This window comes from Anolis carolinensis, chromosome 1, assembly GCF_035594765.1.
Source record: "Anolis carolinensis isolate JA03-04 chromosome 1, rAnoCar3.1.pri, whole genome shotgun sequence".
NCBI classification, from domain to species: Eukaryota; Metazoa; Chordata; class Lepidosauria; order Squamata; family Dactyloidae; genus Anolis; species Anolis carolinensis.
In genome coordinates this window covers 353,769,820-353,913,998 of record NC_085841.1, presented here as the reverse complement: position 1 = coordinate 353,913,998, position 144,179 = coordinate 353,769,820, and the positions used below count along the sequence as shown (strand labels likewise).

Genomic DNA, 144,179 nt, shown 5'->3' with positions numbered 1-144,179 from the left:
TATAAAATGGCAAAATTAAAGGTTGGCTTTTTGAAAAAATTTTTCATGCTGGGGAAGGTGGAACCCATAGATGCAGAATCTGCCCTTTTTCTTCTGGGAAATGCTGCTCCTATTGAATTTATTTCTATTACACAGGTGTCAAAGGCCTAATACAAAGACTGAAAAACAGACACAAAGCCTACTTTGCTGACTAGCATTTTATTCACCCACTTCAGAAATTAGCACCAGCACTGATTCGGGTAATTATTTTTCTAAGTGTGAAGAAAGACATTGGGGCTCCAGTTATTGACAGACTAAATATTGCTTTAGTTTATGTTTTAATCCCATTCCTTGGCAGAACAATGCATCTAATAGTTTGCCATGTGTAAGTGTTGCAGAAGGGCATAGAGGGGAGTTAGCAAGCCAAATTCTTCTTCTAACAGTTGGCCACATGGATAATTTTCAGACAAAACAAAGCTACACACCTGCAAGTTTTTATATCCCTTAATAGCACATACACCATATCTTCCAATTTCCCAATTTGCCAAGGACAGTCTCGTTTACTCCTCTGTTGTCCCACTTTTCAGTGTTTCTTAAAGTATCCGTTTCTTTAAAACATCCAAATTTTCTTCCACTTTCCTCCTTTGTCCTTAATTTATGCCCTAGGACGTGGAACCACGGTTTCGAACTACAGGAAAAGAGATTTCACCTAAACTTTGAGAAAAACATCTCAACTATAAGGAAACCAAACTCCAAAACTGGAGAACCAAAGATTCTCTTCTCTTATGTTCATCAGTGGCTCCTCTTCAACATGTATGGAGTCTTGGGGAGTCAAGGTAGAAAATCCCACAATATCTTCTTTGAACTAGATTATCTGAGTCCACACTGCCATATATTCCAATTCGGAAGGGGCCTTGGTCACTCCATCCTAACAATTGTGCCTAGTCTTAGGAAATTATAGTTCCTGCAACTGAAGCTCTCTGTTACTGCTATCCATGGCCAGCCCATGCTTATATCTCATGTCCCCAATTCCTTGCTTCATCTACTATCATAGTTCCACAATCCTATGTGGCTGTGATGTGGAGACTATACAGACACAGCCAAGGCAGCTAGGTTCAATGGTACATCTGCTTATCCCATAAGCCGCAATGGTTTCCGAAAGCATCTTTGCCATGACAGATTTCTCTCTCCAAAAGTAGATCTGACAAATGCAAATGAAGGCTAATTAATGTTTTCCTGCAGTCATGTTGGCAACGATAGCCCAGCATTCATGTCATTTCATTGCTGGTGACAGTGCTGCTAATAGAATCGGGTACAGATGGGTGGAATGTTTAGCAGGCCCATATGATAATCATGGAAAAATCATTCATTGAACAGAGAGGGGCAGGTTTATTTGTTGCCGGGAAAGAGATGAAGTGCTCAAAGCTGGGTGGGGGAGAGAAAAAACAAAACAAAGAGATGCGTGATACAGTTTAGTTTAAACAAAACAGAGCCTTTTGTTCTCTGGGCAATAGTATTCTTAATAAGAGACCATGTACTTATTCTGATTAAACTAAATTTTGAATCTGAAAAGTCTTTGCCAAATGGAACACCTGCTGTATCGAAAAGAGGACACTTTATTGGCTCTGCATGCATCCCCTTCAGTCTGTTTAGCGTTCTGTTGCCACCTAAACCATTATATTACTTTTGTTTTGAACAAAGCAATCCAGAATGTATCCATAATAAGAATGGACAGATTCCCTTCTGTTTATGACCTAGGCCATTTTGTATATTCAATCATCCATGATTCAGAGGAAAGATCAATAATATTGATCAATTCTCATTGGAAGACATATTAATGAAAAATTCATTAAAATTGGCAATCAACTGAATGAAAAGTCATTGGAGCATGGCAGGGGTTGGACTGGATGGCTCTTGTGGTCTCTTACAGCTCTGTGATTATATGGACCATGTTATGTGTTTTCTAAAGTAGTCTTCACTAGGTTGGTTGGTGCAACACTTATGGTATATACTCACAAGCTCACCACATGTATAAGTTGAGAGCCACTGCCACTCAAAAAAGACCAGAAGTCATACCACAAGAATAGAGGTGTTTGGTGTTTCTTTTAGATCCGTGGTTCTCAACCTGTGGGTCCCCAGATGTTTTGGCCTTCAACTCCCAGAAATCCTAACAGTTGCTAAACTGGCAGGGATTTCTGGGAGTTGTAGGCCAAAACACCTAGGGACCCACAGGTTGAGAACCACTGTTTTTTATTCTTCTGGGATGGATTAAGTTCTTATCTTTTGCTATTCCACTCAAAGTAGGAGGTTGTTCCTTTTTATAAACAAGTGGTCTTCAAAATGTTTCCACACTTTTAAAACTCTAATTTTTAAGAATATCAAAAACAAATTACATCACTTTCTACATAGCCACCCTTTGGGATGCATTGTTCTCAATGTTGTACCAACTTTTTAATGCCATCAGCAAAAAATGTTTTTGCTTGAGCACGTAGCCACTAATGCATTGCTGCTTTCATATCATCAACACATTAAAATCTTCTTCCCCTTAAATTTTCTTTGAGCTGTCCTAAATGGTGAAAATCAGATGGCACTAAATGTGGACTATTAATGGGTATTCCATAACTTCCCACTTCAATGGTCTGAGGGTTTCCAATATGTGGGCTGCAGTGTGGGAGTGGGCATCTTCATACAACAACACAATACCTTTGACAGATCATGGCCATGGCTTTAGATGGAGTACTCTGCATCTGTCACACTAGTATGGCCACTTTTGAATATTTCAGTCTAGTCATAGATGACTCTACAAGAGAGAACTTTATCTCCACACTGAGCATACATGCGGAGATGAATTCTTGACACACCTTCCGCTCACCAAAAGTGTATGACAAAATACTGTTCCTCTTCAGTGCAATGTATAAGTTCTGAAGCCATCACCACAATGTGACAACTTTTATATTAAACTACAAGGTCTGCTGACTTGCCAGTCAGACTAAACATGTGAAATTTTCAGACACAAGATATTAATACTCCTGCCCTCACCGTTTCCAACAAAAAATGTGGAAACTTTTTGAAGAACTCTTGTATATATAAAAGTTAGGGTATAATCACACTACCCCATGAAGAAATCAACCTAGATTTTTTGAGTTGGTGTTCTGATCAAAATTTCTGGACTTCTACATGAGCATATAGGATAGGCCTTTGCAATATTTTTTTCAACTGAATGAATACTTGAAAATCAATGCCCAGACAATTGCAATCATGTCTATTGGGATGACCGAGCAATTTGTGATAAGGACTTTTGGCTTTAGGAAGAAAGAAACTAAAAAGACTCTTAGCCTTCTCCTTTCCTGGAACAGTGGAAATGGAGCATTAGGCACAATATGTGAATTATTAGTCCATCATCAAAACAAGATTACTCAGGAGGAGAGTGCCATTAAAGAGGAAACTACTGCGGGTATAATTGTGTTACAGAGCACGGTTGCAGTTAAAAGCCTTTTAAAAGTAGATCTTTTTATATCCTTCCTCTTGATGAGGACTCTCTTTGATATCAAGTCGGGTAGAAATGGCTGTTGGATAATGAAGTCAGCCCACATTACAAGCCCAATCTTTGGCACATTGACTTTCTGAATGATGACATCGTTATTTTTAATTGCATCCCTCCCAAGATAAGATTATTGTGCTGAAAAAGAAAATCAAAACTCAAGAAACATGGCAAATAATGGTTTGAATAAAAATTTCTAATTGATAAGATGAATCATTTGCATTTTTAGAAGAGAGAAATCCATAAGGCATGTGTGCAATCAGATACCCAGCGAAAATGATTACACAACATCTTAGATAACATCAATAAACAGACAATTAAAGGATTTATAAAATCACAATTTAGCTAGTACTACTTCCTTTTTTCATCCTCTTTTCTTCACTTCTATTCCTCTAATATTCAGCAATTCCTTTAAACTCTTACTTTTTGGAATGGCACCAACTTTGTTCCACATTCTTTAGCCATCCCATCACTTGTTTCCCTAGAGTCCCATTTAAACTCTTCCTAGAATATACAGACCTTTCTGATTTTAAGTTTTTTCTCCATCTCTGATGAGCTCCTTCTTGCTTCTATGTTTTGTCGCCTACTTTCCTTGTCTAGACTAGCCTTGTTCTCCACTTATTCCTTTGTCTGAGGGTCTCTGTCAATCCTATGTCTATTTTGCACAATTTCCTCATTATTACAACCTTTGATATTTGGCTTTCCTGGAGCCATGGTGGTTTGAGTGTTGGACCAGGACTCTGAAGACCAGAGTTTTATTCCCTGCTCAGACACGAAAACCCACTGGATGAACTGGATTGAATCACACACTCTTGGCCCTAGAAAATCCTGTGATAGGGTTGCATTTTGGCCCACATACACTGGAAATGATGAATGTACACAAGAACAGATATATCCTAGGCCCTCTGTGAGATTTTAACTTGGCCAAGGAGATAACTTTTCCTCTCCACACAGAATCAAGAAAGCATACTGGTAATTCCTTGAACAACAGAATGTTCTGTACCAATACATCAGTTCAAACATCACTGTCTGAGTACAGTAAGCCTAGGACCTAATGGGATCCGGTTGTCTAAACTGCTTTTGGGAGCCTAGTTAGTATTAGTAAATACTAACCAATAGAACCAAAGCTGAGGATTGCGAGGAGCTGCAGTCCAACCACATTTGAAAGGCCAGATTGCTCAAACCTTGTCTAAAATAGCTAGCAGCCAGGTTTGTAAGTTTCAGGAGGTCTGGAGCATAAGATGTAGTCAAGAGCAGGCTGCCAGTCATGTTCAATGTCAAGCCAAGCCCATCTCCTTGTTCCCTTATGCACAAATGCCAAAAGGGACAATCAAACCTAGAAGTAAAACCATCTGGATCTACTGGTTCCTCAAGTCATTTGATTCTTATTAGTGAGACTGGGTAGTTTCCATTCATGTCAAAGTCGTGGAAGTATGCTGCAGAACAGTAAAGCTACTCTTGTGGAGAATACTGTAAGATGCCTATATCCTTCTGCCATATTTCATGACCACTGATCCTGCAATTAAGTAGATTGCAAATTTGGAAGATGGTAGCCATTCTACCTTGGGCCCAGTTCTTCTAAACTGAGATAAAGATATTTGCAAAGTTATTCCAAGGTCCAGGATAAAGCAAATAGGCAGGCAGAACCAACACAGGTCAGGAATACTAGTCAGCATCCCATATGTATGTGCATATGTTTCACTTGTCATGGGACACATTAGTACCACCAGTACCACATTGCAAAAGTTGAGTGATTGACTGGCTGGCAAGCATCAGGGCACTTGGTGAGTGAAGTGTCTGAAGACAAGGTTGAGTTTATCATGCAACCTGCCCCCACTTCATAGTTGAGCTATTGCTTTTAGGTGTGCTGGAAGACACTGGCCCCTGGCACTATATGTCTAGTGAACTGCAATACACAGACTTGAAACAGCATAATTACTCAGGCCAGCCCTAGCTGCCAGCTCACAGAAAGACTTCACAAACGTAATGCCTATGTGTGTGTCTTCCAGTTACTTATCAATTTATGACAACTGAATTTCAGAGGGTTTTCTTTGGAAAGGAATCCTCAGAGGTGTTTTTACTAGTTCTGTCCTTTGAAATATAGCCTACAGCACCTGGAATTAATTGCCATTCTTCGATCCAAGTAATAACCAGAATTGACCCTGGTTAGATTTCAAGATTAGATAGGATGTAGTGCCTTTAGCGGATTCAAGTCTCATAAGCAAAATACATAATACACTATTAATATGTTCATAATATTTATAGATAGACAGTGATTGATGGGCATAAGATAGGTTTTTTTTAAAGCATCCAACATGTTATACCATTTTCATATCTTGAATCCAAAGACTAAGTAGAAGGTTAGAGTTAAAAGCAGAATATATACGAATATTTCAGAATGCCCAGACTAAATGTGTTTGAAAATCTAATCAAGTTCAAATTAGAACAGTGGTTCTCAATCTGTGGGTCGCCGGGTGTTTTGGCCTACCACTCCTAGAAATCCCAGCCAGTTTACCACCTGTTAGGATTTCTGGGAGTTGAAGGCCAAAACATCTGGGGGCCCATAGGTTGAGAACCACTGAATTAGAAGTTCCAGAACTTGTAACTTGAATTGCTCTTTGAATTTTTACATATCTCCAAAACTTGGAAAAAGTGGCCATGGGATCTGGTGGATGGTCTCCAAGATAGCAGAAAAAAAACATTTTAGTACTCTTATCTATACACATAAAAATCAGAGTATATGTGTGTTGATTTGCTGCTACATGGATTGATGGATCTGGGTCAAAGTTAGCACACATATCCAACAACAGCAAGAGTATCCCTCTGGGCAGCTAAACCAGGAAATCACAATTGGATGGCCCCTCATGAGGGTCTGCCTCCAGGGGCAAACCAAGAATGGGCAACTTGGAAGTCCCTGAACAGACTCAGAAGTGGAGTGGGCAGATTAAAAGACAACCTGGCAAAATGGCACTACCTAGAAGAATCCTCCACTGTGTGTGACTGTGGAGCAGAACAGACAACTCCACATTTGAATGCTTGTTCGCAATGTCCTGCCTCATGTATAGAGGAAGAATTGTTTGAGGCTACAGACAATGCGGTCACTGTTTCCCATTTTTGGTCAAAAGATATTTAGCCGCTTGTGCTCCTTCTATTTTTATCAGATTTAAACTAATTTATGCAATGCTTTTGATAGGAAATAAATAAATAAAAGCACACATATCCTTCATTACCCAACTTAAAATAATTGTGGAGTTTCAACCACAAAATCCACCTCATTTTGAGACAAAGGCCCCCCAAATTTTAAAAAAGTGCTCAGATACAGCTAAAAAAGGGCAGTATATAGAAGAAGAAGAAGAAGAACATTTTATTGATTAGCCCTTAGGCCATATCAAAGTACCAAGCCAAACAACCAGGCTCGAAAAGACCTGGTTACATTCTATACAAATATTAAATAAAACACTTGTAACCATACAATAAATAAATATAATAAAACTGGGTGTGTACATCATATGTCATTGTCACCCCTACAGTTTACCCCTATCAGCCCCACATATGTGGATCTCAATCATATTGTTTTACTCAAGTACAGATCCGTTTTATATGTTATTTTTGGATCTTGACCGCACATAAAGTACGTTGTTCTGATGTGCGATTCCCAGTACATTGTCCGTTTGATATATGGACCAAGAAACAAATCTCTCACCTTCTGATACAATTTACAGTCAAATAATATATGTGCTAAATCCTCAATTTCAGGAGCTCCAGAGATACAGAATCGTTCGTTATAAGGGATGTTGTTGAATCTCCCATATCTAACCATTGTATCAAGCTGATCGAATCTAGCTCGAGTAAATACCTCCCTAAAGTGTTTTGGCATTTCGATTTTTAAATAGTTGGCAATTTGGAAGGTACATTTATATTGGCTCAGCCATTTTAGGTTGGCAACCCCACTGAGAGTAGCTATATCTTTCTGTGCTTCTATGTCCAAAATTCTTTGTCTGGCACTCTTTTTTACTTGATCATTTAAGGTGCAGGAGACAGGAAGGCCACAACTTCTTATATAATTTGTCAATTGCAGTATATAGATAGAAAGTATTAGCATGGTAGATAAAATGGCCTCACCATGAGCCCTACAACACAGCCTTGAACGTCACAGTCAGGATGTTCATCCCATAAGGCAGTAAGCAATTTAGAGAAGATTTATATTTTGGAAGGGTGCATCCGTGTGACTGTGACTTCCAAGAAAAGGCTGGATGAAGGAAGAAAAAGAAAAGGGATGAGCGAAGGGAAAGAAAGAAAAAGAAAGAAAGAAGGGGAGAAAGGAAGGGAAGAAAGAAAATAAGGGAAGGCAAAGAGAGAAAGAGGGAGGGACGGAAGGAGCAATATCTATGAGGGAAAGCAAATGAACAAGGAATAAAGGGAAGAACAAAGAGAGAGGGACAAGGTGTATGAGGGAAAGGGAGGAACAAAAGAAAGCCAAAAAGAAAATGCAAACCCAGGCAATGCTGGGAATATACAATAGATCAGGGGTCCCCAAACTTTTTAAACAGGGGGCGTGCTCACAGTCCCTCAGACCGTTGGAGGGCCAGACTATAGTTTTTTAAAAATTCCAGTGTTTACTGCATTTGAAGTAAAAAAACAAAAACAAAAAAGGAACAAATACTGCCTCAATGTTAATAATAATAATAATCATAATAAAATAATAAAAAGGGTTGGAAGAGACCCCTTGGGCCATTTAGTCCAACCCCCTTCTACCTTTGTGCACCAAAAGCACAAAGAACCCCTGACAGATAGTCACCCAGTCTCAATGTTGTTAATAATAATAATAATAATAATAATAATAATAATAATAATAATAAATCACACAGTCCTAAACGCTTTGGAAGTGTTCGACTTGCGATTTTGTGATATGAAATCCAGCATATATATCTCGTTTGCTGTGTTATATTGTACTGTGTCTTTGTGTCAATAATAATAATAATAATAATAATAATAATAATAATAATAATAGAGGATTGGAAGAGAACCCTTGGGCCATTTAGTCCAACCCCCTTCTGCCTTTGTGCACCAAAAGCACTGGCAAAGCACCGCTTATTAATTATTAATTAAATAATTAAAATACCATTATAAACAAGCAAAGCTTTGGAAGGTGTGTGCCTTTCCCTTCTCCCTCATGTCGCACACGCCTTCCTCGGTGGAGGAGGAGGGAGCCGTCACCGCCACAGGGGCTGGATAAATGGCTTCAATGGGCTGTATGTGGCCCCCGGGCCTTAGTTTGGTGACCCCGGGACTAGATAATACCACATAAAAGGAGGCACTGAACAACCATTGCCGAATGATGAGACAATCCCAAATGAAAGCAAGATATATTACTGGACTCAACTCAGGAAGCTAGAGCCTGGAGTCAGTAAGACTTAGCTGGTCTGTTAATAAAGGGTGTTCTTTGGATGAATCGACACTGTAGGCTCAATGAAGTTTGATACTACTTCCACTGCCATAGCTCAATACTATGGAATAATTGCAGTTCTACAAAGGTTTCTCTGCCCAAGAGTGTTTCACCAAACAACTGCCAGGGCTTCCCAGCATTGAGCCATGGGAGAATAAGTGCATTGATTCTACAGTGTCCATAGTCTCTTATTCATATATTCACTGCAAATTGAACCTAATTTGATAATGGCCATGAAAATAATCCAGAATAAAAACTCTTTTAGTGGGTCACTGAATTGTCAATATAGGAAAAGGAATTGTGGTGTTAGGTCTGGAAGGAGGTTGATGTTACAAGTTTGTATTAGGTTTTCCAAAAATATTTTGGTTCCCTAAACATCAGTGTCACAATTCCATAAGCCAGGAAGAGTTACTGAGTAAACCTTGACACTATCAGAAAACAGTAAAAAAATCTGGTAAAAACCTCTCACAAAACCACAGCTGCTTCTTCAGCTCGCTGACAATCATTCATTGGGAGATCCTCTTACATTTCTCCAAGTGACTTCCTTGCATGCATATATTGCCACGTGCTGCAGCAAGAAAAGAGATAAAGGTGATTTGTAATTGCCCCCAGGCATAAAGGAGGAGAGGCAGAGAGTTTCCTTGTATGGTGCTCTCTAATGAAAAAAAACGGGAATGGTATTGAGGCTTGAAATGAATCTGGCTTGCAAATCCACTTGAAAGGTACTTGCACATTCCAAGTACAGCTGATGCAAAGGAAGAGTGGGCAACCTGCAGCTTGGTAATAGGTGGTCCTTGGCCTAATTTCAAAAGACTATTGTAAGCTGTCAATTAAGAACTTTGAAGGGTGATTTATCCATTCTTTGCCAGTTGCTAAGTGGAAGACAAGAGACAGAAGAGAGAGAAGGGAAGTGGGGGGGGGGGGGTGTGGAGAAAGGAGTACCATGCCAACTTTTGGCTTTATCCTTGGTCATCCCACTTTTTCAGCTGCTTTTAATAAGTCCCATTTTTTTCTCTGGCATCCACTTTCCTTCTTTGGGCACATCTTATTTAAATTGCTGCAAACTGAGTCCAAAAGGCAAAATAGTTTGCACTCAGTTAACTCACAAAAGGGGAGAATTTATTTATTTATTTACCTTATTTCTATCCCGCCTTTCTCTACCCCCAGAGGGGACTCAAGGTGGCGTACATGTGGCTACTGTTAGATGCCTTAAAATGCAAACAAACAGAAGCATAAAATCAATTAAATTAAAGTTAATACATATTAAATGTAAGTGGAGTGGAATATTGTTCTTCCCGGTTGACTTAGGCAAAAGCAACCTGGTACATCCTTTCCTAGATTCTCTGTTCTTCCTCATGAATAACTTTTGCCATCTTCACCATATTCTGATGTTGCTTGGCTACATGTGTCCTGGTTTTCATCTGTGAAATGCTGCCGGTTATGTCTTTCCCTGTGCAGAACAGATTACTCTGAACAAAAACATCCCCCAACTGATAAAAATCTGCCTACCCTTTGTTTGCTGGTTAGTTTTTTGGCTGTCAGTTCTCATAATCCCCCAACCAGCATGGACACTTTTTCCAAGATATTAGATATGTGACAGTTCTGAGCACAATTCTACCTGGGGAGAGGGAAAAGGGCACCCAGGGGAAATTAAGTTGTAACTGATATACCGGTATATAAAATGCCGTCACTTTTGACTTCAGGAACAATTCCATTAGCATTACCTTTTAAAAATCCTACAAACCTCTTGGGAAGACAGATGGGACAAACATCAATGTTCTGGAAGAAGAAGAAAAAGACCATCAGCACTGAAGCCATGTTTCTCTGCCAAGAACTTCACTGGACTGGCCATGTTGTCTGAATCCTCATTCACGGTTTCCCAAAGCAGATATTTTATTCTCAACTCAAGAACAAAAAAGGAATGTTGGTGGACAGGACAAGAGATTTAAAGATGGGCTTAAAGCTAATCTTCAAAAAATGTGGAATAAGTACCAAGAATTGGGAAGACCTGGCATTTTAGCATTGCAACTAGAAGTCAGTTTCTACCAACAATGCTTTGAATTTTGAAGAGGCACAAATGGAGGGCGAAATTAAGAAATGTACCAAGAAGAAACGTACCTTTGTTGGGACCACCTTCCACCTTCAAATGTATGTTCTCACTTCAAAAGACCATGCAGATCCAGAATATGTCTCTGCAGTCACTTAAGGACCCACCACCAAGACTTATCCTTGGAGGATAATCATACGAGTGATAGCCTGTGATATAAAATACACAAGCGTTTTATTTAATTACCTTTTCCATGGCCAGCTACTAACTTAAACTTTATTCTACATTCAAACACAGCATTTCCAGTATCATCTCTTAAAACTGGTAGTGATGTTTTTGATCCCATATTCCAAGTACTGCATGCCAACACGGCAAATGCTCACCATAGCAACTGCAAATATTGTTAGAATTTCTCTACTTATTTTTTTAAATGGTCCTACCCCAAACAAAGAAGGCAGTCTGTTTGTTTACCAGAGAGATTGAAAAAAATAAGGCAAAATTTCTAGTGGTTTGCTGTAAGATTTAAAATGAATAGATTGGTTTCAAAGGTTTAGATACTGAATATAAGAACACAATACCTGGGATCCTACATTGCAATTCTTTAAAATAAACCTCCATATGTGGAGTTATTCATAATTGTGCTACTCAACCCTTATGTTGAATGGCAACATCATGCAAGTGAACCAAAACAGCAAATGTGCAACTGAATTTACAACACAGTACTCTTTGTAGTATAGCATTATTATTCCGCTTCAACAACTATGGCAACATCCTATGAAATCCTGGAAATTTCTGAGATCTCTCTGATGGATTATTTTAAATTTGTCATTGCATCCTCTAGAGTTGTTTCCAAGTTATAACAACCCTAAGACAAACCTATCATGGGTTTTTTTTCTTGGCAAGATTTCTTCAGATGTAGATTGCCATTTTCATCTTCTAAAGCTGAGAGAGGGTGACTTGTCCAATGGGTTTCCATAACTGTGTGGGGACACAGAACTGTGTCCTAGAGTCCAACACCCAAACCACTACAACACACTGCCTTTTTGCCCTTCCTGTCTGACAATGCCAGTATTCCATGGCATGTTCCCATAGCAGTTGGAGTGGAATAATAACACTTTAATTGCATAATGTTTAACTGCCTCCCCTCAATGCACACATGGTCCATTCGTGCACAGTGTACCATTGTGTGCAATGAACATCTATATACAGCTCTGATTTTGCAACTTTTAACTAATTGCAGATCTTTTACATATAATAAAAAATATCAGACCACTTCCGTAGAGGAAGTTACATGTGTGTAAGACATTCAAAGCATCTATGGCTAGCAACTGGTTTGGTGGTGAAAACAGGGTAGTTGTGTCTACTTTATATATTTACATACGTGTGTGTGTATTTCCAGGAGATATCACACTGTCGAGGCAATAGCAAATTTGAGAGACATAACGGTCTACTATATTGGGCTCTGTTTAGCTCCACAAATAAGGTACTCAGGCACATCATGGCATCCTATTTTGCACAGACTTGTATTGTTACGTGCCCTTAGGTCAACTCCAATTTTTGGACACCTCTCCTAGGGTTTCTTGTTCAGAGCAGGTTTGACATTGCCTTTCTCTAAGAAGGTGTGACTTGCCCAAACACACACCATGACTGAACAAGGATGTGAACCCCGGATGATCCTGACTTCATATTAGCGTAACAGTGAAATTACAATTGTGCATATAGTGGTAGAAATAGCAGAAGCCTGTAAGTATATCAGTCATTGAGGAAGTCAAGCATTGGAGGAATAAGTTGCTCAGACTCAACAGATGTTGTCTTCTATTCCTTGCTACTGCTGCACCACCCTGGGAAAAGTGCAACCACTAGTTTAGTGCAGCCACAGGATGATCGGCAATAACTCTGGAAGCAAAACAGGCTTCCATGTGTAAGGTTTCTATGGATATATTTTATTCCTTTTAAGCATGTGCATGTTTTTTAAAATGATTTTATAGTGTTTTATGTGCTTTTTATTGTTTTTGACATATTTGTCATGAATATTTTTTAATTGTTTTGGAAGCTGCTTTGCATCTCAACTCTAGAAGAAAGGGCGCATACAAATTTATTATTTATTTATTTATTTATTACATGCATTTATACCCCGCCCTTCTCCCTGAGGGGACTCAGAGCGGCTTACATTCTGCCACGAGGGCCAGCAACAAATATAGTATAAAACAGAACAATTAAAACATGATATAATACAATAAATAAATCTGTCTTTGGTGCTTCCCACTCATGCAATTCAAAGTTCAAACTATTTCATTACAGTTGCATTCTCAACTGAACGTTTGCACAGCCACTTCACCTGCAAATGGATTCATTCAGTAATTTAAAGGTTTTGACCATTTTTGATACTGAGTACAATTTGGCAAATTGAATAATGTTTTTGTGAACCTACTCCTTTCTTGTTCTATCATGTATATATCTTACATGTATTTTTATTTGCTTATATTGATATTGCTGAGTATACTATCTATCATGATTATATATTATAGGTTTATTTATTTATTTCGTGTCAAAAGCATTGGTACAGCAAATACATTTCAAATAATGGAAATAAAATAGAAAAGAAAAGAGATCACAAGCAACTAAATAGTTTTGGACCAAAAGCGGGCGACAGCAACCGCATTGTCTGTAGCTTTAAACAACTCCTCCTCCGTACATGAGGCAGGGCATTGTGGGCAAGCATACATATGCTGAGTTGTTTGTTCAGCTCCACAGTCACACAAGGTGGAGGATTCCTCCAGGTAGTGCCACCTTGCCAAGTTGTCTTTTGATCTGCCCACTCCACTTCTGAGTCTGTTCAGGGACTTCCAAGTTGCCCATTCCTGGTTTGCCCCTGGAGGAAGACCCTCTTGGGGGGCCATCCAGTTAGAATTGCCAGGTTTAGCTGCCCAGAGAGACACCCTTGCTGTTGCTGGAGGAACATCAAGAGGAGTGGTGGTTCTCATGAAGCCCTTCCTTGATTTGAGTCTGGTGGGAGGAGGGTGATAGCCATGCAGTGGGTGGCTTTCACAATGTTCGACCTTTTTTCTCTCACCGTTAGCAGCAACTTCCCGTCGCACGTCAGGAGGGGCAATGCCAGCTAACTTGTAGAGTTTATCAACAGGTGTAGGTTTAAGGCATCCCGTGATGATTCTGCATGTTTCATTCAGTGCTATGTCCACCTGCTTTGCATGGGCAGACTTGTGCCAAACAGGACAGGCATACTCTGCAGTTGAGAAAGACAAGGCCAGGGCTGATGTTCTTATTACTTGTGGGTCTGCTCCCCATGCGCTGCCAGTCAGTTTCCGCAGGATGTTATTGCGTGCAGCTACTTTGTGCTTGGTGTTCATGCAGTGTTTCCTATATGTTAGTGTTCGGTCTAAGGTGACACCAAGGTATTTAGGATGGAAACAGTGTTCGAGCTCTTGGCCTTCTCAAGTAACTTTTAGTTTCCTGATGGCTTCGCGGTTACGTAGGTGGAAAGCACACACTTGTGTCTTGGCAGGGTTAGGCTTCAGGTGGTTCTCTTTGTAGTAGCTGGAGAGATCTTTCAAGGCATTGGTGAGTTGCTTTTCAACTGTTTCAAAATCTTTCGCTTGTGTTGTAAGGCCAAGGTCATCAGCATATATAAAGCTCTTTGTGAGTGGTGGTTGTGGCTGATCGTTCGTGAAGATGTTAAATAAGGTCGGTGCAAGAACGCTGCCTTGGGGTAAACCATTCTTTTGCCTCCTCCATCTGCTTTTCTGGCCCTGAAACTCCACATAGAAGCTGCGGTTTTCTAAGAGGGTCTGGACAGTTTTTGTAAAGTCAAAGTCCCGGGTGATATGGTAGACTTTATGCAGCATTTTTCTATGTTGCACCGTGTCATAGGCTGCCGTAAGGTCCACAAAAACTGTTCCCGTGATGCAGCCTTTCTCGTAGCCTTCCTCGATATGTTCAGTCAGATGAAGAATTTGACCTGTACAGTTTTTCCCTGGTCTGAAACCTGCTTGTTGTGCAATAAGCTTGGGTTCGATAACAGGTCCTAGTCGATTTAATAGCATCCTCTCATAGACTTTATATAGATGACATAAGAGGGAGATTGGTCGATAGTTCCTGGCATTGGAGGCATCTTTACCAGGTTTTAAGATGGCAATTATCTTAGTTTTCCTCCATGCTCTGGGAATCTGTTTGTGTGCCAGGCATTGATTGTAGAATTTCAAAAGCCAGTTTTCAGCTTTGGCCCCCAAGTGTTTGATTTGCTCCATCATCAGGTCATCTAGGCCAGGTGCTTTACCAGTCTTACATCGCTTGATGGCTTCTCTGAGTTCTTTCAGGTTTAGAGGAGAAGACAACTGGTGGGTTTCAAGTTCTGGCACCCTGTTGATTTTCATATTATAGGTTGATACAGGTTGAGCATTCTTTATCTGAAATTCTCCAGAACACAAAATGTTGACATGGGCAACTGAGACAGTGACACCTTTACTTTCAAATGTTTCAGTGTATGTAAGCTCTGTTTCATGCACATAATTATTTAAAACATTGTATAAAATTGACACTGAACTATGTGTATAGGGTGTATATTGAACATAAATGAATGTTTTATGTACTGTATTACTATGTATTATATGACGACATAGATATTTGTTTTATGATTTACTTTATTGTTGATTGATTTGTGTTATTGTTGTGTTTTATATTGTCTGTTTTGCCTGGACTTGGCCCCATGTAAGCCACTCCGAGTCCCCTTGGGGAGATGGGGCGGGGTATAAAAATAAAATTATTATTATTATATTCCGAAATCCAAAACACTTCTGGTCCCATGGATTTCAGATATGGAAGATTCAACCTGTGTTCCCATGTATTTATCCTTCAGTGTAGGCAGAGCCGGCCCTAGGTATTTTTCAAGTGTAGGCGAACAGAATTTTGGCGCCCCCCCCCCCACCAATCACTGAAAAATAAAAGCGTTGGATAAGCAAAAATGTTGGATAATAAGGAAAGATAAAGGAAAAGCCTATTAAACATCAAATTACATTATGATTTTACAAATTAAGCACCAAAACATCATGTTTTACAGCAAATCAATAGAAAAAGCAGTTCAATACATGGTAATGTTATGTAGGAATTACTATATTTGCGAATTTAGCACTAAACATTGAACTGGGATATAGGGCAGTGTGGACTTAGATAACCCAGATAGCCCTCAGTATTAAAAAAAACTCTAAAATCAGGAAAATAAATAAAGAACAACACTCTGAAAATAGAAGAAATCCAGACAGTAAACAATCAGGGACAGCTAACTCCTCCCAAAAAAAAGATTCTCCCAGGCAAGAAGAAGCCAGGCCTTGAAGCCACAGGGCCATTAAATGCTAATCAAGGTGATTAATTACAACATTCACACCTGCTTCAAAGATAAGTTCTTTCTCCCACCCTGGACCTTCTACAGATATATAAACCCCACATACCTAGCTTCCAAGTTCCCACAGACCTCACAATCTCTGAAGGTGGCGCCCCTGGGACGATGGCGCCACAGGCAAGTGCCTAGTTCGCCTTATGGTTGGACCGCCTCTGAGTGTAGGTAAAGTTGTGAATGATTTGTATGCATCAGAGTTCTTTGTTTTTTTATTATATGCCTTGTTTATTTGTTTTAAAGGGAGTTTTTTAAGCTTGGTTTTTGTTCTTTTTCCTGTTTCTTGGAACACCCCACCCCCCGATTGACAAAGTGTTCAAAGTTGCCATTGATTTTGGCACACAAGGCAGAAAAGCCTAAGAGTGCTGCCTTCAAAACCTGCTTGGCTGTTTCCCCTCCCCCTCCAAATTTGATAGTAACAAATCAAATCACTAACTATTTGCTGCCATGTCATGACACCAAAAATCTGTAGCCCGAGGCAGCTGGCTCGCTCCGTCAAGTGCCGGCCCAGCCCTGGGAGTGAGGCAAGCGTTGTTAACGTATGGGATATCTTGATCTTTTACAACCCCAAGAGTTGTTGTGTCTTTTTCTCTTACGTGTGAGGGCAAGTTCTTGCCACACCTTGATTTCAGTCAGAGATGCCGCCAAAGTTTGGAATTACCTGGTATGGAATGGGTCCAGCCTGTAAAGCTGAGACATATTACGAACTCAGAAGCCTTGGATCTGAAAGGTTATCTCTGACTCAAAAACAATGAATCACAGAGTTGGAAACAACCATAAGAACCATCCAGTCCAACCTCATTCTGCCACGGAGGACCACATAATCAAAGTTCTCCTGACAGATAGCAATTCAACCTCTGTTTAAAAACCTCCCCAAAAAGAGACAACTCTACTACATTCAAAGGCAGTATCTTCCACCAAATAGCTCTTACCATCAAGGAGGTCTTACTAATATTCAGGTTGAAGCTTGATTCCTGTAGCAACAGAAAACAAGCTTGTTCCCACCTCATTATGACATCCTTTCAAATATTTTAACATGGCTTTCATGTCTCCTCTTAATCTCTTTTTACCAAGCTAAACATATCCAGCTCCCTAAGATGCTCCTCATAGAACTTGGCTTCCAAACTTTTCATTATTTTGGAACAGACAACACACAACAGCTTATGTGCCCAAAGCTTTGCAAAGGTGTACAGAGGTTCTCTGATATCCAAATAATTTATTCTCATTATTGCCTGTTATGAGCCACATTACTAGACTATACAGCATTTATCTCGAAAGTAGTGATAAAAAGAATATTCTAAAATATTCTAAAAATGGTTGTAAACATATTTCTTAAGTGTCAGGAAACACTGATAAACTTGGACTGAGATGAATCATCAAAGTTTGCTATTTATTCTACTCAAATAATAGATATGGCTGGCTTTTTTGTGCGAAACCCAGCATTTCTGTGTAAAAAAACATCATTTTCTGTGCAGAAAAGAAAATTTCTGTTGTTTGTATGTGACACACACACACACACACACACACACACACACCACATGTGAACCAGCATATTTTATGCAGGAAATGTTTCAGGACAGAATTTTTTTCTGCACAGAAATTTACCCAGATGCAATTTTGTTCCCTCTAATAAAAGTCATTCTCCTAAAGTTGTAGGTCTATCTTTTGAGGTATCTGTGGTTCACTATCTCTCTTGAGTGTGTAAAGTTACTATACACTTCCAATTCCTTAAAAATTCCTTATTTGCAATTGTCCTCTCAGGTCAGTTTGCCTTGCTGAGTATTATGTAAAAACAGTAGCTTTAGATGGAAGATATTGTGGATCCAGAAAGAGAACTAGTGCCAGTCGTGACAAGATAGGAAGATAATGTGTATTTGTTGTTGTTTTGTGCTTTTATGTCAACTTTGACTTACAGTCATAGGGTTTTCTTGGCAAGATTTATTTAGAGGAGATTGACCTAAGGCTGGGAGGGTGCGTGTTGCCCAAATTAATCCTTGACTAAATGTAAATTATCTACTTTTCCAGCATTCTTGTTCAACACTCAAATTACTACACCATGCTGGCTCTCTACAAGGGGCTAAACACAGCCATTAACAAGTATTAACCCTTCAGCTGATTTTACTGCATCCCTTCCTATATCCGGAGGACCTAAAGATGGATTGACTACAAAGTGCTGTAAGTTAGGCTACCTGGATACCAAATGCAAAAACTAGTTACGGCAAAACATGGCAGCAAGATTGGCTATTGGTACATCCAGGAGTGATAATATTACAACAACATTGAAATCACATGTTGGTTATCAATTTGTGGGCAAGATAAAAAAAAGTGTTGGTTGTTACCATGTTACATGGTTTGGGTCCAGATTATATTCTACATAATCCTCTCTGTACACTCAGGTCTTCTGGAGGACATGAACATCAGACAATCAGGACCAAGCTGGCAACAATTAGCTAGAGAACTTTTTCTTCAATCACCCCAAATTGTGGAATGATTTGCTGGAAAACATTACATAGTTAGCTAGACTGTCTGCATTTAAAAAAGCATTAAAGACCAAACTCTTTTTGGCAGGGCTATGCAGATGGGTTTTAAATTACAAAATTTTAAATGATTGATTGTTATTGTTTTTAATATGCCTGCTTTTAACTGAAGTTATGCACTTTTTCTAAACTGGCATTTTAAATTGGTATTCATGTTTCTAACTGTACTGTCTGTCAATTTGTTGGTGTATTTTAATCTGTTGTCTCCATTCTCAGTCTACAGGGAGAGAAGGCGGAAGAGCAAGAGCTTCTTCTCATTAGTCAATTATGAACCCGGGGAGTCAATTACGAACTCGAATCCGGGGAAAGCGGGTGAGCTTCCTCTGTCAGCTCCAGCTCCCCATGTTGGGGCATGAGAGAAGCTTCCCATAAGGATGGTAAAACTTCCGGGCATTCCCTGGGCAACGTCCTTGCAGATGGCCAATTTCTCACACCAGAAGAGACTTGCAGTTTCCCAAGTTGGTCCTGACACAAACTTTTTTTATAAACTTCTGTATGCATAAGAACTAACTTTGGCGCCATTATAAACATGACGTGAAAAGCACACATCCCCTCCAGAGATGCCACTTTCCACTTAAAAAAAACAAAAAAACAAGCAGGGCCCTGTACCTTTAATAGTGATGTGGAAGAGAGAATTTCAACAGGTGTTACTACTAATCACACTTTCTAACTGGAAAGGAATCTAGTTGATAACCCAGATTTCGCAACTACATCAAGGGAGGGTAGAATTTAGGGTAAAGGATTAGATCACCTTCTAGCATGGCAGAGAGTGAGTCATTAAAATCATCCCCACTTAGAACTCTTCTATTTACTGTGATCACCTTCCCTTGGTAACTGTTCCTTGCCCTTTTTGTTGGATTTCTAAATATTCCACCAAGTGCAATGCTTGAAATTTAAAGGCCAAGGGAAACATTTCACTGGGGAGGAAGAATTCTCCCCAATGTAGGTATTCTCCTGGTGGAACTTCATATACTATCTTGGTAAATGAAGGTTTCCAAATATATCTTTGCCAGTACATTGCTGGGGAAGATGCTGGTGGAGGGTGCATGCATCTAGCAGATAGCAATTTTGATTAAGGAATGAAGACCACCAGCTAAGACTTTATTGTAAGATTTCCATCAATGACAGAAAAGCTCTTCAAATGGGCTAGGCTAATTTCAGTTTTAGTAAAAGGAAGAATAGAAGGGAGTGAAGAGGAAACGTGGAAAGATCTCAGAGTATCAGTCTTGGGGAAGTTAAGATAGGTGGATAAGATATTTATTTATTTCGTGTCAAAAGCATTGGTACAGCAAATACATTTCAAATAATGGAAATAAAATAGAAAAGAAAAGAAATCACAGGCAACTAAATAGTTTTGGACCAAAAGTGGGCAACAGCAACCGCATTGTCTGTAGCTTTAAACAACTTCTCCTCCGTACATGAGGCAGGGCATTGAGGGCAAGCATACATATGCTGAGTTGTTTGTTCAGCTCCACAGTCACACAAGGTGGAGGATTCCTCCAGGTAGTGCCACCTTGCCAAGTTGTCTTTTGATCTGCCCACTCCACTTCTGAGTCTGTTCAGGGACTTCCAAGTTGCCCATTCCTGGTTTGCCTGGTTTGGTGGATAAGATATGAGATGTTGGGTCACTGAAAATTGCTTAACCCAATCACTGTTGCTCTCATCAAGACATCTTAATTCTATGAGACTGAATTCAAAGAGGCTGTTTAATATTTCCTTAACTGCTGGCTCTTCCCTGCCAATTTGTCCCACCTGCGCTTATCACAGTGTAGAATCAGTTCATGGAAATGACTGATACAGCTAATGGACAGGCATTTCCAAAGGAAAATGGTTAAGCAAAGCAAGCGTTAAGCAACACACACAGGTCCATCCACAGAGTTCTATGCCTTAGTGAAGGATATACATCCAGGCTATTTCTATCTGCATAAATAATAAATTAGTACAATTCTTTATAAAACATTTCCGTGTTTCATTGTTGATACCACAGCTGTGATTAATCTTTTCTATCTACTTCATTCTTGAGAGCTCTTTAGAAAACTAGCAAGGTCTTATTGACCTGTTTCTCCAGTTTTGGGGTCTGTTGCACTTGTAGCCAGCCTAATAAAAATCTCTCCAGCTTCAGAGATTTTTAGAGCTGTTAGAGGAAGAAGCTTTGAACCAGCATTCTCATCTTTTAGGCCTGGGAAATATACTTTCCTCCCATCCAAAGTAACCCTTTAATCCCCAGTGCATCATTAAAGAGGCTCATCGTGGGGAACAAATAACCAAAAAGTCAATGGACTGCAGCCTTCCTGCTGGGCTAGGGGATATTTCACAAAACAAGCCTCCACCCTTACCCTTTCCCCCTTTCAGGAAGCCAGCCTGACTCCTCAAGTCCCAGCCGGCACACACCGCTTCTCTCCTATTCATGGCCTGTGTACAGCTGCAGCCACCTTGTTCAGCTGACGCAACGGCAGCTGCTAAAGAAAGCCAGCTGGCCTGCTGCTGTGTTGGCTACTTGGACTACTTCACTTCTCTGTCCTGATAATTTTACCCATGTCTGACCTGCTTTTTATTGACTTCTTCCCCCCACTGCACACACACACTTCTTTTCTTACCTGTCTTTCACACTGAGTATGCATAGAGCTATTTATTTATCGTGTCAGAAGCAAACTGAGGGTACAGTTATAATGTATTTAAAAACACACACAAAGTCAAAAACTTGACATTATACAAGATTTCCCTTGACCAGAACCTAGCCACTTGGAGTGCCTCCGGTGTCCCTGAGAGAAGGTCCTCCATTGTGCATGTGGCAGGGCTCAGACCACACTGGAGCAACTTGCAGTATACATAGAGCTAATGTGGGGTAATAAGCATTGGACTATGATTCAGGAGTCCAGGGTTTGATCCCCCACTTATCTGTGGAAACTCACTGAATAGCCAGCTACACAGAAAGACAATGGCAAAGCTCTTCTGACAAAATCTTGCCAAGAAATCCCTGTGAAAGGGTTGCTTTGAGGTCACCATAGGTCAGAAGCAACCTGAAACAATACAACACTAGGGTTGCAGTAGGCATGATTCTGAAATGATATTCTTAGTTCATTTTCTTTGCCAGATGGTACATAACCTCGGCCCCAAAAACTCCACCTTAGACTTGCCACACAAAAGCAACAATGTATAGCATGTCTCTTAAACACCAGACTCCAATTATACTAGGCCTGCATATGGTACAGCTGCAGATTCTCCGTTTTTTGCATTCTATCTATGTTCCTCGTGATGGGCTTTCAAGCCAACTCTGACTTACAGAACCTTATTCTAGGCAAGATTTGGTCAAGTTGCCATTGCCTCCTTTTTTAGGCTAGGGAAGTACAACTTTCCTAGGGATGCCCAAAGGGTCCCCATGACTGAGCTGAGATTTGAATCTTGGTCTTCCGTAGTCTAAGACTTACACCACTACACCACACTGTCTCCAGAGAAACACACTACTCAACTAATTTTAGAATGAAGTACGTGTTTCTGTATATATGTGAGAGAATCTTCATCACCACCCCAAAAATGATGATACAGGTGAGGAAACATTGTTAATGTTAATTTTGGATAAAAACATAGAAAGCATTCATTATTTCACTGGAAAAATTGAACACTGTTACATTAATTGTTAATAATCATAGCAGCTGGCATCTGTCAATGGGTGATTAGTCCATTCTGGGCTTCAGTCCAGACTAAGGAAATATCCAAAGTCCTGGATATATTTCAGGGATAGGGTTTATCACACTTGTTGGTGTAAAATAAGAATTGCAGATTTAGTTGTATGCTGATCTGTTTTAGTGAGCTTGATCAAGTCCATAGCTGATGCCTCCCCATGGCATGAGCTCCCCATGAGCTGTGTCAATTGTGCTATGCCAGAAATCCTGTAACTGCAATATTACATGATCAGAGCCAACAACAAGAAGTTATGTTTACATACAGTGCCAGATCTTGAGAACATCCTTTTAATAAATAAGCTCTGAATACATTCTGTACTTGTCACATAGACCTCAGATAAGGATTACTACATATGCATTAGATGCTGTTCATGTGCACTTTGTCATTGTCTACATAACTCTGAAGTTCTATATAATACTGATGCTTAAAACAAATGCTACCTGTCTCAACCAGTGCTGGGCTGAAAGCAGTGCTGCGGCTTGGTAGATTCTTTGGCCAAAGTTACTATTTGTTATCTGTTTGCCTTCTTGCTCAGTTTCAAGGCTCATCCCAGCTCCGTACTTCATTTGGGAGAAACAGTAGGGCTGGTATTTCAGTCCTACCCAATTGATAGTTCTTTTGAATTTCAGACTAAAATAGTTGATGTTGCTATAACAATGATAAAAATACAGTTTTTAAAACTGCAGTTTAAAATTAACCAATTAGTTTTTAACAAATTACATCCAAGCCCTACTTGCAGTACGGTCTGAGCCATTCTTAACATGGCTGATGTACCTAACTACAAACAATATCTTTTAAAATAAATAAAAAGGACCCCAATATGGATCACTGCTAAATCCTACTTAGATTTTTCTGTTGCAAGAATTGTTTATTTCCTACTCTTTTTTACCAATACATAAGGGGATCTTTCCTGTGATCCTATGACAGCTGCATTGGCAGGGGCATCATTGGTGAGGGCCATCATCAAAAGCCTTTGGGAAGTCCAAGTGAAACAACTGGATCCCTCTTAAACTTAGAACTGAAATGGGTCATGATTAGAGCATCTCCAGTAGCTAGCTGCCTGGCCTCTTTTTGAGGAAGCTGACCAGAAAGGGAGATTTCACCACTCTCTAGCAATCGGTTCTCTCGCTGAATAGCTCTTACTGCCAAGACATTCCTTCTAATATTTTATTGAAATCCTCCCTCCTGTAACTGAAGACTATCAGCAGAAAACAGGCTTGCTCCCTTGTGACAACTCTTTAGATATGTATAAAGTATAATCATGCCATTGCTTCAGTCTTCTCTTCACCAGGCTGAACATTCCCAACTCCTTTAACCTTTCTTCCTGTATTGTTTTCCATGCCTCTTGCCGTTCTTCCCTGAACCTGCTCCAACTTGTCCATATTCCTCTTAAAATGAGGCACCCAGAACTGAACGTAGTATTCCAGATGAGGCCTGACAAACATATAATATAGTGGGACTATTACTTGGGACCCGGAGATTTCTCCAACCAGGCATGTAGCTGGGGGGGGGGGGGAGGGGGCTTGAGGAGCTTCAGCCCCCCACCCGAAATTCTCAGGGGGGTCCTCAAGAAGGCCTTATTGGTACTGTTATGTTTATTCATATCATGATCTGATCACTATGCTCAATATATCCCATATGCATGGGGGTATTGGGATAATGATACAAAAGGTCTGCTAGGGTGGATCCTCTCTCACTCAGACCTAGCCCCCCCCCCAATCAAAATCCTGGCTACGGGCCTGTCAAGTTAATAATGACAATTACTTCCCATGTAAAAGGTTAAACAGGTCTCATCTCCTAAAAGCATGCTGATCGGTCCCCAGTAAATTATTGACCCCCTTCTAAACTGTCCTTATATCCAAAGATCTCATCCCAGATTATCTGATTATCCCAGATTATATGGCAGTGGATACTCATATAATCCAGTTCAAAGCAGATAACCTGGGATCAGATCCTGGGGTATAAGAACAGTGTAGAAGGGGTCTTTGAGGGCCTCTTGTTGTCACTCAAAGTGATCCTACAAGGGAATCTGCCCTTTTTACACCTCTCATTTGTTCAATAAAATGTCTTCTTTGATATACAGATGAACACTACCTACCCATCCCCATTAGGCTCTTCTATGCTCATCCTACAAAACAGGAATGTGAATCAATTCAAGCAAGCTTTTAGGAACTTGACCACAAGGCTTTTAAGAGTGAGATGTTCTATTGATTTTTATCTCTTGTCTTTTTTAATGAACCTGTTCGAAATGGTTTTCATTTTATAGGCAGTTCAAATGCATTTCAAAATTATCTTTTTTGAAGGTGTGCTGAAGGAACTAGCGGAAGTTATTTCAGAACCACTGGCAATTATCTTTGAGAGTTCTTGGAGAACGGGAGAAGTCACAGCAGATTGGAGGAGGGCGAATGTGGTCCCTATCTTCAAGAAGGGAAAAAAGAACGACCCAAACAATTACCGTCCGGTCAGCCTCACATCAATACCAGGCAAAATTCTGGAAAAGATCATTAAGGAAGTGGTCTGCGAACACTTAGAAACAAATGCGGACATTGCTAATAGTCAACACGGATTTACCAAAAACAAGTCATGCCAGACTAATCTGATCTCTTTTTTCGATAGAGTTACGAGTTGGGTCGATACAGGGAATGCTGTGGATGTAGTGTACCTGGATTTCAGTAAGGCCTTCGACAAAGTCCCCCACGACCTTCTGGCAAACAAACTAGTAAAATGTGGGCTAGACAAAACTACGGTTAGGTGGATCTGTAATTGGCTAAGCGAACAAACCCAAAGGGTGCTCACCAATGCGTCGTCTTCATCATGGAAAGAAGTGACAAGTGGAGTGCCGCAGGGCTCCGTCCTGGGCCCGGTTCTGTTCAACATCTTTATTAACAACTTAGACGAAGGGTTAGAAGGCACGATCATCAAGTTTGCAGACGACACAAAACTGGGAGGGATAGCTAACACTCCAGAAGACAGGAGCAGAATTCAAAACGATCTTGACAGACTAGAGAGATGGGCCAAAACTAACAAAATGAAGTTCAACAGGGACAAATGCAAGATACTTCACTTCGGCAGAAAAAATGGAAATCAAAGATACAGAATGGGGGACGCCTGGCTTGACAGCAGTGTGTGCGAAAAAGACCTTGGAGTCCTTGTGGACAACAAGTTAAACATGAGCCAACAATGTGATGCGGCTGCTAAAAAAGCCAATGGGATTCTGGCCTGCATCAATAGGGGAATAGCGTCTAGATCCAGGGAAGTTATGCTCCCCCTCTATTCTGCCTTGGTCAGACCACACCTGGAATACTGTGTCCAATTTTGGGCACCACAGTTGAAGGGAGATGTTGACAAGCTGGAAAGCGTCCAGAGGAGGCCGACTAAAATGATCAAAGGTCTGGAGAACAAGCCCTATGAGGAGCTGGGCATGTTTAGCCTGCAGAAGAGAAGGCTGAGAGGAGACATGATAGCTATGTATAAATATGTGAGGGGGAGTCATAGGGAGGAGGGAGCAAGCTTGTTTTCTGCTGCCCTGCAGACTAGGACATGGAACAATGGCTTCAAACTACAGGAAAGGAGATTCCACCTGAACATCAGGAAGAACTTCCTCACTGTGAGGGCTGTTCGACAGTGGAACTCTCTCCCCGGGGCCGTGGTGGAGGCTCCTTCTTTGGAGGCTTTTAAGCAGAGGCTGGATGGCCATCTGTCGGGGGTGCTTTGAATGCGATTTCCTGCTTCTTAGCAGGGGGTTGGACTGGATGGCCCATGTGGTCTCTTCCAACTCTACTATTCTATGATTCTGTATTTGATTTAATGTTTTGTAAGCCATATGGAGTCCTAATCCAGAAGAAAAGGGTGGATATAAATGAATAAATTATCATTAATGTGCCTCCCTCTAGATCAGTAGTTCTCAACTTGTGAGTCCCCAGATGTTTTGACTTTCAACTCCCAGAAATCTCAACAGCTGGTAAACTGGCTGGGATTTCTGGGAGTTGTAGGCCAAAGCACCTGGGGACCCACAGGTTAAGAACCACTGCTCTAGATGACACAAGACTCCAAAATCCAAGAGTCTTTGCCAATCTAGCCAATGAGACATGCTGAAACTTGTCCTCCAGTAACAGAGTCAGCGAGCAATGCTAGGAATTGCACTTCAACATCTAGGGGGATGTGTGAATCCCACTCCACTGATGGAAGTTTTATCTGGAGGTTACTGTATCTCACTGATTCTTTCATTCCTCCACTCTCCCTTTATATGCATTATGTCTGCACTTCAACTCTCCCATTTTGGCTTGGGGGCTTTTAACATAGATATAACCAAACATGGATCCTCTCTCCAGGTGTTTGAGGCATGTCACTGTTAAAAGATGTGTGTGTATTGAGAAAGAGGACTGTCTCATTTACTGGGCTGCACCAGACTCAAGTAAGTGGAAACCTAGGTCAATTGAACCCTGGGGATAAAGGTTTTGGGGTGGGAGTGGCAGTGGGTGGGGGTGAAGGAGGCAATGTAGCTTGAGCTCCTCTGGGAATTCAAGAGTCTGACTCCCTATCAGCTTGGCTGAGCCCCAGTTTTTTGAAAATTGGTTTTAATAGCTAGTCTTTGAAAGATATCTGGAGAAGCTATGACTCACTAGAAAAGACAATGGCAAGGTGGAAGGCATTAGGAAAAAAGAAGACTCCAATTCAGGTGGATAGACTCAAGCAAGGAAGCCATGGCCCTAAGTCTGCAATGGCTGTTGAAGATGGGGTAACTTAGAGGTCTCTCAGTCATAAGGTCACTGTAAGTCAAAGTCAACTTGACTGCTGTTAACAAACTGAAACTGAACTGAGGCTTACAGCTAAACTAGCTTATGAGCTGTAAAATATTTGAAACTGAATCTGCATTAGCTATGGAATCCAACAATATCTGGAGGGTTTGGGGTTTTATAAAACGGAAGAGTTGTCCATTAAGACAGGATTTTCTCCCCCGGGATATTGTTTCTGAACTGTAAATTTCTTGAGGGTTATTAGGTAATTAGCTCTTTTTTCAGCCTCAGCTGATGATTAACGAGCCAGCAATTTAATGAAATCGATAGCACTTGCCTGCTCCACATACCCACAGGTGCTTAACTAACCTTCTTCCTTCTTACCACTTTGGTACCTTGTTCCCGGGGCTGACAAATGTTCTTTGCTGGGTCATCCTTTCTTGTTCTCTTAGAGCAGTGGTTCCCAACCTGTGGTCCAAGGACCATCAGTGGTCCACAAGAATTAAAATATGGTCTGTGGCCTCACCATTACTACAATGATAATAACACAGCTAGTTTCGCCTTATTACTGATGTGGACATGGATTAGAACAGTGGTTTTAAACCTGTGAGTCCCCAGATGTTTTAGCCTTCAACTCTCAGAAATCCTAACAGCTGGCAAATTGGCTGGGATTTCTGGGAGTTTTAGACCAAAACACCTGGGGACCCACAAGTTGAGAGCTACTGGATTAGAAGGACCTTATTTGCAAAAAATAAGTAAATAAATGTATGGATACCCAGCTATTACCTAGCCTTTCACATCTCGTGGTCAACTTTTATGTTTGGGGGCTACATATTTCCTGGGAGGATCATCATTTGATCAGGACCACAGAACAAAGGAGTATTATTTTACTCTTCTAATTTTCTGGTGCAAATCCCACACACGGCTGTTACCACTGAAACATTAGAATGTGGAATGCTACTTTTTGGAAAGTAATTAGACACATTTATGGTACCAAGTTAACCTTCCATCATTAAATACTATTATAGCTACAGTAATGTTCCTGTTATTCAATATTAATTTGTTACATTTGTCTAGGTTTTTTTTTTTTAAAAAAAAAAAAAACAACAACAACAACAACACTGAATCATAGAACCATAGAAGATCCTCCAGTCCATGCAGGAATCCACAGCTAAAGCCCCTTGGAGATATGGCCATCCAACCTTTGGTTTAAAAAAAAAAATCTCTAATGAAGATTTACATCTAAACTTACTGTATAGTCTATTCCACATAAAACAGGATGGAATCTCCTTCCATTCATCTCATTGTTAACTTGGCACCCAGAAGGGAGTACAACATCCTTCAGCACATAAAATCATAGAATCGTAGAAAAGGAAGAGACCACAAAGATTATCCAGTTCCATCCATTATGCAGGAACATTTAATCAGTGGATGACCTGAATCAGGAGATATCCCCCTTCCACAATTTTAGGCCACTCCCTATGTCAAGCCCTTGTGTACAGTAGGAGGCTTGCTGTGGGACTGGGCGAAAAGGTTTAATAGAACCACGTGGCAGCCTCAACACACTTGGACACTAGAATAGCCTGGTAATATTCTCCAGATCTTTAACACTGTTTTATGCTATATTTGGAAAATGCCAAGTTGCTTGGTGGTCTCCTTCTCTGAGTTGAGGTCCCCCAAAAAATAACATTTTCAAGCTTGTAGTTTGACAAGAAGCAATTGCAGACCTGATACAGTATTTCTAATGTGAACCATAATACTTTCTAGAGATAATATTGATGTATGTACTGGATGTATTGCTACAATTTTGAGATTTAAAAAAGAGAAAATAATTACAAGTAGCTCGTCATTTGTAACTTACTACTTCTGAGTTCTGTGAAGTATTTAGTGTTCATTTACAAATAAGATAGACACAAACTTTACAAACTAAGAAATATCTTGGGTGCATTGGAACCATACTTATAGCTAAAGTACTACGCCCCCTTTACTTGTGACGAAATGTTACGGAACTCAGTGAATATATATCTAAAGAAATGCACCCAATCCCTTCTAATAATATCTACTTCAAGAGAGAGCAGTCTCCTGGAGGTGTTTATACAGGGCCAGATTGCTGGTAAAATGTCGACATGTGGTTAGAGAAAACATTAACTGTGAAACACTATGGTGCAAGTAGGCAGGTGCTTGGGAAAAAATAGATTGTTCTACCTGCTAAGGACCAAATAGACCCCCACCCCCTTTTCTAAAAAGGACATAAATCCCTAACCTTGGCCCAAGATGAGAGACATAACAACTTTAAGTAGAGGGAACCATTCAGTAATTTGCGCTTGGTTCATTTCCACAACATATAAGGATTTTTTTCCCCAAAAGCAAGCTTTGCTTGTATCTGAACTTCCAGCCCATATGTAGAAATACTTTGCTCTCAATGGCAAGCATCTGTCAGTCCCCATGTGTGGATGTTTCTTCCCATACCATTTAATGCAACATAAAGACTCTCTGATTTTTCACTGGATTTTGAGATAGTCCCAGAAGTGGAAATGGAAGAGCATGTCAGCCACATTTGCACAGCAGAGACATTGGAAGATGGGTTCTCTCCACAATTTCCTCCTTGCCATCCCATATAAGATAAGATTTTGTGGGTGACCATTGCTTGGAAGGAGTCTTGGGACAGAGAAAGAAAAGAATGCCTTTTGCAGAGTTGTAGAACTTGAGCATCACTTTACACACAGGGAAATTAATGCAATTGGGCCTGTGCTTAGTGTAATCCCGGGTGTTACTTTTCTTGGGGGTTGTAATATATATTGAACATTTCCAATTTGTGGGCCATTGTTTTGTTTTCCATATTTGTTGAAATTTTTGTTAGAATTAGCAGTCTTTCTTTGTAGCTTGAAGCAACTCTGTTGCAATGCCACCCTGGTGATTTATTTATCCCAACTTCTCTGAGTGCAGCTTCTACTTCACTTATTAAATTGGAGATTCATCTTCAAATGGCTCTCTCTTGAATGGATCTGCAATTCTTCCATCTCTTTTATACTAGTCTGTGTTTATTTTCCATCATCTTTTTGTTTCTAATTGGTCATGTAATGCACTGCACTGACTTTATTCCTGTTATTATTTATTTTTGCATCTTGTCTGTCCTTAACTGCTTGAAGAGTTTCATCTGCCATCCATTAAGCTTATCTATATTTTTGGCTGCTGACATTGTCTTTTGGATTCCATCCTGACAATGCCAGAGTTCTTCTGGTGCCCAGTTAATTAGGCATAATAGTACACACTTATTTTTCACATTATCTTTACGTTTTACAGGCTGGTTCTTCATGTTGTATTTTGGCATTATGGTTGCTCTTCTTTAGTTGTACTTTAATTTTTGATATTAGTAGTTCACAGTCTGTGCAACAATCAACTCCTGATCACATTTTTTACAGAGGGAATTGTGCTTTTCCATTTTCTGCTACCAATTGTGTAGTCTGTCTGCTTTCTACATTTGCCATCAAGTAATTTCCAAGTATATGATCAGTTTTTGGGTTGCTTGAAGAGAGTGTTTGCGATGAAGAAACAAAATTCAATCAGGTGATCTCCTGATATTAGGCCAAATTTTTTCTTCGATTCTGAACTCTTTCCTACTTTTGTACTTCATTTGCCTATGATTAACAAGAAGCTCTGTTTTTCCTTCTGGAGTTCAGCATGGAATCTTTCCATTTTTTCTTCCTCTGCCTGATGTCAAAACAGAGAGGCCACATAACCAGCAAGAAGGAGAGGGTTGATCTTCCTTCCTTCTTACTGGCCATGTGGACAACTCTATCTGATATCAGCAGAGGATATCAGAGACACCCATGATGACCAAGAACTCAGACTGAGCTCTGTTTCTGACTAGGAGTGGTAGATGAACAGGTGATGGTGGTGGTGTCCATCTGAATAGCAGGCCAAGCTCATGCGTGTTTCATGGACTCCTGTTTTATGCTTCATGGAATCCTGTTTCTTGTTCCTGTGGATTTTCATGCCAAGTTCTTGTAGCCTTGTATCTTGAGTTTTGTTCCAGTCTTGGTTCTTATTCCTGGGGATTTTGGATTATCAAGTCATTGTTCCTGAAAGCCCTGCAGTTTGGATTTCTTGTTCCAGTTAAAGATCCTGTTATTTGTTCCAGTTTTGTTCCTGCTCCTTGGATTAATTTTGATAAATTGTTTGAAGTTTATTCTTGTGTTTGATTTCCACGGACCCTTGCTTCAAGATTCTCCTGATGGATTAAAACCTTGTTTCGTTGACGTTGAACTTTGATTTGCTTCTGCTTACATACATTCTTCAATGAACAACTTGCTTTGCTCATAGTCTGGGACTTCAGTGTAGTTTGAGGTGTCTCTGTAGTCTAGGGGTGCAACAACTCTCGTAGCTTATTCTAGGCCAGGCATAGGGAAACTTTGGCCCTCCAGGTGTTTTGGAATTCAACTCTCACAATTCCTAACAGCCTGGAGGGCCAAAGTTTGCCCATGCCTGTTCTAGGCCTTGCAGCTCTTCTGATGTCAGGCAGGAATCAGCCAGGCTTTGAAGCTGAAAGGCTGTCCGATGCTAATCAAGTTGGCCAATTGCAACATTCACACCTGCCCCAAACAGAGAAGAATTCTTTCTCCCATCCTAGACATCCCACAGATATATAAACCCCACTTGCCTAGTTTCCAACAGACCTCACAACCTCTGAGGATGCCTGCCATAGATGTGGGCGAAACATCAGGGGAGAATGCTTCTGGAACATGTCCACACAGCCTGCAAAACTCACAGCAACCCAGCGATTCCTGCCATGAAATAGTTCTGGTTAGTTATTAGTTGCCACAACTACTGCACTTTATCACACTCCACTCTTATTAATTGAACTCTGTAATGAGATCCTTAATTGCCTCTTGTAGATTCTGCTGAATTTTATCTTACAGTTTGTATATTATGTTCAGACTCTAATGTTCTAATGTTTTGATGTTGATGTTTTATGTTGGTTTGTATGTTTATACTATTTTACCTGTTTTTCATTGGTTTAATTATGCTGTATTTTATTGTATGTTGAAACTGGGCTTGTCCCCATGTGAGCCGCCCCGAGTCCCCTCTAGGGAGATGGGAGTGGGATATAAAAAAAAAGTTATTATTATATTATTATTATGAAAACGAGCCCCGGTGGCGAAGTGCGTTAATGCACTGAACTGCTGAACTTGCAGACCGAAAGGTCCAAGGTTCAAATCCCGGGAGCAGAGTGAGCGCCCGCTGTTAGCTCCAGCTTCTGCCAACCTAGCAGTTCGAAAACATGCGAATGTGAGTAGATCAATAGGTACTGCTTCGGCGGGAAGGTAACGGCGCTCCATGCAGTCATGCCAGCCACATGACCTTGGCGGTATCTACAGACAACGCCGGCTCTTCGGCTTAGAAATGGAGATGAGCACCAACCCTCAGAGTCAGACATGACTGGACTTAATGTCAGGGGAAACCTTTACCTTATTATGAAAGCCTTCGACAACACATTGATTGCACACTGCCTCCAAAGCAGGCCTGGGCCAACTTGGGCCTTCCCTTCAGGTGTTTTGGACTTCAACTCCCACAATTCCTAACAGCCTGCTCCAAAGGAAAAACCCCTTTCCCTTCAGAAATAGACAAAAAAAAAAAAACCAAATCAACACTTACAATAACTGAAACGAGTATAGAGAAAGAGCAGTGGAGGCCAAACCGGACACGCTTTCGGCGCGTGGGCTGTCAGTCAGAGGCAGGCAGGCCGTCAAGCGCAGGCGCAGGCGCGCGCCTCAAAGAAAAAAGAAAAAAAAAAAAGAGTCAAGGGAGGCTTGTGCGCCTGCGTCAACAGGGGGAGGAAGGAAAAATAAAATAAAAGGAAGACTGGGATTGTGCGCGCGCTCTTCCCCTCCCCGCTTTTCTTCTTCTTCTTTTTTTTTTCTTCTTCTCCCCTTTGAAAACCCCGCCCTCCACAGCTTTGGTCCCGCCCCCTTTCGCCTCATGAATATGTAGCCCGAGGCGCGGCTGACTAATGGGCGATGAAGCTGTCACTCCGGCACCTACTTGTTGGGCGTCCGCGCCAGCAGAGGCGCATACAGAGAGGCGGCGAGAGCGGAGCGGCGGAGACGGAGAGCGCCTTTCCTCCTCCTCTTTCTGTGGCCGCTTCTGCTGCGTTTTGCCGGGAATCGCAGGCAGCAAGGGCTGGCAGGGGCTGCTCGATGCTCCCAGGAGGGGCCGGTCGATGGCTGGTGGAGCCGGATCCCTCCTCGTCCTCGTCGTCGCCTTCTTCTCCGGCGGCTGCTGCCTTCTCCTTGCCTGATCCCAGCGGAGGCGCGCGGGGCTCGGACGCGGAGCAGCAGGCATGCGGGCGCTTCTCCTTCTGGCGGCGCCCAGGCTGTGTTTGCTCCTAACTTTATGGGTGCAGGTAAAGGAAAGGAACTCTAACTCTGCCTTCCTCCGTTACTTGATTCATTTCCTTAGGCTGGAGAGAGCAAGGTTTCACCCACTTACGTTATTATGATGAATTATCCCGCTCTTATCTCCATTGAGGCGAGATATATATATATATCTCAAACTGCAATGGGTGAAACTTGAAAACAAGTGGGTCTTTGCAGATAGGTAGATATCAAACTGCAATGGGTGGAACTAAAACCAATGGAGATATAATATATATATATATATTGATATATATGACTCAAACTGCAATAGGTGAAACTTGAAAACAAATGGGTCTTTGCAGATATCAAACTGCAATGGGTGAAATGGGTCTTGCAAATATATAAACTGCAATGGATGAAACTCTAATGGGTCTTGGAAATATATATATACATCTACATCTATATATATACAGTAGAGTCTCACTTATCCAACACTCGCTTATCCAACGTTCTGGATTATCCAACGCTTTTTTGTAGTCAATGTTTTCAATATATCATGATATTTCGGTGCTAAATTCATAAATACAGTAATTACAACATAACATTACTGTGTATTGAACTGCTTTTTCTGTCAAATTTGTTGTAAAACATGATGTTTTGATGCTTAATTTGTAAAATCATAACCTAATTTGATGTTTAATAGGCTTTTCCTTAATCCCTCCTTATTATCCAACATATTCGCTTATCCAACATTCTGCCGGCCCGTTTATGTTGGATAAGTGAGACTCTACTGTATATATATATATATATATATATATATATATATATATATAAATTTATTTACTATATCCCGCTTTTCTCATCCCGAAGTGGATTCAGCGGCTTACAAATCAAATGTACATACAATATATTATTAGCATAGCACAATATAAGCATTAAATTACTATATTGTACTATATCATTATATGGTAATATTATTAGTAATATTAGTAATATTGTAATATTGATATATATATTAGTAATATATACATCAAACTGCAGTGGGTTAAACTTTAAACACAAATAAGTCTTTGCAGATACATATCAAACTGCAGTGGGTCAAACTAAAACTAATGGATCTTGCAAATATATTTTTATATATATTAAACTGCAATGGGTGAGAGTTTAAGGCAAATGGGTCTCTCTCGAAAGGGAAGGGAAGCCTTTGCAAAGATATGTTGTCGAAGGCTTTCATGGCCAGAATCACTAGGTTGCTGTGAGTTTTCCGGGCTGTATGGCCATGTTCCAGAAGCATTCTCTCCTGACGTTTCGCCTGCATCTGTGGCAGGCATCCTTTGAGGTTGTGAGGTCTGTTGGAAACTAGTCAAGTGGGGTTTATATATACAGTATGTGGAATGTCTATAATGGGAGAAAGAACTCTTGCCTGTTTGAGGCAGGTGTGAATGTTTCAGTTGGCCACCTTGATTAGCATTGAATGGCCTTGCAGCTTCAAAGCCTGGCTGTTTACTGCTTGGGGGAATCCTTTGTAGGGAGGTGTTAGCTGGCCCTGATTGTTTCATGTCTGAAATTCCTCTGTTTTCTGATTTTAGAGTTTTACTTTCAATATTGGTAGCCAGATTTTTGCAAAGATAGATTTTCTTTAGACAGTTAAAGGAGAGAGCAAGTCTTGTCCACTTTGCAAATACACTGCTTTTATTTAAAAATTAAATATAAAGAGTCTCTCTTGAAGGGAAGGAGGAGGAGTAAGCCTGGTCCACTTTGCAAACATAAATGTATATTTAAATAAAACGTTTAAGGGTCTCTCTTGAAGGGAGAAGCCTTGCCCACTTTGCAAAGATAATTTTTTTAAAAATTAAAAAATATATATTAAAAATTGATCCTTTGCCCACCTTGCAAAGATAAATGTATATATTTGAAAATTCAAACTTAATTAAGAGTCTTAACTAGTATGAAGGGGCGATTCGGAAGGGTTTGCTGCACGTTTGCCCATTTAGTTTGGAAGAACTTGGAAGGGTTTGATGCATATCTATGTATGTTTGTCTATGGTTTGGAAGAACTTGGCACTCCACGTTTGCAATGCATGAGGGTGGTTGTAATTTGGCTTCTTCTCTTGCTTGGAACTACGTTATATGGGCAGTGTAGACGCCCACAATCCAGAATTTCCATACAATGCATTATAATCTAGCACAGTTGCTCCAGCCTCATGTTTCCCGGACTTTTCTTTCTTTCTGCATGGCTCCCGGTCTTTGCTAGGAATAGGGCGCGCCTCTTAAAATACCGCCCTGGAGATGCATTTTTATTTGTATTGTTATATTATTAAGAAGCGTTGCTTCCAGTGGCAAACGGAGTCGCCTTTTTTGCAGGGTTCCTTTAAGGCAGCTTCCAAGCAGTTTAGCAAAAGGAATATTTCGCTCCTTTTCTCTTCCTCCCCCCTCCCCACAAAGCTTGATCCTCTTTTAAGAGCGCGCCTAGTTTCAATAGTTTTCACTGGAAGGCTGCTTGGTGGAGGGAACTCCATACTGCAATTTGGAAGCACTTTAATGGCAGTGGGGATCCAGGGATTTCTAGTTTTGCAAGGTTATTGGGCCTCTCTTGCCAAAGAGTACTTCACCAACCTATAGATCCCATAATTTCATAATCCTGGAGAGTTATGGAATCCTTTGTACTCTTAGACCTTATAAAACCACAACTTCCAAGGATTCCATAGGACTGAACTATTGCAGTTCAAGTGTTGCCAAACTGCATTAATTATACAGTGTAGACGCACTTGTAATTGGTGAGATTCATAGTTTGGTGATGCACAGAGAAGGCTAAAAACTTGCCAAACTACAACTCACAAAATCCCATAGCATTGAGCCATGGCAGTCAAAGCAGTGTGAGACTGCATATAGATGACATATGGTGTAGACGTACCTACATCCTTTGGACTGTTGGGGTTGGTAGTTTTGCAAGGTTCAGCCATCTCTACATCGCCAAACTACAACCTTAATTGGTGAGATTCATAGTTTGGTGACGCACAGAGAAGGCAAAAGACTCGCCAAACTACAACTCCCAGGAACCCATAGCATTGAGCCACGACAGTTAAAGCAGTGTGAGACTTCATATAGATGTAGATGGCATATAGTGTAGTTGCATCCTCCATCCTATGGACTCCTGGGATTCGCAGTTTTGCAAGGTCTTTAGTTCTCTCTACCAAGGGCAATGGTACTTTGCCAAACTACAAACTTAATTGGTGAGATTCGTAGTTTGGTGACACACAGAGAAGGCTAAAGTCTTTCCAAGCTACAACTTAAGGATCCCATAGCATTGAGCCATGACAGTTAAAACAGTGTGAGACTGCATATAGATGCAGATGGCATATAGTGTAGTTGCATCCTCCATCCTATGGACTCCTGGGATTTACAGTTTTGCAAGGTCTTTAGCCCTCTCTACCAAGGGCAATGGTACTTCGCCAAATTACAAACCTAATTGGTGAGATTCATAATTTGAGAAGGCTAAATACTTGCCATGCTACAACTCCCAGGATCCCATAGCATTGAGCCATGGCAGTTAAAGCAGTGTGAGACTGCATATAGTGTAGATGCACCCTCCCATCCTATGGATTCCTGGGATTTGCAGTTTTGCAAGGTTTTTAGCCCTCTCTACCCAAGAGCGATGAAGCCTCACCGAACTACAAACCCCATCATTCCATAGCATGGAGCCATGTCAATGGTTTCAAGTTGCGTTGCCTCTATATTGTCTATGAGTTCATAACCAGTGGAATGTATAGTTCAGTGAGGCTCCAGCACTTTCTAGTAGCGAAGTTACAAGTCCTATGATTCCACGGCCATTAAAGTGGTGCCAAAAATGCATTAATTCGACAATGTGTTGATGCACCCTAATATAGGCGTTACGTCTGAGTAATGGTGCCCAGGGCACATCTACAATGTAGAAGTAATGCAGTTTGGCGCCACTTAAACTGCCATGGCTTAGTGCTATGGAATCCTCTGTACTCTAAAGACCTTATAAAACTACAACTCCCAAGGATTCCTTAACACTGAACCATGGCAGTTCAAGTGTTGTCAAACTGCATGAATTACACAGTGTAGATCAGATATGGGCAAACTTTGGCCCTCCGGGTGTTTTGGACTTCAACTCCCACCATTCCTAATGGCCTCAGGCCATTAGGAATGGTGGGAGTTGAAGTCCAAAACACCCGGAGGGCCAAAGTTTGCCCATGCATGCGATAGATAGACTCTGAGGGCAATACATATACAGTATGTGTGTATGCATGAGTTATATATTGGACTTTTCCTTATTTTTAGGTCTCGCAGTCCACTGGTTATTTCGAGCTGCAGATTAACGCGGTGAGGAATGTCAACGGAGAATTGTTGAATGGGGAGTGTTGCGATGGTGGCGGCCCGGCCGAGGCCCCCCTTCTCCGTTCAGACTGCAACCGGGACGAATGCGATACTTACATCAAGGTCTGCTTGAAGGAATACCAGGCCAAAATCACGCCCACCGGGCAGTGCAGCTTCGGCGCTGGATCTACCCCTGTTCTTGGTGGAAATACTTTTTATCTCAACACCCGTACTGGTTTTCACGTGGGGAAGAGTTCCGACATGGGCAGGATTGTGATCCCATTCCAGTTTGCTTGGCCGGTAGGTACATTTCAATATTTCCCCTCAATGGACTTTTTTTTTTTTGTCCACCAATAACTTCTGTATGACTGTTATTGTAATTATTTTTCTCTCTTGGTCAACCTCTTTTACAAATATTGTATATTTTTGCAGTGTTTCTGCTTTTGGTGCAAAAATTAAGACTGTTTTTTGTTCTTTTCACTCTTGACTTGTGAGTATGGGACTCTGTATTTTCTCTTCCTCATAGGGTACATCTACACTGTAGAATTAATCCAGCTTGACACCACTTTAAGTGTTGCGGCTCAGTACTATGGGATCTTGAGATTGTAGTTTGGTGAGCATTGTCTCTGGCAGACAAGACCTTGTGAAACTACATCTTCCAGTATTCCAATGCTATGGAATCTTTTGATCTGTAGTTTGGTAAGCCTTGACTCTGGCAGACAAGGCTAAAGACCTTGTGAAACTACATCTCACAGGATTCCAGTGCTACGGAATCTTGGGATCTGTAGTGTAGTGAGCCTGATCTCTGGCAGAGAGGGCTACAACTCCCAGGATTCCATAGCATTCAGCCATGGCAGTTCAAGTTGTGCCAAGCTGCATTAATTCCATAGTATAGATGAGTCCAAGCAAGGAGAGCAACCTGAAAATCTCTGATTTCATTCTGGATTCAGAAGAGAGGTTTTTCATGGAACCGGGAAAAGTCCCAAAGTGGAGTTTTGTGGCATATGATGGTCCAGTTTAATCTGCAGTGTGTCCACACTGTAGCCTTATTGCAGCTTGACACCCCTTTGACCGCCACGGGAGTTGTAGTTTGGTGAGGCAAATCAGCCAATCCCAGGAATCCATAGAATGGAGAGAACATCTATACTGTAGAATTAATACAGTTTGAACTGGGTTGCTGTGAATTTTTCCGGGCTGCATGGTCATGTTCCAGAAGCATTCTTTCCTGACATTTTGCCTGCATCTATTGGAGGCACCCTCAGAGATTGTGACATCTGTTGGAAACTAGTCAAGTGGAGTTTATATGTCTGTGGAATGTCCAGGGTGGAAGAAAGAACTCTTGTCTGTTTGAGGTGTGAATATTGCAGTTGGCCACCTTGATTAGCATTGAATAGTGTTGCTGCATCCTGCCTGGGGGAATTCTTTGTTTGGAGGTGTTAGTTGGCCCCGATTGATTCATATCTGGAATTCCTCTGTTTTCTGTGTGGATGTTCTTAATTTACAGTTTGATTCCAGCTTAACTGCCATGGCTCAATGTTATAGAATCCTGAGCCAAAGACTTGTGTAAAACTACACCTTCCATGATTCTAGAGCAGTGAGCCATTGGAGTTAAAAGAACGGTACTGAACTGCATTAACTGTACAGTGCAGATGCACCCTGAAGTGAGGCGGATTCCTCACTAAAGAGAGAGAAAGGAAGGAACTCGTTTGCGTGACAGGTCTTGTCTCATTGCAAGAGATCCAGGTGTGAGCGGCCAAACCCCTTTGCAAAGGAAAGGAAGGAGGGGGAAAAAAATCCAAATTAATCTGTTCTTTTCTGTGTCGTTGTGACTTGCAGGCGGTTGAACCCACCTTAGCGTGGGAGGGAAAACGTAGGAAATGTATCGCTCTCCAGCAGAGGGCGCGGGCGGCCAATTAGCTTGGCATATATATATATAAATATATTATATTTATGTATTTTGGAAAAAAAACAAACCTATAAATTTGGAGCGTGGAAAGAAAGGGAGGGCGTGGATGTTGGAAGGAAGGGAGTGAGGAAGGCGTCGGCGCGCTTTGCAGCCGCCTGCCGCCACCTCCGGCTCTGTTTAATGCGAGCAAGCAAGCCAGCAAGCAAGCAGCTGCCGCTTGCTTGCATTTTGGAGTGCTTTGCTTTTTTTTTTGTGCAGCCCCGGGCGGGCTGGTTGGCGAAGGGCGCGAGGGCGAGGCGCGTGCTACTGCTCGCGAAGGGCGCGAGCCACGGCGGGGAGGGAGGGGGGAGGAGAAGGAGCGAGGGGGCGTGGCCGGCGGGAGCCAATAAGAACGCGTTGCCTCTGCCTCTTCTCCATTCATTCCCTCAGGTCAAGGAGTGCCTGTTTTAGTGAGTTGAGCTTGCTCTTCTGAGGTAAAAAAGCTGAGGAAAACGAAAAGGCGAAAACCTAAGGAAAACAAGTTTGTGTGTATATATACAACAAGCCTGGGCCAACTTGGGCCTTCCCTCCAGGTGTTTTGGACTTCAACTCCCGCCATTCCTAACCGCCTCAGGCCCCTTCCTTAAGCGGCTGAGGGGGAAAAGGAAGGGGCCTGAGGCGGTTAGGAATGGCGGGAGTTGAAGTCCAAAACACCTGGAGGGAAGGCCCAAGTTTGATATGATAATGTACTGTATATGTGTGTGCATGTACATACTTGTTTTTCCTCAATAATCGGGTATTCTTATTGCCTTGCCTCAGAAATCCATATGAAATCCATGGCGTCATATGTGTATAAAACCTGTTGACATGGAAATCCTATGGATATCCCCATTTTGGCTGTTGGCAAGGCAACCTCATGGATTTCATGAGGTGCCTGTGTGTGCATCACCTATTGACATGGGGGCCCTATGAATTCCATAGAGATAGGTGTATACATCTATGTATATATGCATATTCCATAGGAATATATGTTTGTGTGTGTGTGTGTGTGTGTGTGTGTGTATATATATATATATATATAGAACCTCCGGTGGCTCAGTGTGTTAAAGCACTGAGCTGCTGAACTTGCAGACCGAAAGGTCCCAGGTTCAAACCCGAGGAGCGGAGTGAGTGCCCGCTGTTAGCTCCAGCTTCTGCTAACCTAGCAGTTCGAAAACATGCCAATGTGAGTAGATCAATAGGTACCGCTCCGGCGGGAAGGTAACAGCGTTCCATGCAGTCATGCCGGCCGCATGACCTTGGAGGTGTCTACGGATAACGCCGGTTCTTCGGCTTAGAAATGGAGATGAGCACCAACCCCCAGAGTCGGACACGACTGGACTTAAGGTCAGGGGAAACCTTTACTTATATATATATATGTGTGTGTGTGTGTGTGTGTGTGTGTGTGTGTGGAGCCTCCAGTGGTGCAGCAAATTAAATAGCTGAGCTGTTGAACTTGCCGACCGAATCTGGGGAGCGGGTTGAGCTCCTGCTGTTAGCCCCAGCTTCTGCCAACCTAGCAGTTCAAAAAAATGCAAAGTGAGTAGATCAATAGGTCCCGTTCCGGTGGGAAGGTAATGGTGCTCCACGCTGTCATGCCGGCCACATGATCTTGGAGCCAGCTCTGCCAGCTCTTCTGCTTAAAAATGGAGATCAGCACCTACCCCTAGACTTAATGTCAAGGAGAAACCTTAACGTTTTGTGTGTGTGTGTGTGTATGTGTGTGTGTGTGTGTGTGTATATATATATATATATATATATATATATATAACCTGTTGACACAGCAACCCTGTTTTATATTATATTTTGTATTACATATGGTGACCCCATGAATTTTTAATAAATTGTGTGTGTGGAAACGGCTTTTACATTTCCCCTTTACGAATGTTGTTTAAATGTGTTTTATAGGATGGTTATTATTGCTTTTATAACTATTTGTTTTATACTATTTAAATTGTATTTTATGTATATTGTATTACTTATTACTGTGCAAGGCATTGAATATTTGCCTTTTTATATCTGTGAGCCGCCCTGAGTCCACACATGGAAATGGATCAGGATATAAGATGTGGTAGACGCTCCTTCTTTGGAGGCTTTTAAGCAGAAACTGGATTGACATCTGTCAGGGGTGCTTTGAATGTGATTTTCTTACTTCTTGGCAGGGGGTTGGACTGGATGACCTGCGAGGTCTCTTCCAACTCTGATTCTATGCTAAATAAAGTTTTTGTTGTTGTTGTGGGTGAGTGTGGGTATATGACATGGGGCTGCCATGAGTTTCATATGTGTGTGGCACCTGTTGACATGGGAACCCCATGATTTCATAGGGACTTGGTGTGTATCTTTTGACATGATGACTCCTTGACTTAAAATCCTCTCCACTTCTCTGATGTGGGTACTAAATTGATACCTTCGTAGTACTTGTTCCTGTCATACCTGGGCCTTTCCTTGCAATGGGGAGAAGGAAGAAGGAAATCCAACAGATTAAATTTCAAGTAACTCTTTAGGTTTATTTCCCAGAAAATTATGTTCATGTGGCACAATAGTTGTGGTGGTCCTTAATCCTAACCTTGATAAAATCAGGCCATACTATTATATGATTTAATGCTATCAACAACAGTTATTACCCCAAGAATGGGATCTTGGAACAAGAACTGTCCAAGTGCACCCAGTGGTTTTCCATTGCTGTGTTGGAATTTGAGCCCTGGACTCCTAGTCCAACCTTACTATTTCACCATGCTGGCTACTTCCCTTCTTCTCCCCAAAAACTAAACTCCGGTTCATTTATATTAAGATTGGATAGCTGTGACCCTGCAGTACATGCTTTGTTGTTGTGTGTCTTCAAGTAATTTCTCACCTACAACCACACTGAGGTAGAGTTGCCAGGTGTCCCTTATTTGAGGGCTGATAAGTTTGTTGCTTAAAGAAATGGCAGGTGTGCCTTATTGTAAAGGATGAGCTGGCTGAATCCAATTGAGAGTTGTCAAGTATTCCCTTTTGCATGGAAATAATCACTGTCCGTTTGGTATTTTTGTAGAGATAAAATTTTGTTAATAGCTACTTCCAGACTTTCATCCATTACCCGCTATGTCATGAATTTTTACTGTCCCTTGTTGCTAATTTGAAAAGTTGGAAGCAGTAATTGAAGCTTTTCCTGTCAAGGGGGTTTTGGTGCTGTTCTGTTCTCCGGGCATACTAGACAGGGAAGGATAGTCCATTTTGCCAGTGGGTGGGGGAATTAAAGGGGGAAAGGCATTTATCCTGTTTTTGCTGGTTATTCCCCCCCCCCCCCCACACACACACACAGTTCCCATTTCATAAATGAGGCTTGTTTCCATGACGGCGACATGGGTGAAGAGAATACCAGGAAAATGGGAAAATGGTTTTATTCTTTCAACCCCCTCTGTAGAATGGACTGTCCTTTCGGCACGGGCAACCTTCGGCCCTCCGGGTGTTCTGGACTTTAACTAACACAATATGTAGGCTGTTAGGAATTGTGGGAGTTGAAGTCCAAAATACCTAGAGAGCCAAAGTTTGCCCATGTCTGCTGTCCTTCTCTGTTGAAGCCCGCTTTTGGCCTCCACCCAGATAATAAGAGTACTGGGTTTCCTTGTCAAGTTTTATTTCAATGAGTTTTGCTGTCACTTACTTCTGAAGCTAAGAGAGTGTGACTTGCCCAGTGGGTTTTCCAGATGAGTAGAAATTTGAACGCTAGAGGTTTAAGCCAAAGCACTTCACTGATTCTAGTGCCTCCTTGTTGTGTGAGTTCAGGTCTTTTTCAGTTTATGATGACCCTACAACTCTGGAATTCTTTGCCACAAGGATTGAAAAGGAGTTTTAAAGAAGGGAAGGGCCATCAGTTATATGTTGTCTGGTTGGTTAGACAGCACATCCCTTAGGCCTCTGAATATCAGTTCTTGGGTGCACCAGGTAGAGGGAGAGTACATTACAATTGATTGCTGTTGCTTTTTTTCTTTACTTTGATATGTACAATATGATATGTCAGTTGCTGCATTGCTAGAAATTGGAAGATTGAAAGAAAATTTCAGAGGTGGCAGGATTCTTATGAGAACAACATCATTTACACCATTGGTTTACCTCTTACATGTTTGGACTGTGTATCCTGTAATTCCTCACCATTGGCCATTCTGGCCAGTTGGTTATTTGATGGTGGATAACTTTGGCCCTCTAGGTATTTCTTTATCCTGCAACGCCCATCTGCTCTACCTAGTTTAGTCAATGGGAAGAAATAGCATGAATTGTAATCTGAAACATCTGGAGGGCCAATACTTTTGAACTCGTAATTTAATTAATGCTAAGACTTATTCCCAAGGGCATGATGAAGTAGTAGTGTAGGAGTGATGCCTCTAAGTATGTGTAAAGTGAATTAATGAATACAAAGTGATAACAAAGAGCCTCCTTGTTTGCAGAGCAGGCTGTAAAGGAAGTAGCTTGAGAATTTGAATAAATGTCCACATCTCTTCTGTCAGAAGTAATGGCAGACTGCTTCTTAGTACCCAGGTGTGTGATACAAACATGTTTTGGTTCCCTGTGTGGAAGGCTTTGTGTTGAAAGAAAATATTATCTTAATTTACAACTGACTTAACTGCCTTCATCCAGGAAGGTCTTTTGTATCATTAATCATCATAGCTTTTTCTACAGGGCTGGGGATCGAATTAGTGTGGTTAGTCAATAAATGTGAAAATATTTAAAATCCTTTAAAAGAAACAACCTAATCTAAATGCATTTGGAAACCCACCAAGGCTTGTTGACCATGTGCAGCATATTGTGCTTGAAAAGCACACTTATTACACAGCAGATGTATGGTTTTTAACATTTTCAATCAGCTGGGGCACACATGTGTCATTAAAAGAGATCTGCAAAGCTTTGGTAGTCACACAGTTCACTATCTGGCTTTTTGTCAAGGTACAAATTGTCCAGTTCCTCAGTTTGTCCGTGTAATAGAATACAGTAAATAAAAGGCATATGTGCTGTTTAAGAAGTGAATGGAAGTGAAATATACTAAAATGTTCTTCAATAAGAGTGGGCTAAAATGCTGTTTGTTTTAGAGAAGGGGAGTCCATAAACTAAAGACATGGCTATGTGCTCAAGCGTTCAATGAATGAACTTTCGAGCTTGGCACGGTCGGTTTTTAAGACTCTGGATTAACAAGGTCTAGTGAATGGTAATGTTTATTATTGTATATTGGTTTTTATGATGTTTTAAATGTTTTTAGTTTTTAATGCCTATTGTATTGTTGATGTGATGGCACTGTGTTGCCAACTTGTAAGCCGCCCTGAGTCCCCTAGGGGAGAAGGACGGGGTAGAAACACCAGAAATAAATAAATAAATAAAACAGTTTCTCTTCAGTTGCTTGTTTCAGTAGGGGAAAGTGTGCTTCTGCAACCTGGGTGCCAAAGACAGATATATAGCTTCGATATCCGTGAATGTGTTCAAGGATGAATTTTTCATGCATCCTGTTTTAAACAGCTGTACTTTATTACCAGTAGAACTTGTATTGGGTTTCTGGGATGATTGTGAGGTGGGAGTTAAATTCTAACGTATAGTGGAAGAAGCATGAGGGCAGATTGCACAGGAGAATAAATTATGTACTAAGGTTAGAAGTTTAAACTAAGGGTTCTATTTTCAATAGTTTGGGTACTGATAAGTATAAATTATACTACATTCTATATAAAGGCGGGTGCCTTTACATAGAGGGAATCCTCTTGACATACACTCCGTAGAGTTGCTTAAAGTAATGCCATCAACATCAAACCTGCTACTCAGATTGTTCCTAGGGTATAGTGAGGATTAATACCATGATCTGATCTTTAAGCTCACATTGTTTTAGCATGCATGTGGTTAGTTTCCTACTCAAAGCAGAAAATGTTTAATTCTGTTACAAAGCAATTCAAGATTTTTTCATGTGTGACAGGAAACACTGTGCCAAATTTGTTGAGAGACTTGGAAATCTTTCCTTGCTGCTGCAGAAGTATTTCTTTGTTCTAATTTAGAAAAGAGTAGAATGATATTCAGAGGAATGACATTGTGTGAGTGTGGTGAATTCTTGTTAAATTGGCTGCTATCTGTCACTAGGGAGACCAGAATCTTCATCCTATGCTAATATGAAACTTTGAAGTTAAAACGTTGTACTCTGATTCATAGTCCGTATTTTGCTCAAAGATAGGGCCATTTCTGCTGGGGTTTTTAAAAAAGCAACTGCAGCCAGCAAGCCTTGTTCTTTTTAAATTCAGTTAGTAGATTCCCGCCGTGCTGTAAGAACCATGGCTTAGAGTTTCCGAGATCTCCTTTTTGCATACTTTAGGTCCACATATCTTTCTTTTTAAAAGCAATACTTTTCAATGGTATGTGGTAACAGGTACAAACAAATGAACTGTTCTCATAGCAGTGCTAGTCTTAAGCAGTGCTAGTCTTTGGACCATCACCGGTCTGCAAACCATCAGCTGTCAATCTTGTGTCAAGTTTCCAGGAAGCTGTGGTAATATAATAATGAAATACAAATATGTAACCAGTTCCTGGCACATAAGGAAAAATTGCTGGTCAACCACAGCAGGTACCTTGGAAAGAACTTTTTACAATATGGCTTTCCAAGGTACATGATGTTGAGTAACTGTTTCATCAAACTGTTGAGAAATTTCTCAGTCAGTTAGAAATGATCAATAGGCTGTTTATTGCTGGGCATTGTTTTATGTACAGTTGTGGAGGAGTGCTTGCGTGATTCTATAGTACAACTAAAGTCAACATACGGTGCCACTGAAAGAGTCTCCCTAGTATTTCATGTGAATGGAGTGATTTGAAATATCCCAAAAACTTTTTAATTTATCAGAGGTATTTCATGGCAGATGAATAGATGCAAAAGGGATATGTATCCTTATGATAGAGCAACTAATCCTGTGATGACATAGTTATTTTTGTTTACTACAATTTCACTGATTATGAAACTGTAGTAAATATAGGCTACAGTCTTGCATGGCTCAGTGTAGTAGTTCCACATATGAAACTATGCTTTGCAGAACCATTTACCCCACCCTTAAGTCATTCTGTAACTGGAGGAGATCAGGGGAATCAGAGAAGCCCCTGGCTCACTGGATGATATAATTATTCTCCATCTGGCTACATAGCCAAACACTTTTGTAACTCCTGCACAGGCACAGAATGCCTACATCTGTGTGCTACAACAGCTCTACAGTAAGTTTGATGTGGACATTAATTGCTGTGTAAGAATGAAGGGAATATCAGCCTCCATGGCAACTGGTTTGTTTTTGATAAGGTTCATGTTGACCTGTATATGTCATTAATAGCAGACCAGCCAGTAGTTTCCTTTATCAGATTGAGATACTAGTGACTTCAGTCAGCTAGATAGTCCCAAATGTGATATTCACTTCAATTTGCATTGATTTGGGTCTTTAGGCAGTGTGATACATTTTGTTTTTCTTCAATCTCTGAAAAAAGGACAACTTACCATCAGTTCTATATGTTCAATGTCTGCCAAATGGCTGTTTTTCCTCCACATAACTAAATTTTAAATGGAAAATCTTTATACAGATGTTGAGATTTATGTGAAATATTTTTATACTAGTTTTCAACAAAGTTCTCAAAGTTGTTTACACAGCAAAAAGGTGACTTTACAGTTTTCAACACAAATCTTGCAAATAGGCCTGCATGCCTCTGTAGTTCCTGGCTGGCTTAGACAGCTATTTGTACCTTTGTTTCTGTCTTCCCAGAACCAAGTTTCAGAAGAGATCAGATAGGGGTCTTTTCTTGCCATATATCTTTCAGCAAACTTATTTGATGGTTTTATAGAGTTGTCCTCTTCCCAAAACAATACCAGTGCAATTCTAACTGCTCTTCCATCAGCTCTTCCCAGATGCACCAGCCCCTCAGATCTAGGGGCAGAACATACAGCCTTGCCCAGGACAGAATTACCTGGAGGTTCTTAGTTTTGTCCCAATCTTCTGTGAACTTTCCATATATTCCAGAGACTTTAGGTACTAGGTGCTTGCATTGCTTTTGTATCAGTCTCATTGGAATAAAACAAGCATGATTTCTTCCCCACCCCATTACTCTGTCTTACAAAAAGGGCTTGCAAGTAGAAAAAAATTCACCTTCTCTTCTGCTTTGAAATAGGTATGTGTCCTTTGTCTCTTTCCAGACATTTGCATGTTAGAGCAAGTTTTATGTTCCTGCAGTGTTGTCTGGTTCAGTTCTCTTGCAAAATAAGGGAGGACCATCATTTTGTAAAGCATGGAATCATCTGGACTAGCATTTTAGGTTTGTGCCTCAATTTCTGAATATTCACATACCTTACATACTTATGTGTACATCCATAAACTAGGGGGTCTGATTACTTAAGTCACTGGTTCTCAACCTGTGGGTCCCTAGGTGTTTTGGCCTACAATTCCCAGAAATACCAGCCAATTTACCAGCTGTTAGGATTTTTGGGAGTTGAAGGCCAAAACATTTTGGGGACCCACAGGTTGACTTAAGTAGATACAAGAAAACCTGTGTTGACTTATCTGCAGGCCATATCAAAGTCCACAATTTTTACCCCAAAACCAGCCTTCAAGCTATACGTGAGGTCAACTTTTACATGAGTATATACAGTACTTGATCCCATGGTAGATTGGCAATGTGTGGCCATCACAGTAACGTGTGTCAGATGGTCTCACAAATACCTACGCCCTGGTAGTACAGTGGTATTGTAAAACTTTATTTCTAAATCATGCTGTTCAGTATTTCTGATCTTATCTCATTTTAAGGACATTTTGGTTCAGAACATCCCTTAATTAGTGTATAGAATAACTGTTGCAATATACTATCCCTTCAGCATGTTTGGAACCTATTCTTTGTTCTGATGCTAAAACTATCACAGTTAATCTGAAGAATGTACGTACTCTATAAATATAGCACAGCTAGTAAATAACAACTTTCTCATCTGTTGAAAGTAGACTGCCTAGGAAAAGTTTTTGTAAACTGGCTTGCCCTCTCCATTTTGGTTGTCAATATATTGCAAATCATTAACAGGTACCAGTCAACAGGTGGCTAATCAAACTCATGATGAGTAATGTAAATTTGTGGAAACATTTTTGCAGTACCTAAGGTTGTAATTCTATGCAAACTTATTTGAAGGAAGTGCCAAGTAGACTTGTCTCAGAATGAATATATAGAACCAAGCTAACGTATTAACCAAGTTAATACATATTAACTGCTTTTAAAATTTGTAGTATTGTTCTTCGTTAAGAATGTATCTGATAAGTGTTATTTGCAGGATTAATCTATAAAAATTAATTGGAAATAAATACAATTTTGTTTGTTCTAAATTGTGCTAAATTGAATGTTGGAGCACTTCATTTTGTTAATATTTTAATTTAATAAAATTTTGCTTTAAACCGGAAATAATTGAATGTAAATATCTAGTTTGTTTCCAATGCTGTGCTCTAGTTATACTTAATTAGGACATGCGGTATTGTATTCCCATTAAAATCAAAAGGAAAATTATACAGTGCAATAGCTGCTTATTTGTATGTTACAGTTACTTCATTGGGGCTTATTCTTAGGTAAGTGGGTACTAGATTTTATCCTTAGTTGTTGCTTCTGCAGATATCTTAAACTGGAAAGATTTAGAAAGGGAGACTAGGTTCTAGTCCATTTAAAATTAAATTACACAATATCATTTTTAATTGCCTTATGACTATTTCAAGTACTATGTTATTGGTGTTATTGGTGTTAACTGCTATCAAATCAGAGCAATTGCTTCCTTGATTGAGTCTCTCCAGCTTGAATGTGGTCATTTTATTTCCTATTTCCATCTATCTTATTGTCTTTTCAAATGAGTCGCGATATCTCGTGGTCAAAGTATGACAGTTTCAGTTATCCTGACTTCTGGGGAAGAGTTTAGGCACTATGGGCTATCTACAGTGTAATTGAAATTCTTGACTTGCAAATTGTGATTGTGGAATCCTAAAAAATCTATATATTTCTCTGTGAACATACCGTCTTTTTTGTGCTGTCATAAATTTTTTAAAAGAACCTTAGCTCTGGCAACATCCCTGTCTCCCTTGGAATTAAAATGTTTTAACAAGGGAACTGTTCTGCAAATGTCATGTGAAAAAGTCTAGGCATGGTCTTTTCATTAATTGTTCACCTGTGTTTCTTACCCTAAACTTTGACACAGAATTGTATCAGTCAAAAAACTGCAGCTTCTAACTAGTAGATTAAGACATTATAGAATCACCCTGAACAAACATTTGGTGTTTTGATGACAAAACTGGCTCTTTAATACTAGACAGTAACTTAGTTGATCTAAAATAGCTGCATTAGTGATTGACAGCAGCTTGATTTCAAGCGAGGCCCATATGTAAATAAATAGATTAAAACCTGAAAGCTAGATAGGTGCACATGGCTACTCTATGGTCTGCAGTTTCCTGAAAGATACTGTGTTGTGTGACCTTCGCTTGCTGTGAATTTTATTTTTAATTTTCTAGAGGCATTTGCTTTCAGTATGTAAGAAACACTTCAAAGTTTGTTCTCAAGAGTTTACAAATTACACTATGGTAGCATTTTATAGCACAGGTTCTTTACCTTAAGGGCATACTAGAATCAGTCTTGCTTTTATCTGTCAGAACATTCTGATTAAGGAGAGGAGACTAAAGAATTAGGTCTGCTTCTCAACTGTAGTCCTATTGACTTCCACTGATCTGCTGAATTGGACTTCCAAACATTTCCTTCTGTTAGTCACAAGAGGAATTTTTAGTGTCACAACCAGGCTGATGTAGAGAGTCGGGTTATTTTGGATCAAGAGGTTGGTGTATTTGCCCTTTTCTGATTGCTTTGATCCATAGTAGTTGTCTACCTGGGCACAGCAGAGGTCTACAATGGATGGATATGTGTGTGAGTGGGAGAGAGATTTATGATAAAAATGGTACTGAAGACAACTAGCAAGAACACCAAAAATACAGTTAAACATCTTTTAAAATTAAAAAAGAACATCTTCAGCATCTTAAATAATAGCTATTTGAAAAAAAAAATGCCTGCATAGAAAAGATCATCTGAGGGGACATCAGAAAGTTGACTTTCATAATTCAATTTTCAACCTGCTTCCACTAATTCTGGTTCATTTCATTTTTCAATACCCTTGTTGAATGAGAGATTTCAGTTTTGCTTTTCTGATTAAGAACAAGTAGAGAGTTGCATAGGGGTGACTGAAAGCTTAGGTACTTGATTGGCACTTTGGTCCGTTGTACTTCAAAGTCTGTTTTTATAAGGGCCAAAGATACTTCATTTGTTTCTTCAAGTTTACACATTTTTCACAGATCATCCACGTAATAGGACATATTGTCTGACTCAGTTTGACAAACCACTGATAGTACAAGAAGGATGAGGAACCGGGGAGGGGGGGGCACAAAGTCAGAAGTGCCTAACAGACAAGTGATAAGTTTTAACAAAGAAATATGATTCAAACCAGCCAGCCCATATGATTCCAAAGTGAAATGGAGTCAACAGTGTACAAGCTGTCACACAGTTTGATCTGAGGAATGGAATTGGGGCAGGGGTGAATCATCTCCAGTGTGTTGAATAATATGAGAAGGCTGCATTTTGTATGCTATTAGAAACAAATTTTGGTTGTGTTCTATACAGCAGTTTTATCTATTGTCCTGTCTTAGAATTGGATTTGCTCTCTTTTACAGCTATTACAGGTAGTTAATTCTTGTTTCATAACATTTTTTTCTTATGAGTAATCAAGGGATAGTATTTCTTTTGAAGGTCTCTTTCTACATTCATGATGTTATACTTAATAGAAAGGGAGTCAAATGCAGAATATTTAAATAACATTGTTGAATTGCCCATTCAACCATATCTCCTTCCCATAACTGGAAAGGCTATATAGACATCATTACTTCTTCTGGGGTATTGCAAAATTCTGTAGTCTGATTTTTCACTGAGAATCGTAGAGTTGGAAGAGTACAAAGGCCATCCAGTCCAAGCTCCTGTCGTGTAGCTATGCACAATCAAATCATGCATAACAGTTGACCATATAGCTTCTGTTTAATCAGTCAACCAATTAGAAATCTACCTTACACATAGCATCTGTTACATATTTTACTAACTTGTTTGCAACAATATCATGGATCTTGTCAGAGGCCTTACTGAAAACAAGATATGTTACATTCACAGAATTTCCTATACTGACCAAGGCTGTAACTCTATTAAAAAGCAAAAATATTATTCTGACATGACTTGTTTTTGATAAATCCACTTTAGTGATCATGTCATTCCTTTCTTAAAGACTGTACTCTAGAATCTTTTCTGATATTACTGTCAGGCTCACTGGGCCTTAGGTCCTCTTTTTCTCCCTTTTTGAAGGTGGGGACATCATTTGCCTTCCTCTAGTGCGTTGGGAGCTTTCCTGTTATCCAGGAATTTCCAAGGATCATTTCCAGTGCTTTAAAATTACCTTTGCCAGTTATTTTATTACCCTTGGATGTCATTCCAACTCCATTAACCAGGTCATTGATGTTGTTTAGGATCCAATCAAAAACATCTGGTCCCCTGGTTGTCTCCTCCACCTTTTGGACAATAAAACTGTCTGCAAGGTTAGTCAGGAATTTGTTGGACCTTATATTCATTCTTGGCAGAGTTTGACTTCCAGTAAACACCAGGATAACCAAAATCTCCCATTGCTGCTCCGTCTTTCTTTTCAGAATATATGGCCATCTGTTTCAGGAAGGCTACATCTGAGTCCTCAGTCCAGTTTGGTGGTCTAGGGTCTTGTGATTTTGTCAGTTAAGAATTACACTGGATCCAGTGCCTGAAGAAAGGCAGGGATATACATTAAATAAATACAAATTTTAAAATATGTACTCAGTTCTTCAAAATCATTTTATTTATTATTTTAAATTTATTTTGCTCTATGTTGCCATGAGATCTTCAAATATAAGCTGAGATATAAATATTTTAATGAATTAATCTATTATCCTCTTTCTTAAGGCCTCATTCCTCTTGGTAAAAGGCATCAGTGGGCTACATGCTAGGAATGAATGCAGCCAGATCCAACTCACACTGTCCTTGACATACCCATTCATTCTTCTTTACTTGTACAGAACAATAATTTGGAGGGAAAAAACCCTCATGTTGGTGTCGTTAGGTAGTTATCACATGAGAGCCGTGTGGTATAGTGATTAGAGAATTGGACTACAACTCTAGAGACCAGGATTCAAATTCATTCAACATATGTAAGGGAGGGAAAGCCTACCATATGGAATGATCTCATGGGGTCACACCAGTTTTCCACCCATCATTTACTGCCAGAGATCAGAACTGTGCTTCCTTTCTAGATTCCCTGAATGATCTGTAGCAAATTTGTCACAACATATTTCCCCACAAACGTTTTGTAACATGTCTGTTATACAGCTGATGGTGATAGTATTCCAAGAAGCAGAAATAAATATAATTTCCTGGAGTGGTTGTATGGGAGAAACAGTAGTATAGCTCATTGGAAACAGATTGCTTTTTTTTTCTGTACTTTCACCCCTAAAGTTTGTTTTCTCTACTCATTAATAAGCATTACTTTTCTTAACCCCAGGCCACAGTTGCTAGTTGGAAGGCATCTGCTTCCTTAAACTTTTTCCTACCCATCAGATGATACACTCTTATCATAAGCCTGTTACTTAGAACCATTACATAGATCATCTCTTTGCCCGGCTCAGCAACTTGCAGATGTGTTGTTATACAGCTCGCTTCATTAGAAGACCTGTTGAGAATTTTAGTCCACGCCTTTGAAAGATACTAGGTTGAGAAAAATTTGGACTATAAACTGCTGCAGGAATTTTCTCCGCCCACTATAGGAAGGTTCAAGCAGGTGCAGGAGGAGGGATGTCCCAAGGGCTACATATTCTTTCCCAAATCTGTGTTGTCTGAGTTTCTCCTAGTCTTAGTGATGAACTTCAGAATTCTCTAATTCCTAGATATAAAAATGTCATTCTGCTCAAGCTTGTCTAATAATAGGTCTTGACTGCATGTGTTCAAAATGGTAAGTTTAAGAAAAGCTGGATTTACTTAGCAGGCATGTCTGTGATTTAAAAAAAAAAAAGAGCTTAGGAGTGTCTTTGCTGCAAAATGTGGAAGAGGTTTGATGATACCCTTAGGATTGCTGCTGACACTTTCTTCTTGTATAGCAGTTCATATTGAAAATTGAGCATGGGAAGCACATCTAATGCTAAAATGTTATGTAGTTTGTGGGGAGGGGCACGAGGACGTCTGGTTAAGCCTGATATATCTTCACAATGGGGCCCAAAATACTTTGAATATTATGGGTTTAGTATGGCTTTTCATCCTTAATACTGATGAGTGGTTCATGTTAGGGTGGTATATATCAAGCTGCTTTCATGGAAAAGCTGTGTTATAAAATTATATTCTGTGTGCAACAAAGAAATTCAGTAGAATAAAGAGCATACAAAATACAAAAGCAGGATATTTATAGTTGAGCATTTAGCTCACAGCAAGTAGAGTGTGAAGCGCCATGTGCCTGTAAAGAGTTTAGAGCTTAGGAGGCAAAGATCCATAGTTATGTCCTTAAAAATCGCAAAAGATTTATTTGCAAAAACTATCTTCATTTCTTAATAATTAAGAACTAGGTCTGAGCTACTCTTAACACCCATCTCTTCTAAGGTCTAAGAGAGAGGGGAAAACTCCAAGACACTACATCTCTCTGACACACACAAGCAGAGAGAAATCTCAATACATACAGCATACACTCATACTAAGATGTAAAAAGCTAAAGTCAGAAGTAAAGGCTTGCAGTAGAAAAGTAGCCATTCTACACAACCAATCAGAATGAAAGCAGAAACAGAGAAGAGAAGAAATAGATACATCCCAACTGTCATACAGGAGAGATTGGGAGGATTTTCCTCAGACTATACTAAAGCTAACTGACTATTCCGCATTGAGGACTGCAGACTTGGGTAGTGTAGGGTTAAATTCCAACAAATATTAATTATTGATGTATGTGGTAATAATTGAAAAAAGTGGTGTGAAGGATGGATTTGTCAAGAATTATTGGCATTCAGCAGTATTTATCTGATTTGAACAGGCCTGCACAACCTGTGTTACTCCAGGTGGCCCTAGCCAGTTTATCCTATGGTCAGAAATTCTTGGGAGCTAACACCAAAAATACCTGGAGGGCCACAGGTTGCGCAGGTCTGCTGTATAGAATAGAGTATCCTCAGCAATACAAGTGTAGATCCATGAGTGAATGAATGAAGTAGTACCCTGCCTCTCTCTTACTTCCAAATGTATACAGCATAGAACTTTGGAGGAAACTAATGGTTTCTTCAGTTGGTTGAAAGCTACTTGTTAAAGAGTGAAAAAAAATCTCAATTTTCTAAGTATTTAGGAGAATTGGTAGAGCAGAGTATATATACAAGAAGGCTTGGGATCACATAGAAAGGAAAAGTGCAGAGCCAAGACCAGATCAGTTGCTCAGCTAATTGTTGTCAGCAGATATGTAGCTGTGTTAACAATAAGTTGGTATTCAGGAGAATTTCAGCTTGATGTGAATGGGCTAGGTACAAATATCTTCTGTTTGCAGTAGGAGTGGCATTTCCATTTGTGCTACATGAACCTGGAAGTGAACACTCTGCCTTCTCTCAGCAAACTAAAAAATCAACCCAGAGGTTGCTGTCTTCCTAATTATCTGATTAATTTTCAATACCATAGATCATATACATACAGCAAATAAATTTACATTGCGTGTGAACATATCTTTTAAATGGTGCTTATTTTTTGCTTCACACAAAGTTACCCTTCCTAAAATGTTTCCGTAATTTTTGTCTCTAGTGTTACTTCCTAGATTGGATATTTGCATATATTGATGAAGTATTAGTAGCTTTCCTAAGACCCTCTGCTGAGTTGGTGACTGAGATGAGATTTCAGCTGTGATTTAACTCTGAACATTGTTGTGTATAGTTAATGGATTCTTAACCTTACAGTAGTGTCAAGAAAATCAAATATGTATATGCAAATTAAGTCTTGCACATGACCTAACATGTTTTCCAAAGCAAATGTTTAGGGGCTCAACAAGTTTTGAATTTTTAAGGCAAACTATTTTTGAACAAAGTTGTATGTGCAAATGCAAAATCTTACGTGAACAGAAGGGTGAGGGAAACTTTTTCACTGTTTCTTCCTTTTCTCTTTGTCCCTCAATTTGTTCAAGAGAGTAGCAAGATTCTGAAATGATGAAGGAGGTGACAGGGGAACTGCAAGGTAATACAAGGAATCAGATGAAAATCCTATTATCTTCTAATCCATGCTAATCTTCTAAGTCAAAGAATTTTCCATGAATGGAAGAACAAGATTAAGTACAACCTGACCCTGAAATTCAAGTTATGAAGCTAAATTCAAGTTATGAATTAAGGAATTTGGTGTGTAGTCTAAAGTAAGCCTTTACTGGTAGCAAACTGCCCGCTAATGCCAGAGCAAACAGAGCAAATAGATTGATCTGTTTCATATACAAAAATTGCATAGTAGAGAATGAGGAGTTATACTGTGATATTGTGCTTAATGATCTGAAATGAAAGCTTTCAAAATCCTGTCTTTGTCAATTTTACTTGTGTCTAAAAACATTTCACTGTTTGGAACGCTACTGTATGAATTGAGTGTAGTCCCAAAGAGTGGCACACAAACTGTTTTAAAAAGACATTTCTGGTGCTGCCTTTTTTCTCTTAACAAGTTCCTAAGAGACAATTTAGAAAATAAAATGGTACAAAATCAGCTTAAACAACGGGGTTTCCTTCTACAGAGCTTGTTAAAGTACACTCTGGTACATTCCAAAAAGCCGTATCATTAGCAGATACCTCTGACATTCTGAAAAGCCTTGGATAACATTTGATTTGGTAGAAGACCACATCTTATTCAGTGAACTTTTTGTAGCTCTAGCCAGGTGCTTATTAGGGTATTCTGAAAAGCTCTTCCCATACTTCTCTTGTGTTGCCTTTAGGATTTATCTGAGAATAGCCTAACAAGGATTTACATCTGTTGCTACTCATATTCTGATTAATCTGCTATTTGGATATTTGTTGAAGGACACTTAAATTGGACTTCTACCATCTCTAGAACTGGATATTTTTCACATAACGGAATGTAACTAGATTTTGGGCAACAACTTACTGTTAATTTTATAAACCATATGATGCTTGGATGGTGTATTTGAACAACAGACTTGTATGTAAAACAGTTGCCCTATGACTGTAAATCACTGCTTATTAAACCTTTGGTCAGATTTCATGAATAATATAGCTAGATACGCATTTAAAGCTAAATTTGTGCACACGTGTGTGTGTGTGTGTGTGAGTGTATACACACACATATATATACAAATTTGGATTTCCTCAATAGGAATGTTGCTAGGAAACTGATAAATAATCTCTAGAGTAGCTAGTTGTGTTGACTGGCCAGGAACATAAGAAGTTTCACTTTCTGACTATTGTGTAGCTTTCTTTATATTCAAACACATAAAATCAAACAATTGGTTTAAGTATCAGTTGTAAGTTGAATCGTGTACTTTCATGCATATGCTTCTTAGTCTTCTATATTGGTGATTCCTTCCCCCTCTGCAAAAAAATTATAGAATCCTAAGTGAAGAGTTGGACTATAAGAAATAAAGACAAATATTAAGTGTTTAGAAGCTGCTCATACAGAAATGACAATATGGAACTATGCATCTTTAGAAGACCACTCAGTACTTCCCAGTATTTTCAATATCGCTGTTCTACTCAAAATGTCATTTCCTCAGGATGTTCAGGCCACTATTTTCAACTGAAAATGAAATAGAGTAAAATTACCTCAGTCCCTCTCACACACATCATTCTGACATTGGATGTATATGAAATTTTGGAAGGAAAAAGATGTGAAGAATGTATGTATGAATCCTATGCTTTCAGATAATTGTTTCCTTTGGCCACGTGAGGCAGTGTAGTGCAGTGGTTTGAGTGTTGGCCCTATGTGGGTTCATTAAGTTCACTGTGAGTTCATTAAGTTCACTAAAGCATGTCAAAGTCAGCATATAAACGAAAATGATTTAGGAAGAATCTCTTAAACACAAGCTGATTTTTAAAAGCAGAGTTAGAGGTAAAGATGAAGAAAGGCTGAAAATGCTTTCCTCTGGGTTATCCTCTTAATACAGTGGCTCCCAACGTTTTGTTGACCAGGAACCACTTTGACCAGGGGCCACTCTCCAACATTAGTCCCAAAAGGATTACAAATCAGTTTTTGGTCAACTTTAGATTTGGTTTGGTTATTTGGGGTGGTGGTTCAGAAAATTGCATTGGATAGACCACCTCAGCTCTAGTTTATGATACAGAACATATGCCATCCAGTAGTCGCCATCTGCTCGCCCACAGAAAACCATATTTAATAATCTATAGTTGATGTGTCCTCTCAAATGCAATTTTCTGAATCAGCACCCCAAATAACCCCAGGAACAGCCCTAAAAACAAAAGACACCAATAATTGTTTTCGTTGGGCTGTGTTATTATCCATAGTAGTAACGGTGATGCTGTGGACCATATTTTAGTTCTTGCAGGCCACAGGTTGAAAACTACTGCCCTAATACAACTTCTTCCATTTGGAGTCATATCAGCATCAGGACAACTGAAATAAATACCTGGGAAAACAGATGTTGGAAAAGTATCATGATTCATGTACATTTGTGTGTTCTACACATTAGAGATACATCTGGAGTTGGGAAATACCAGTGTATGCATACCAATTTGGTTTGTTATCTATAATCTTCATATCTTCATTTTGTTACATATCCAATATGTAATCTTTCCTTCCTTTCCTTTTCCTTTCCTTTCCTTTCTATGACCTTGCCACTCCTAAATTATTCTGAAGTGCTTTAGGACTTTGTTTTATCCTTACAGCAGAGGCTCAGCTTTACTCAGTTCCACAGATCATTTGTACAGTTTTCTTTCTGTTGACTTTATGCTTGTTCTCTATGGTCTGGGTTGTTATAGTTGAGCAAGACAGGCTTATCAAACTGGTATATTTGAATCTGTGTACTTTGTATATGTGACTTTTAAATGTATACTATGCAAAAATACTATTAATTTCAGTCTTTCTGTAAAAATAGTTTAATGTTTTTTGTCAGTCTGCTTGCTGCTTCAGTGGAATGAAACTGTGAAATTTGATGTAGACACTTGGCAAACAAAACTTCCTGTTGTTCAACTCTCATTCTTAATTATGAGTTGGATATCATAACTTGGGGACTGCCTGTACTTGTGCCAGAAGCATTACATAGATTTGCACTGGAGGACCTAGAGATCAGTCCACAAATACTTCCGGGAGGAATATTCTTCAATAAATGAAACAGTGGGTATTGAATACATGGATAAATAGGTCTTACTGAATATTGATTTCTTATTCTGCAGTTTGTAGTTTGAACAGTTTTATTTAGCGGAAGGCTAAAATGCAATATACAGTGGTGTCCTGTTCCTTTATTTTACATTGAGTAAATTCTTACAGATTTTGCTAGAGCTAACTTCAGGGCTATTACGCTTACACGTTTATTTTAGTTGTGACTCAGACTTCAATAATGCTTCCAAGTTCTCATGAGGATCTACGACATTTCTGCTTATGACAAATACATTACAATGAATGGTCCCATCCCGTCCCCTCCCACCAGTTGCAGTCTTCTAGTTTTCATCGAGTTGAAATATGCAGTTTGTTAATCCTGCTTAATTAATTTTAATTGCATGCCCATGCACAACTGTAGTGGCACTTCAATACTATCTTTTGAATGAAGCTGAATCTAAGTTAGAACAGCTTATGGTAACAGTAAATTGCATGTATGAAACTTGATATTTTGAATATCTCTGCAACTTATACTGGCAGTAGCAGATGGCTTCCTTTTTAAGGTGCCCTAGTTGGAGGCATTAGATTGAGTGGTTTCATGGAACTTTAGACTGGAATTGAACAGAACTGTACATTTTATCTATCATCTCTCTATTATTATTGAAGAGGTATCACATACAAAATTATCCAGAATATATTAATCTTCAGCATATATATTCTTCTGCAAAGTATCTTTGTGAGGTTCACTGCAGCTGTGCATTTTATGTAAAGAAACAAGCTTCTTAAATCTAATTCCGTGACAAAAAGTGAAATGTCCTTTTTAGTAGATACAGTAGAGTCGCTCTTATCTAACGTTTTGTATTATCCAACGCAGTCTGCCTTTTAGTAGTCAATGTTTTTGTAGTAAACGTTTTCAATACATAGCGATGTTTTGGTGCTAAATTCATAAATACAGTCATCACTACATAACATTACTGTGTATTGAACTGCTTTTTCTGACAATTCGTTGTAAAACATGTTTTAGTTCTTAATTTGTAAAATCATAATATAATTTGACGTTTAATAGGCTTTTCCTTAATCTCTCCATATTATCCAACAATTTCGCTTATCCAGCGTTCTGCCGGTCCGTTTATGTTGGATAAGCGAGAGACTACTGTACCAACTGACTCTCATAAAGGTGACGGTTTGTGCTCTGTGGAAGTATATCTCAAGCTTGGAATGTGTATATGCTTTTAAGCAGAGAAGCAATGTACTTAACTGATGTGAACACGATTACAATATGCATGTGCTTTGTATCATAGGTAGTCTACTATTGTAAAGTCCTTTTTTGATCTCAAGCACTCCTGACTTTTTATCTCCAGAAATGACTCTAAATTTATTCCAGCTTGCTAGCTGGAAAGAGATTTGTTGGATTATTATTGTTGTTACCTTTATTTCAAGTCACTATCAATAACATGACACAACCCAATAAAATTTAAACACAAATACAAAAATAAAAAACAAATCTTTGTGTCATGGTTACAAAGTTAGAATAAAGTTAAAATACAAATAAAATTACATGTAAAAACTCTCTCACACACCCAAATACCACTTACAACCTCATATAAGCTTTTCTTTTTGGTCCAATGTTTTTTAGGAATTTTATAATCAATATAATACCACAGTCAGCCCTCTGCATTCATAGGTTTAGCATTCACTGTTTTGATTATTTGTGACATCAGGGGCAGGGCAGCAGTGATTTCAGTTGCCATCTACAGAATTTGATAGGGTAGGTGATGATATTGCCACTGCACCCCACCTGAAGCTCCAGAGAGTGGAGTGGCAGCAATTTCAGTTGCCATCCACCCTCCACCAAAGTCTACAAACTTCTGGAAATGGTTCATTTCTCCCTTCGTGGTATCCCCCTTCTCTCCCAGTTTTCTTAGAGGCGCTGAGGGGCGGCTGGTGGCCTGAGAGACCATATCTCCTTGAACATCCTGTTGGCTGGCTCTGGGACTGAAGGGACGGAAGGAGGAGCAAACACAGGAAGTCCTAGCCTTTCCTTTTTCCCAAGAGAAGAAAGGGCAGGAATGGGTTCCTGGCAGAAGCTCTGGCCACATTGCTCACTTTAAAGGAAAAGAATCAAGTTTAGTTTGGATGCTTCTGTGGTGAGGGCCAGTGCACACACCACACACACATGATTTCTGAATCTACAGCTGCTTTATGGACTTATTTGGAGGAAAATCTCCCTTCCCACTGCATGTACAAGACATTGCTGGGTGGCTAAAGGGGTGTGCTTATCCAGGCTCAGCAGGGGCATGAAGGCCAAGCAAGAGCATAAAGGCAACGCCAGTGTGGCCGGCCTGAGTTTGGAAACCAAAAGGATGCATCTGCATAGACTGCTTGTTGAGGACAGCCTTGCCACAGGAGTGGCTAAATAAGCTATTGAGGCTCACTTATTGGGGTTTTTTTTAATCTTGCTATTCAAACACAGAGACAGCTGTTGCTCTGGTCTGTTTCTTTTCCAATAAATGAAAGATGGGATCTGTGATCTATTTTGAAGTTATTAGAAGATGTATTGTCTCTCAAGAATTCCTTATATGTATTTACAAGCATTGAAATTTTGCAGTCTATTATTTTCTCATCACTTACTTGATTTCATTTAATTTACCTTTTTACATGTTGCATTGCATTGATTCATTCAGTCTTGAACTTTCTCCTAAACAGTCCCCTTTGCCCAAATTATATTCTTTGTGCTCCCTTTGAATTTAGCATATAATTGTGGGTAAGTCGACCTGATGTGTAAGTCGAGGGCTGATTTTGAGATCAAAATTAAGGATTTTGATGTGACCCATTCTTAAGTTGAGGGATATGTGAAACGGGAAAAGTGCTAGTACTGTTTCAGAGAATCAGCTGCCCCTGGTTGCCGTCCTCCAGCCCAGGCATTTGAAAAGGACCTACATCACTCTCAGAAGTTTATACTGTGCCTTACATTTTATCAGCAAAGGAACCATCTCCTCCAAGAGTTTAGTCTGTCCCAGGAGAACCTAAAAATTCCTTCTTTGAGAAAAATTAAGGTACAGTAGTTTCATTGATCCTTAGATAAGTTGATCTAGGTCTTTCTGGTTTGATTTTTTTCTAAAATATTTGGACTTATACATGAGTATATACAATAGTTTATTTGTTTACTTTGCTGGCATTTACGAATGTTTAAATTGTCTTCTCTCCGCTATGGTGATGCTTTGCTCAGTTTATTTCCTTTTTGTTGATTTGTTTGGGTTTCTTGTGGCACATTGAGTGCTGTGTGCTGACCTACTCCATTTATTTTGAAAGAGTTCATTTTAGCCAAAGTGTTCAGAATGCTCACAGCTATTCTCAGGAATGATGGAACCCTTCAACATCAGTGTAGGAACATCTTCTGTAGACTCTTTCAATCTACAGATCCTAGCTTGGTACTGACATAGCTTTGATCATCCTGGAAACCCTGTTGGTTCTTGGAACTTTTAAGGTAAAGGTAAAGGTTTCCCCTGACATTAAGTCCAGTCATGTCTGACTCTGGGGGTTGGTGCTCATCTCCATTTCTAAGCCGAAGAGCCGGCGTAGTCCGTAGACACCTCCAAGGTCATGTGGCCAGCATGACTGCATGGAACGCCGTTACCTTCCCGCCGGAGCGGTACCTATTGATCTACTCACATTGGCATGTTTTCGAACTGCTAGGTTGGCAGAAGTTGGAGCAACAGCGGGCGCTCACTCCGCTCCCGGGATTTGAACCTGGGACCTTTCGGTCTGCAAGTTCAGCAGCTCAGTGCTTTAACACACTTTGCCACCAGGGCTCCATTCAAAACACCAAGTATGCTATCTGGACCATCTAATGGGAATGTACTTGGAAGGTGCCATTTCATAGTGGTTCCCACCCCTATGCAAGTATTCCTTTCAGAAGATGATGATGAATTCATGTTCCCCTTTAGGGGCGTATGGTATTCCTGAAGGTTTCGATATGTGCCTCATGAATTAGATTTCCACCAATATGAAAATGTGTTGCTCTGTTTCATCTCTATTCATAGCCAGGGAACCTGTTAATCTGTGTCAGTATCTGATGGCAGTTATGATCTGCGTAATAGCTAACAAATCGTGCTTTAATGCAGCTGATACATAAATAGTGTAGTTGAGAGGCAGCTTTAATTATGGAATGAAATTCATCTTGTTTGGGATAGAGTTGGACTACCCTTGAAGAACCAAAACCTTTGTTTTGTATTGATTGAGTGCATGTCACGCCCTGGCAGCGGAGCACTAAGAACCAACACACAGAGACCAATAACAATCTAATATCTTTATTAAGAAATATTATAGTAGGATAAAAACAAGTAGAAAATGTAGTCCAGCAATAGACCTTTCAGGGAAGGTCAAATATAGTCCAGAAATATATTGTCCAGTATATAATATTAGAGTTCAAAGTTGTAATCCCAGAACCGAAACACACTCCACTTCCAAGCAGTTAGAGTGGGGAAAGCGTCCAAAAGTTTTACTGAAGTTTTAAGTAAGTCCAAGGCAGGGAATTTGGAGACAAGACTGGATACTTGGCACAAGATGCAAGGCTGGGAAACACGACTAGATAGGTCACGAAACACGGCAAGGCACAAGGAAACTGGAGTTTGCAGACTTAAAACGCAGTCCACACTTGGCTGGAACCGACGTTAATCCTTAAGCTGATCTGTTGACTCCGCAACGGATTCACCAGTGCGGGGAACTTTTAAAGAACTTTAATCTTCCTGCAGAGCAGGTGTCCAGAGCTTCCTTTCCCAAGGGAAAAAGAAGCAAAACACATCTTCATCCAGATGCGTTCCTCCCTAAAACCTCCCAGGAGAAACTAGCTAATTAGCGCCCTGTCTGGCTGCTAATCTTGCACTTCTCCTCGTTTGTTCTCTCTGGAAACGGCTCGCCTCGTAGAACTCCCTTCTCGCAAAGGGAGGAGAAGCGCTGGGAAGAACTTGTTCAAGGTCTGTTCTTGGCAAGTTCTTGGCAAGAATTGTCCACAACAGGCATCTGGAATGGCTCCATCTCTTGCTGAGACGGCAAAAAACCCATGTTTTCATCATCATGATCCATGATGGCCCATGGGGCATCATAGTGCAGTGCATTGTACTTTGGACTGCCTTTTTTGGGGGGGGGGGGTCTTGTGATAACAGCAGTTGATCCAGAATTTAGTTGCGTGAGTGCTAGTGGATACTCAAAGATTGTATTACACATATGTAAGGATGATAGCTTGCTTCTGGTGGAAAATGTAAAATGTTGGTGATTTGGGATGCCTTAGCAACTCACCCCACATGCACCTTAAGACCTGACATTAGATCTGTGTTGGAGCTCAAATGGATCAACCAATGAAAGGAGATTTAAGTTGGCACCTTGTTTGATAGCATTTAGTTTTATGGGGAAGACCTTGTTTAGGTGGATATTTGCTTCATGTTTGATTGGTTTGCATTGCTGATTACTACCCTGGGTAGTGTTGTATACATTCATAAATGTATTTTTTGTAAAAATGAATAATTTTTTTGTGAACCAGGCTGAAGTTAGAAAAAAAACTTAACTTGAATATATTTGTTATGAAAGTGGATGGCTATAAGAATAACAAGAATAATTCAGCATTTCATGGCCAAAACAATTTGCAGTGATCTGGATTTATGCTTCAATGGGTTTTTGGAATAAGGTAATTCAGTGACCTGAAACTTTGGAGAGTGGGAGAGGCTGGTGGTGGAAAAGGGATCCCTGATAGTTCTGTTGCATAGTAGAAGGATTCTAGTAGAAAAAGCACTTTGGGGTGCAGTGACAATTGCAGGTGGGATGGATGTGATTCCAGTATATGCACACATTGATTTGTTCGTTTATTTTGGGTTACATACTTCGGGTTATATCAGGCTTCCTCTTGCCTTTTGACAAACTTCTTTGAGACAATTTTGCAAGAGATGAATATAGGCTGAAGTTAAGTCACATTCCAATGTTTTTCTTTGGTAGCAGAATTAGATGGCAGAACAATCCAAATCTATTTGAAATTGTGGAAATCAATGTTTCTGATGTAATGAAAACTACACAGAATTTAAAGCCTATTCAAATGGATAGAATATATAAACAATCAACGAAATATATACATGAACTTAACTTAAATGCTTCTGCAAAAAGTTACATTATTTTTGAAATTTTCCACACCTCTCAGTCACCATACCTCGCATTGTGTTAGCTTCTTGCCGTCTTCTGTCATCTCTTCCCTCTCCCATCATTTCCTTTTACAGCCTTTTTTTCTTCAAAGCATGAGATGCACGAACACATGACCAAACAACAGAACTTTGCTCCAGTATATTTCTTTCATACTTATAGTGAAACCTAGTTATGGGGAGTGATGCTAAACCTAATCCAATTTCAAGGCTAAGAGATTGATAGTACCCTTTCTTTATCAAACCTAAATGAGTTCTAAATCATAATGCTATGACAATTAGTATTCTCCATTCATTTCCTGAACTTCTGTATACACATTCAGTACAGTAAGCACCACTGGTCAGTAGGTTTTATTTCTTAGTAGACACACAATCTTGTTAGATATATATATCCATGTGCATCCTGTCTAGTTTGTCATCTACATAGGTCATCATGTTTCTGAAAACGTGCATGCAAGAAAAAGTAAACAGCTGTCCTTTCACATTCAAGAGGTTAGGAGCACAGAAATCTCATGAATGTAGGAAAATCATAAATATTTCCAAACTGCTCTTCCCCAAGGTGCTGTTTCATAGATTGGGGGAGGGGCGGGGGAGTTGGCAGTTCATGTTGTCACTGCCACAACCTCCTGAAGCTACAGGGAGCGGAGAAGTGGCAATAGATGATAACAACCTTAGGGCTTAGGCGATCCCTTGTAGCTCGAGGACGATTGTCTTCCATCCTTGGTGTCTTGGGGGTGGGTTCTTAGGTGGCTGTAGAGACCTATTCTTGACCCGCATATTCTCCCGCAGTGAGGACATCGGTTTCCAGGTGGAAGGCGGTCCCGGTCGGGGTTAACTTGACGCTCCTTCCTCTTGGCATGTTTCCCATTCTTGAGTTCGGAGTAGAGTATTTATTTACAGTATTTATATTCCGCCCTTCTCACCCCGAAGGGGACTCAGGGCGGATTACAATGAACACATATATGGCAAACATTCAATGCCAACAGACAAACAACATACATTAGACAAACTCAGAGACATTTTTAACATTTTTTCCAGCTTCACGATTCCGGCCACAGGGGGAGCTGTTGCTTCACCGTCCACTAGTGACTGTACTTCCGCATTCCTTTCCTCGTGTTTTGCTGGCAGTTCTTTATGGTGTTGTAAATTAGCCTCCCGCATAAAGCGTCCCTAAATTTCCCTAATTGACAGGTGCAACTGTCTTTCGGGGCTGCATAGGTCAACAGCAAGCCGGGGCTATTAATGGTCGGAGGCTTAACCCGACCCGGGCTTCAAACTCGTGACCTCTCGGTCAGTGGTGATTTATAGCAGCTGGTTACTAGCCAGCTGCGCCACAGCCCGGGAGACGGTAACAACCACCCTCCCAAAGTCTACAAAGGAGTAGACTTGGAAGATGAATCACTGCTGCTTTGCCCCCCAGAAGGCTTCTATTGGCAGATCAGTAAGTGGCCTTGGGCTTTAGGGGGCCTGCAGCAAACACATGAATAATGAAATCTATACATGCCAAACCTGTGAATGTAGAGGGCCGACTATTTGGAATAAACCAGATTAACTACATAGTATATATTTTTAAAGGAGTGAAGATTTCTTGCACCAGTGATGCTGGAAAGCATCCAGAGGAGGACAACTAAAATGATAAAGGGTCTGGAGAACAAGCCCTATGAGGAGCGGCTTAAAGGACTGGGCATGTTTAGCCTGCAGAAGAGAAGGCTGAGAGGAAACATGATAGCCATGTACAAATATGTGAAGGGAAGTCATAGGGAGGAGGGGAGCAAGCTTGTTTTCTGCTACCCTGCAGACTAGGACGCGGAGCAATGGCTTCAAACTACAGGAAAGGAGATTCCACCTGAACATCAGGAAGAACTTCCTCACTGTGAGAGCTGTTCGGCAGTGGAACTCTCTTCCCCCGGACTGTGATGGAGGCTCCTTTGGAGACTTTTAAGCAGAGTCTAGGTGGCCATCTGTCAGGGGTGCTTTGAATGCGATTTCCTGCTACTTGGCAGGGGGTTAGAGTGGATGTCCCATGAGGTCTCTTCCAACTCTACTATTCTATGATCCTACATCTGCACAAAATACAACATTGAGTCTCTATTGCCTTACAATCTGATAGCCCCTAGGCTGCTCAGTTGGATTACTGGAAAGAACCAGGCCAACCTGTATCACATTACAATCCTGAATTGCACATTATTTTTTTACTTAAATGCATGTAATTTTGTTTTTTCCATTTACTTTCTCATCACCTCCTCAGTCTTGCCACAGAGCTTACCAACTTGGTTATCCCTGTATCTGGTTTTTATGTCATCAAGTTCCCAAATTGAACTCACTCCAGGATAAGTTAGTTTAGTTGTTTGTTAGTTTAGCAGCCATTATCTTTTTTTGACGTTACTTTGCAGCTTTTTCATAGTCACATTCTGGATACCACCTTCCTCAGCCAACATAATTGCATTACAAACAAAGTCAGCACATTCTACTGCTGGTCACAGCTGGGTCATTATTCTTTGAAATAAAAGCAGTTTCATGTTCTGCCCTATCTTTTTATTTAGTTGTTAAGTTAGCTAGCATAAAGGTTTAGGTGGAGTTCATTGAGGCTCATTTAGCATAACAGGCTGAATGTGATATAGTAGTGGTGGTTGCAAACGAAAGATAGAATACAAGAAGGAGGAAGTTGAGAGTAACTTATGCCAGGGTTGCCTGACATGGTGGTTTCATTTCACATGTGCATACTATTTTGAATTAAATATTTGCTTAAGCATATTGAACTGCTCCTCTTTTTATAGTTCTTTCCATATTATTTCTGCGTCTGGTACCAAATTTTGCATTAAAGTAATTCTCAGGAATACATCTACTTCATTAACTGAGGTATGCCTGTGCTTATTCAAAGTTGTTCCCTTTCCACAAACCATATGGCTATTCTGTGCCTGTGCTTCAATCAAAATATTCTAGAACTTTAGTCAGTATTTCTACAGATGAAACATCTTTGCTGGGAGACTCAATCTCATCCATAGATGATATGTTTTCCCAACATTCTGATCAGGTTCTTTTTAGTCACTGCAACATCATCATTGGGAAAGATTCTTTATCTCTTCTGATTAGTACTGTCAGATGTTTTATTACTTTCAGCTTCCAGTTTGACATTTCTATTTGGTGCCAAGTTTTGAGCCATCAGGGTATATCCCTAGATGTCTTGGGTTCATGGCTTCATCCCTTGTGGTGGGTCCTCCTGGTAGAAACAATGCTAGTTGTAGTCTCTAGACATGTGTCAATAAGGTAGGGAAGGGAGAAAACTTGATCGGAACTGCTATATTTTCATGAAATGCAGCCTGAAATATGCTTTGTTACTCTGCTAGAAACCTATGGGTTGCTTGTTTGATTTACTTGGTATCCTGGTAACTTTTCGTGAAAGAGGCCTTGACTTGTCATCCTGGGACCTTCAGGGATAAACCAGGTATTCTAAATTAGTATCCAATTTATTTCCTTTACTGCTGATAGAAAAAGTACAAAAGTGTCTTCTCCAGGGCCAGTTCTTATCTTTCATAGCACTGACTAGGTTCCTTATTTATTTCCTTGGGAAAGGTTTCAGATATCTCCTTTTTTGATATGATACCAAGGCATTATGCTTTGTGAGGAAAGTTCATACATGTTTTAAAACAGTATCAATTCATTATTCTTTTCTCTGTTCGTTTTTTGCTCAATTGACATAATGATAATCCACTCCTTAAATTTCTGATGATCAATGCATCAATTTCAAATAAAAAGCATATGTTAGTCAAAACTTTTTAAACATTCTGAGTTGGTATTATTAAACATGTTGAGTTCATAAATATGTATGTGGTTAATATGTTTGTGAAGGGAACTAGTGAAAATATTCAATTGTCTGTGGATGAGAAATGCACATGATCATGAATTAAGAAAACCTGTTTTTCTAGGTGTTTGTTGAAGTTGTCTTAAGCTATTCCATTGTTTTGTGTTGAAGGTTGGTAAATGAAATTAAGGCAGGACTCTTGTGCATTTAATAGCTGTGCAGTAGAGGGAGTTTCAACAGGTATATATGATAGGATGAATCTTGTAGAGTTTCTCAAGGACTTGATAATAATATAACTAATGTGTTTTGTGTGGAGTCTTAATGTGTGAGAATTGAGAAGTGGTGTGTTCAGTCAGTTGATTTGACAATACATCCTGTATCAAAATCTGAAAAGACTGAATAAAGACTAATGAAAGTTTAATAGTCAGGTGTGTCATACTTTTTGTGGTAACTTGCAATTGATCTCATTATTCATATCGGAAGGATAGAGCAAGCACTTCTTTCTTGGGAAAATCATGAAACTTAAAAATATCCAGCTAGTGACCCATGCCAGCTAACAAAACAAGTATAGAAATGGCAGTTTTAGTAGTGGATATGTAGAATTCTTAGCTTCATATGAATTCATATTCATATCTAGTTGATAGCAAGGCTGTTTTTTGAAAAGAGATATTGGGCCTGGGTTCAATTCTGGCTTACAATTAGGGTGATCAATCAATCAATTTTTAAGTTTTTATGAATAGTAGATCTGATATACAAATGAATATATTGGCCCAGTCATCACTGATAGTCTGTTTCACAGTGGAACAAAACAGTCATGATTTGTCTTCATTTGTGGGGCACAGGTCCGGAAAGTGATTCTAAATCTAGCAAAGGTTATCTTTCCAAAGGAGATCTTGCTCGGCCATGGCTCATGATGTCAGACTTCCACGTTCTAGAGCAGTGGTTCTCAACCTGAGGTCTCCAGATGTTTTTGGCCTTCAATTCCCAGAAATCTTAACAGCTGGTAAACTGGCTAGGATTTCTGGGAGTTGTAGGCCCAAAACATCTGGAGACCCCAGGTTGAGAACCACTGTTCTAGAGGATTTCTATACTCTCATATCAAATACAGATAGCCTCTACTTTCTACATATTGTAGAAGTTGGTTGATAGCTTATGTTGCATTTTTGATCCCCTTAATGATTGTTCTGACATTGTTTTCCCCTCCATTTCTGTATGCAGTGTGCTCTTGTATGCTGAAAAGAGGGCTCACTAGTATGTGTAGAATGTAACATCCTGTTGTATATTATATTTCTTAACATTTTAGCTGTAGTGGCTTAGTAGCAAGCTAGATTAATATGTTATGTTCCTTTGAAATAGGGATATACCACTTTGTGTATTGGACCTAGTGTAAGACAGAATGTTGGCTTTTATAAAGCAAGCCAGTGAACTTGAGAGAGATGATGTGAAAGACATTTGTGACATACACAACTATTCAATTTTCAATTATTGCCATACATAACATGGCAAGTGACATAACCCTCACGTCTAACTTGAGTTAGCAGTAGAGGCCCCCAGTAGCCAGTTACCTCATATCCTCACTCTACTTGTCTCTTTCCTGTGAGTAAGAAACAGAAAGGTGATGATCCCTTCAGCTGGAGTATTATGTGGTTTCCAGATTGTATGGCTGTGTTCTGGCAGCATTTTCTCCTAAACATTTTGCCTGCATCTGTGACTGGTATCTTCAGAGGATATGATGGTGATAAGGCAAGTGAAGTATGTATACCTGTGGAATGTCCTGAGTGGGAGAAAGAACCGATAACATTTTATTGATGGTTGGTGTTCTGCCTTAATTTTTTGTTTTATCTTAAGTTGATTCGTTATACATTTTGTTTATGTTATCTACCATGGTTGTAAGCCGCTTCAAGTCCTTTTTTGGGATATGGGGCGGGGTACAAATAAAGGTTTATTATTTTTTATTACTATTAAGTGTGAAAGGTGCAATTAGCAAGCCTGATTTGCATCAATTTTTAGCTACTTTCAGGCAGATGCCCTCACTATTGACTATGTAATCTTCTTAGATACTCCCATGCTATTGGATAAATTGTACCTTTCACACTTGGTTAAGAGACATTGGTTCTTTCTTCCAGCCTGGACATTCCACATGTATATATGCTCCACTTGTTTTACCACTATCAGATCCTCTGAAGATGTCAGCCACAGATGCAGACAAAATATCAGGAGCTGCTAGAACACAGCCATACAGCCCGGAAACCACACAACACTTGTGTGATTTTGGCCGTGAAAGCCTTCAACAATACATTGATCCCTTCAGCTACTATGCAGTCCTCGTCTTTTTACAGAAAAAAAAAATTACGTGGGAGAGTGGTTTTACTTTTGGGAAATCAATTAGAAAATGGTGACGAATTAATTAGATCTGTGTAAAATGCCCCTTCTCTCACCAGTGTCTTGACTTGCTTCCAACTTCTCTGATCTACTGTTATTTTCATACAATTGTTTTAATGTAGTTTGGCTGGTGCGAATTATTCCTGTAGACTTGTACTTAGCAAGTCATTGTTGTGGGTGGAATGTGGATAAAACCAGTTGCAACTGAATGTTATGAAAACTTCAGAACTGGCTTGAACTAAGGTATACTGAAATGTAGATGCAAATTCTGACCTTCAGTGAAAGTCAGCAGGCAGGTGTGTGACTTCATACTAAAAATCATTCTGAGTTTGGTCTGTCATGAAAGTTGAATGCTTTTTTTTTTGTGTAGGTGGGAGCATGCAAATCCTCTAACTCCGTTGCTGAGGCAGCAGATCCATACAACTGGCATTTTCATTTTAGGGAAATGTAAGACATACTAGTGAATTCAACGTCTTAAAGCTGCATACTGCATTAGAACAAAAATTATATTTTCTTTCCCATAGCATCCAGAGATCTCTTATATTGTATCTGGAGATATAGGCGCTACTTAAAGTTCTATACGAAGTATGAGGATAGGATAGAAATCTCTAAATGAAGAGATATGGCTGTCTTGACTTGAAGATACTCATAAACCTGGTGTTATGGAGAAGGGTAATTCAGGAAAATGATTGAGTTTTCCAAGGATTCGTTTTCCCTCCAACTGGAAGAAAAAAAATGACAATAAAAATCAACTATATAATAATTTATTTTAAGACAAGTGTTAGTGGATTACTACATAGCATTATTTCCTCCAAAATGATTCCTGAACTTGTTTAGGACTTCATGTTTGAAAGGAGCTTTTAGATGTTACATAGTCCAGCACATTTCTAGGTATTTGGCCGAAGTGAAATAAGTTGGCATCCAGTCCACTTGCCAAAGTAGAATCGATCTGAGCAGTCTAGACTGTGCTCTTTAAGTTTCCATTTTACAATTCTCGTCTGTCATCTCAGGAATCAAAATCCAGTGAGCATTCTTATTGTCAAAGCAAGCATAACTCATCCTTTCCTGTAAAAAGAGATTTTGTTTATCCTAGTCATTAGCCATGCTTTATTTCTCTTGGGAACTGTCTTTGTCCTTTTCTCCATCATTGGCAAGTCATAACATTGGACAAAATGGGTTATATATCTGTTACCCAGAATAATTCAGGTTTCACACGCTTCTAGCCTTGTTGTTGTCCTGTACCTTCAAATCATTTCTAACTTGTATCAGCCCTAAGGGATTTTCTTAGAAAAAATGGTTCTCAGAGGGCATTTGCTTTTGCCTTCCTCTGAGGTTGAGTGGATGTGACTTTGTCATGATTACCCAGTAGGTTTCCACAGCTGAACAGGGATTCGAACCCAGGTCTCCACAAAGTCAATAGGCAAATAGTTAAACCACTATACCACTCTGGAATTGTTCACCTGCACCTAACCTTCAAGACGTATTTACCAAAAGGGCGATATGTAAACATAAATTGGTGGGACTTGCAGACACCCCATGCACTCTACTTAGGACTTCGAATGTCATCACCAGCACCTTGAATTCAGGCCAGAAATGTATCCTTTAAAACTGGAACGGTTCTCCTGGACTGTATTATTATTAACATAAAAAGTTAGGTCTCCATCTTTCTGAATCATACTCTACTTTTGAAGATACGTTTGACTCTGTTTCCTTGAATGTGGTTGTTATGCTTGTAAAACCTGTCGATACAATTTCTCTGCCTCATAGGGAGGCAAAGCAAAACCCTGTCTGAACAAATATTGTCATTAAAAGTCCTTAAACTGGCAACAACTTTGAAAGTACACAACTAATGCTGGTGAAACGATAGCTGTAAAACAATTTCCTTAGTGAGAACTCATCAGTGAGAATTTTGCTTCATGGCCTGATTTTTCAGAATAATGCATTTTAGTACTTTTTGCTCTTAGCAGCTAGCAACTATTTTATATTTTATATTGTATTTAATTGGTTGTAATACATTTTTATATGTTGTTGTTTTTAATGATGTGTCGGCATCGAATTGTTGCCAATTGTACGCCGCCCTGAGTCCCTTCGGGTAAGAAGGGCGGGATAGAAATATTGGAAATAAATAAATAAATAAAACTATATATTGCTCATATTTATCCTAGTTTATGCATATATACTTAAGTTAGTACTGAATTTGCCATTAAAGGAAAATACACATCAATATTCATATATTTCATTTTAGGTGGTTATTAATGAATTAGCTCAGTAGTGATATCTCTAGAAAAGAATGCCAATATCTTTTGCCAATGCTTTTCTGAAAGCATACTAGATTTAGTCCATTGAGACATTGGGATATTTTTTTCAATCTTAAACAAAAGTTGTAAATGTGAATAGTTTTGTTTGGCTCACACAGTTACACAGTTGGGTGTTGCATTTGTGGCATACAAAGAGTATGGTGTGTATGTGCCTTCAGGTTGCTTGTCATGTTATGCCAACCCCTGAATTTCTGAGTTTTTTCTTAGACAAGGAATACTTAGATGTGATTTGCCATTTCCTTCGTCTGAAATGTAACCTACACATTCGGCATCCATTAGTGATCTCCCACCCAAGTACTCATAATGGCTGACCCTGCTTGCCTTGCAACGTCAGAATGGTAACAGACCCTAAAATTATTATGAGCAGTGTAGCATCAGTGCAGCTTCTGTACTTGGGTGACTTCCTGTGAACAAGACTAAGTAGCAGAAATGCATGGATTTGAGGATTGTTAAACTTCTGTGTATTCCTCAGTCTCAGAAAGGAGTTTGACATGTGTTACACAATGATTGGAGATTTTCAGATGCTTGCACACAACTCAAGTTGTCGTCGTTTGGCCACTTCTTCCCCCCTACTAAATCCCCTGGTAGATGCAAAGTGGTTCAAGTTAAACTAAAGCACAGAGACTGTTGTGAGAGGACGGATCAATTGTTCACGGGTTTCCTAACCAGTTCCCTAGGTCTACCATTCTAAGGACCTGGAGCAATTGGTATATTAGTCATTGTACCAGTAGAGCTCTTGATAAAAAGAGGTTCCTTGCCAACAGAGGGAATCACTGTAATGGGAATGGAGAAAAACTCGAACTGCTTGGATACAAAGATCAGAATTACATCGTTTGGACCTTTGAACCAAACAGTAGAATTTGACTGTCGTGTTTCTCTCTAGTAGCACTGCTCGGACCCCTGGCCTTTGACCTGTGGGGTCCCGCAAGGGTCTATTCTATTCCCCATGCTTTTCAACATCTACATGAAACCGCTGGGAGAGGTCATCTGGAGTTTTGGAGTTCGGTGCCATCTCTACACAGATGACACTCAACTCTATTACTCTTTTCCACTGAAATCCAAGGAAGCCCCTCAGATACTGGACCAGTGCTTGGCCGTTGTGACGGGCTGGATGAGGGTGAATAAGCTGAAGCCTAATCCCGACAAGACAGAGGTCCTCCAGGTCAGTCGCATGTCTGATCAGGGTATCGGGTGGCAACCTATGCTTGATGGGGTTGCACTCCCCCTGAAGGCGCAGGTCCACTGTTTGGGGGTCCTCCTGGACTCAGCGTTGACGCTTGATGCTCAGGTGTCGACGGTGGCTGGGAGGGCCTTTGCACAATTAAAACTTGTGCGCCAGCTGCGACCGTACCTCGTGAAGTCTGATCTGACTATGGTGGTCCATGCCTTAGTTACCTCTAGGTTGGATTATTGCAATGCACTCGACGTGGTGCTGCCCTTGAAAATGGCCCAGAAACTCCCAACTAGTTCAGTGTGCGGCAGCCAGGTTTCTAACTGGAGCTAATTACAGGGAGCGGTCTACCCCCCTGTTTAAGGAGCTCCACTGGCTGCCGTTTATTTTCCAGACCCAATTCAAGGTGCAGGTGTTGACCTACAAAGCCCTGAATGGTTTGGGACCTGCTTACCTTTGTGACCGCATCTCCCCCTATGAACCCGCACGATCTCTTCGTCGGGGGAAGCCCTTCTCTCGCTTCCACCTCCGTCACAAGCGCGGTTGGTGGGGACGAGGGAGAGGGCCTTCTCCGTTGTGGCCCCTCGGCTCTGGAACACACTCTCCAGGGAAATTAGACAAGTTACCACCTTAGAAGTGTTCAGGAAGAGTCTGAAAACCGGGCTCTTCACAAGGCTTTTGAATAAGTACTGCCCATTGTACGCTAAACTTTCATAGTAGCGGTTACTTCTGATCAGTTGCACCTGTTTGGTTAATTCTTTTGAATATAGCCACAGGGTTCACCCCATTTTAAGGTTCTCTCCATGATCTTTAGCACTTTAACTTCAGTCATGTTTACAAGTCTCACTAGTGCACTTTTCGCCCAGTTCATTTTTCGATCTTATTGTTGCGTTTCAACTTGATTTTACTAATGATTGTGATTTTATTTTATGCCTTTTAATTTTTATTTGCGTGTTTTTCGGTATTTGATATTATTGTATGTTTGCTTTATATTTGTAATCCGCTCTGTGTCCCCTTGGGGAGATGGAGGCGGGGTATAAAAATAAAATTATTATTATTATTATTATTATAAAAATATATATCTGTGGAGAGTCCAGGGTGTGGCAAGAGTCCTTTGTCAGTTGGAAGCCAGCATTAGTGTTTCAGTTAATCACCCTAATTAGCGTTGGAAAGGGTTGTCTCTTTCCTGGGGGAGCATTCTTTGTTCAATCATTAGCCGTCCTTGGGGCTCCTCTGCCCTCAGAGTGTTGGTTCCCATCTACTGTTTTGATTTTAGAGTTTTTTAATACTGGTAGCCAGATTTTGTTCATTTTCATGGTTTCCTCCTTTCTGTTGAAGTTGTCCACATGCTTGTGGATTTCAATGGCTTCTCTGTGTAGTCTGGCATGATAGTTGTTGGAGTGGTCCAGCATTTTTGTGTTCTCAGATAATATACTGTGTCCAGGCTGGTTCATCAAGTGCTCTGCTATGGCTGATTTCTCTAGTTGAGTTAGTCTGCAGTGCCTTTCATGTTCTTTGACTCGTGTTTGTGCGCTGCGTTTGGTGGTCCCTATGTATACTTGTCCACAACTGCATGGTATCTGGTAGCCTCCTGCAGAGGAGAGAGGATCCCTCTTGTCTTTCGCTGACCGTAGCATCTGTTGGATTTTCTTTGTGGGTCTGTAGATAGTTTGTATGTTGTGCTTCTTCATCAGTTTGCCTATGCGGTCAATGGTTCCCTTGATGTATGGTAAGAACACCTTTCTTCTGGGTGGATCTTTGTCTTGACTCTCATGGCTTGTTCATGGCCTTGCAGCTCTTCTGATGTCTGTGGTGGAGTATCCATTGGCCTGTAGAGCCCAGTTTAGGTGGTTTAGTTCACCTTGGAGGAGGTGAGGTTCGCAGATTCTTTGTACACAGTCTGTCAGGGCTTTGATTGTACTTCTTTTTTGACTTGGGTGATGGTTGGAGTTTTTATGAAGGTATCTATCTGTGTGTGTAGGTTTTCTGTAAACCGTGTGGCCCAATTGTTGATTGGGTTTGCGGATGACCAGAACATCTATAAATGGCAGTTTTTCTTCCTTTTCTTTTTCCATGGTGAATTGGATGTTTGGGTGGATGCTGTTAAGGTGGTCCAGGAACTTGCTGAGTTCTTCCTCTCCATGGCTCCAAATTGTGAAGGTGTCATCTATGTATCTGAACCAAACAGTTGGCTTTTTTGGTGCTGTTTCTAGGGCTTGTTTTTCAAAGTGTTCCATATAGAAATTTGCTACCACTGGGCTGAGAGGGCTCTCCATGGCTACTCCATCTTTCTGTTCATAGAATCCATTGTCCCACTGAAAGTAGCTAGTGGTGAGGCAATGGTGAAACAGGGCTATGGTGTCTTCTGGGAAGTTTTGTTTGATTAGTGTGAGGGTGTCAGCTACCGGGACCTTGGTAAATAGGGGCACTACATCGAAGCTTAGCTTGAGGTTGCTGATCTTTTCTATGAAGTGTGTTGAGTCCTTGATATAGTGCGCAGTGAGCCCAATGTGGGTTTGCAGCTATGTAGCCAGAAATTTTGCTAGTTTGTAAGTCGGCGATCCAATGGCACTTCAATGGGTCTGAGTGGGATGGAGTCCTTGTGGATTTTTGGGAGTCCGTAAAGCCTGGGTGGGAGGGCTTCTGATTTGCACAGCTGTTGGCGTATGTCAAAGTTAATGGAGGAGTTCTTGATTAGAGTGTTCGTTTTTCTGGTGATTTTGTTAGTAGGGTCTTGTTTCAGTTTCTTGTAAATTGTGGGATCTAGAAGTTGTCTGAATTTTTTCTTTGTATTGTTCTATTTCCATGATTACCATGGCATCCCCCTTGTCAGCTGGGAGAATGATGATTTCTGGATCTGAGTTGAGATCTTTGATGGCCTGTCTTTCTTTTCTCGTTATGTTGCTGGGGGGAAGTTTTGCATTTCTCAGGATCCTTGCTGTTTCCATTCTTACCTCCTCCACTTCTTCCTCAGGGAGCCGGTAAATTGCTGGTTCAACATTGGCAGTGATGTTTTCTACTGGGATCCTGGTGGTGGTGACCGCAAAATTTCCTCCTTTTGCTAGAATGGATACTTGGTCTTCAGTGACTTGTCTGTCAGTCAGGTTGATGATGGTCCATGACTTGTCCAGTTCTGGTTTTGGCTGTTGCTTACGACATTTGTCGAATTTTTGTTTTTGTCTCTTGGTGAGGAGAACCATGTCTTTCTCCATTTTTTTGTAGGTGAGGCTGTCTATTTTATCCCAGTCCTGGGATAAAATTATAATAATAATAATAATTATTAGCAGGTTTATGAATGAAACTAATGCTGGAAGGGTGCCTAGACTTGTAAAAATAATACTCATATGGATGTTTTTACTAGAGAAGGCAGTTGTGGTGCTAAAACTGCAAGAGAGGAGTGAAGCTGTGGCCGGAATCGTGAAGATGGAAAAATGTTAAAAATGCCTCTGAGTCTGTCTAATGTATGTTGTTTGTCTGTTGGCATTGAATGTTTGCCATATATGTGTTCATTGTAATCCGCCCTGAGTCCCCTTCGGGATGAGAAGGGCGGAATATAAATACTGTAAATAAATAAATAATAAATAAGCTGGACACATTCAGCTAGTGGGTTGATATATGGTGCCATCTGAAACCTCAGCCCATTGAACTATGCTGCCATTTAAAACTGTGGCCATTTTCTCTCTCCAGGAAGTTTTTTTTGTGTTCCCTTCCCTACTCATTCCACTTCTTGTTCTTTATTGCTAGAGCTGTAAATAACAAAGTGAAATTTAAATTTTAAAAAATTTAAAATTCACTCCTCTCCCCCCATCCGCAAAGGTGGATGATATATTTTGGAGTACTGTATTGCAGTATATGGGATTCTTATTAAAAATGAAATTATGGAGGTACTTTCTAAAGGCAAATCAGTTGAGATGTTTGTGGATAATTAGAAACTTAATTTGGATAGTAAGAGATGTGACAGGTCACAAAGATCTTGTGTGTTCTTTCAGTTTTTAGGAAATAGTTAAAACTTTAGAAAATGCTATTACTTATTTAGCACCTTCTGCCCTTTGTAAGCGTTAGTATATAACATTACAACAAAGTTCACATGGAGGCTTTCTTGAAACTCTTGTAATATTAGGTTTGCATATTTATTATTTATTTATTTACATAACTTTTACCCCGCCCTTCTCACCCGTAGGGGCTCAGGGCAGCTTACAACAGTTGGCAATTTACATATGATATTAAGGATACAACAGATGTTCATAAATTCAAATATTTTGTTATTTCCACCTGGTTTTTCACATTTGCATTGCAAACCAGTGTAAGCTCTTGGGGGACATTTTCATAATCACATTATGTAATGGGCTAGTTCTGCACTAATTCATAGTATGCTCACTTCCTTAGGACTGTACTTCTTTTTTAATGTAGTTTAGATTTTAAAAAGCTATATGTGATCTTTTCATACATTTTCCCGTTACCTCAGTAGTTCTTCAAACTAAGGAGTCTTTAACATCTATAGAGCATATACATAAAGCATATGTAACTGAATACCATTTTTGTGGTTCTCAGAATCTTCACAAAAGTAATTGCCACGTCATTCCTTATATTACTCCAGAAAATATTTGTACTTCCCTCATTCTCTTACTTTAACATGAGGTAGTGTAGGAGGAGTCCAGCAAACTTAGGTGGAAGCAAAATTGCCCAGGTCAGTCAGGCAAAAAGTTTGTCTGATCTGATATCCCCTTTGACAGAATAACTAGCTGGATGTCACAAGAAGACCACAAGCAGGTCATGAGAACAATAGCCCACCTCACCTCAATTCATTATCTGTGTTCGAGGCTTCACAGAGATGTATTCAGGAGCATGTTTCCCAAACATGAATCTAACTTATTCTTCACTATGTATAGTTAATTATGGACTTGGATCTTAATACATTGGGTTGTGTATGAGTAGCCCTTATAGTCATGATTGCTGCTTTTGTTACTGTAACGGCACGAGGGGCCTAAGTTCCCCCAGCGCCTAAGTGCCATTTATATCTTAAGTATCATGACATAGGGTGGTAGAGAGGTTTTTGATTATGCTGAGATGAAAGATGAATGTAGAAGGTTTTCTAATCGGTTGCATTCACAAAGATGTAATCAAGAACACAGCTGGGTCTAGAGATGGTTCTGATTCTGTGTGTGTAAAATAAAATAGCCTTCCAAATCAGACAGAACTTGCTCTAAATTTGATTTACGAATTTAGCACCAAAACATCACAATGTATTGAAAACATTGGCTACTAAAAGACAGACTATGTTGGATAATACAGAACGTTGGATGATCGAAGGTTGCATAAGCGAGACTCTACTGTATTTCGTTGCTGGTGGTGTTCCATTTGCTGCAGCACTTGTGCTCAACCATCAATAACATGTGACTCAGTGGAGCCCCCAGATGGCGTAGTGGACTGACTTGAAGGTTGGGTTGCTGACCTGAAAGCTGCCAGGTTCGAATCCCACCCGGGGAGAGCGTGGGTGAGCTCCCTCTGTCAGCTCCAGCTCCATGCGGGGACATGAGAGAAGCCTCCCAAAAGGATGGTAAAAACATCAAAAACATCCGGGCATCCCCTGGGCAACGTCCTTGCAGACGGCCAATTCTCTCACTCCAGAAGCGACTCAAGTTGCTCCTGACACGAAAAAAAAATGTGACTCAGTGGACAATACTACTGAATTATGCTACAAGTTATTTCAAGTTATTGTTTTGGCTTGTTGGATGTTTGAAAGAGATGATGGGTGATTGATTTCTTCATTTCTTACCTTGGAATCAAATCTGAGACTAGAAGCAATAGTTGAATTTCACCTGAGCAGTAACCACAAAAATAGCACAGCTAAGAATAATTTTACTTTTATATTAAGTGCATTAAAAATGTAGTGATCGTAGGGCAGTGAATTTATAAGTGCACCCATATAATGTAGCACAGCCATGATTTTGTCAAAAATTAAATGTCATATTCCAATCAGTGAGACTGAGATAGATGTCAAAAATCTAAGATTAAGGAGCCTTTGCTAAACTTGCAGAACTCCTCATTGAACTGTTCCCTCCTTTCTGAAGAGAGTATCCTCTTTTTAAAAGAAGTACCAGATATTTATAGTGAAAGCTGAGGAGGCTAGTTGTTATAATAAGACAGAGAGCATCTTGAAAGGAGTTCAGGCTTTGCTTCTGAAATAAATACATCCAGCTATGCAGGATGGCTGCCAGTCACCTGCCCTCTTCATCCATGCCATTCCTTCTCCGCAGCCCTTTTAGATTACATTTGTGCCAATGTTTGCAGCACAAAAGGGAAGAATAAAATAAAACCACATGTATTGCTTTCATAGTACTCCCTTGTTTATATTTCACCATTTGCTTGTAATCTTGTGCATAGTTACCTGGGAGTAAACACAATGGATTTCAATGGTACTTTTGTGTGAGCATACGTAAGATTGCACTGCTGCCTGTGAAGGAAAATATGTATGCAACTTCTCCTGTTTTAAAATGAGGAGAACTGTGCAGGGAACTTAGTTAAGTATAGTGTTCACTGGCCAGCCTTCATAGACAAGTGTCACAAATAGTCCTACAGTGTATGACACTGCATAGTAAGGCTTTCTTCAGTTCATGTGTGACAGCCAGTTTGAGTGTTGAAATAGGATTCTGGGAAACTTGGAACTGAATCCCTGATCAGCCATGGAAATCCCACTGGGTGACCTTGGGCAATTCATACTTTCTCAGCCCCATAGGAAGGCAATGGCAAGTCCCCAGATGAAATTTTGTCACCATAACTTGGAAACAAATTGAAGGCCCACAACAAGAAGTAGTTATTCAACAACTTGGTGAGCTGAAAATGGTTTTGGTTGCAGTTTAATAATTTTAGAATGCTCTTGTAGGACTTAGGTAGCAGTGTGAACTAGCACATTTTGAAGTTAGGTCTCTTTGCTTTTTCTACAGAATAGGAACCTGGAAATCTTTCTCAAAGTCTCACACTCTTGCTGATTTATGTTATGTCTAGATTGAGAGAACAGTGCTAGACCTGACCTACCATGGCATAATCGGGTATGCGCTCCATTTTTCCCCATTGTGGCTGATCCACTGTACAAGGGTTAGATTTTTAAAAGCCAAAAGCACGATATAAAAGAATGCACATATACTATGTTTTAAGTCTTATTATCGTTTGGGATGAATTTAATTACTGATCTAAAAAAGAAAATAAAAAACTCACCAATGGAAAAGTAATTTTTCAGCCAGTTAAAAATTGACAACTTTCTCCCCATCTGAAGGCCATTCCCACTCTTTAGGACAGGTTTGAGCAACTGTGGGCACTCCAGTGACCAATTTTCTGCTGGCAGGGTCCCCAGAAGCAGCTGAGTCTGGCAGGAAATGCACTTTTGGGAGGGAGAAGGCTGTTACGCAGTGCAGGAGAACATGCAATCTATTTTGAAAGGAAATTGACACCTCTAGCCCTTCCTGGAAAGGCACTTTCCATTTTGGAGTGAGAAAAGTGACAGTCTGAAGGCTTGAGAGCCACAAACAGAGCCTGGGGTAGAGGTCACATGTGACCCCAGGATGGCGCTATGCCAGCCCTGGTTTATGAAATAGGCCTGGGCTTTGCAATGGTGGGTAAGTCATTAAAGTCTTGGAGTAGATAGCTAATCTCACATTTCCATTTCCTCTACTTGCTCCTTCCTAGTCCTTTGCTATGCTCCAGCTGTAGATCTTGCCTGACATTTGGGTCAGGCAGATTCTCTTGCTGCCAGAAGTGCTGAATATCCACATGAGTCCTAGAAGCAGAGCAAAGCGTATTGTTGCAACTTGCATCACCCATTAAGGTATGCGAGGCAGCTGGTGGAACAGTAAAAACAGTAACTGCCAAGTTGGTGCTTGCAATAGCAGCACACGGCGGAAGCAATCTACCCATAAAGCAGCCAGTCTCTACATATACCCCTCTCCACCCCTTTTGCTGATATCCAGAAAAAAAGTTGACAATACTTCATTCTGAGCTCATCCCATAAGAAATCTGACTTTTTGTTCTATTTGAAGACAGGAGAATAGCATTTAGCTTTGATTACGTCCTAGCCTTGATTAGCTTTGCAGATAGCCCCTCCCTCCCCCCAATTCTAGAAACACAATAGTCTCCTTTTATAATATAGTTAAAGGCACAATACTTGTGTTCCAATAGTTGCAGAAACATAAATTGTTGTGTTTTATGTAACAATTCAAGGTGTATAATCTTTCCAATATCCCTGGAAGAGTATTATCCCCCTGCAGAGGAGAAAGGATTCAGTCTCACAGTGACTTCCCCTGGAAAGGAAAAAAAATCCCTTATTGCAGCAATGGAGAAAAGCTATGTAAGAATGCAAACTTTTCGATCTATGTGAGCTGCCTCTTCTCAAGGCCCAAGAATATGTGCTTGGTGCCTGGGTCTTGATGTTTTTTCCTCTGTTGCCCCATGACTACTTCTTGGCCTGCTCGCACCAGAGTGTTTTTTAAATGTTTTTGCAATTTCTACATAATCAGTCTGAATTTGGTTCAATTTGTGGATCCTGAGCTCAGGAATATCAATGATCTGCTGTACTGGTATTGTTTCTCAGAAATCTTTTTATACTTTCTTATATATATTTATAATTGGAAAGTTCAGTGTATAAAGGCATCTTTCATGAAGTAGCAAAATAATGTAGATTGCTGTTGTTAGCCTTATTTTTAGTTCCCCTGAATCCTTTTCTTTTCCAGTTGAACATGGTGTATAGTGAAAACATGACTTGCTTTAGAATAGAGTTGCATTTCCCAGAGTTTTCTGGGAATGAAATTCTACTCTAAAGTAAAGTGTGTGTTACCTGTGTGTCGTGCCTTATCAAGAAAATGCTGGGGGTGTGAGGTACTGATACTACACAAAGGACCACAAGTCACCAGAAAAGGCTATATGTAGGCCACGATGCATGTGTTCTACACCCTGGACATATCTCATGTACCATTTTTTTGAGTTTACTAGACTGTAATAATATTTGAACACATGGCGCAGTGCTGGTGAGCGCAGGTTGGTGAGCAGCCTGCTGCAATAAATCACTCTGACCATGAGGTCATGAGTTCGAGGCCAGCCCATGGTGGGGTGAGCACCCATCAATTAAAAATAAAATAAAAAATAGCCCCTGCTCGTTGCTGACCTAGCAACCCAAAAGATAGTTGCATCTATCAAGTGGGAAATAAGGTACCACTTATAAAGTGGGGAGGCAAATTTAACTAATTTACGATGTTGGAATGAGGAAGTGCCGTCACAGTGGATGATGAAGCAGCTGCTCCCCCCTGTGGTGAGAATCGAGCATCCCCTCAGGAGAAGGTTAAATTGCCTCTGCGTCTTCCTCTGTCTCGATTCTATGTGTATATGGGCATTGAATGTTTGCCCTATATGTATATAATGTGATCCGCCCTGAGTCCCCTTCGGGGTGAGAAGGGCGGAATATAAATACTGTAAATAAATAAATAAATAATTCTTAAAGCTATGCATATAAAAACGTATCTTTTGTTGTGTGGTTATATCCTAAAATATTATACCTTTTCCGAGAAAAGCTTGCCTAGTAAAGCTTTCAGCTTGCTTGATTATGACATTTAAAGACCTTCAAGTGCACTTAATTGATCTTTCTTGTAAACAAATATTTTTGGTGAACTGCCAGCTATTAAATGCATTCCTAAGAGACAGTATACAAGCATATAAAAAGAACATTATGTACTCTATTATTCTTGTTGACTCATATGAAGACTTCAGAATATGTTCTGGATAATATTCAACAGTTTTCAGAAAGCACATCTGTGGAACACGTCCAAAATGACTTGGCATACCACTTTTATGACTAGTACTAATAATGACATAGGAACAGTTTTCAAAGTAATTCTAAGACCCTAACAGCCACTGTACAAATCAGGCCAAGAGCTTGTTTAGCCTAGCATTGTCTACCCACAGCAACCAGTCAGATGTCTGTGGGAAAAGCCAGGGCATGAGTGTAACCCTCTGCCATTTTTATTCTGCAGAAACTGGTATTGACAAGTTCATGCTGCTTGTGATACGTTTAAATCCAAATACCTTCAAAATCTCTCTCCCCCCCCCCCCTCCTTCAGTTAAGTAGAAGAGTAGCCATGATAAAACGTTGGTGTTTCTGAGACCTCCTACGGCCAGACTGTGATATGTCTTTGCTGGCTTAAACTCAGATTTGTGTTTCATCATCTGTCGTAAAGGAGGTCTCTTTGAGTAAAATAATATAAACAGCAAGGAAAGGAGGGCTACCTGGAATTTATGCACATTTGAGGGGATAAGTATGTGCATTCTTATCTAACTAGATTGGTTATGTACAGCTTAGCCTCTGAATCCACAGGTTCCACATCTTTATTTCCACTGATCTCAAATTATCACTTATTGTATATAAAGTAACAGTGATGTGAATGTTGATGCATTGAAGCGTTTGTGTGCACATAGCCACCAATTAATAATATAGGAAATTTTTTGGCATCCAAAACTGAACCTTCCCAGATCCCGAAAGCAAGTTCCCAAGCCAAGATGTTACATTCGATTGTCTTGACTATGTACACTATAGAAAAGCACTCTATGTTATGTTTGCATACACTCTTCTCCCATCCCACCTCCGTACTACATGTTCCCACATTGTTGTTTTTGGCCTGCTTCTCTCACACTTTTCAGAAATGTATTAATATTGATTCAGTCAGAAGGAATTCAGTTTCAACTTGATAAACTTAAGTTTAATTTTACCAGTAAAACTATCTTCAAAGTAAAAGTACTGTCCATTTATGCATACCATGGTCATATAAGGATGTTACTATTAAAGTTAGAACCCTGATGAAAAGTATATAGAATTACTTGAGACAGCCAAGAATGCCATTATATGTTCTGTAGTGATCCTCCAAGTAACAGTTCAACATATTCATTTGTATATAAAAAGTACACATAGTAAAATAGTTAACCAGTACTATAGAACAAAATTAAGTGCTTTGCAATGCAGTTAACTGAAGAATGGAGAGGATTATTGGGGGGAATTACAAGAGACAGAAATTTCTCCAGCAAAACTGGTTTTAGTAAACCTAACTCTAGGTCAAACATCTTTATTCTGTGTATGTATTTAACTTTTCTCCTATTTCAGCAAATGTGAAATGTTTTAGATGTAAAGGATAATAAATACCTATATATGGTCTAGAATTATAAAACTTCTCTGCTATAATTATTGCAGTCCTTCATGCTTATTGTAAAAGGAATTGTTTACTATGTGTAGAAGATTATCCATGAAATTACGCCAGTGTTACTACATATTGAGTTTTATATTATCTGAATACTTTTGTTTCAAAGAAGGACTACAATAGCTATACTTGCTAGAAAATGCAGTGTGTTTTTATTTCCCCAGATGGGTTTGTCTTTAAATAACTGTATTTAATTGAGCTAGGATAGTTTTATTTCCTCTGTATCCACATGAAGACAAAAGAAAACAATTATTTTATGACCAAAGAAGCTCAGCAGCTCCTAGACAGAAAATTTCAACCTTTGGATGGGTTGAATTGGATTCACATCTACAAAATAATTCATCAATTCCAATCCTGTTAGAACACACAACATTACTTATATTAGAAGTGAAAAGATTTCTTTTAGATGCTGAAATGCTTTAATGATGTTTTTTTAAAAAAACAATTTCCTTGCAATTTCTAAAAGGGGGGGGGGGGGTTCTTCTTCGTAATCTCTGACTCACAGAAATAGGGTTATCTTGTGTCTTTCAGAACCCTCTAGAACAGTTTTTCAAACTGTGCTCCTCCAAGGTGTTTTGGACTTCAGCTTCCAGAAATCCCAAACAGTTTACCAGCTGTTAGGAATTGTAGGAGCTGAAGTCCAAAACATCTGGAAGAGCACAGTTTGAGAAACTGCTCTAGAGCTTTGGTCCTCCCCAGGTGTTTTGGACTTTAATTCCCAGAAACTTTAGCTTAGTAGGGCTAAGGCACAAAATGAGCTCAGGCTTGCTAGGGAGATTAAAATCAATAAAAGGGGGTTCTTTGATTATGTCAGTAGAAAAAAGAAATGGTAGAGCCTCTACTACCCAACCAATTATTGTCCAAACAGCCAGACATACCAGGAAAGATTCTGGAGTAGATCATTAAGAAGACAGTCTGCAATCACTTAGAAAGGAATGCTGTGATTACTAAAAGTCAACATGGATTTCTCAAAAACAAGTCATGCCAGACTAATCTTATCTCTTTTTTCAATAGAGTTCAATAGAGTTACAAGCTTAGTAGATACAAGGAATGCTGTGTGTGTAACATATCTTAATTTCAGTAAGGCCTTCGATAAAGTCTCCCATGACCTTCTTGCAAGCAAACTGGTCAAATGTGGGCTAGGCAATGCTACTAGTAGGTGGATCTGTAATTGGTTAAGCATCCAAACCCAAAGGGTTCTCACCAATGGTTCCTCTTCATCCTGGAAATAAGTGACTAGTGGAGTGTTGAGGGTTCAGTCCTGGACCCAGTTGAACATGAACCAACAGTGTGATGCAGCAGCTAAAAAAAGCCAATGGGATTTTGGGCTGCATCAAAAGGAGTATAGTGTCTAGATCAGGGGAAGTCATGGTGTCTTTGTATTTTGCTTTGGTTAGACTTCACCTGGAATGCTGTGACCAATTCTGGGCACCACAGTTCAAAAAAGATACTGAATATTTGCCTTTTGTATGTGTAAACCGCTCTGAGTCCCTTCATGGAGAAAGGGCGGGTTAGAAATAAACTATTATTATTATTATTATTATGACACAGGAAACAAGATAGATATGCTGGATTTTGTTTCACAAAATCACAAATCGAACACTTTCCAAGTGTCTAGGACTGTGTGATGTATTTTCGGATGATGTGCGCAGATCCCAGTAGGGTGGCCTTTTGCAGTTGGCAGATCATAATTTTGTCAATGTCTATTGTTTCCAAATGCCGGCTGAGATCTTTTGGCACAGCACCCAATGTGCCGATCACCACCGGGACCACCTGTACTGGTTTCTGCCAGAGTCTTTGAAGTTCAATCTTGAGGTCCTGAGTTTTTCCTGTTGTTTTTCGTCAATGTGGCTATCACCTGGTATGGCAACATCAATGATCCAAACATTTTACTTTTCCACAACTGTGATGTCTGGTGTGTTGTGTTCCAGAACTTTGTCAGTCTGGATTCGGAAGTCCCACAGTACTCTTGTTTCCATAGCTGATGCATCTTTTTTTGGTAGCCACGCTTTTGGGGTTCACATTTGTAATAGCATTTCATAACTGTGCGGTTTTCTGGGATTGTATATTTCTGCCGCTTCTGTGGCTGTTCATTTGTATTTTGATTCTGTAGCCCACTTGGCGACGGATGTCCAGAATCAGCAGCATCCACCGCGGTCCTTTTTATCCTGGGCGACAACCGAGCCAGTATAGACTTCATTTCGGTTTGATTCTCCATAATGCTAATGGGTTAGGTGCTCTTAGTTCTACTCCTCAGCTGAGCCCTCTCTGGCTTGGTTGGACCTGCCGGTAGTTACACTACCGCCAGCACAGCTCTCAGTCATCATTGGAGTAGTTAAGCCCAACCACCACGGCAAGGTGGCACCTACAGAGGGGGGGGGGGATGATGATTATGATGATGATGATTATTATTATTATTTTGACAAGCTGGAAGGTGTCCAAGGTCTGGAGACCTTGTCCTATGAGGAGCGTCTTGAAGAACTGGGTATGTTTAGCCTGCAGAAGAGAAGGTTGAGAGGAGACATGATAGCATGTATAAATATGTGAAAGGGTGTCATAAGGAAAAGGGAGCAGATTTGTTTTCTGCTGTCCTTAAAACTAGGACTCTGAGCAGTGGGTTCAAATTACAGGAAAGGAGGTTCCACCTGAACATTAAGAAGAACTTTCTGGCTGTACAAGCTGTTCTACAGTGGAACTCTCTGCCTCGGAGTGTGGTGGAAAGCTCCTTCCTTGGAAACCTTTAAACAGAGGCCCGATGGCCATTTGTCAGGGATATTTTGCGCTTTTCCTGCATGGCAGGGTGTTGGACTAGATGGCCGATGTGGTTTCTTCCAACTCTATTATTCTATAATTCTAGTTTGACCAACCATCATGAATTCTTGGAGCTGAAGTCAAGAACATCTAGAATTTGGCAACTATAGTTCTAGAGCTATTCAACATTTTTGGTGATAGACCTGCTCAAACCCTTAGGTGCCACAGCCTTGTACTTCCCACCTATAGCTTCAGTTTCTTTTTGTCTGCCACAGCAGCAGCATCTAGAAACCCACTGAAGCTTTTTTAAAAATGTCAATATAGTCTTTCTGGTAAGTTGAAGCTTGGATTGTTTATACTGTTCTGTCCTCAGTTTAGTATTTTTGGTGGTTATTCTTACTTTTGGATTGATTTAGCTCCTTTGACTGTTCTTTCGTGTCTTTGGTTTAGATTTACAAAGTGTACTGAATGTGCCAGTAAAATTCCATAAAGTGATGGACACTTGAAAGTCTTTTGTGTCTAGGAGACCCCAGACTGTTCAATACTGCAAGGCCTTTACTCACAATTCTACATAATTGAGAAGCAAGGTTGAAGGCTCTTCTCTATGAGCATGACCTCATTCTGGCTGTTTAAGTGGTGAGGAAGCAGTTTTTCAGATCTCTTTGTGCAGTGTATTGATTTCTCATCCCTCCGGTCCACTTCAATGCTCCTCAGTACCTACTCCATCTACATTGTTGGTCTGGGTCACCCTTAGTTCTGCAACCCGAGCTCCCTCACTCCATAATGAGAGCTACTCGTTGGTACCCTTGATCACTCAGTATCTGGGGTTATTCATGGGTACTACTTTCTACTCCATAACGCATATGTTAAAAGTTGCTATTGGTTTATGCCTGCTGGGAAGAAGAAAAATACAGCTGCTACTGTGATGTGATTTACAATAATTTAAAACCATGAACATGTGGATGTGCCAAAAACCATTTTGTATCGATAGAACTTCAGGGACAGAGAACTGTGTGGCATTCAATATCAATTTGAGCTTGCATTAAATTAGATGTGGGGTCACACCAGAGCAGGTTGCTGTGCACTGCGTTATACTCCTTGTGTGAATGCAGCCTTAATCAACCAGATATTTTTTGAAGTTGAGTTGGCCAGGCATGTACATTGAAATCAGAATGAACCTATTCTGCCTAGATGCTCAACTATATTTTCAGGAAAGGAGTCAGATTTGCTTTACCTTGCCCTTGTTGTTGCTAGTAAGTGACCTGAAATAATGAAATTAAAAGATTAACACCCACCTGCATGCAGCGATTCTGGTCCAGATTGGCACCATGAGTATCTTCGTTTGAATTAAGTGATTTTCAGCTTTATTTATTTATTTATTTATTTATTTATTTTATATGCCGCTCTTCATTTACTGGGATCCTCAGAGAAACAATTTTTGATAAAAGCTCTTTTTGTTTGTCTACAATCCTAATGATTGCACAGTTGCTGCTTCGCCACTAAACATTACTTTTTCTGGGAAATATGTATAATCACAGAGAGTTCTATCTAGATCTGAAGATTTTCATATTTTTCTGATAATTTTTATAAAAGTTCTGAAAAGGGGGGCGTATTGCCAGATGTTGGCTATAGCATTTAAAGTTGTATTGCCTGACTTTTACTTACTGTGGCTCTGAATGACTTTGAAGTACAGTGATACCTTGACTTAAGAGTTTAATTTGTTCCGTGAAGAGCTCTTCACGCAAAATGCTTTTATCTCAATACAGATTTTACTATTGAAATGCTATTTATCCATTCTAGCTCCTCAACTCACCCACCCACATTTTTTTCTGTTACATATTTTTAAATAAGAAAATGTACTTTTTGAAGAACAAATAATACATAAATGCACATTCACATGAAACAATAAAAAGAAAAATCAACTTTAAAATGGTAGAAGCACAAAGTTGTGACAAGGAAGCACGAAGTGAAGAAACAGAAACATCATATTCTTCATACTGTGTTTATTTATTTATTTACAACATTTATACCCCGCCCTTCTCACCCGAGGGACTTGCAGCCACTCCCCCCCCCCCGCTTTCTCTCTCTCTCTCTCTCTCTGTCTGTCTGTCTGTCTCTGTCTGTCTCATTTCATGAAGCCAAACATACCAGGAATAACCACACAAAATAACTCACCGAAAGTTCCTCAAAGCTGAACAATAGCAAAGTGGACAACAGTCTACCGAAGCAAACAAGAGCATGAGACATGGAGGCAGTCCCTTGAAGTCCTGTGCTCTCCTGCTAGGGCTCCCTCTCATGCTAGCTCTTAACTTAGAACACTGCTCTTATGTCAAAGTGAAACTCGGGCTGAACGACATCTCTTAACTCAAAATTCTCTTCAGTTGGGAATCTCTTAAGTAGAGGTTCCAATGTAGTAGAATAAGGTGATCAGACTGCTGCTTCATTTGCTGATTTTGGCACTCTCTAGGAAACATCTCTTCAAAACTCTGTGATCCCATTAATAGTGACTACAATTCTCAAGTAACTGTTGAAAAGTAGTTTGTTAATGATAATTTCTCATCTTTTGATATTGTATGATTTAGTTATGGCATTTAATGTTTGCCTTTTTATATGTATGTAAACCGCCCCGAGTCCCCCTGGGGAGAGAGGGCTGTCTAGGAAATATTATTATTATGATTATTATTTATTATTATTATTAAATAGTGCCAGAGTGCTCCTACAATCAACTTTTGTCAGCCATAGAAATACTATTCAGTCATAAGAATGCCAGATCGCTGTCCATTTCTGGATTTGCATAACTTTGTCAAGATTGCTGCATAATGTTTGACTTCATGTAATCTAGGGGTTGCTTTAGATGTTAACATTTTTTCCTGAAAAACAATGACTTGAGTATGGCCTGGCAGGGTACCACTTCTTTATTTAGGCAAATACTTTACTTCACTTTTGGATTTTTCTCAAATAAAAATATTTCATGGAATTTCTAGGCTCTGTGAAATGTAATCTTAATAGGTTCCCTTGATAAAGCCAATTTCATCAGTAGTGATTCACTTTTTGAAATGGTAAATTCTAGCAATTTGGATAGTTAAAGTAATGTGTTAGCACTGTAGTTCATGCTTGCAAATATGCCTTTCTGGAGTGCTTTTTTCTTGGATAGGGGAGAATTTATTTTACACAAATTATATGCAACAGGACGAATCAAACTATTACATGTTACAGAAAATGGTACCTCTTCCTTATTGGATTCATGCCACTTTTTGAATTGAAAACATTTTCATCTCTCTAATTATTTCCTTGTATCTTTTGTTTCAGAGAGCATTCACATTAATAATAGAAGCCTGGGATTGGGATAATGAAACAAAAGCGGGTGAGTAATGTCTTGTAAAAATGTGTTCATTGTGAAACTGTAATCAAATAAATATGCAATGCTTTTCGGATGAACTTTAGATGGCCAGTTGGGCAGTATTTGAAATGTTGTGATGTTACAGATGAAGATGCATACACTTAAGAATGCACTCAGATCTTCCAGTTTAATTCAACTAATTAGTTCTCAGAGAGCAACTGCTTTTAGCTATCTCAGTTTGTCAGATGAGATGAATAAACTATTTAGAAGTTAATTTTATTTGCATGAATACAATTTTGACTTTTAGAAATAATGTTGGGAATACATTGGGCTTTAGAGCTTGGGGAAATGTTGACCACAATTCAGTTAATTGTTACTGAATAAGCAGTCTTGAGATTCTAGGATTTGTTACAAAAAGTGGCTTTTCTGAGTTCTTTTTGGCTAGAAAGTAAGAATTGGTGAACATAAGTGGTTGCCTTTTTAATGCACTCTATTTGGTCCTGTGTTTCCTGTGGATATGTGGAAAAAGATGTGGATTCTGTAACATATATTTATTATCATTTTTTTATTATTATGAGTATTGCTGCAAATGAACATTTGATGGGTTGCTTTGAGTTTTTTGGGCTGTGTGGCCACATTCCAGAAGCATTCTCTTTGATGTTCAGCTCATTTTGCAACAACAGAACATTAGGTCTTTCCTGAAATCGTCTCTTACAATGTACCCAAATCCCACCAGATGATGATTTCTTTGAACACTTTGGCACCTGAGATAACAAATTTAAATATTTTTTCAGTGCAATAGCAGTACTAGGATTTCAAAAGCAGTTGTGCCCTCAAAAGACGTAAGGAGATCTGCCACTTGAGATAGCTGTCTTCTGACGTCATGGAAGAGCTAGCCCCAAATATGAAGCAACTGTGTAAGATTGTTTTAGGTTAAGCTGGTCTTGACTCTGCTCTAGTTATGCATTTATCTGAATGTACTAAAAATAGCCACTCTGGTTTTAGGAGCTGCTAAACTGATTTAAAAGACAATGATGGTAAGCAAGATAGAATGGTAGGAAAAGAGGGAGACTATATTCCAAATAAATACCTAACAAGATCTGAGTAAGGCTCTTGATAACACAGTGATTTGGAAGTCTCTCGTTCATAGAGTCAGTATCAACTTGACACAGTTAATAACAAATCATCTGATTTGACCATGTTCTTCAAGTCCTGCTTGGTTGGTTGTTCAACTCGGCTCCATGTCTCTTCTCCGTTATAGTTCTCTTATATCATAAGGATTTGAGCAGGAATTTGCACCATTAGCTGTTTCTTCATTCCTAGTTGATATGATGCATGTCATAGTTATTGTACACAATAAATGTCATGCATCCTGAGCTGACTAGTGTGTTTAAGAAATCAAATGTTTCTTTGTCTTACAGAAAATTTTGGTATTATACTAATTTTGACTTAATACTCAAATTGCATGTAACTTTCTATGAAGAAACTTTAAATGAAGAAAGTTCATAAGATAAGTGTGCACAAATGCATACGTACGTGTGGGATCTGTTTGTGGCTGGGATTACACATTGAGTTGAAAACAAAGCTATACAGATAGGTGTCCTCTTCGATAAAATGTAATGCTCATGTTTCTTGTCCCATTAAGTGGTTGATGCCTTGTGTGTCTGAATTTGCATAGCTGTGAAGGGTGTAAATAAGTACAGTCCATTCTTCATATTTGCAGGTTTAACATTTATTGATTTGATTATTCATGGATGTTATTAATTTGATCTCTGTAGGAATCTTTGGAACTTTTATTGAGACTCTGTTGTAATTTTTGAAGACCTAGAGTAGTGATCTAATAGCTAAACAAAAGGTGGGAGGGGAGGTTATTCACAGTTTTTCTAATTTCATGGAGGCCCTTAGCCCTAACCCCCAAGCATTTTTCAGTCCCCTGCTATAACATCCCCAATAGGTAGAATGCTACCTTATGCTTGGAAGGCCCATTTCCTTCCATAGCGGTTTATGCTATGAAATAGCTTGTAATTTTAGAAATCATGCAATTTGAACGCATGGCTTCAAATCCTACCTCGTGGAGCGACACAAAGTAAGTGTACTCCACTAGTAATACCAGGGATGTTCTTGTGTAGCACTGTTGGAACATCATGTTCCAACAGTACTAGACAAGTAGTCTTTGGTGAGAATTCCTGAAAGTTGTTGTCCAAAACATTGGAGGGCTACATGAACATGAACACCCCGATCTATGTCATCGCCCATGTATATGGCTATCATAACATTTCCTAATTGTTCATCTGCATGTTGAACTTTTAAATAGCTAAAGCAAAATAATTTAAAATTACGTTCCACTTCTCTGCTGTACCAAGTCTGTCACTTGTCAAAATTTTCATATGCAGTATCTGAATATGAGCTCCAGAGATTCTGTATATAGGAGGGATTGAGTAGAGTAACCACTATGATGCAGGATAAGAAGGAAACATGTGAGATGGCTGTTAATTTAAATCTGGTGGAAGATTCAGTCAAAAGGAACAGTCCACTTTACTTGCCAGACCATATGTCTTTCACTTGCAGATTCTTCCTTCAGGAGAGGAAACTGTTCCCAAGCACTGTGTGGCAGCCCTTACATAGTCTGTCAAAGTGGCTGCATAAGGTACTTCCTTTTCTGATGTTGGGAAAAGTAGCTACGGTAGTGTAAACCTGCAAGAGGATTCCAGTCTTGGTGTTTGCCTTTTAATGTTCAATTTTCACCATCCTTTGTGTTAAGTTGCTGTCTCAATGTCTGCCCTGCAGATCAGTATAGGAGCCCTTTCATGGTTGAAATAGGAGCCCTTGTCCCTCAACATTGGTAGGGGGTAGGCAGTCACTAACAACAGATGGAATGCTGTTTAGGCCACAGATCATTAATATACATGAATAGAGTGTAACACACACCAGATTATTCAACTTTTGTACTACCATCTGGAATTATCTGGTTTCACCCCAATTTTTCCCAGCAAGTTATGTTTTACATGGCACCTCTTTTTTCAGTTTGTGTAAAGTGGAACTTCTGAATTGAAGCAAACTTTGCTTCTGTGAGTACTTCTAACAATTGTGTAGTTATAAGAGGATTCATATGTAAAGTGGAAGTTCTTTGCCAGGTTCTATATTTTCTATATATTCAGTAATACAAAAATCTTATATTTGCTTTAATTTGTTAAGAGGCAGTTTAGTACATTGGCATCTTCATCAACTCCTTTTATGTGTTGCTTGTAATGGATAGTTTCCTGCTACATGTGTGAGTGGTGAGCTCATATTCTCCCCTTTTCCCGTTCTTTCTCATTTGTCTGCAAAACAAGGTAATTGAAAGCTTCCACTCTCTCTGTGAGACAAGCCCAACTCCAGAAGGAGATTATTTCAGCAATTTGTGTCTTGGAACATAGAGTGAATGTACCACTGGTTATTGGTTGTTTTATAATGTTAAATTGGCAATTAAACAATAGCACTGTTAATATGTTAAGGATGAGATAGGGTAGGGTACTTATTTCTACTCTCTTTGAAAGAACTAAAATTCCTCAGTGCAGTTTCCATGTTCTCAGGGATCCTGACTCTTTGTTTGCATATAAAACCTGAATCTCCTAGCCTGGCAGTGGGGTGGGGGGAAGTTCCAATGTTCCAAGGGCAAACTAGAGGTAGAACAATGGAGGGCAAAATTACTGTTCTGAGTTCTATTGATCCGGAGCAGATTTTCAATATAGAAACTACTGTAGTTACAGTATATAGTTCATATGCAATTAAGGAAGCAGTACCTTGTTATGCCTTGAGGAGTTGTTTGTAGGACGTCATGGGGCGAACACTTCTCTCGGAAGCAATCTGCTGAGTAGTGGGGATCTGCTTATTTTTTTCACTTGCATACAAAGGGCTAATTCTAGCTTCCCTTCTCTGCTTGCACAGGTGCTGGGTGGGTAGAAGGGCAAAGTGCCAATGCAACAGGAGAAGGTCAAACTTGAATAAAATCTTCTGGACTTGGACATTCAAGAATCCAACAGTTTGGAGAAGAGTAAACATGACTGAGTGTAGTGAAGATCTTGATGAGACTCTCTCCTTTAAAAACAGCTCACTTGTTCTCAGTCATATGTATTAGTTTTGGTATGACTATGTTTACAGTACTGCACTTGTCTTTGCTTTGCTGATCACTGGATTCTCTTCTGTCGGACCCTGTTCCAACTAGCTGAAACCTACTCGTTCATAGCACAGTTTCTTCTTGCATATGGAGGAGAGATTTGCTCCCTTTCCTTCATATAACAATCTAAAATATTCTAAGGTGAAATTTGAAATGAGTATTAGCATGGCATAGCTATGCATTCTTTAGTGGGCAGATTTGGAAACTGCCTCCAAAGAATGGACTAACTTTTTCAAGTCTTTTGCTGACTACCCTTAATATTAAGTAAACTTCAAACAAGGGCCAGAGTGGACTGAACATTATGCATAAATGTCTTTACCCTTTGTGTTTCAACTGTTAGAAAACCTAGTTAGCAGCAGGGGAGAGAGAGGGTGGGTCTTCAGCCTACACTGCAGTCATGATCTGAACCAGGGATGAGGGGGTTGCTAGTTGCAATAGGAAGAAGGTTTTACTACTCCCATGAAACCCTTTCTTCCATTACGGACAAACATAGGCTGTCCTGATTGGGAGTGAGGCTGGGGCAAAGAGTTAAGCCCCCAGTCATAGTCCTTAATGATGACAAAAGCCAAAGTTGGGAGCGGACTGCAATTACGGGTGTCCTTTTGCCTGGTTTGTCTCACAGTGTGGTTTTTGTATGTGAAGTATATTTATTTATTTACAGTATTTATATTCCACCCTTCTCACCCCGAAGGGGACACAGGGAGGATCACATTGTATACATATAAGGGAAACATTCAATGCCATATACACATAGAACAGAGACAGACGCAGAGGCAATTTAAACTTTCTCCAGCTTCCTGAGGATATGCTTGATTCTGGCCACAGGGGGAACAGGTGCTTCATCATCCACTGCGATGGCAACTTCCTCATTCCAATGGCGGCTGGATGATTTTTATGGTGTCGTAAATTAGCCTCCCCACATATAAGTGGTACCTAAATTTCCTACTTGATAGATGCAACTATCTTTAGGGTTGCTTAGGTCAACAGCGAGCAGGGGCTATTTTTTATTTTAATTGTCGAGTGCTCACCCCGACATGGGCTGGCCTCAAACTCATGACCTCTTGGTCAGAAAGATTTATTGCAGCTGGCTGCTAACCAGCCTGCGCCACATTGTTGCTGCATTTGCAGAAGAACTAGTTAGAGTATTAATGTTGGAGTTGCTATGGACTACTGACAACAAAGGTTTGTGCATAGCACTGGTAAGTAAACTTTGTGGCATCATTATTTATACCGAAAGCGACATTATTAACACAATGCACAAATTGGTAAATAGTTACTTCAACTGTAAATACCAGGTATAGCCCCCTGTCTTTTGGATTTGAGACCTTCAGATCCCTTGTTCACTTGTTGCGGAGCCAGCGGTTCTGGAGTAACATGAATGATTCAAAATCATTCATGTTACTCTTTTTTGGCAAACTGATGCTTATATTGAGTTTGGCACCAAGTGTTTTCTCTTCTTCAGCATAATGGTTTTTCAGTAGCTACCTAGCAGGATTGTGGTTGTTATTGATGTTGTGAATCACTATTCAAGAGGTACAGGTTTGTGGTGCAACAAATTCTGGGATTAGGGCATAAGTTGTGATGGCCATCCTGTCCTCATTATAAGAGTTATTTGATGTGAAAACTTTAACTCCCTAGTTTTCTCTCTTCTAGGTGAAGATCTATTAATTGACAGAGTGCTGTACGCTAGTATGATCAACCCAGAGGATCGATGGAAGACACTACAATTGAATGGCCATGTTGCTCATTTTGAAGCCCAAATAAGAGTGAAATGTGATGAGAACTACTATGGCCCACTATGTAATAAATTCTGTGGCCCTCGTGATGACTTTGTGGGCCACTACACATGTGACCAAAATGGAAATAAAGCTTGTATGGAAGGCTGGATGGGTGAAGAATGTAAACAAGGTACTACATTTCTTGTAGTCATGCTTACTTTGATATACCTACCACCTGTAATTCTGAAGATTTTCAGATATCTTGATTGAAAGAAGAATTAACTAACTGTTGTTCACATTTCAATTTGTTTCAGCTTTAAGCTTAACAATCTGAACATGCAAAGTAGTGAACAAATGGAAAGATTTGTATACTGGACTTGTATTTAGAGAGTGCTTCATGGTTTCTGTCATTTGTACATACAGTATGTGTCATGCACTGGCAAAAAGTCAGTTGCATTCCTTCAAATTTGAATAAAGTATTTAGTTGGGACATTCATTTATTCTGAATACATTTCTAGGCAGGTGCCTTTTTCCTCCATTTATTTGAAAAATTACAAAGGTACAATATACTTTATATCTCAATGTTTACAGAATTAGAATGTCAGAACATTTTCAGTCTGAAATATTATAAAATTCATTGTAACTTCATGTGGCATAGTTTTTTTATTAAGAATTTCCATGTCTTTCTTGCCTCAAGAAATTATTTGTCTGACTTTTATATGCAAGAGGTGATAGTCTAATTATTACAATTCGATGTTCCTAGAATAAAACATAAAATACCTTGAGGAGATGTCATTGAAAGTACATTGCAAAAAATGCTGTTGTTGTTTAGTTGCAGGACTAGCTCTTTATAAAGTGCTAGTACTTACTGATGTTTAACCCTTTTTTTGTTCCTAGCGGTGTGTAAACAAGGATGCAATTTAGTCCATGGAAGCTGTCCTGTACCTGGGGAGTGCAAGTAAGTGTATCTTAGAGGGCTTAAATATCTATTTTCTCATAGCAGGTCAAAAGCTGCTTTTATTTAATCATAGCACTATGAAGTATATAAAGTGGCTTTCTAGCCAGTCTCATACTTCTTTTAAAAATAAAAATAAAATGGAATAATCTGCCTATATAAAAACAAGTAACGTTGAACAATGCTATCATGCAAAAAATATCTGTCATGATAAGCCGAATGTTTGTGTTGAGAGGTATTTCAACGACCCATGGGAGAACATGAAGGAGATATAATTGGGATGGAGATCAAACTTTTCCATGTTAAAAGTTGTAATGATTCTTCAAAACAGTTTATATCCTTTATCTTCTGCCTGCATGTAAACATTGATGTAACAAATTGAGTTATTTTATTACTCATTATTATTAATGAGTGGAAACTGTTGTAGGCTACATGCAGCTGTGAATTGCAGGGTTGAGCATCCCTTATCTAAAATTCTGAAATCCAAAATACCTCAAAATCAAAAACTGTTCACGTGGGTGGCTGAGATAGTGATATTTCCAGCGTACACACACTTTGTTTCATGCACAAAAAATGACTTCAGGCTATGTATATAAAGTGTAAAGCGTTTCCTCTCTAATGTTTCTCATTATCCACATATAATCAAATATAGGTATTCCAGAATGGGGGGAGGGGAGTGATCCAAAACACTTCTGGTCATAAGCTTTTCAGATAAGGGACACTTAACTTGTAATAAAATTATTTCTTTGACAACCTGCATAGAAATAGTTAACTTCATTGAAAGCATGCCCTAATTTTATTAGTGAGCATCATAATATATTGCAGTCTGCTCGCTGTCTTGCATTAAACCAATCACATGTGTTTCCTGACTGGATCTAATCTCTCATGACCTCTTAAAGAGTGAAGGGCTGTAATTCACTAAAAGTTTAACTCAGAGGAAATTTCTGCCCATCGTAACATTTTCAGTAAAGATAATAAGATTGCATACTCCCGGATGCTACCATTTAAATCATTTCACATGTAGAGGCTGGGGCTCTTGAACTGATTTTGAGCCTGTAAACCAAGTAGTGATAATGAGCAATATGAAAAATGTTTTACTAGTTGTTGAGGCTTTACAATACTATTATTGTATCAATACTAGTGTGATGCATTTAAAAGCCTACTTTTTAAGAATCGGCATAGGAGACAGAATTCTAGAATTTTTGATATATTAGGCATTTACTGTCCAATATATTGTGATCATAGCACTCTTGCTAGTGGCAAATCCCAACATAGGTAATACTGAAGTTTTGTTGTTTTAAGTAGGGCTTTCTTCCAGGTAATTGCATGTGTTTTGGGTAACAGCCATTTCCTGATAATAAAGACTGCTTGATATCAAAAGCAAAGTAGCTTGAGTGTATCCAAAATGCACATCTATCAGGCAAGGGGAAATGTTCTATCTTAAAACATGATTTACCTAAGACCTCCAGGTCAGTTGCATGTCCGATCGGGGTATTGGGTGGCAACCTGTGCTCGACGGAGGTCACACTTCCCCTGAAGACACAGGTCCGCAGTTTGGGAGTCCTCCTGGACTAAGCACTGACACTTGATGCTCAGGTTTAAATTAAAACTTGTGCGCCAACTGCGACCTTATCTCATGAAGTCTGACTTAACCATGGTGGTCCATGCCTTAGATACCTCTAGACTGGATTATTGCAATGTGCTCTATGTGGGGCTGCCCCTGAAGACGGCCCAGAAATTTCAACTAGTCCAACGCTCGGCAGCCTTGCTTCCAGTGGAGCTAATTATAGGGAGCGGTCAACCCTCCTGCTTAAGGAGCTCAATTGACTGATGTTTACCTTCCAGACCCAATTCACAAGCGTGGTTGGTGAGTACGAGAGAGAGGGCCTTCTCCGTGGTGGGCCCCCGGCTCTGGAACTCTCTCCCCAGGGAAATTAGGCAAGCCCCTACCCTGGTACCATTTAGGAAGAGCTTGAAAACCTGGCTCTTCACACAGGCTTTTGGATAAAGATCACCTATCCCCATAACAATTACGTTACCCGTGACCATTTCCATACTGGTTGCACTCTTTTCCTGGTTAACTTGACATAGACACAGGGTTTCTCCCATCCCTAATCGCTCTCCCACTTTATCAGTTACCTCGTGTTTACATCTTTTATATGATGCACTTTACCCAGTCTCTTTTTACAACCTCACCGTTTTTAATTCATGTTTTATTAGTTTATCTTCATAGGCTACTGTTTAAATTTTATAATTGTGTATGGTTTTTGTCTATTGATACATTTTGTATTGTTATTGTTTTTATCTCGGCTTGGCCCCATGTAAGCCGCCCCGAGTCCCCCCTGGGGGAGATGGAGGCGGGGTATAAAAATAAAATTATTATTATTATTATTATTATTATTATTATTATTATTATTATTATTATTATTAGTTATTAATGGCACAAGGCCATCTGAGCACCTGACCTTAAATTTCTTACCTTGTTTCAAATAGCTCATAACATTCATTTGAATGATTTTAGGAACCAGCAAGGGACATAAAAAGTTGCCCTTAGAAGAGAGTCAAAGAATACTGAGTCCATCTAGCTCAGTATTGTCTGAGCATATGACTAATAGGATGTCGTCATGTTTTTCTTTGAGGAATTCTCTTCAGTCTTATCTTGGGAAAAATGCCAAGTTTGTTTTATTAGACTACAGCAGTGGTTCTCAATCTGTGGGTCCCCACGTGTTTTGGCCTACAACTCCCAGAAATCCCAGCCAGTTTATCAGCTGTTAGAATTTCTGGGATTTGAAGGCCAAAACATCTGGGGACACACAGGTTGGGAACCACTGGACTAAGGGTTCCAAAAACATTCAGTCAGCATGGCCACTGGCAGCTGTAGTACAAAAAAGGAACAGTCTTTGGTTCAATACTACTGTTGAGCAGTGGCATTTCCCAATTTCATTGTTTGTATGTCGCTGTTTCTTTTGTTTGTTTCTTTTTTGGGAGGGAGGGTGCTGGATATTTCCTTTTTTAATGACTCAGTTTGCTTCTGCCATTTAGTTAATTCATCCCCTGCTAGTCTTTTTCCTGTCTTAGATGCTTTGCTTTAAATTTCCGGTGGATGTTTGCATGCCAAACCTTTCTTTTGTCAGACTGGTCATTTTTTATAATAGTGTATTTTTAGACGCATTGAGAAATAATAATGGTATTTGCCCTTGCCCGAAGGGCAACCCATGAATCTTGTGTGATGTTCTTATTTTAATTGTTCGCATTGAGTTTTGCATCCTATTGATCTTTTTAAGGTTCTGGTTTTAAGTTTAAATGCTACTGTGTCCTTTCCTCCTCCTCCTCGAGATATAAATTAGGTTCATTTTCTCTGAAATGTTCTGAGCAGAACTTCAATATAGCTGTGCTACTTTTAGAATGAGGGTGTTATTTAAAGAATCCTGTTTAATCAGAGCTCTTAAATAATCCCCAAAGGAATTTTATGCAGAAAATTAGAGTTGTATGAATTGTAAAAGTTGGTTGTTCAGATAGGAAAGGCTCTTGAATTTTTGAAGGGCTGTATGTATGTACATAAAAATAAAAAAATTTAAACCAGGAGTGGGAATGCTCTACAATCAGGAAAAGAACACATTATATCACCAATTCCCTCTATTGTCTCCATTGTAGTAGCAGGAAAGCACCAGAGCTGCCTCTACCACCATTTTCCCACCCAGGTAGCCCAAAAAGGAAAAGTGGTCCCACACCAGAAGTATTTATTGTACATTGATCTGTGTATAAGTTGACTCAGATTTTGTTGATCCATAATTATAGAACACATGGAGAGTATCACTAAAAATCAAACTGTAACTCTATAAAGAATTTCATTTTGCATCTCAAAACAATTGCTGTTTTGAAGCTTGTCAGTTTAGGAATAATGGAGCTGCTTTAAAAAAAATTGAATCCATTCTAGCCTGATGTGTTCCTCTTGTGTCCTACCAGTATTTAGCTATCATCCTGCATGGTTGGGTTGGTGTATTTGAATTCATACAACAGGAGGGTGAGATAGTTTTAAGAGGGGCTGATGATGCTAAATCATTTGGGAGAAATTTTAATTTACAATTAGCCATTTAGTTTTCAATATAGAGTTCAGAATAAACTTTATTGAGTTGCATGTTTATATAACAGAACCCAGTAAACAGTCTTAGTTTATTCATCAACAACTTGTGCATAGTAATCTTAAATCTCTCCTTTTTGTGTCTATTTCTTTGATTTAGTGGCAACAAATAGTATGTGTCACAAACATTTTCTCATTTTCCAAAAGCATGTCATGAACATTTTCTCTATTCAGTACATTCTGAAAATCTGCAGAGATCTCTAAACAATTTCAGGCATGGACATAGACTTAAAGCTTTTCAGAACTTCCTAATGTTGGATATGACCATGCTTCCTGTTTGGCAGGAAATCTTAATTTACTCTTCCTTGTAAATGTAAAGACTGAATAGTTGACTGTACATAACCTTTTGACCTGTAAACACTGTGTTCCTTTGGATGGATAGTTTTACTAGTACTGTAATGCATTGTGAAGCTAACGGATTTCCTGTAGTAAGCTCAGTGTCAGCATCATCACCCAGAATTTTCTGGCAACTTCCAAGGACATACAGGTCTTGAAATCTGCTTTAGATTGGGCCCATCTGTTCTGTTCTCCACCTCTCCCATTTTTTTCCTGACAGATACACATTGCCCCACATCCTAAATTTAATACAGCAGTCCTAAGTTAGACTATGTTGACCTATTGCAAGAAACATAATTGTAGGTGGTAGAGCTATCTGCTATAAGTTGCAGCATCTAAGCCAGTTGGTGGTAGGGGAAATGTGATGATGTTTGCTCAGAAGACTCCTCCCATCTGAAGGGAGCCCTGAATAAGATCATTTATTTTATATCCTGCTTTTCCCTTTACTGTGATTTGAGGTAGAAATACTGGTTTCATAAAAAGCTGATAGCTTAGGTTAGATTTCTTGACACACATTGGTGCATTCATGATCTGAGAGTCCTGTTAGATCAGACCAGAGGTCTGTGTAGTCTAGTTTTCCATTCACTCAGTGGTCTTCTGGATTCTCATGTGAAGACCACAAACAAGATCCTCCTATAACAGTGGTTCTCAACCTGTAGGTCTCCAGATGTTTTGGCCTTCAACTCCCAGAAATCCTAACAGCTGCTAAACTGGCTGGGATTTCTGGGAGTTGTGGGCCAAAACACCTGGGGGACCTACAAGTTGAGAACCACTGTACTATAGCAACGAAAATACAAAGATAGACTCTGGGTCCTCATGCCTGATAATAAATAGCCATGTCTAGCTTTTTTTTTTCCGTAGTAGACAGTATTAATACTGCTTATTTTAGGAGTTGCACTGTATTGAATCAGGATGAGTAAATAATGGAGGCGTTGCCATTTATTTTCAGTATCATTATAGATGTATTAATGTAGCTTCACATGCCATGGTACAGTTGTATAAAAAGCTTAATATTTTTGATTTCTTGATTAGAAAATGACCATGGGGGAAGAGTCTGAATTTCTGACTTCAGCCATCAGTGTGTTCGCCCACTCCCTATCTCACATTTATTAATGGAATGCAATGTCATAGGAGGTCCTGGCATATAGGGCATGCTCATATATAAACTCGGGGCTATGTTTGTTTTTATTGTTGTTTTTATTGTTATTTTAAAGCTAATTGTATTGTTTTAATCTATTTCTGTAAACCACTCCGAGCCAAACTGGGAGTAGCAGTATACAAGTCTAATAAAATAAATAAATAAATAAAATGTGAACATCCACAAGACTGGGATATGTAAATCCAATTTTTATCAAACATACAGTCACAAAAGGGTAGGGATTGTTATGCAGTTCCTGAGAGGTTTTTGAGGGGGGAAGGGAGGTGTATATCCAAAGAGACATTGTGGCAAGATCTGACATTACAGAGCTTTCCTCTAGTCTTTTGATCTTGGCACTGCTGTCCTTGTGCAGTTTGCCAAGGAAGAAAAGAGATGAAAGGATGGGGTGTTCTACATCTATGCTAGTAGCTCTTAAAGTTACTAACAAGTAGATACAAGTAAAGTATGCTCTTCTTCTGAACTTTCTAGGTTTTTTTCTTCCTCAGTTCAGACGTTGCACTTCTTAAGCTACATTGTCTTCCTCATCCTTTGCCCCCTGTACCTTTTCATTTCAAATCTGAAGTTCTTGAATCCATAGCAATTAAAAACCTGACCTTGGTTTTCATCTTCAGCGAATTTCGCTTTGGAAAGCCATTTGGGTGCCCCCCCCCCCCCCGGTTGACAATATTACAGTCCTAGAAATGTCTACCCAAAAAGTAGCCTTTAGTAATTCACTGGTGACTTAAGTTGGTGAAAAGGCACAGTAATGTGCGTCAATTTTTAGGACCTCTGTGTCTCTTTTTCAAAAGATGTTACAAAAAGGAGAAGCATGGACCTTTCAGATGTAATGGTGAAAAGATGTCTGCAAACTTTCAAATTGGGCTCATTGGGTTTTAGTTTTCACCCTGAATGGTCTTTCAAGTTTCTGGGAACAGGAAAGAAAAGCAGTAAAAACAATAAACGTCAATTCTCTGTTTTGAAAATACAAACAGCATACCATGAAAAGTTAGAACTGTCTCTATTCTGTACAAAGGACACAGAGTTCTTTGTAGGCAGACTTACTGTTGTGTTTTTCAAATAGTAAATAATAAAAGCAATCTGTTAATGAACAAAGTATTTTCCACATCTTTTTAATTTACTGTGAACTTTAAGAACATTATGCTTGGAAGTAATCCTTATGAGAATCAGTGGGATTTGGATCCCATTGGAGAATGAGCAGTATAGCTATCAGAAATTTTGCTGGTTAACATTTACAAGAGTTTTAAGTCCTTATTAAATATACCTGGGCTTTAAAAAGAATGAAGAGCAAATTTTCCATCTATTCTTTCACCAACTTATTAGAAACCAGCAAATGTTCTGTATTTTAAATTGTTTTTAAAAATTAACCAAATGGATGGGTATTTATTAATTTAGTGGTTTCTCCTTTATCTGGTCATTTAACCTGGGTATTTTCCTTCATAGGAGTCATATGCTTTTGAGAATCACCATATTGTTTTCTTAATCTTTATGTGAAGTGTGACTAGTAGATGATGACACTCTAAAAGCAGGAAACGCTGTTAACACTCCAGTATTCTGTTACAGAGTGAATAACTAGCCTGCTTTAAATAATAAATGTCATGTCCTGAATATGTGTTTTATAGATAATTAAGCATCATGTTGCTAACATTTAACATGCACTTATGTCTAGGTGTAATTATGGTTGGACAGGAGATTTCTGTGATGACTGTGTCCCCTACCCAGGCTGTGCTCATGGGAGTTGCACCATCCCATGGGAGTGCAAATGTGAAACCAACTGGGGCGGCCTGCTCTGCAACAAAGGTACCACATTTCCTTTACAGTGATAAATAAATAAATCTCATTACCAGCTGGTAACTTGATAACTGTTGTTTACAAAAGAGTATGCTTACAAGAGGGCATCTGTTTTCTGTCTCTCTTGGTGCCATTTGCCTGTTCACTTCATGGTTGCAGATGAGTTTAGGCGCTTATACACTTTATTGTGCAAGGGCTTAATGTGCTGCATCTTGTGAGATTGTCCCAGATTTCTCTTTATACTAATGACTGTCATAGCGTACTTTAAGGAAACATGGGTGCAGATGCCGTATGCATTAAAATGAGATAATAATTATGCTTGCCTGTACTCTCTGGAGAGATTCCAGATAGCCATCTGTCATATGACTCTTGTGTCCTTCTCTTCTGTCTAGATTTGAACTATTGTGGAAATCATCATCCATGCGTTAATGGTGGAACTTGTATGAATACAGAACCAGATGAATATAGCTGTGCTTGCCAAGAAGGTTACTCTGGAAAGAACTGCGAAATCGGTACCAACAGCAATTGCATGCATTACCTAGCCTGAAGACCTCTCTGACCCCTTATATGTAATAGGGCCAGGGAAGGGGACTTTTCCTAAATTAAAAACTATCTAGACTTACGTATTATTTATAGTTTTTCACAACTTAAAAATAGAGAGCATCAGACACTACAGCTATGACACTCTTATTTGATAGAGAATTGGGGAAGTATAACACAGTAAAAATAATAGTATCAACAACCATCCAAGAGCCACTTCATCCAATGAGACAGGGTTCAGAAATAAGGAATGACTATTCATGCATACACGTCATCTGCTTGAGCTTGAGGATTTTTCTATTTATTTATTTGTATCGCATATGAGTGAGAAGCCTGCGATCCACATGTAGCCAGTGAATATGATGTACATAAAACCACTTGGCTTCACCAAAACTTCCAATTGCATGTTTAAAAAGTCAAGGGTCCAAGACATGCAGTTAAACTCCTTTACACTTTTTCAAGCATCAATTTACCCCTCAAAAAGCACTAGTGGATGTGAAGCTAATCATGTTACTTACAATTTCATCAAAAATGGCATCTAGAGAACCCCAAGCCGTGCCATGTTCCACAGCTGACCATGCCTGGCATAATATCTAACCCTGTGGATCAGGGCTGTTTCATAGGAAACGTATAAACCCTGAAATATATTACTTCCTGAATTTGACAGTCTCCCTTCTCCTTCAAGCACAGAGAAATACATTTCTAAGTCTTATGCACTGGATAGCGACTGTAGTACCTAAGAAAAATTAAAGAGAATGCTTTATTACTAGCATAGGGATGAAATTGTTATTCAAAAAACCCCACAAAAATAGTTTATTAAGCCTTACGTTTTCAAGTATTGATAAACTGATGGGAAGAATCTATGCAGTTTGGTGTCCTTCGCAAAATTCACGCTTGATTATTCTGCAGAGAAAACATTTTCTGCATGTAGAAATACTAATTCCTGTGCAGAAAATGCTGTAATTTGAGATTTATTCTGCATAAAACCCAAACATGATTAATTTGAATAGAAAATGGAATTCCACTTTGGAATATTTCTGCATTGAGATATTTTCAATGCAATTAATGTTTTCTGTGTAAAACAATCGTGTGAATTTTTAGCAGAAGATTCTGAATGGCCTTCGAAAATTGTATGGTTTCAAATACTTTCTCGCAGCATAAGAACTTCTTTCTTGTGAAGTACTTTGTGAAGAATTGCATCCTTATTTATTGTATATCCATAGATAGATCTTTTAAACCTATGTTGAGGTGCTGTTTTTTCTTTTCTCCTTAGCTGAGCATGCTTGCGTATCAAATCCTTGTGCTAATGGTGGAACATGTCATGAAATTTCATCAGGCTTTAAATGCCAGTGTCCTGATGGCTGGAGCGGACCAACGTGTGCTATTGGTAGGTGTAGCTTCGCTCAAACTTTGCTGCAGAAGCCAAATAAGTAAACTCATTCTTGCATATGCATACTTGTGAATTTAACAGGTGAATGTTCATGATGTGCAGCTAAGTTGCACTTTTTCTTTATGTCACAATATGGTTGTCATGAGTCATTTTATGAAATCAGCATCTGAGCAGCAACAACAAAACACTTTGTTCCATCCTCTTAAGCTGCAGGCATTAGTGTATCAGAGGAAGTACCATCTTAAAAACACATCACTGTATTTCAAAAAGGGAGAGGGAAGGCCCTTAAGATTGTATGCTCAGTATAAAGGTTTTGAGGAGTAAAACTGTATCTGGTGACAGCATAGTATTTTTTTCAAAATTATTATTTGGACCGTATCAGTAAGAGCCTTAACATCGTATGTTGTAGATTTGTCAGTGTTACACTGACATCACCTAATAAGTGTTATAAAGCTTAATAAAGCTTTCCAGTAAGTGTTGTTATGATAATTGCTTCTGGCCAAGATATGCCTACAATGTTCAGGGATTAAAAGTGAAAGATATGCAGTTGTGTGTGTGTGTGTGTGTGTTTATTGCCTATCATTTTGTTTCAAAATCAGACAGAAGTGTGTGGGTTTGTGTTTAACAAGATCCATACAACAAGATGCTGACTAGTTTATCAAGAGGAGCTGAACTCGATAACTTTACGTAGGAGCATCTGAAAGCATCAACTGAAAAGCGAGGCTGGCACTGGTGCTACTGTGTCCTCTTCCTATAGTGTTAGAATTCATGTCACACACACACATGATTGTACATGTATATATATACACACAGAGATATATATAGTAACATGTTGGATTTAACAGAAGGCCTTTAATGAATGAAAATGGTAACAAGTTGAAAATGTACAGATTAATAAAAATGCTGATTGTACGAAAGCATTAACTGAGTTATTTAGCATTAACGAAATGAGTCCTCTAGTTGCTTTGCTTCTCAAGACTGCTTTTCACATTCCATTTTGAAATAAAGATTTTTGCTACTTCCCATGCTTAAAATCATGGAAGGCTTAATAATTGTATATGCCCACTTTGTCAACTTCTCTGAAGTGCTTATTATCTTTTCCTGATACAGCACATGTGAACAAGAGACCTTATTCTACATCATAGATTGAGTTGTTTTCAGAATGTTTAAAGAATGTTATACGGCGTTTGTCTTGAGGAAGGGTGAGGAACACATAACCTCCATATATTCCTGGATTATAGAGTGTCTTTGCCCTCAATATTGACCATAAGTGCTGGCTGATACTGAAGAAGGTTGCATTGTACTGTGAACATGTTTACTAAGTCCCCTTGTCTGCTTTGAAAATATACCTGGTGGTCCTAAAGCTATCTCAGACCACGCTTTACCTCCCTAGATATTGATGAATGTGCATCTAATCCTTGTGCTGGCGGTGGAACCTGTGTGGATCGTGTTAATGGGTTTGAATGTATATGTCCACAGCAATGGAAAGGGCTAACCTGCCATCTTGGTAAGTCTTGATGCTTGAAAAATTACTTTAGGGGAACAGACATTTGTTGTTTTAAAGTAGCTGCAGTCACCTTTAATGCATTGTCCCCCAAACTGGTGTCTTCCAAATCATGTTGGCATGAAAGCTCCATCATCCCCAGTTACCATGGTCATTTGCAAGCACCAGCTTGGACAAAGCTGCCTTAACATAGCTATTGCTTACTCACTGGTAAAATTGGGCTTTGTCATTTTTTCTGTGAGCACCTAGGCTCTGTACAAAGCAATGTTATATTCTATAAAGGATTATTTCCTACCTTGATGCAAGCGGAAACAGTTATTAAAATGTCTCTGGCATGATTGTGGTGATCTTTTAACTCTGTGGTGGTGGAAACTAGGGTATGCCTGCACTTTTTGAGCTTCTGCAATTCATTATGGGATGCATTTTTTTAATTTATGGGGTTCATTTTGACTCCTGGTTCCTCTTTGTGTGGTCTTTGCCCCCTCCCCTATTCCTGCACCTTACTAGATGTATATGGCATGTGCATGCTTCAGGGATGTGCAGAGACATCTCAGCTAAAGCAGATGGCTTGATGGACTGACTTGTCAACCATCCTTTGATATCCTTTAATATGCAATATAATATTATAATATTAAGGGCACCCTCCAGATATGAAAATAGCTGTTGTGCCGGGAGCCTATCAAACCAGGAGAGAAGGAATGACTACAGAACACACCCAAACCAGTTAGCTCATATTTCCAGCTTGAACAAGGGATGTGCTTGTGTATTCTCCAGTTCCACTAGATTGTGACAGGGGACAAACATGTCGGAAAATGCAGTTCTTCTTTGCCACCATTGTGTATTTTCCTAGATGTGTTTCAGGTAATCCCTATTTAAGCATTTGAAAATGGCCTAGTGCAGAAACAGCCACTGCTCACGTTTTTCAGAAAGTTTTTATTACACGTCTCCTCCCTAAAGGTTTAGGGCAGTAGCTTGTACAAATATCTTTAAATCATTTCCCTGATTTTTAATAGAAATATAAAATCTGATCCTGGAGTCATCGAGGCTTGCTTAGGGAATAGGACACAGCATGCATGTTGAAAATATCAGCAAACATATCAGCAGAGCCAGTGACATCTAGCTGATATTTGGAAAACATGAAGGCTTTGCTTTGGTGCAAGGGCAGTCTATTTCTGGGTTTGTTCTTCACTCTCTGCTTTTCTTTCTCTTCTTTCACAGATGCTAATGAGTGTGAAGGGAAACCTTGTCTTAATGCTCATTCTTGCAAAAATCTTATTGGTGGATATTACTGTGACTGCATTCCAGGATGGAAAGGACTAAATTGTCACATCAGTCAGTATTTAATCTTGAGTATATATACTTGACCCTAAAAATAAATTTATTTCTAGACAAAAATAGAACTCTGCTCTTGATTACTCTCTTAAGGTTTTTCTGTCCTTTCCAAACTTTTAAGCCTTTCCACACACAAAAACCCCCAAAACATGTAAGATGACTCCTTTCTGAGATGTTTCATTGCATCTAAAGCCTTAGCTTTTTAGTTGTGGAATGACTAACTGCAAGTAACTGAGGAACTCTGGTCTTGGGGGAGATTTGTGTCAAGATTTTTGTTTGCATATTGCCTGCAGTTGTTTGGGCTCTGAAACTTGCATCAACCATACTTTTATTTCCTTTCCTCTGGAACTATCAGATTTTCTGTTTGAAATTATAAACAGAAATCTCTGTCTCAGTCTATTCATTTAAATGATATCCCCAGGCTGTTTTCTTTTTAATGTTTTGCATATTTTATCCTTAGAAATCAATGACTGTCACGGGCAGTGCCAAAATGGAGGTGCTTGTAAGGTATGGCTAAATTACTTTTCTTTACTTTTGTTTTTAAAGTGATTTGAGAAATTATTTAAAATTCAGATACTTCAAAGCAAGACTCAGGAGGTATCAAGGTCAGCCATGTTCCCTTATGGTTCTGGGATTGCACATAAGCAGAATGTGTGTGTGTGTGTGTGTGTGTGTGCGTGCGCGCGCATATACACACACACCCAACCGCTGCTTGAGTTCAGATTACACACAGTCTGTCCACTGCATGTCCCAACACTGGTATTAGAAACTGTCAATTAGTACTGCACTTGCTTAGCACTTTCCTTCAAGGATTTGCCAGATTTTTAGCAAGACATTGTGTAGAGAAGGAAGGAGAGATTCCTTTGTGAAGGGAAATTGTAGGTTAATAAAACAATCCACTCTTCATTCATACAGTCAAGGTAATCACATTTACGCCCCATTGATTTCAATATTAAGGAATGAAGTTTGTTTACATTTACTACGTTGTGGTTCAGTAATATGTTAAAATGCCAGCAATTCTGTTGGGTATAATGATGTAATGTTGCTTGCATGCATTAACATCCTTACCTATTTCCATAGATGATAGACTTTCCTGCTTAAAATATAAGGTAGAACTTCAAGGAGAGGAATTCACAGAAAGTCTGTTCCCATATAGGTCTCTTCAGGACTAATGTTTAATGGGCATACTATAGATAAAATATGGTAGCTGAAGTTCCACCCATATGAACTTTTTAAGTGGAAAATCAGATAAATCGTTGCACTGAAGTAGCCATTGGAAAACTTGGAAGCAAACTCATTAAAAAGTAGTACTAAATGGCATCTGCCCAAGAATTATAAGAATTCAAACATGAAATGCTGAGCTACTTACTCTGGTATGTAGCTTCTCTATGACATCAGCCTCTGCACCAGAGGCTTACAAGGCCACTGCTGAAACAACTACCTACATTTTTTTCTAAAAGGGCTCCGCACCTATCCTATTCAGATAGTGAGATTGGTAAGGCATGCTTGAAGTTGGCAGTCTCACTATCTGAAAAGCCACACGATTTCAACCCCTGAAGGGGAAGGGTAGGCAAACATATTTTCCACTTCAACATGTTTAAAAATTAGGAGGAGGTAAATAGTTGCTAGAAATGACAACTTTTCACAGTGAAAGACTCTGAGTGAAAAAATACAAAAATGTGTGTTGAGATTCAGATTACAATGGTGAGAAAAAAATTCATGCAACCTCCAAGTCTGTTTTTTCCTGCATAGATCAACTCAGACCCTGGGGTCTGCATATGAGGCCTTTTTCTGTGCCCGCTCAAAGGGAGAGTTGGCAAGTGGCAATTTGGAATTGAGGCTTTTCTCTAGATGCCCTTTGTCTATGGTGCACGCAGACTTTCCCCAAGGAGGTTTGCCTGATACAGACATGTTATCTTCTTAATGCCATGCGATGATGTAATTCCCCAGGTATTTGGTCACTAGATGCCTGATACAGGCAGGTGGTTTTGTGTTGTTCATTTTGGATTGATAGGCAGAATCTTTATCTGGAAATCTGAAATGCTCTAAATTCATCTACGTGGGTGGCTGAAATAGTGACATATTTGTTTTCTGGTGATTTGTTTCATATTTCAATTTAAAATATTCCATAATTTTAACTTCAGTTTATGTTTATATGGTATATATGTATATGAATTTTGTGTTCAGAGTTGGGTCCTATCTCTCAAAACATCTCATTGTGTACTCATAAACAAATGCAAGTGCATATTCTAAAACTCCCAAAATTCCAAAGCACTTCAGATCTTAAACAATTTGGATAAGGGATACTCAACTTGTATTGTAGATCAACAGTAATAGTTTTGTTTTCCTTTTTAATTTATTCATGTTTTATAGGTTTGATATTTTGTTGTATAGAGATTATATTGTTACATATTCCCTTGTTATATTGACTGTTGGTTCTGTAAATATTTCCAAATTATTTCAAGATTACTTTGATGGCAAGAAGCGACACATACTTTGAATGGATATGAAGAAATATTTCTACTCTTCCCTGAAAATGAGCAACACTCATTTTGATCTTTCCTTTTCTTTAGGCTGAAGCAAATGGTTATCATTGCGTATGCCCTCGGGGTTTCATTGGAAAGAACTGTGAAACAGAAATTGATGAATGTGCAAGCAACCCATGTAAAAATGCAGGCCACTGTGAGAGGCTGGTCAATGGATTCCGTTGTGTGTGTCCACAAGACTTCTCAGGAGTATTTTGTGAGGTGAAAGATACTTTGATATTGTTAATATTATGGTTGACTTAAATTTTGGAAATAAATCTTTGAGTAACACAAAATTTTAGTAATACAGCAGCCCACTTCTTCTGTACAAACTCGAAAACAAGCATAGTTTTGCAGGAGGTTGCTCGTGACCAGGCATTGTGGACAAATTTAAGAACAAACATGAAAATACATGGGCTCATCTCCCTTATCAAAAACTGTGAATAGTGTTGTTGGTCTAACCGCTAGTGGTTTCCAACAATTGATTCTCCGGGTATTTGGGACTTCTGCTTTCAGAAGCCCCAGCCAGTTTGGGCAACTGTCAGTAGTTCTAGGAGCTATAACCCAAAACATGTAGAGATCCAAAGGTTGGGAACCACACCAGTATGGACACTTCTGTCTTCAACTGTTCTTCATGGTCTGTGTGACCCATGCATATGGGATGTTTATATATATTTATTTATTACGGTCGATGACCAGCAACATAAAATGTACAAGCATCAGAATAGCATAGAAACATATGCAATTAGATATTAAGAAACACAGTGAAGAACAAGGTTAAAACACAGTATTGAATGTGGTAGTTAAAATGATATAAAACATTTATATGCTAAAATGGCAAAGGTAAATGCTGAAGTAAATATTAAAACCTACTAAAACCTTGGCAACATCTTGCACCGACAAGCTATAGCTGCTGCACAAAAGCTAGCAACTTTGGCAGTAATTTTGGGGTCTTGGTTTGCCAAAAGATAATCAACATAAAACCTTACAGATCTCCCTGGTAAACTTTCTAAAATTGGATTTATAAAATGTTTACAAAGGTCTCGGTAAAAAGAGCAGTACAACAAGACATGCTCCACAGTTTCCACCTGCAAAGAAGCACTCCGAACCGTCCAGAGCTGGTGCAGATGGACTTTTGGCTGCTGCATTGATTTGTAACTTGGTTGTCAGATGAATAATGATGAATTTGGCAGAATGCCCTTAGCATTGCAGGAAATGTCTACCTCCAATTAGAGAAAGCTTTCCAGGCCATTACAGAAGCTAAGCTATAGAAGAAAAACAAACCGTAATAGACTGAAACAAATAGGGAATATGTAATACTTCTGGGAGATATGCTTTGTCAACCTCCCCCCCCCCCCCTTCGCTGCTGCCCTTTTAATACCCTACATTGCTAAAGAAAATAAATACTTTGAATCATAGGTAGGCAGAGACAATTCTGAGTATCTCCAAAATAACTTCAGGTTTGATGGACTCATGGAAAAATTATGGAGAATGTACGCATTACCATAGCCCCTAAGCATAGACTTTCTCTTGTAGGTGCTGTGCCTGGTTTGCTGATACATAGATGCTGCTTTAAAACAAATGTAGTTGACATAAGACCAACTATATTCTGATTAGTCACTTCCTTATAAGGATTCATCTGTGTAAAAGTTTACATACTTGTTTAAATTTGGCAATTTCATCATGATAATAGTAACAAATCAGTTTTAAACCACCTTGCCCTAATGTACACATTCACAGAATTAAAAAGACAAAACTTTACTGTGCATGAACAAAATGTTCATAAGCTTCCACATTGGAAGCAAGACAGATTTACTTTAAAAATAAAGACTATTCCATGTAACTGTTAAGTAACTGGTAAATGATGGTAACTGATGAATGACTTACAGTCAGAGCACATTCTAAATCTATATGAATCTTTTGCACAGATTTATACATAATTAGCCGTTTAAGATATTCATGCTAAGAAGGTTCTTAAAAGCAAGCCAGGGGTTGCTGTATGGTATTAGATTACTGAATTGTTGTGGTTGTTTTAAGGGGTTTAACTGATTGGTTTGATTAATTCTATTTTAATATTTGTACGCTGTAGATTGTAAATGGCAATTTTTTTTAATGATGTGAGCCGCTTTGCATCTCAGTGGAGATCAGAGCAAGATATGATGATGATGATGATGATGATGATGATGATGATGATGATGATGATGATGATGATGATGTCGATAACAAAAACAACAACTTAAGTATTTCAAGCACTTGGAAGAAACAGTTCCCTGATAAATTCTAACACTGTTCCTTCAGCACCTCCAAGCATTATTTTCTCTTGCCTGGAAGGAGCAGTCCAGAGGTCTTGGGAGTTCTGCCAAGTGTGCATCATTTCTGGAAGTGACACATATAATCCTGTCTGTGTCATGTTTGCATAATACAAAGGGGGAAACGCATATATGCTGTCTTGATCTTCTTGGAGGAAAAACAGCGAGAGAGAGAGAGAGATCATGAGGCTTATAGTATCTTAAGCAGCTAAAGTCTGTAAGGGGAAATTAAAAGCTACATGACATACATGATTGCCTTCGTGGCTTTTTAAATAGAAAATGGGGGAGTATGTGGAGAGTGGGATTGGTATTGCCATTTTAGTTGAGAACTGAGTAGCTCAGTTTCCTTTTTTGTGTAGAGGAACTGCTTTTTAATGTGGATAGTGTATTTACTGGACACCAGCTCATTACCATTTGTTGTTGGTTTTCCAAAAGTCAACAAAGTACTTTGTTTTTTAAGAATAATATTATTGAACTCCTCTAGTATTGTTTTACATAAGAGCACATGTGGGATGGGCATGGCCCTTTTTGGTGGAAACTTTTGATCTTATGCATAGAGAGAAGAAAAGAGAAATAGATGAAAGAGATGGATTGAAAAACCAATATAACAGGAAATCTTGTGGTTTGCTGAATTCTGGCATGGTTTTGCCTCCAAATTTATCTCTATAGATTGTGGTTAGTCATGGTTAACCACAATCAGGAGATGAGATTTTGTTGTCGTATGAACTCTGGCTTTATTTGCCCCTGGTTTGTTTTTTGCATGCCTTCACAAAACATCAGGATAGAGACTGGACAGAAAGCAAGCCATAGTTTGTTCCTCTGTAGAACGGTTTCTCACTCAGGCAGCAAACCCTGGTTAAATAAAGTGGGTCAGGGACTGAATTTTGAATTGCAGTAAACAAAAAGGGCTTCTTAACATAAAAATACATCTGTCTTACTTTAGAAAGAGTCACTGTTTGGATATATGAGTTGTATTTCTCTGTAATAAGGCACAGTATACTTGGCAAGATACAGCATGTCTCCCCTGCCTGTGGGACTGGTATTCACAAGTTCACCTATCTGCATCTGACAAATTTTAGGATTTTTTTTAGGTCTTCCAGGTGATTCTGTGGTATACTGTTGCCTAAAGTTACCATAATATTGTTGTGTTTTAGAACCTAGCGAGTGTGACTCTATGGTAACTTTATATTATCCATGGTTTTCTATTTCCACAGTGTAGGAATATATCACCTGCGGATACAGGGGTCATATTGTACTGTTGTCATTGAGTACTCAACTTGTAAAGGTTGAAGTAAATGTAATGTATGTATGATTCAACATTACTTGTTGACATGTTTCAAGATAATTTGGCTGATGACGTCTAAATCTTTCGTAGATTGATACTGATCTCTGCAAGCCCAATCCTTGCCAGAATGGAGCTAAGTGTTATGATCTGAGGGATGACTATTACTGTGCTTGCTCTGATGACTATGATGGAAAGAACTGCTCGCATCTCAAGGATCACTGCAAAAATAATTCTTGCAAAGGTATCTTCTGTTCCAGGAGAGAGAGAAATCATTGTAGAGGCCATGATCTCAGAAATCATTAGAAATTATTTTGACGCAGGGGAAGTGGCTATATGTGAAACTGCTTTTTGTTAATTAGTATGGCAAGTCTTACCATACAAAGTGAATTAAAAAGAAATGCTATGTGTGTGAGTTAATTTTAACAGGAAACCAAAACATACTGGTCCTCCCACAGAAAATTAGATATCTCACACAGTTATTTCTTTCACATTCCTCTGAATTGATCCAACTTTCTAATTGTTGAATAAAATTAAGTTAAAAAAAATTGGCATCATGAATAATTTAACATTACAAGAGCAATATTCTACTTACAAAGCGAGACTTTCTATTTCTTTTTGCTAAATGTTACTGAAATTTCCAAGACTTGATTTATATGAAACAACTTCTATCAAGAGCTTAGAAGCATACGTGTTGGTCTTGTGTTTTTGTTTTGTTTTTTAAACCCTCTCTTCTTATTCTTAGTCATAGACAGCTGTACAATAGAGGTCTTCACAAATGCTACCCGGAAAGGCGTCCGCTTAATCTCCTCCAATGTGTGTGGGCCTCATGGACGGTGCGTCAGTCAAGCAGGAGGCAATTTCACTTGTGCCTGTGAGAAGGGCTTTACTGGAACATACTGTCATGAAAGTAAGTGAAGTAAGAATGTTTCACCAAAAAAAGGCCTTAAAGCTTGGACTTTAATTTAAAATTATTTCAGATGAGGTGCCTCATGAGATTGAGAGCCTCGTTTGTCAATTCAGGATAGAAAGACTAGTCCAGGCTGTCCATTTCTATGAATAGAAGCAATTGGCTTTCTGCATGAGCATGGGCAGATGTCTTTCCATACTCAGTATAGTGACAGTGTTAAATCATGTCTACTGATCCACAAACTCTTGAAAGATTCATTGGCTAGTTGATGAAATAATGCATTTGGGTGCATGGGGCAAGGGCTTGAATACATTTCTTTATGATTTTGTTCAGAAATGTTTGTATGTTGCTTGGATACTGCGTGGCAAAATGACTGCCTGCTGTCTTCTAACTTAGTGGAATAGCAAATGCCAGGAACTGTAATCCAACTCTCATCACTCCACTCTCTTGACAAGAATTGTTCGCGTGGGCTAGATAGATGTTCAGTCAGGATCTATTGTAGATCTTTCAATGACCCAAGAGATACCTAATTCAGCAGTCTTTCGTTACAATTAAACTGTAGGGAAACAAGCTTCTGAGACCTGGAATGAAGTTCTGTGTGACACAACTAAGGTTTCTTCTGGACTAAGCATGTTCAGACTCTTGATTTCCATATTCCCTTAAATTTTCTTCCTCAAAACAGAGTCCCTATTGTGAATTATGTTACTGTTACTACATTTCAGGATTCTTTTTTCAAAAAAGACATAAGCCCTGAAACCCCTGATTTGCCCATCTCTGTTCTTTTCTATATAGTTTTGATACAAATAGACATACATTTTTTTTTAGATTGTTAAATTCCAGATTGGATGAACAAGACTTGATGCATTTGCCGTATAGGCAAAATTAGCAATACAGATGCAGGATCTTCAAATAAGCAATTGTCACATTCCAAATATATTTCAGAAGATGAAAATATAAAACCTATCTAGTCCAGTGTCCTGTATCTAATTAAGGAGGGAGCACATCTTCCTTCATTAGTGGGTTTCCATGACTGTACTAGGTTTCCATGACTATACTAGGCTCCAGGTGGTCAATGCACTGATGTCTTTGATAAGCATCCCAGTGGAGTATTTTAAGGGGTATATTTAATTGTAAAACCAAAACTGGGCAAGCTGCTTTTGGACTACATGACCCATGATTACTCTTCAGCCAGCATGTCCAGAACTTTTCTAAACACCGATGTGTCCTAAATTTGGATTTATTGAAGCTTTTTACTTCAGAAAGTTCTGTAACTATGAGAAATAATTTACTACCAAATGTGTCCCATATTATACCAGATAAAATGGTTCTATACACTTGTGTACTTTCATCTTTAGATATTAACGATTGCCTGGGAAAACCTTGCAAGAATGGCGGGACTTGCATCGATGAAATCAACAATTTCAGGTGCTTCTGCCAGAATGGCTGGGAAGGAAAACTTTGTGATATCAGTGAGTACAACTAAATGTTAACCTAGCAGAAGTAGCCATGGGACTTCTCTCTCACCTTAAAAAATATGGATAAGTTAAGTTAGTTTGTTATGTATCTGACAAAAAGCTCCAAAATCTTTGCCTTATATATGAATTGATTAATTAAAAAGGAAGAAAGTAGCTCTTATTTTCCAGTTTATATTGTTTTCATTTTTAAGATGCCTTTGATAATCAGTATGCTTAGTGTTTCAATTGCTTACTACAATTTGAGCAGATTTCCAGGAATAAATTTTAGTATCCGGCTAAAAATTAGAGTTCAATCCAGACCAGAGTGGTCAGATTTCTCTCTGTGTGATATACATTGAAATTACCTTAGATTGAATGGGACCATTGATTTAATATCAAATAGTATTGCATCTGCTGCATGATAGTGAGTATTTTCTTGACTGCTTTGGGCAGAAATTTGTTTGTTGTGTTATAGTACAAAATGCTTCAATTGGAGAAGTAGCAGGGATTGACTCAAATATCGTATGTACATCAAGCTGCTTAGCTTACTAATCTGAGGACCTCTCTGGGGGATGCGTGTTGTGCCATAGGTTAAGATTCCAAATTCTGGTTTCATAGCGGTCCCAGATCTAAATGTAAAACATTAATGACCTTCTTAGCTGGTTCATTCATCCAACAGTCTTGTGAAGCAGACTAATATAATTGAAATATACAGAGCTACAGTCTGAAGTACAGTAGAGTCTCACTTATCCAAAACTCACTTATCCAACGTTCTGGATTATCCAACGCATTTTTGTAGTCAATGTTTTCAATACATCGTGATATTTTGGTGCTAAATTCATAAATACAGTAATTCCTGCATATTGAACTACTTTTTCTGTAAACATTTGTTGTATAACATGATGTTTTGTTGCTTAATTTTTAAAATCATAACCTAATTTGATGCTTAATAGGCTTCTCCTTAATCTCTCCTTATTATCCAACATATTCTCTTATCCAACGTTCTGCCGGCCTGTTTATGTTGGATAAGTGAGACTCTACTGTACTAGATTAAATCAATAGGAATTTGATTTCATAGTAGACTTGCCACAGCTAGCTTCCTCTGTGTTGGTGCTTAGGAGTCAACACGGGATAAAATAGCTTAAGGCTATATATTCAGAGAGTCTATAGTTAACATATCATTTTCATCTAGATCAGAACGTGTTTCTACATACCTCAACTTGGCTCATTTTTATTATTTATTTCTCGTGTCAGAAGCAAACCGAGGGTACAAGCTGTAACGTGTTTGAAAACACAAGGTCTTTTTGGGTTTTTTTTTAAACTTGGCATTAATACTAAATGTTTTTTGCCCAGTAGCTGGCCACTTGGAATGCCTCTGGTGTTGCTATTAGAAGGTCCTCCATTGTGCATGTGGCAGGGCTCAGACTGCATTGTAGTAAGTGGTCTGTGGTTTGCTGTTCTCCACAGTCGCGTGTCGCATGTCGCGGACTCCACTTTTTAGCCCCATTTCTTAAGGTTGGCTCTGCATTTTTTTTTCATGTCAGGAGCAACCTGAGTCGCTTCTGGTGTGAGAGAATTGGCCGTCTGCAAGGACGTTGCCCAGGGGATGGCCAGATGTTTTGATGTTTTTATCATCTTTGTGGGAGGCTTCTCTCATGTCCCCTCATGGAGCTGGAGCTGATAGAGGAAGCTCATCCGCGCTCTTGCCGGGTGGGATTCGAACCTGGCAGCCTTCAGGTCAGCAACCCAACCTTCAGGTTACAAGGCTTTAACCCACTACTCCACCGGGGGCTCCGGCTCTGCATCTCATGGTGCTAGAGGGCAATCTGTTCAGCGCCTTCCAAATTGCCCAGTCTTCTGTGTGCCCAGGTGGGAGTTTCTCATCTGGCGTCAGCTACTGATTGAGGTTCTGGGTTTTAGCCTGCCACTTTTGGACTCTCGCTTGCTAAGGTATTCCTGCGAGTATCTCTGTAGGCTTTAGAAAGCTATTTCTTGATTTAAGGCGTTGGCGTGCTGGCTGATATCCGAACAGGGGATGGGCCGGAGATGTCTTGGTCCTTTCATTGTAGGCTGCTACTTCCCGGCAGATGTCAAGTGGTGCAATGCCGGCTAAGCAGTATAATTTCTCCAGTGATGTAGGACATAGACATCCTGTAATAATGTGGCATGTCTCATTAAGAACCACATCCATTGTTTTAATGTGATGAGATGTATTCCACACTGGGCATGCGTATTCAGCAGCAGAGTAGCAAAGCACAAGGGCAGATGTCTTCACTGTGTCTGGTTCTGATCCCCAGGTTGTGCCAGTCAGTTTTCGTACAATGTTATTTCTTGCACCCACTTAGTCAGAGCAAGGTCCAAGGTAACTCCCAAGTATTTTGGTGTGCTGCAATGATCCAGTGGGATTCCTTCCCAGGTAATCCTCAGAGCTCGAGATGCTTGTCTGTTCTTAAGGTGAAAGCACACCTCTGTGTTTTATATGGATTAGGGATCAGCTGGTTTTCCCTATAATAGGCAGTAAGAGCACCTAACGCTTCAGAGAACTTCTGTTCAGCCATTTCAAAGCTCCCTGCTTGGGCAGTGATGGCATGATTGTCAGTATAGATGAAATTCTCTGTCTTTTCTGCCAGTGGCAGGTCATTTGTGTAAATGTTAAAAATTAATGGAGCAAGCACAATCCCCTGAGGGAGGCCATACTACTTTTCTCACCATCTGCTTCCTTCACCCTGGAATTCAACAAAAAAGCTCCTGTTTTGTAGCAGATTTCCTATGAAGCGGGTGAGGTGGTAGTCCTTTGTGGTATTATAAGTTTTTCTCAGAAGAGGGCAATGATTTACAGTGTCATAAGCTGCTGACAGGTCTATGAAGATAGCTCTTGTAATTTGCTGCCTTCCAACCCCATCTTCTATTTGCTGAGTCAGATTCAACACTTATGATGTGCAGCTTTTGCCTTTCCTGAAGCCAGCTTGCTCTGGAATCAAACATGGGTCTGTTTTTTCCATAATTCTATGCAAAATAAGTGTCTCCAGAACTTTGTAAAGATGGCACAACAGGGAGATTGGTCTATATCTTTTTGGGTCATTACAGTCTTTGCCTGGTTTCAAGAAGGCGATGATTCTTGCTTTCAGCCAGATTTTGGGAATTTGACAGGATGCAATGTGGTTGTTCATCAGCTTCAGCAGCCAGCACTATGCTTTTGGGCCAAAGTTCTTAATTTGTTCCATCCGTAGATCGTCCAAGCCAGCTGCTTTGCCATTTTATATTTATTGAGAGCCATGTACAATTCGGTAGATGCAAAAGGTTCATGAAAATTGTTGTTCTCATTATCTAGTTGTCTGACTATTGGTTTCCTTCCTACTTTGGTGGAAAGTTTGGATTTCCCATTCTTCAAAAGTTGATGCGCTATCTGATCTGCCTTTATGTTGACATGGGTATTAGCTTGTGAGGGATCATTGCCTAGCCGTCTTAATAGCCTCCATGTCATTTTTATTAGGGTTCCTAAGACTAGTCCTTAGCTGCTTCTACAGTTGCAACAACTGAGAATGTTGTCTGTCTTCTAGTAGTCCACTCAAATATTTCTTATTTCTTATGGTTTTTTTCTGTCTTCTTAGATGTTAATGATTGCTCGCCCAGTCCATGTCATAATGGTGGCCGATGCATTGATTTGGAGAATGACTTCTACTGTGAATGTAGAAATGGATGGAAAGGCAAAACATGTCATTCAAGTAAGTAGGTTCTGAATATTGTTGAAAATAATCAGAAGTTGGAAAGGAAGCTCTTAAAGGTTTTCCAGTGGATTTGATGAAGGATGTTGTGTACAAACAAGTCTAATAATTATCTGCTTTTCACCGTATGAAACCACCAAGTTAAAAAACTTGGCACAGTGTGTTGAAGGAATCTGAAGAGAAGAGATTGAAGTATTTTAGCTATCATTTTTCAAAAGCAGAAGTTATCCCCCATCCCAAACTTCCTTGGTTTCTTAAAAATGCTTAAAAAGGGATAATGTTGTAATAGAATCCCTAATCCCATGTTATTAAAAAAATACTCTGTCTTCTATAGGGGATAAAAAGTTTGTTCGAATGATCATGTTTTTACATTTATTGTCATGACTTTTAGGTGAGTACCAGTGTGATGCAAGTACTTGTACCAATGGAGGAACGTGCTACGATGATGGGGATACTTTTCGGTGCTCTTGTCCTCCAGAGTGGAAAGGAAGCACTTGCAACATTGGTAAGTTTTTTACCTTCAGATTGGAAGGTCATTTGCTTTGTTGAAGAGGCTAATTATAATCTGTCTGTGTTTCTCCCTTCGCCCAGTCTAGTGACCAAGAGAAAACATAGTTAGTTTTTGCTATTCTACAGAGCAAAGTGCAAGTCATAAAAATTTAAACCAATTTTGAGTTCTCAAGAAATGTGCTGTAGGTGAAGAAGTTTTCTTTCCTTTAAGTTTAGTACTTCCGAAAGATCTTGAGATAAGATAGCAGAGGCAATACTATGGGTAGAAGTCCAACCTTTGTAACAGGGTAATAAATATCAGTTGAAAAAATTCTTGACTCATTTTATCTGAATTGTTTTTAATACTAATGAGGATTAATGCTGTTTGATATTTGTATATTTTAAATTGTATACTGGGTTTTTTTATGTTAAGCTGATTTGAGTCTCCTGTGGGAGAGATAAAGAGAGGTATAGGTAAAGGTTTTCCCCTGACATTAAGTCTAGTCGTGTCCGACTCTGGGGGGTAGTTATCATCTCCATTTCTAAGCCAAAGAGCCGGTGTTGTCCATAAATGCCTCCAGGGTCATGAGGTCAGCATGAACGCATGGACCACTGTTACCTTCCCAGGGAAGTGGTACCTATTGATCGACTCACATTTGCATGTTTTCGAACTGCTAGGTTGGCAAAAGCTTACTTCGCTCCCTCGCCAACCTTTTTGTCAGCAAGTTCAGCAGCTCAGCGGTTTAACCCTCTGCGCCCCCGGGGGCTCCCATAGTGGGGTATAAATAATAATAATACCCAACAGCCAGGACCCACTCTGGTTTTCCACTTTGCAGTTGTTCATTTTCTCACTTGCACATGCAGAAACACATACCCTGTTTCCCCGAAAATAAGACATCCCCGAAAAATAAGACCTAGTACAGGTTTTGCTGAATTGCTAAATATAAGGCCTCCCCCAAAAGTAAGACCTAGCAAAGTTTGTGTTTGGAAGCACGCCCGGCAAACATAATACCAGAGCATGCAGGATCAATAAATGTATATACCATAGATTGTTGTACATGTAAATAATGGTAGTAACAAGACATTCTTGATAGGATTCACAGTTTGTCTGGTTATGCTGGTTTGTGATGACAACTACTGTGCAGTATATAATAAATGTTCATTTTGTGTTCAACAATAAATGTGAATTCTTCATGGAAAAATAAGTCATCCCCTGAAAATAAGACCTAGCACATCTTTGGGAGCAAAAATTAATATAAGACACTGTCTTATTTTCGGGGAAACACGGTAGCTGCCTCCTTCACTGTTAAAAGGACTGCCTAGCACTTTTTAATGGGTGGATCTTGAAGAAACCAGGCCAAGAGTTTCTTTGCCAAGCTGTTGGTGCTGTATCAGTTGCTGGAGTGTGGTATTGTGGAGGTTCCTTCTTTGGAGGCTTTTTAGCAGAGGCTAGATGGCCATCTGTCGGAGGTGCTTTGAATGCGATTTTCCTGCTTCTTGGCAGGGTGTTGGACTGGATGGCCCGAGGTCTCTTCCAATTCTATGATTCTATTATTTTAGTTGTATTTAAGCTGCTTGGGAATATTTTTAATATGGACTAAAGTCTAAACATGATTTTAAAAAATTTAGAGTACGTTTCATACTTATCTCTTCTGTATTAAAATCAAATTAGAGTTAGTAAAGTTTTATTATAATGACCTATTTGTTTTCTACCAAAGCAAAGAACAGCAGCTGTACTCCCAACCCTTGTTTGAATGGTGGCACCTGTGTTGGCAGTGGGGATTCCTTTTCATGCATCTGCAAAGAAGGCTGGGAAGGGCGTACATGCACTCAGAGTAAGTGTGTCTTCTTCTTTTCTTGTTGAGTTCAGCAGTTCTTTGGAATATCTCAACTCTTTGTATACCAGTGGATGGTTCTAAACTCTGTATATATTCGTCCTTTGGATATCAGTGAGTTTGTGGATGCGTAGGATTGGGTGCCATTACCGTATGCATTGTAGACTGAGGTACCCATTGTGTTAGAACAGTTACTGTCAGTATTACATTTAGGGATTTTAACAGCATACAAATACGCTGATTTTTCATAGGTATGGCTAAGTTTGGCTTTGTACCTCAAGACGGAACGTGCACAAATGGTTACATCTAGTCTGCTTTGAAATTACCTTTAATAGCATTTGTTAAGTTGTTTTATGCGCTATAAACAAAGTTGATTGCTATGATTTACTTGTACAAACGGTTGTGGGAGCGGCATGTATGAAGCACTGCTTTTCATATTCTAGTATTTCTGTGAGGACAAGGTGTTTTGTGATGCCTGAAAATATATTTCTAGTGTTAATATATATTATTCCATTTTTAAATAAGAAAAGAAAAGGAGAATTTCTTCGTATATCCTTCAGATTAGAGTGCAAATTGAAATCCAGACTTTGGGAAGCTTACTTTTTGAACTGCAACTCAGAGAAACTCCCAATGCAGTCTGGTGGAGGATTTTTGAGGCTGCAGTTCAAAAAAAAAAAACCCTAAACTCACATTAAGTAAATGTAGTACTGATATGCAAGCTAATTCTTAGGCCTGGCATGCCAATCTGAATACTGTAACAGAAATGTTTTCTGTCTGGGTTTCATCCCACATTTTTCAATGCTCTTAAAGAGCTGAAGTATAGATTAAGCACCCCTTACTTAAAATACCTGGAAGCAGAAATGTTTTAAATATAGGATTTTTTTAGAAACCTTGCATGTCCATAATGATTTCCTATCATGGAGATAGGATCCAAGTTGAAATACAGTGTATGCATATCACAGAAGTTATTTTATACACAGTATTTTAAATAATTTTTTGCAAAGATTGTATATATTAAACATCAGAAAACAAGGATGTCACTGTCTCTCGGTCACTCAGAAGTCTGAATAAGAGATACTAGAGGTGTGCAATTAGGTCAGAAGACATCCTCTTTCGGGGTCCATTGTCTGCTAACCACTCATTCTGTTTACCGGGAAGTTAGTTGGAGGGGGGGGGGGGGGTAGGGGTGTTGCCATTTTCATTCGTCAGAGACTCGGCCTATTGGCTGCAATGCGAAATTTTAATAGATCAATCCTCAGTCATTTTAAGGGCTATGTGCATGAAACCTACCTCAGTTTTAGACCCCATTTACAACTGCAGGTCTGCCAACTCACCAATCTACTGATTTTTTAGAATTATTTTAAGTTTTAACCATAATCTTTTTTTAAATAAGACAAACTGCAAGAGAGGGTTCTGGGAATTGCCTGTTGTGTTCATTCTCAGCCAATCAGAGCATGGACACAACCAGGCTTTTCACTGGATGAGAAACAGAAAGAGAGAGAAGAAAGAGAGAGAGAGAAAGAGAGAGAGAGAGAAACTATGATTCCCATTATACTCCAAAATGCCCTCCCTATGCCAGTGCTGCTGGGAAAGTGAGTTCCCAGCAGTGCCCTCTCTGGAGAAGGAGCCTAGGAAGCTTTCCAAAAAAATGTTGCTGGGGGAGGGAAAGAAGATGTGGTAGATCCCTGTCCCAAGTATATTGCAAATTTAACCCCTTCCTATCCAGGAACCAGATAAAATCCTGCTCCCTTAATCTGTTTTGCCAGGCTTTTCAGCTCCCTCCTCCCTGATCTGTTTGTGGAGATTCTATGAAATGGCCCACTAAATACTACACATTTTAGTTCAAACTGATTCGGGCCCAAGCGTAAGAGATACTCAATCTGCACTACAGTTTGTAGAAGTAAAATAATTAGAACACGTTTTTGGTTTACACTGATGCCTGTGTAGCATATCAACAGAAAGGGACTCCAGGGTCACCTTCATGCTCATAGGAACAGACTTTCCACCCACCTTATTATATGTTGTGGGTCTCAAGAGATAAGCGAGTTCTGCTAGATCTCTAAAAATTACTATCACATGAAGGCATGCCTTCCCATCCCATGAGGCAGCAGACTAGGATTAAACATGCTTTGTTACTTTACTTTCAAATAGTCTGTCATTGCTTCCTGCTTTAAATGCAGTGCAGTGAAGAGGGAACCTGAGATGGGTGGCATGTGTTTATCTGAGAAAGTTCTTCAAGTCCTGCCAGTTGCTGCCAGCTAGAGGCTCAATCCATGTGTTCTTTTTACCTTCCCTTTCTTTTTTTTCTGCCTATAGTATAAATACACAGAAACAGTGTCTGTTTCAAAGTCTGGGTCTGCCTTAGGATACCAGTTACTAAGATTCCAAAGTCAAAAGAAGAATGGGAGAAATAAGAAGTAGCAAGCGAGACAAAATAAATATTGCCTGTTATGCCTATTTATTTATTTATTTGTAGTATTTCTGCCCTTCTCACCCCGAAGGGGACTCAAGGCGGATTACAATGAACATATATATGGCAAACATTCAATGCTATCAGACAAACAACATACAGTATAGACACACACAGAGGCATTTAATATTTCCAGCTTCACAATTCCGGCCACAGGGGGAGCTGTTGCTTCACCATCCACTAGTGACTGTACTTCCTCATTCTTTTCCAGCATGTTGCTGGCAGTTTTATGGTGTTGTAAATTAGTTAAATTAGCCTTCCGCATAAAGCGTACCTAAATTTCCTACTTGACAGATGCAACTGTCTTTCGGCTGCTTAAGTAAACAGCAAGTCGGGCTATTTAATGGTCGGGGGCTTAACCCGACCTGGGCTTCGAACTCATGACCACCCAGTCAGTAGTGATTTATTGCAGCTGGTTACTAGCCAGCTGCACCACAGCCCGGCCCTTTCATAGACATGCCTACCATAGACTTGCACAATATCAGCATCATAATTGCTAGATGAAGGTTTTTCTGTGGTGATCAAGAAGGGACAAGTTAGCAGGTCAAGAAAACTTCACCCATTGGTCCCTCATTCATTCTTTATAGAATAAAAAGTATTTCTCTATACTGTGTACATCAGCATGTCTGATTTGATTTGAAGGCTCCCCTGTTTATATATATATAAACACAGATAGGATAAGGGTGTAGAGTGGTTGTTGCCACTGAAGTTGAGAGGGAAGATATTTGGTCCAGGAATGTGATGTGTGCATATGAGCTTTCATATGTGGATCTGTAAATCAAGATCCACACCTAATATTAGCTGTATATTGCAATGGAGTAATCAATTTTAATCTTCTCTGTCTAGATATTAATGACTGCAACCCGCACCCCTGGTAAGTAGGCAAAGATTTATTTTTTTTAAAAAAAATGTCCCAATGCTATGGTTGAATGTAAATAGTCTTTTGAATCAAGGCCTCTTAATCTCTGTACTCTAAACTATTGTGTTGGTCTTACCAAAGGAACTTCCTGTATTTATTTCCTGTGTAGCTGCTGTGCCAACATGTGTGTTCCTATGGAGTCAGATTTCTGTTTAGTTGTGGTAATACGAGCTTTGTAGTTGCAAATGTTTTATGAAGACAAGTCAGTCCAAATGAAAAGATATTTGAACAAGCCCACTTAAAACCAATGAGGTTATTCAGTTCTGTTTGTAGAGAGGGGAAAGTGGTAAGACAGTAACAAAGTGAAAAGCGTACACATAATCATGGTAATTACTATTGAGTATGAGCAGTAGTTATGATATTTTTTAGAGTACATAACAGGTTCCAAAGTTTCCTGTGTCCATTTTGACCTTGCCTTCTCAGAGCTGAGAAGAATTCAGTTATCAAGTCAAACTTTATTCATCTTTGTATTTTAAAAACTACATGATGTTGGTACTCTTGTGACTTTGGTTACCGAAACAACAGTGTGCTATAGATTAAAGTAGGATGAAATAAGGTTCCCCGTGCCAGATGTTTCCAAAGCTTGAACAATATAATTCAGATACAGCAGATGACTAGTTCTTCCCAAAATGATGACAAAAGCTGTGTCGTTTCACATCTGGTCAGTCTGTTGGTTAGACTGCAGTACAAATTCAGTGGTGCGTCTATTACATTTTCACCCACCTCTACTACAGAAGAACAGTGAAATTTTAGCATGATTGGAAGTTCTTCACAACAGCATAATAATGATTAAACATCTCCAACACAATGGCTCAGTAATTTTTCCAATGTGTTCTTGACAGCATTAAGCCATACTTACTTTACATGTTAGGTAAGACCTGGTACACTTTCCAGACACTGACATATTTCTATAATATTTACCTTGAAGGGGCAAATACGGAGATAGGATGGAGCCACAGTTGATCATTCACTTCCTGACACAGATTTTTATCATCTTGATTTGTAGGCAGTCCCCAAATTACGAACAAAATAGGTTCTGTAGGCTTGTTCTTAAGTTGAATTTGTTTGTAAGTTGGAATAGGTACATTTTAAAGTGTAACTCCAGCCAGCCAGATAGATAGATAGATAGATAGATAGATAGATAGATAGATAGATAGATAGATAGATAGATAGATAGATAGCTTTGGATAGCATAGGGAAATATTAATATCCCTATGGTTTCCTTTGCTGTCTGTGTCCCTGTTCAGAAGATTTCATCTCACTTTCTCTCCATGTGAGAATTGGATGTTGAAAAATTTGACTTGTTATGGAATCAAGGCTTAGTGATAGTTTCAGTGGAGTCACTTTTTCCCCATGATAATAACTCTTCAAGGAGTGAATTTCCCTACCAAGGGGTAGATTTCTCTCATTTTCTGTTGTCTCATCCCAGATGTTTGTAACTCGGGGACTGCCTGTATTGTGGTCCCTTGGCATCCTCTGGGGTTTGATTCCAGCATCCTCGATGGATACCTAAATCTGTAGATACTCCAGTCTCATTTAATGGATTGGGGGGGGGGGCAGTATTTTCAAGACATCAGTGGTTGAATCTGTGTATACAGAATCTGTGATACAAAGGGCTGATTGTATCAATTTATTCCATTTTTTAATGTAAGCTGGTTCGATAGCAATTAACTTCTTTTTTTCTAAGACTTCAACTCGTGCTCATCTGCCCACCAGAGCAGATTGTAAACTAACTAGCAAAACTATCATAAAATGCAACTTGTTAAAACATTAAAAACTGGAAGATTCTAGATTTACAAACTCCCCTTAATCCCAGTTGTGCTTGCCCTTTATAAAGGGGCATTACAATTCCCTTGCCATTACTTATGGTGGGAAAGTAACAGTTAAAGTAAGAGAGGATGGAAAAAGTTAGGAATCTATATCAATCTGCAATAGCTTTGAATATTTGAAGACTCTAGTATTAGTGTTTCCAGGAGATGAGTGATTACAATTTGCCTTATATGGAATATTAGATTCTTCAAAGGGCAAATGATGCCAAATGGGCTACAAGATAAATTTCCAAAACCTCATTGCCATTGTAATACCTTTATTAAAGCCTTTGAAAGGGTACAATACTGCTCCTTCAAGCTATTGGTCATTGCAGAATTTGTATAAAGGGATAAATTTGTTTTTAAAGGTTCTGCAGTCATGAAGTACGAAACATGATACACTCTTTTGATGTAAAGTGTATATTTAATGTTTGCAGATAGATTAGGGAAACATCACTTTTAACCTTGAATTCTTATTTCTAAAGTTACATCTCGTGTAATTAAATCAGTTGATGAAAAGCTTGTGTTACAGTCCTTCCTCCTTTCTTTGTTGTGCTTCTCTTCATTTGTATAGTATTGGTAGTGTTTAAATAATAATCTTATCCTGTACAATGAAACTTTTATTATGTTGATTTGCTTCTTCTGTTAATGAGAATGGGCTTCTGAGCAACTGGACGCTTAATAAACAATGTTTAATTGGAGAAGTCAAGAAATTGCAAATGAATGTTTTAAAGATACATAAATTATGAGTTAACTAGTAATGAAACACGTCATAATATATATAATATACATTTGCATTTGAACAAACTGATTTCTTAAAAAGCACTATCTTATGTCTCAGTATATGAAGCTATCCAGACATCCTTCATTGCAGTATTTATTTACAGTATTTATATTCCGCCCTTCTCACCCCGAAGGGGACTCAGGGCGGATCACATTATAACACACATAGGGCAAACATTCAATGCCCATATACACATAGAACCGAGACAGAGAGACACACGCAGAGGCAAGTTAACCTTCTTCTGAGGGGATGTTCGATTCTGGCCACAGGGGGGAGCAGCTGCTTCATCATCCACACTGACGGCACTTCCTCATTCCAGGTCGTAAATTAGTTAATCTTGCCTCCCCACTTTTTATAAGTGGTACCTTATCTCCTACTTGATAGATGCAACTATCTTTAGGGTTGCTAGGTCAGCAACGAGCAGGGGCTATTTTTTATTTTTAATTGACGGGTGCTCACCCCGCCGCGGGCTGGCCTCAAACTCATGACCTCATGGTCAGAGTGATTTAAGGCAGCTGCTCAACAACTGCGCCACAGCCCGGCCTCAGTAATAGGTTGATTATTTTTATTATTTATTTATTTATTATTATTATTATGAAAGGATGCTATTTTTGTTTCTTGTGAAGGTTTTTTATATTTTGTTATATTGTATTGTCCTGGGCAAGGCCCCATGTAAGCCGCCCCGAGTCCCCGTTGAGGAGATGGTGGCGGGGTATAAATAAAGTTTTATTATTATTATTATTATTATTATTATTTTTACAGTTACAATGGTGGCATCTGTGTCGATGGTGTGAATTGGTTTCGCTGTGAATGTGCTCCTGGGTTTGCTGGTCCAGACTGCAGAATTAGTAAGTACCTGGATAGAGCAAAGACTAAGTAGGTCATGCTGCTGCTGACCTAAACTCTTTGTTATGCCATATCCTTTGACCTTTCATACATCAAATTGGTGTTAGTTCCATCCCAAATAAAGAAGCAGTGACTAGCTGAATTATTCATAGATGTGGATCCTTATCTTATAAGGAAGGGCGATCCTTTGTTTTTAGACAGAATCCTTTTATTCATTTGACAAATGTAGCTATAATCACCTCCAAGCAACTTTTTCATTGACACTGTTCTGGCATGTGCAAAGTTGATATCCATAAAGAGCACATTTCCATATTCTTCACTTAATTTGGAGGAGACTTGAAGAAATCATCTCAGGGTTTACAAATTCTCATTTTTGAGCACAAAATCTTTGCTCTTGCCCTAATCTGAATATCTTTCTTGGCACTAACTGTTGACATCTGGCTGTTCTTCTAGTGTTGGTGCCTAGAGAGAGTTGGTTGTTTTTTTCTTCCTCCTCCTCCTCCTCCTCTTCCTCTTCCTCTTCTTCTTCTTTTTTGTTTTGTTTTTTTGTTTTTTGGCTTTGGGCTTTCTCAGATTTTGCTATATGAGTTAAGCATCCCTTATTCAAAATTTTGAGACCAGAAATGCTTTTATTTGTTTATTTGGATTTTGGAATAATTTGCATATGTTTAATGAGATTTTGTGGCGATAGTACCCATATTTAAATATGAAATAAATTTCTATTTCATATACACCTTATCCACATAGCCTAGAGGTAATTTCATACAACATTTTTAAAAATAATTTTGTGCATGGAACAAAGATTATGTACACTGAACTGTCAAAAAGCAAGGGAGTCGCTATCTCAGCCACTCATGCGGACGATTCTGGAATTTGGATAATTGCAGATTTTCTGGTAAAGACACTCAATCTGTATTGGCTACAGATGTGAACTCTGTGTGCTTGGGCTTCTGATGGCAGCTTGTGTAATGAAAGCAGAATTAGACATAAAGTCTTCCTAGTTTATAAAGGCAAGGTCAAGAAGATAGATATTTGCTGCACAGAAATCTAATGGCTAAACTGCTCTAAAGTCAGTGGGGCATGTTTTTTGTGACTAAGCACTGCTGGGTTTTTTTCCATTAAAATTATGTATAAAATTAGTCTTACTAAAACGTTGAATCCTATTGAGCAGCCAGACACCGCAAATGAAAATTCTTTATACTGCTGTATTTGTTTCTTTCTGTACATATGTATGCATATGTTCAACTGAAGTCTAGTTGGGCTGGGGAGCACCCCAAAATTGTAATGGTTTACATACTGGGCACTGTGTAAAAATGACTGCATTTTTTTTCATTCCTTTCAGATATTGATGAATGCCAGTCCTCCCCTTGTGCATATGGTGCTACTTGTATTGATGAAATCAATGGCTACCGATGTACTTGCCCCCGTGGGCGAGCAGGTGCTAGATGCCAAGAAGGTAACTTAAAGCTTTAAACTTAGACCAGTATTGAATACTGCTTGAAGTTCAGTGTCTTGTACACAGCAGGGTATGCTGTAGTTTATCTGTAAATTGAACTTGGTATTCTCGTTCTTGCTTGGTCACACACTTAGATTAAATTACTGCCTTCGTTTTCCTCCTGTGCTGCAGTGATAGAGTTTGGAAAGTCTTGCTGGTTTAGAGGAAATTCCTTTCCCCATGGCAGTAGATGGGAGCAAGAATGCAACAATTGTCATTGTCTCAATGGCCGTATTGACTGCACCAAGGTATTGCACATAAATATTCTCTTCCTCCAAAGTATTCAACTCTCATTGTGCATCAGACTCGTTAATTACGTATTTCTGTAGCATGTCGACCATATGACTTAACTGAGAACTAGCTGCTGATCCCTTGGCCAGGTTCTATCTTAATGCTTCTGTCCAGTTGCTGATCTCAACTAAAGTAAATGCAGTGAATTCATGTTCGTTTGCCATTCAGCAGTTGATTAAGTGAGTCTAATCTAAGTTCTCAATTGGATTTAAGGCAAATCCTCAATTTAGTTTTGGATCATCCACAGAAATGCTGTAGTTAAGAGAAAAGAATAAGGATAATGCCATGCTTTGAAAGAATACACTGCTTTTACATTTTTAAAATTGTTTGTATTTTATTTTTTATTTTTATTGTTTTAGTTTAGTTTATTATCTTTAATAGGGGGTGGAAGTTGACTGTTGGTTTGTGTTGAGGGCAATGAATTGCAGGGCAAAGTATTATGAGGGTTTGTTTAGAAATTGTATTTTGTTTTTGGAGGTTTTTAATTTTTAAAATATTTTTACGGTGCTCCAGCCAGCAGCTGCAGAGTGCATGTAAAGAAGTCAGTAGGCTTTTTGTACCAAAAGGAATATATAGGTAAAAAAGAGAGGATGGCTATTGTTGAACACCTCCCAGTTATATAAAGTATTATATTTCAGTTTAAACGTATTGACTCGGCCAGAAGTATTGACTTACTGACTCGGCCAGAAGTAGAAATATGCAACCTTCCAGATAGTGTTGGACTTCCAACTATCATCCCTAGCCAGCATGTATAGTGTTGTGGAATGATGACAGTCTAACATTTTCTGTTTCCAGACTCGGTCCTAGTCAGGCCCCCTCAATCTCTTTGCAACCAGATATCGCATAGCAAATGCTATTGATGAATAACTGATTAAAAATAGGTTGTCTGCTACTGTTTTAATGGTTTGCAGACGAGTTGTTTTATGCAAAAATGAAAAGATCTGTGTTGATTCTAGGTATGGTGTGGGAGGAAACCCTGTTTGTTTACCAAACATGTGGATCGTGCCAGCTACCAATGCCCAAGAGGTCAGGAATGTCAAGAAAGTATTTATATCAAATGCTTCCAACCACCTTGTGATGACTGGGGAGAGTGCAATGAATTGGAACCTCTGCCTGCAAACATCAAGTGTCCGCCCAATTCAAACTACTTGGACAACAGCTGTGCAAGAATTACTCTGATTTTTAACAGAGAGAAAGTACCTCAGGTGAGAATCTTTAAGTCTTGTTAACTTGCTTGTTTTAGAACTAAGTATCCAACTGTATAGTAATGGAGTTTTTTATTAGAATCTCACTGAAGTGCTTTTAATACTTTTGCATACACTCCACAATGGATTATATCATACAATCATATATTGGTTTTTAAATAGTTTTAAAAAATAGGTGGCGAGTAATTGCAATATGTGCCTGTTGTTAGTACTGTCTTAGAAACCAAATACTTCCTTAGTCCTAGAGAAGGGCTGGGCAGTTGTGAAGGCAGCATTCTTACATGAACACACACACACTCCTCATCAGCTGCACAAATATACCACTTTCAGTTCTAGCATGATCAGGAGTATACATAGCCCCTCAAGACATATACCAAGAAATGTTGTGTTGGATGGGGTGCAGTTCTACGTGTAATGATTGGAATCAGCTGTCTCCATCCTCCTTTCAGGCCTTCATTAATATACCTTTAATTTATCTGGTGAAAATGTCATAGATTTCAGATCCTGTTTCAGATTTCTCCCAAGGTAGGGAGTCCAAAGCAAAAGAATGAGACAACTGAATTTTAAAACGGCATTTCTGGTGTTTTCAGTCTCTCTTGTATATTTTATGCATTATGTAGTAAACCACACAGGTGAAGTCCTTTCTTCCGCTATAGGTTAATGTTAACTGTTATACTTGTTTATTCCAAAACTGTACTCCTTAATTTTTTATTTTAAAACTTGATTTCATTCTTACAGAGCACTACTGTTGAAAATATTTGCTCTGAAATCAGATACCTACCAGCCACTAGATCTGTTTCTAGTGAGAAGATGTTGTTAGTGTTGTGTGATCTGTCGTACTCGATAGAAAATGCAGTGGAAGTTGCTGTGGTGAGTATTAGTGGATTAGTTTCTGTTTTAGATACATAAATATTGTGACTGCCGTTGTCTTTATCACAGCAAGATTATGAGTCTGCCAGCTGAAGACGGTGTGAAAGATACCCATGACCTGGCTCATTTGGGGGGGGGGGGGGTTTAATGCATCGTTGATTGTCAGATGGACCTGGTTAAGAAATCACCATAATTCTAAATAAGAAAGGATCCTCCCATCAGATACTGGGAAAGGGACATTTGGGACTGCAATAACCCTCCAAATGCAGGAATAGCTGTTTTAAGCCAAAGACAAATTTCAATGTCCATATTAGTCCACAATCAGAGAGATAAATATTCCAAGCTGGAAAATCTATACGTTTCTTCTTTGGTTAAATATATATTTTAAAGTTTTCTGTGGAAAACAGTTGCATGGCCATGACAGTGTCAGAGAGAGATCATCTGCAGGTTGTTTTTACTGTACATGGTCTGAGATCTGCGGATTGTGAAATTAGACACACTAGGCTATATGACACACTGTATCATATATTGTTTGAATTTTATATAATTGTGGCAATGAATATTGCCAAAATTGGAAGCTGCTCTGAGTCCCCCTCAGAATGAAATAGAGCGGGGTAGAAATAAAGTAAAGTAAAGAAACAAATGCCCTAAATAAATAAATGCCCCATATAAGGACTCCACTTTAAACTTCAAATCTCTCTCTGCTTGGTGTAGCACCTGGAACAAGCATGACCTGATGTCCCCTCCTTCCTAGAGAATGATTATAAAAGTTATTGAAAGTAACTATGGGGACATTCCAATTTTGACTTGGAGTAGTAGAGCTGGGGAAAGAGGGGTTTTGACCATTCTCATTAAACAAGTGCCTCAAGAGTATGGGAAAAACACATATTGCTGTATTCCCACTTCCCGCATGGGATTAATAACAGTCTTGGAGGAGCCATTCAGATTATGATGAAGTCATGCCATGTGAGATAACATGGCTGCAGTCAAAATTAGAGTCCATTGTTGACTACTTTTTAAACAAGGAATATCAAGAAATTCAATTATGGGTATTCCTCTTGAGTGTTCTTTGTGGTTTGGAAGACTCATGGGAGCAGTCATGTGATTGAAAAATGGCAAATTTTATGTGGGGAAAAAAATGAACTACTCACCTGTTCAGGCCCTTGGTTTGTTCATAATTAGAGCCATAGGACACCTGTACCCAAGCTGGAAAAGTCTGTCCCCTAAATTCAATTTTTGTTATAGCCTAAGTTGTCCAGGAAATAGACAGTTGCTCACAACAAAACCCTTCTCTGAAAAACAGAATAGATTCTTTTTGGTAGTGCATGTTAGGAGAATGGTCCCTCTGCTATTGCTCATGTTGAGCTTGCTTACTGAAGCAGAATGCCTTGGCTACCCTTAACCGGAAAGGTAAGCTGAGTTCAGCTTAGAAGCTCTGAAGGGAGATTGGAGCTGAGGGCTTCCCAAGGTCCGAAGCCTGCTCCCTGTCACCCAGTTGTTAAGGCCAGTGGAGAGGCCCTTGCAGCTTTTGGCGCAATTATTGGTCAGATATTCTTAGCTGGGCTATCTTTGCTTTACTAGTACAACTGAAGAATGCTCTCGGCTGTGATGCAAACTGAGGGGAGTAGGCAGTTATATATAACAGATTATATCAGTAGTGTAAATGCCTAGCCAGATACTATCTCAAAAGACTCCAAAGGATGACTAAGTTTAGCTCAGTGGTGTAAATAATGTGGAAGTCTGCCATGCATAACTTAACCGTACAGTTGCCTGAACTCTAATGGCAGGGTGCAGGATACAAGCATAATATTTTCATATGCGGTTGATATTGCCACTAGGCTTTCACAACAAACTAGGGTAAGTCCATAGACTTCAATCTAGCCGCTTGTATAAGAAGAAATGATTAATACAGAAAAAGAAGTCATTTGTTTTAAGCTTTCTTTTTTATCTTGTTTTCCCAGTCTTTCATCTCACATCAAGATGAGATTGATAATAGCCTTATACAGAATGCTGCCAATACTATCGTAAATGCCATTACAAAGCGACAGAATAGCACGGTTATGCTGGCAGTGATTGAAGTCAAAATAGAGACCGTAGTGGTTGGGAATCCTCCTTCAGGTATTGTATATGTATATTTGCACACACATGTTTAGTTTTAGCAGCCTGCCTCAAAATAGAGCTATACAATGCATATAGTTCTATGTTTCCTTTGTAGGACATCTTTTGTGTTTCATTTCTTTAAAACGTACAATGCCCTTCCTAAGACTGCAATTTAGAAATAGATAATTGGGAAAGTTCTTCTCCCTACACAAACAAAGCTAGTTTTCCACTTGTAATGCATTTGTTATATTGTACATGGAAGTAGGAAATGGCGAATAAAGAATAGTGATACATACTATTAAGTTTAGTTCTTGTTCCTGGAAGAGGAATAACAACAATATGAAATTTTAGTCTCTTCCTGGAACAAGGATGGTGTGGTTGAACAGAAAGACCTCAGTGCATACTACTTGAGTCTAGTGTACCTGCCTAGTAGTTCAAATGCCAGACTTCACACCCATTCCTTTTTTATGAGTTTACAGTCTAGGATTTCTTTGTGTGCCCAACTGTTTCTTATTAGTGCATTCATATATTTATTTATTTTGAGCTTGTATCCACAGATTTGCAGGAGAGAGGGGTGCAGACTTTGGAAGCAAGATCTGTTTCAAAGTAGATCATCTTGGGAATAATAAACAAGTGTTTTGATTTTTCAAACAGGCTTCCTTTTGTTGTATCCTATTTTCCTTGTTCAATATGCTTAGAGGACCCAAATTCGCAAGACATTTTAGAAAGTATTATTGGTTGAACAATAGTAATATTCACATTATGCCACTGCAATTATTTAGTGTGCTTTCTGTTGACTTTGGGTTACAAGCATCTTTGCTCTGTCCTGATTATCTTCCTTTGCTCACTGGGCTGTGTGTTTGATTTGTTTCCTAGATTACCTGGTTCCAGTCCTCTGTGCAGTTTTCGGTATTGTCTGTTTAACCTGCATAATCATCTGTGTGTGGTGGACGCGAAAGAGAAGAAAAGAGAGAGAAAGAACCCGCCCACCCAGAGAAGAGGCTGCAAATAATCAGTTGGCGCCTCTAAATCCCATTAGGAATCCCATAGAGAGACCTTACAATCAAAAAGGCATCCTTTACGAACATAAAAAATTTATATCTCCTCAAAAAAGAACTTACGACGGAGTAGAGGAGTATATTGAGTATGAGGAAGAAGAGGAGGAGGAGGAGAGAGAGGTCATGGAAGTGGACAAATTCCTCTCTCACAAACTTTCAAAGCCTTTGTCAACAAAGGCAGTGGACTCGCTAGAGAATAGTCCTATTAAAAAATCTCTTCAGACAACCAAAATAGACAACAGATGTGTAAAAAATGTGAACACAACAAATCTTGAAGGCGGAAGAGACTAAGCCGGTGTTTGGACCATGGCCGTATGGCCTGCTTTGAATGGTGTTGGAGAATTGGGCATCTCCACTCTGTCTGCATCAAGGACATTATTGTCTGGAGTCAAAATGTTCATAGTTACTTTATTTTGAATAAAAAAATCTAAAATAAGAAAATAAAAATTATTTTGTTTCTTTTAGCCTTGTATAAATTATTCAATGACTGTCAGATGATAGAGTAATCTTTGATAGTTGCTATTTTTGTAAATTTTACTTAGAATACACTTGCTGTGTGACAGAGGAGGGAAGTTTGTATTTTCAATTATTTCATAAAGTTTATCACTCAAGACTCCACACTGTTTACCAGATGGGTTCCTTTTTACCTGTTAACAACAGTGGCTTTAAAACCTCCTGGTTGAGGAAGTTCCTGAACATGAAGAACAAAGAGAAATATTCCTCATGAGCTGTTCTTTTGAATCCTTACTACAAGCCTCTCCCTGCACTTAACTTCTGCAAGTTTTTCCTCCCAGAAAAATTTGCCTTATTTTTTTTGGAACAACAAAAAAGTGAAAGTCTATAGAGATCTCTCAAACTGTGGTTTGAAAAAAGTGGCCTTTTTTAATTTGAATATATCAATTTGTTTGAATTTATCTTAAGATTGCAGTATTGACACACGAGTCAAGTGCCTTGAAATTTCAGCTTTCTTTTTCTATAGCAACTGTCAAAGACTGCCATTCCCATCTAAGTTTACCACAACAGGATATTTTATGTCCTCAGACTGATCTGGTTTATTTTCAGATTGTGCGAGTGCATTTTTTTGTAAATATGTACATATTTAAGTGAATCACTTCTGTATATTTGAGTTAATAACTTAAAAATATTTTTGGTCTTTTTAAACGTCATTCCTTTTTAATTTATGTCGCAGAAAGGGAAGTTTTATGGCAGTTTCTAAACAAAAAAATGGATGCAAAAAACTTATTTTGGTATTATGTCCATATTAGAAAGTGATGTTAATGCAATCAATGTTGGGAATCTGTTGGTCACAATTTTTGTACTTTTTCAATGTATTGCAACCATTTCACATGTAAATAGATCCAAACTGTTTCCTTACATCTCAAGAATGCAGAAAGTAAGTATACTGTACAGTATAAAGATATCAAGGCAATATTTTTTTTCCTTTTGTGAATGTCTATTACATGTGGTATTGCTTTTTTGCATTTTTTAAAAATACAGGCCTAATGAAGGGAACAATTTCTTTTTTTCTCTCATTTCTTGTTTCTGTTAACGCTAATTTGCCTCTTTGGGGGAGGGAAAAGGTTGGCAAACTCAGATTGGAACCAGATGTTGCAGCTGAATGAACAGCTCTTCGTTTCTTCCTTCCCTCAATGAACTGTGAGTGGTTCCAAATACTTGACATGATGATGCAACCATATTGGGTTCCTCTACTTCTGCTCCACTTCATTGGCTGCTACTTGTGGAGGTGGATGAATTTAGCACGTAGCAACATCATGCCAGGTGCATTGCGTCTCTTGATGCAAGAAAGGCGAACCATTTAGAAGGGCTGTTCTTTCCAAGCAACTGGTTCCATCTCAGAAGGTGGAATACCTCACAACGAGAAATGGCTATTAATAAACGGAAGGCTTGTGCATTATTTGTGGGGTGATTGTTGTTGCTGGTTTTGTTCTTTTAAGAAAAAAGCTTTATTATTAAAGAAATGAGCTATATCTTTATTTTAATTATTGGGGAAACCTACTCCTACCTTACTTAACTATATCTTATCATTGCAAAGAAAATTGATGTTTCTCTCTCAACATTTTGGCCACTCCGTGTAACCCAGAATATTTTTGAAACCACTTTTTGTTTTATACATGAACGCAGGAATTGCTTTGCAGGAACTTCTGTGCAGTACCTTTTGTTTGACAATGTTCTTCTATAGCTTTCGGAAGAAAACTATTTATTAAAGCATTTTATAACAATGTTGGCCGTTGAAACTTTTTTTCTCCCCTTCCCTTTGTTCTGTACTTCAGATGTTCCAAATGATTCAGGAACTAACATTTCCCCCCTTGCCCATTATGAATACCATGCCCTTTTCCAATTTTTCGCAACATCTTCCTTTCAGGTTCTGTTGCTCTTGTAACTAGTTTTGCATTTCAGTGTTGCCATTTACCAAGTTCTAATAAAATGGTTTCTCCATTATATAGAACATTTTGAAATCCTGTGCTGGTAATTCAGATTTGGGTAGGACAAGAGGCTTAGCTGGCAATATTGATGGGGTCTCAATCCATGCCCCAGCCCCAAATACAGACATTGTTGCCTTCATGTGTGTAAGTCAGATTAGCCCTTTGTGACAAAATTTAAATTCTTTTCAGCCTGTGTAGTATGGCAAAGATGAGGTTTCATCTCCCAATTCAGGGCGAAGAGGGCACTCTAATTTACATTTGCGAATCATACACACTTTTCCCTTTTGGTTGCCAGTCCCTCCCCAAGGTCTCTGTTCCAATATCATGATCTTCTCCTGTAGTTCATCTGCTTTGAGTAACAGGATTCTTTAGTGCAGGAGTGAAATCTTGTGACTGCAAATACTAAACTGCTGTTCCTTGGCAATCCATTAACTAGGATTGATAGGATTCATTGGTTGTGAGTTCTACTTGCCATCAAGTTAGTTGACTTATGACAGCTCTGTTATTGAGAGACCTCCAAAATGACTTTACTTTTGCAATCAGAGTAGTTGCCAATCATCATTGTTTCTAAAAAGTTGTGTTTTCTGATAAGGCTAAAAGAAGATAACCCCAGCTTGGTCATTTTAGCTTCTATAACAGTGGTTCTCAACCTTTGGGTCCCCAAATGTTTTGGCTTTCAACTCCCAGAAATCCTAACAGCTGGTAAACTGATTGGGATTTCTGAGAGTTGTAGGCCAAAGCACCTGGGGACTCACAGGTGGAGAACCACTGTCCTAGAAAGAGTTCAGTCTTGAGTCACTGTAGCACCTACTGATTTGTCTTGTTGGCAATATATGGCATCTGTTGTATTCTTACAAGTCACAGGTGCCCATCCACTGGAATAAAATTAGATATTCTGTCATTAGGTTTATTTATTTTTCATATTTGGCCTCTGTTGAAAACTCTTAGCTAATAAGTGCCTGTTTCTATTAATACTTTTGGCTGAGTTTGTTTAGTTTTGCATTGTATTTAAATCCAGTGTACAGTACGCTGAAATACTTTCCATAGAGCAGTTCATCAGAGTCCTCCTTGGACCATATGCTTATCCACTGCAGCATCTGTTTCCTACAGTGCTAAACTCCATAAGCAATTTGTAAAGACAGTAACCCATTATGTTGTAGCACCTCAATCATGGAAGTTGATAATATTCAGAAAGTAGGTTCGTAAAAGGTCAAAAATTCAGTTCCTGGCGCTTCCATTTAGTAGGCTATAGTGGTGTATGCTTAATATCTGTTGAAACCCTGACAAATCTGATCCAGTGTAGATTCATGGAAATACAGCTGCCTAAGTTCCTTTTCTGCATCTACCTGTCTCCTGATACCCTAATCCACAAATGAGGAAAATGTGGCTTTCGGGTCCTGTGAGTTTACAATCCCAACAAACTTAGTGAATGGTTATGTATGATGGTAACAGAAGTTGCAAACCTTTTGTTGGTGCTTTCAAGTTTCCTATTGGCGTATGCTGGCACCATAAATTTCATAGGCAGGGAATATTCAGAGATGGTTTTGCCACTTTCTTCCTCTGCAATGTAGTCCATAGCACCTGGCATTCATTGGTGGTTTTCCATCCAAATACCAATCAGGACTGACCCTGTTTAGTTTCCAAGATCAATAGGAATTTGACCTTTAAGCCTACATAATTCCTGGCTTAGAGTCTACCACATTTTCACTTCAAAGGATACCTTTGATGCCAAGTCAAGGAAATAAAAAATGGCCAGTTATACGGCATACCAGCAATTTTTGTTGATTCCAAAACATAGC

General features: G+C 39.3%; 1 protein-coding gene across 3 annotated transcripts; it reads left to right on the top strand.

Annotated features, from left to right (window-relative positions):
* Positions 1 to 33,641: 33,641 nt before the first annotated feature.
* On the top strand, positions 33,642 to 142,176 carry jag2 (jagged canonical Notch ligand 2). 3 transcript variants are annotated; one of them, XM_003214277.4, is made up of 26 exons: positions 33,642 to 33,780; positions 38,038 to 38,373; positions 92,512 to 92,566; positions 98,352 to 98,606; positions 99,314 to 99,374; positions 106,674 to 106,804; positions 107,188 to 107,307; positions 108,609 to 108,722; positions 110,119 to 110,232; positions 111,448 to 111,561; positions 112,022 to 112,068; positions 114,135 to 114,308; positions 117,771 to 117,921; positions 118,423 to 118,587; positions 119,943 to 120,056; positions 123,653 to 123,766; positions 124,158 to 124,271; positions 125,974 to 126,090; positions 129,407 to 129,434; positions 132,834 to 132,919; positions 134,260 to 134,373; positions 134,545 to 134,660; positions 135,660 to 135,908; positions 136,647 to 136,778; positions 138,740 to 138,896; positions 139,755 to 142,176. In XM_003214277.4, the coding sequence occupies exons 1-26, from the start codon at positions 33,718 to 33,720 to the stop codon at positions 140,225 to 140,227; spliced, it is 3,714 nt and encodes a 1,237-aa protein (XP_003214325.1). In that variant the 5' UTR covers positions 33,642 to 33,717; the 3' UTR covers positions 140,228 to 142,176. The 3 variants fall into 3 exon arrangements, with proteins under 3 accessions (XP_003214325.1, XP_016853606.1, XP_062824632.1); XM_016998117.2 differs by lacking the exon at positions 111,448 to 111,561; XM_062968562.1 differs by lacking the exons at positions 33,642 to 33,780; positions 38,038 to 38,373 and adding an exon at positions 40,434 to 40,452.
* The last annotated feature ends 2,003 nt before the right edge of the window (positions 142,177 to 144,179 follow it).

What these genes read in the sequence shown, in the direction of transcription:
- jag2 (XM_003214277.4), top strand. Translation starts at nt 33,718, where the DNA reads ATGCGGGCGCTTCTCCTTCTGGCGGCGCCCAGGCTGTGTTTGCTCCTA. An exon ending in CCTGTACCTGGGGAGTGCAA is followed by an intron (nt 99,375 to 106,673) that starts GTAAGTGTATCT and finishes ACTTATGTCTAG; the next exon opens with GTGTAATTATGGTTGGACAG. An exon ending in AGGCAAAACATGTCATTCAA is followed by an intron (nt 123,767 to 124,157) that starts GTAAGTAGGTTC and finishes CATGACTTTTAG; the next exon opens with GTGAGTACCAGTGTGATGCA.